Raw genomic sequence first — 144179 nt, 5'->3', positions numbered from 1 at the left:
ATGGAGTATTTATGTTAAGCAGAGAAGGCGAGTTTTTGATGGAACCGAAGATCTTCAAAACGGCGCTGCTCAACAATAGAGGTACGTGATTGTGCTCTCTACTTTCCTTTCGTGGCCGCTAAAATTACTTCCGATTCATTTTGCCGAGACATTCAGAACCTGCAATCTTTTTTTTCTGATAAAAATACTAGTCCGATGCAAAAGAAATACTCTTAGATTTAAATAATTGCCATTCTTTTACCCAGGCCACGGGGAATGATAGAACGTACGTGACTCTACTCTGAATGTACGTTCGCAATCTCCGAGTGTGTTACGACGAAATTATTTCACAATGAAAAGTTCTCATCAGACCGCAACCACTCGCACGCGAATGTACGTACCCCCTGAATGTATCTAGTCTGACACGCGCGTTGTTCAAAAGCTTTACTTTTAATATTCAGTGCATTACATTTCCGAAATTAATTTTTGTTTATGCTTCAAATCGTACTTCACGCGAAGTATTTATTACGTAAGTTTCAGGCTCAATTTAAAAAAAAAAAAGATTCCGAATAATAGAAATAAATAATAACAATCAAACAAATCTAACGTAAATAAACAGAAAGAGGGAGCTTTACAAGGCATTCTGTAATCTGTGGAACTTCAGAGTGTTGATGAAATACAGAAATTGTACCGTGATTGAATACAACACGCACCATGCCGACTTTTCTCCATGCGAGTAAAGTCTCAAACTGTCTACGCTTTGATCGATTCCTGAAAGACCAGTAGTAGTATCCGAACAACATCTGGAGGCATTCTGTAATCTTTGGACCTTCAGAATGTTGATGAAACACAAAAATTGCATCGGGATTGTATTCAACAGGCACCATGCGGACTTTTCTCCATTGGAGAAATGTCTCAAACTATCTGCGCTTTGATAGATGACAGGAGACCTGTAGTAGTATGAGAAGTACATCTGGAGGCATTCTGTAATCTGTGGAACTTCAGAGTGTTGATGAAATACAGAAATTGCATCGGGATTAAATACAACAGGCACCATGCCGACTTTTCTTCATGGGAGTAATGTCTCAAACTGTCTACGCTTTGATCGATTCCTGAAAGACCAGTAGTAGTATTCGAAACACATCTGTAGGCATTCTGTAATCTGTGGAGCTTCAGTGTGTTGATGAAATAAAGAAATTGCATCGGGACTGAATACAGCAGGCACCAGGCGGACTTTTCTCAATGGGAGAAATGTCTCAAATTATCTGCACTTTAATCGATCCCGGAAGAGCTGTAGTAGTATCCGAAGCACATTTGGAGATATTCTGTAATCTGTGGACCTTCAGAGTGTTGATGAAATACAGAAATTGCATCGGGATTGAATACAGCAGGCACCAGGAGGAGTTTTCTCCATTTGAGTAATGTCTCAAACTGTCTACGCTTTGATCGATTCATGAAAGACCAGTAGTAGTATCCGAAGCACATCTGGAGGCATTCTGTAATCTGTGGAACTTCAGAGTGTTGATGAAATACAGAAATTGCATCGTGATTGAATACAACATACACCATGCCGACTTTTCTCCATGGGAGTAATGTCTCAAACTGTCTACGTTTTGACGATTAGTGAAAGACCAGTAGTAGTATCCGAACCACATCTGGAGGCATTCTGTAATCTGTGGAACTTCAGAGTGTTGATGAAATACAGAAATTGCATCGGGATTGAATACAACACGCACCATGAAGCCTTTTCTCGATGGGAGTAATGTCTCAAACTGTCTACGTTTTAATCGATTCCAGAAAGACCAGTAGTAGTATCCGAAACACATCTGAAGCCATTCTGTAATCTTTGGACCTTCAGAATTTTGATGAAACACAAGAATTGCATCGGGAGTGAATACAACAGGCACAATGCGGACTTTTATCCATGTGAGAAATGTCTCAAACTATCTGCACTTTGATCGATGCCAGAAGACCTGTAGTAGTATCCGAAGCACATCTGGAGGGATTCTGTAATCTGTGGACTTTCAGATTGTTGATGAAGTACAGAAATTGCATCGGGATTGAATACAACACCCACCATGCCGACTTTTCTCCATGGGAGTAATGTCTCAAACTGTCTACGCTTTGATCGATTCCTGAAAGACCAGTAGTAGTATCCGAAGCACATCTGGAGGCATTCTCTAATCTGTGGAACTTCAGAATGTTGATGAAATAAAGAAAATGAATCGGGATTAAATACATCACGCACCATGCCGACTTTTCTCCATGGGATTAATGTCTCAAACTGTCTACGTTTTGATCGATTCCTGAAAGACCAGTAGTAGTATCCGAAGCACATCTAGAGGCATTCTGTAATCTGTGGACCTTCAGAGTGTTGTTGAAATACAGAAACTGCATCGGGATTGAATACAATAGGCACCATGCCGACTTTTCTCCATGGGAGTAATGTCTCAAACTGTCTACGATTTGATCGATTCCTGAAAGACCAGTAGTAGTATCCAAAGCACGTCTGGAGGCATTCTGTAATCTGTGGACATTCAGAGTGTTGATGAAATACAGAAACAGCATCGGGATTGAATACAACACGCACCATGCCGACTTTTCTCCATGGCAGTAATGTCTCAAACTGTCTACGCTTTGATAGATTCCTGAAAGACCAGTAGTAGTATCCAAAGCACATCTGGAGGCATTGTGAAATCTGTGGACCTTCAGAGTGATGATGAAATACAGAAATTGCATCGGAATTGAATACAACACGCACCATGCCGACTTTTCGCCATGGGAGTAATGTCTCAAACTGTCTACGCTTTGATCGATTCATGAAAGACCAGTAGTAGTATCCGAAGCGCATCTGGAGGCATTCTGTAATCTGTGGACGTTCAGATTGTTGATGAAATACAGAAATTGCCTCGGGAATGAATACAACACCCACCATGCCGAATTTTCTCCATGGGAGTAATGTCTCAAACTGTCTACGCTTTCATCGATTCCCGAAAGACCAGTAGTTGTATCCGAAGCCCATCATTAGGCATTCTGTAATCTGTGGAACTTCAGAATGTTGATGAAATAAAGAAAATGCATCGGGATTAAATACATCACCCACCATGCTGACTTTTCTCCATGGGAGTAATGTCTCAAACTGTCTACGCTTTGATCGATTCCTGAAAGACCAGTAGTAGTATCCGAAAGACATCTGTAGGCATTCTGTAATCTGTGGACCTTCAGAGTGTTGATGAAATAAAGAAATTGAATACAACACGCACCATGCCGACTTTTCTCCATGGGAGTAATGTCTCAAACTGTCTACGCTTTGTTCGATTCCTGAAAGACCAGTAGTAGTATCCGAAGCACATCTGGAGGCATTGTGTAAAATTTGGACTTTCAGAATGTTGATAAAACACAAAAATTGCATCGGGATTGAATACAACAGGCACCATGAGGGCTTATCACCATGGGAGAAGTGTCTCAATTTATCTGCATTTTAATCGATGCCGGAAGAGCTGTAGTAGTATCCGAAGAACATCCTCAGATATTCTGTAATCTGTTTACCTTCAGAGTGTTGATGAAATACAGAAATTGCATCGTGATTGAATACAACAGGCACCAGGCGGAATTTTCTCCATGGTATTAATGTCTCAAACTGTCTACCATTTGATCGATTCATGAAAGACCAGTAGTAGTATTCGAAGCACACCTGGAGGAATGCTGTAATCTGTGGAACTTCAGAGTGTTGATGAAATACAGAAATAGCATCCTGATTGAATACAACATACACCATGCCGACTTTTCTACATGGGAGTAATGTCTCAAACTGTCTACGCTTTGATCGATTCCTGAAAGACCAGTAGTAGTATCCGAACAACATCTGGAGGCATTCTGTAATCTGTGGACCTTTCGAGTGTTGATGAAATACAGAAATTGCATCGGGATTGTATTCAACAGGCACCATGCGGACTTTTCTCCATTGGAGAATTGTCTCAAACTATCTGCGCTTTGATAGATGACAGGAGACCTGTAGTAGTATGAGAAGTACATCTGGAGGCATTCTGTAATCTGTGGAACTTCAGAGTGTTGATGAAATAAAGAAGTTGTATCGGGATTGAATACAACACGCAACATGCCGACTTTTCTCCATTGGAGTAATGTCTCAAACTGTCTACGCTTTGATTGATTCCTGAAAGACCAATAGTAGTATCCGAAGCACATCTGGAGGATTTCTGTAATCTGTTTACCTTCAAAGTGTTGATGAAACACAGAAATTGCATCGGGATTAAATACAGTAGGCACCATGCCGACTTTTCTTCATGGGAGTAATGTCTCAAACTGTCTACGCTTTGATCGATTCCTGAAAGACCAGTAGTAGTATTCGAAACACATCTGTAGGCATTCTGTAATTTGTGGAGCTTCAGTGTGTTGATGAAATAAAGAAATTGCATCGTGATTGAATACAGCAGGCACCAGGCGGACATTTCTCAATGGGAGAAATGTCTCAACTTATCTGCACTTTAATCGATCCCGGAAGAGCTGTAGTAGTATCCGAAGCACATCTGGAGATATTCTGTAATCTGTGGACCTTCAGAGTGTTGATGAAATACAGAAATTGCATCGGGATTGAATACAGCAGGCACCAGGAGGAGTTTTCTCCATTTGAGTAATGTCTCAAACTGTCTACGCTTTGATCGATTCATGAAAGACCAGTAGTAGTATCCGAAGCACATCTGGAGGCATTCTGTAATCTGTGGAACTTCAGAGTGTTGATGAAATACAGAAATTGCATCGTGATTGAATACAACATACACCATGCCGACTTTTCTCCATTTGAGTAATGTCTCAAACTGTCTACGTTTTGACGATTAGTGAAAGACCAGTAGTAGTATCCGAACCACATCTGGAGGCATTCTGTAATCTGTGGAACTTCAGAGTGTTGATGAAATACAGAAATTGCATCGGGATTGAATACAACACGCACCATGCCGACTTTTCTCTTTTCTCCATGGGAGTAATGTCTCAAACTGTTTACGATTTGATCGATTCCTGAAAGACCAGTAGTAGTATCCGAAGCACATCTGGAGGCATTCTCTAATCTGTGGAACTTCAGAATGTTGATGAAATAAAGAAAATGAATCGGGATTAAATACATCACGCACCATGCCGACTTTTCTCCATGGGATTAATGTCTCAAACTGTTTACGATTTGATCGATTCCTGAAAGACCAGTAGTAGTATCCGAAGCACGTCTGGAGGCATTCTGTAATCTGTGGACTTTCAGAGTGTTGATGAAATACAGAAACATCATCGGGATTGAATACAACACGCACCATGTCGACTTTTCTCCATGGCAGTAATGGCTCAAACTGTCTACGCTTTGATAGATTCCTGAAAGACCAGTAGTAGTATCCGAAGCACATCTGGAGGCATTCTGTAATCTGTGGACCCTTAGAGTGTTGATGAAATAAAGAAATTGCTTTGGGATTGAATACAACACGCACCATGCCGACTTTTCTCCATGGGAGTAATTTCTCAAACTGTCTACGCTTTGATCGTTTCCTGAAAGACCAGTAGTAGTATCCGATGCACATCTGGAGGCATTCTGTAAATTGTGGACCTTTAGAGTGTTGATGAAATAAAGAAATTGCATCGTGATTGAATACAACATACACCATGCTGACTTTTCTCCATGGGAGTAATGTCACAACTTATCTGCACTTTAATCGATGCCGGAAGAACTGTAGTTGTATCCGAAGCACATCTGGAGATATTCTGTAATCAATGGACCTTCAGAGTGTTGATGAAATACAGAAATTACATCGGGATTGAATACAGCAGGACTTTTCTCCATTTGAGTAATGTCTCGAACTGTCTACGCTTTGATCGACTCATGAAAGACCAGTAGTAGTATCCGAAGCACATCTGGAGGCATTCTCTAATCTGTGGAACTTCAGAATGTTGATGAAATAAAGAAAATGAATCGTGATTAAATACATCACGCACCATGCCGACTTTTCTAAATGGGATTAATGTCTCAAACTGTCTACGCTTTGATCAATTCCTGAAAGACTAGTAATAGTATCCGAAGCACATCTGGTGGCATTCTGTATCCGTGGACCTTCAGAGTGTTGTTGAAATACAGAAACTGCATCGGGATTGAATACAACACGCACCATGCCGACTTTTCTCCATGGGAGTAATGTCTCAAACTGTCTACGATTTGATCGATACCTGAAAGACCAGTAGTAGTATCCGAAGCACATCTGGAGGCATTCTGTAATCTGTGGACTTTCAGAGTGTTGATGAAATACAGAAACAGCATCGGGATTGAATACAACACGCACCATGCCGACTTTTCTCCATGGCAGTAATGTCTCAAACTGTCTACGCTTTGATCGATTCATGAAAGACCAGTAGTAGTATCCGAAGCACATCTGGAGGCATTGTGTAATCTTTGGACTTTCAGAATGTTGATAAAACACAAAAATTGCATCGGGATTGAATACAACAGGCACAATGCGGGCTTATCACCATGGGAGAAGTGTCTCAATTTATCTGCATTTTAATCGATGCCGGAAGAGCTGTAGTAGTATCCGAAGAACATCCTCAGATATTCTGTAATCTGTTTACCTTCAGAGTGTTGATGAAATACAGAAATTGCATCGGGATTGAATACAACAGGCACCAGGCGGCATTTTCTCCATGGTATTAATGTCTCAAACTGTCTGCGATTTGATCGATTCATGAAAGACCAGTAGTAGTATTCGAAGCACACCTGGAGGCATGCTGTAATCTGTGGAACTTCAGAGTGTTGATGAAATACAGAAATAGCATCGTGATTGAATACAACATACACCATGCCGACTTTTCTACATGGGAGAAATGTCTCAAACTGTCTACGTTTTGATGATTAGTGAAAGACCAGTAGCAGTATCCGAACCACATCTGGAGGCATTCTGTAATTTGTGGAAATTCAGAGTGTTGATGAAATACCGAAATTGCATCGGGATTGATTACAACACTCACCAGGCCGACTTTTCTCCATGGGAGTAATGTCTGAAACTGTCTACGCTTTCATCGATTCCCGAAAGACCAGTAGTAGTATCCGAAGCACATCTTTAGGCATTCTATAATCTGTGGAACTTCAGAATGTTGATGAAATAAAGAAAATGAATCGGGATTAAATACATCACGCACCATGCCGACTTTTCTCCATGGGATTAATGTCTCAAACTGTCTACGTTTTGATCGATTCCTGAAAGACCAGTAGTAGTATCCGAAGCACATCTAGAGGCATTCTGTAATCTGTGGACCTTCAGAGTGTTGTTGAAATACAGAAACTGCATCGGGATTGAATACAATAGGCACCATGCCGACTTTTCTCCATGGGAGTAATGTCTCAAACTGTCTACGATTTGATCGATTCCTGAAAGACCAGTAGTAGTATCCAAAGCACGTCTGGAGGCATTCTGTAATCTGTGGACATTCAGAGTGTTGATGAAATACAGAAACAGCATCGGGATTGAATACAACACGCACCATGCCGACTTTTCTCCATGGCAGTAATGTCTCAAACTGTCTACGCTTTGATAGATTCCTGAAAGACCAGTAGTAGTATCCAAAGCACATCTGGAGGCATTGTGAAATCTGTGGACCTTCAGAGTGATGATGAAATACAGAAATTGCATCGGAATTGAATACAACACGCACCATGCCGACTTTTCGCCATGGGAGTAATGTCTCAAACTGTCTACGCTTTGATCGATTCATGAAAGACCAGTAGTAGTATCCGAAGCGCATCTGGAGGCATTCTGTAATCTGTGGACGTTCAGATTGTTGATGAAATACAGAAATTGCCTCGGGAATGAATACAACACCCACCATGCCGAATTTTCTCCATGGGAGTAATGTCTCAAACTGTCTACGCTTTCATCGATTCCCGAAAGACCAGTAGTTGTATCCGAAGCCCATCATTAGGCATTCTGTAATCTGTGGAACTTCAGAATGTTGATGAAATAAAGAAAATGCATCGGGATTAAATACATCACCCACCATGCTGACTTTTCTCCATGGGAGTAATGTCTCAAACTGTCTACGCTTTGATCGATTCCTGAAAGACCAGTAGTAGTATCCGAAAGACATCTGTAGGCATTCTGTAATCTGTGGACCTTCAGAGTGTTGATGAAATAAAGAAATTGAATACAACACGCACCATGCCGACTTTTCTCCATGGGAGTAATGTCTCAAACTGTCTACGCTTTGTTCGATTCCTGAAAGACCAGTAGTAGTATCCGAAGCACATCTGGAGGCATTGTGTAAAATTTGGACTTTCAGAATGTTGATAAAACACAAAAATTGCATCGGGATTGAATACAACAGGCACCATGAGGGCTTATCACCATGGGAGAAGTGTCTCAATTTATCTGCATTTTAATCGATGCCGGAAGAGCTGTAGTAGTATCCGAAGAACATCCTCAGATATTCTGTAATCTGTTTACCTTCAGAGTGTTGATGAAATACAGAAATTGCATCGTGATTGAATACAACAGGCACCAGGCGGAATTTTCTCCATGGTATTAATGTCTCAAACTGTCTACCATTTGATCGATTCATGAAAGACCAGTAGTAGTATTCGAAGCACACCTGGAGGAATGCTGTAATCTGTGGAACTTCAGAGTGTTGATGAAATACAGAAATAGCATCCTGATTGAATACAACATACACCATGCCGACTTTTCTACATGGGAGTAATGTCTCAAACTGTCTACGCTTTGATCGATTCCTGAAAGACCAGTAGTAGTATCCGAACAACATCTGGAGGCATTCTGTAATCTGTGGACCTTTCGAGTGTTGATGAAATACAGAAATTGCATCGGGATTGTATTCAACAGGCACCATGCGGACTTTTCTCCATTGGAGAATTGTCTCAAACTATCTGCGCTTTGATAGATGACAGGAGACCTGTAGTAGTATGAGAAGTACATCTGGAGGCATTCTGTAATCTGTGGAACTTCAGAGTGTTGATGAAATAAAGAAGTTGTATCGGGATTGAATACAACACGCAACATGCCGACTTTTCTCCATTGGAGTAATGTCTCAAACTGTCTACGCTTTGATTGATTCCTGAAAGACCAATAGTAGTATCCGAAGCACATCTGGAGGATTTCTGTAATCTGTTTACCTTCAAAGTGTTGATGAAACACAGAAATTGCATCGGGATTAAATACAGTAGGCACCATGCCGACTTTTCTTCATGGGAGTAATGTCTCAAACTGTCTACGCTTTGATCGATTCCTGAAAGACCAGTAGTAGTATTCGAAACACATCTGTAGGCATTCTGTAATTTGTGGAGCTTCAGTGTGTTGATGAAATAAAGAAATTGCATCGTGATTGAATACAGCAGGCACCAGGCGGACATTTCTCAATGGGAGAAATGTCTCAACTTATCTGCACTTTAATCGATCCCGGAAGAGCTGTAGTAGTATCCGAAGCACATCTGGAGATATTCTGTAATCTGTGGACCTTCAGAGTGTTGATGAAATACAGAAATTGCATCGGGATTGAATACAGCAGGCACCAGGAGGAGTTTTCTCCATTTGAGTAATGTCTCAAACTGTCTACGCTTTGATCGATTCATGAAAGACCAGTAGTAGTATCCGAAGCACATCTGGAGGCATTCTGTAATCTGTGGAACTTCAGAGTGTTGATGAAATACAGAAATTGCATCGTGATTGAATACAACATACACCATGCCGACTTTTCTCCATTTGAGTAATGTCTCAAACTGTCTACGTTTTGACGATTAGTGAAAGACCAGTAGTAGTATCCGAACCACATCTGGAGGCATTCTGTAATCTGTGGAACTTCAGAGTGTTGATGAAATACAGAAATTGCATCGGGATTGAATACAACACGCACCATGCCGACTTTTCTCTTTTCTCCATGGGAGTAATGTCTCAAACTGTTTACGATTTGATCGATTCCTGAAAGACCAGTAGTAGTATCCGAAGCACATCTGGAGGCATTCTCTAATCTGTGGAACTTCAGAATGTTGATGAAATAAAGAAAATGAATCGGGATTAAATACATCACGCACCATGCCGACTTTTCTCCATGGGATTAATGTCTCAAACTGTTTACGATTTGATCGATTCCTGAAAGACCAGTAGTAGTATCCGAAGCACGTCTGGAGGCATTCTGTAATCTGTGGACTTTCAGAGTGTTGATGAAATACAGAAACATCATCGGGATTGAATACAACACGCACCATGTCGACTTTTCTCCATGGCAGTAATGGCTCAAACTGTCTACGCTTTGATAGATTCCTGAAAGACCAGTAGTAGTATCCGAAGCACATCTGGAGGCATTCTGTAATCTGTGGACCCTTAGAGTGTTGATGAAATAAAGAAATTGCTTTGGGATTGAATACAACACGCACCATGCCGACTTTTCTCCATGGGAGTAATTTCTCAAACTGTCTACGCTTTGATCGTTTCCTGAAAGACCAGTAGTAGTATCCGATGCACATCTGGAGGCATTCTGTAAATTGTGGACCTTTAGAGTGTTGATGAAATAAAGAAATTGCATCGTGATTGAATACAACATACACCATGCTGACTTTTCTCCATGGGAGTAATGTCACAACTTATCTGCACTTTAATCGATGCCGGAAGAACTGTAGTTGTATCCGAAGCACATCTGGAGATATTCTGTAATCAATGGACCTTCAGAGTGTTGATGAAATACAGAAATTACATCGGGATTGAATACAGCAGGACTTTTCTCCATTTGAGTAATGTCTCGAACTGTCTACGCTTTGATCGACTCATGAAAGACCAGTAGTAGTATCCGAAGCACATCTGGAGGCATTCTCTAATCTGTGGAACTTCAGAATGTTGATGAAATAAAGAAAATGAATCGTGATTAAATACATCACGCACCATGCCGACTTTTCTAAATGGGATTAATGTCTCAAACTGTCTACGCTTTGATCAATTCCTGAAAGACTAGTAATAGTATCCGAAGCACATCTGGTGGCATTCTGTATCCGTGGACCTTCAGAGTGTTGTTGAAATACAGAAACTGCATCGGGATTGAATACAACACGCACCATGCCGACTTTTCTCCATGGGAGTAATGTCTCAAACTGTCTACGATTTGATCGATACCTGAAAGACCAGTAGTAGTATCCGAAGCACATCTGGAGGCATTCTGTAATCTGTGGACTTTCAGAGTGTTGATGAAATACAGAAACAGCATCGGGATTGAATACAACACGCACCATGCCGACTTTTCTCCATGGCAGTAATGTCTCAAACTGTCTACGCTTTGATCGATTCATGAAAGACCAGTAGTAGTATCCGAAGCACATCTGGAGGCATTGTGTAATCTTTGGACTTTCAGAATGTTGATAAAACACAAAAATTGCATCGGGATTGAATACAACAGGCACAATGCGGGCTTATCACCATGGGAGAAGTGTCTCAATTTATCTGCATTTTAATCGATGCCGGAAGAGCTGTAGTAGTATCCGAAGAACATCCTCAGATATTCTGTAATCTGTTTACCTTCAGAGTGTTGATGAAATACAGAAATTGCATCGGGATTGAATACAACAGGCACCAGGCGGCATTTTCTCCATGGTATTAATGTCTCAAACTGTCTGCGATTTGATCGATTCATGAAAGACCAGTAGTAGTATTCGAAGCACACCTGGAGGCATGCTGTAATCTGTGGAACTTCAGAGTGTTGATGAAATACAGAAATAGCATCGTGATTGAATACAACATACACCATGCCGACTTTTCTACATGGGAGAAATGTCTCAAACTGTCTACGTTTTGATGATTAGTGAAAGACCAGTAGCAGTATCCGAACCACATCTGGAGGCATTCTGTAATTTGTGGAAATTCAGAGTGTTGATGAAATACCGAAATTGCATCGGGATTGATTACAACACTCACCAGGCCGACTTTTCTCCATGGGAGTAATGTCTGAAACTGTCTACGCTTTCATCGATTCCCGAAAGACCAGTAGTAGTATCCGAAGCACATCTTTAGGCATTCTATAATCTGTGGAACTTCAGAATGTTGATGAAATAAAGAAAATGCATCGGGATTAAATACATCACGCACCATGCCGAGTTTTCTCCATGGGATTAATGTCTCAAACTGTCTACGATTTGATCGATTCCTGAAAGACCAGTATTAGTATCCGAAGCACATCTGGAGGCATTCTGTAATCTGTGGACGTTCAGAGTCTTGTTGAAATACAGAAATTGCATCGGGATTGAATACAACACGCACCATGAGGACTTTTCTCCATGGGAGTAATTTCTCAAACTGTCTACGCTTTGATCGTTTCCTGAAAGACCAGTAGTAGTATCCGATGCACATCTGGAGGCATTCTGTAATATGTGGACCTTTAGAGTGTTGATGAAATAAAGAAATTGCATCGTGATTGAATACAACATACACCATGCCGACTTTTCTCCATAGGAGTAATGTCTCAATCGGTCTACGCTTTTAGCGATTCCTGAAAGACAAGTAGTAGTATCCGAAGAACATCTGGAGGCAGTCTGTAATCTGTGGAGCTTTAGAGTGTTGATTAACTACAGAATTTGCATTGGGATTGAAAGAACACGCACGCTGCCAACTTTTCTCCATGGACGTAATGTCTCGAACTCTCTACGCTTTGATCGATTCCTGAAAAACCAGTAGTAGTATCCGAAGCACACCTGGAGGCATTCTGTAATCTGTGGAACTTCAGAATGTTGATGAAATACAGAAAATACATCGGGATTGAATACAACACGCACCATGTGGACTTTTATCCATAGGATTAATGTCTCAAACTGTCTACGCTTTGATCGATTCCTGAAAGACCAGTAGTAGTATCCGAAGCACATCTGGAGGCATTCTGTAATCTTTGGAACTTCAGAATGTTGATGAAACACAAAAATTGCATAGGGATTGAATACTACAGGCACCATGCGGAATTTTCTCCATGTGAGAAATGTCTCAAACTATCTGCCCATTGATCGATGCCTTAAGACCTGTAGTAGTATTCGAAACATAACTGGAGGCATTCTGTAATCTGTGGACCTTCAGAGTGTTGATGAAATACAGAAATTGCATCGGGATTGATACAACACGCCCCATGCCGTCCTTTCTCCATGGGAGTAATGTCTCAAACTGTGTACGCTTTGATCGATTCCTGAAAGACAAATAGTAGTATCCGAAGCACATCTGGAGGCCTTCTGTAATTCTTGGACCTTTAGAGTGTTGATAAAATACAAAAATTGCATCGGAATTCAATACAACACGCACCATACCAACTTTTCTCCATGCAAGTAATGTCTTAACCTGTCTACACTTTGATCGAATCCTGAAGGACCAGTAGTAGTATTTGAAGCGCACCTGGAGGCATTCTGTAATCTGTGGACCTGCAGAGTGTTGATGAAATACAGAAATTGCATTGGGATTGGATACAACACTCACCATGCCAACTTTTCTAAAGGGGAGTAATGTCTCAAACTGTGTACGCTTTGATCGTTTCCTGAGTGACCAGTAGTAGTATCCGAAGCACATCGGGAGGCATTCTGTAACCTGTGGACCTTCAGAGTGTTGATGAAACATAGAAATTTCATCGGGATTAAATACCACAGGCACCATGCCGACTTTTCTTCATGGAAGTAATGTCTCAAATTGTCTACGCATTTATCGATTCCTGAAATTAAGTAGTAGTATCCAAAGCACATCTGGAGGCATTGTGAAATCTGTGGACCTTCAGAGCGTTGATGAAATACAGAAATTGCGTCGGGATTGAATACAACACGCACGATGCCGACTTTTCTCCATGGGAGTAATGTCTCAAACTGTCTACGCTTTGATCGATTCCTGAAAGGCCAGTAGTAGTATCTGAACCACATCTGGAGGCATTCTGTAATCTGTGGACCTCCAGAGTGTTGATGAAATACAGAAATTGCATCGGGATTGAATACAACACGCACCATGCAGATATTTTCTCCATGGGAGAAATGTCTCAAACTGTGTACACTTCGATTGATTCCTGAAAGACCAGTAGTAGTATCCGAAGCACATCTGGAGGCATTCTGTAATCTGTGGACATTCAGAGTGTTGATGAAATACAGAAATTAGATCGGGATTGAATACAACACGCACCAAGCCGACTTTTCATCATGGGAGTAATGTCTCAAACTGTCTACGCTTTGATCGATTCCTGAAAGTCCAGTAGTAGTATCCGAAACACATCTGTAAGCATTCTGTAATCTGTAGACCTTCAGAGTGTTGATGAAATAAAGAAATTGCATCGGGATTGAATACAACAGGCACCATGCGGGCTTTTCTCCATGGGAGAAGTGTCTCAAGTTATCTACAGTTTAGTCGATGCCGGATGAGCTGTAGTAGTATCCGAAGAACATCTGCAGATATTCGGTAATCTGTGGACCTTCAGAGTGTTGATGAAATACAGAAATTGCATCGGGATTGAATACAACAGGCACCAGGCGGAATTTTCTCCATGGGAGTAATGTCTCAAACTGTCTACGCTTTGATCGATTCATGAAAGACCAGTAGTAGAATCCGAAGCACATCTGGAGGCATTCTGTAATCTGTGTACCATTATAGTGTTGATGAAATACAGAAATTGCATCGGGATTGAATAGAACACGCACCATACCAACTTTTCTCCATGGAAGTAATGTCTCAAACAGTCTACGCTTTGATCGAATCCTGAAAGACCAGTAGTAGTATCCGAAGCACATCTGGAGGCATTATGTAGTCTGTGGAACTACAGAGTGTTGATGAAATACAGAAATTGCATCGGGATTGAATACAACACGCACCATGCCGACTTTTCTCCATGGGAGTAATGTCCCAAACTGTGTACGCTTTGATCGATTCCTGAAAGACAAGTAGTAGTATCCGAAGCACATCTGGAGGCATTCTGTAATCTGTGTACCATTATAGTGTTGATGAAATACAGAAATTGCATCGGGATTGAATAGAACACGCACCATACCAACTTTTCTCCATGGAAGTAATGTCTCAAACAGTCTACGCTTTGATCGAATCCTGAAAGACCAGTAGTAGTATCCGAAGCACATCTGGAGGCATTATGTTATCTTTGAACCTTCAGAATGTTGATGAAACACAAAACTTGCATCGGGATTGAGTACAACAGGCACCATGCGGACTTTTCACCATGGGAGAAATGTCTCAAACTATCTGCGCTTTGATCAATGCCGGAAGGCCTGTAGTAGTATCCGAAGCACATCTGGCGGAATTCTGTAATCTGTGGACCTTCAGAGTGCTGATGAAATACCGAAACTGAATCGGGATTGAATACAAAACGCACCATGCCGACTTTTCTTAATGGGAGTAATGTCTCAAACTGTCTACGCTTTGATCGATTGATGAAAGACCAGTAGTAGTATCCGAAGCACATCTGGAGGCTTTCTGTAATCTGCGGAACTTCAGAGTGTTGATGAAATACAGATATTGCATCGGGATTGAATACAACAGGCACCATGACGACTTTTCTTCATGGGAGTAACGTTTCAACCTGTCTACGCTTTAATGGATTCCTGAAAGACCAGTAGTAGTATCCGAACCACATTTGGAGGCATTCTGTAATCTGTGGACCTTCAGAGAGTTGATGAAATACAGAAATTGCACCGTGATTGAATACAACACGCACCATGCCGACTTTTCTATATGGAAGTAATGTCTCAAACTGTTTACGCTTTGATCGATTCCTGAAAGACCAGTAGTAGTATCCGAAGGACATCTGGAGGTATTCTGTAATCTGTGGACCTTCAGAGTGTTGATGAAATACTGAAATTGCATCGGGATTGAATACAACACGCACCATGCCGACTTTTCTTAATGGGAGTAATGTCCCAAACTGTCTACTCTTTGATCGACCCCTGAAGGATCAGTAGTAGTATCCGAAGCACATCTGAAGGCATTTTGTAAACTTTGGACCTTCAGAATGTTGATGAAACACAAAAATTGCATCGGGATTGAATACAACAGGCACTACGCGGACTTTTCTCCATGGGAGAAATGTCTCAAACTATCTGCCCTTTGATCGATGCCGGAAGACCTGTAGTAGTATGCGAAGCACATCTGGAGGCATTCTATAATCTGTGGACCTTCAGAGTATTGATGAAATACAGAAATTGCATCGGGATTGAATACAACAGGCACCAGGGGGAATTTTCTCCATGGGAGTAATGTCTCAAACTGTGTACGCTTTGATCGATTCCTGAAAGACCGGTAGTAGTATCTGAACCACATCTGGAGGCATTCTGTCATCTGTGGACCTTCAGAGTGTTGATGAAATACAGAAATTGCATCGGGATTGAATACAACACGCACCATGCGGACTTTTCCCCATGGCAGAAATGTCTCAGACTACCTGCGCTTTGATCGATGCCGGAAGGCCTGTAGTAGTATCCGAACACATCTAGCGGCATTCTGTAACCTGTGGACATTCAGAGTGTTGATGAAATACAGAAATTAGATCGCTATTGAATACAACACGCACCAAGCCGACTTTTCTTCATGGGAGTAATGTCTCAAACTGTCTACGCTTTGATCGATTCCTGAAAGACCAGTAGTAGTATCCGAAAGACATCTGTAGGCATTCTGTAATCTGTCGACCTTCAGAGTGTTGATGAAATAAAGAAATTGCATCGGGATTGAATACAACACGCACCATGCCGACTTTTCTCCATGGGAGTAATGTCTCAAACTGTGTACGCTTTGTTCAATTCCTGAAAGACCAGTAGTAGTATCCGAAGCACATCTGGAGGCATTGTGTAATCTTTGGACCTTCAGAATGTTGGTGAAACACAAAAATTGCATCGGGATTGAATACAACAGGCACCATGCGGGCTTTTCACCATGGGAGAAGTGTCTCAACTTATCTGCATTTTAATCGATGCCGGAAGAGCTGTAGTAGAATCCGAAGAACATCTGCAGATATTCTGTAATCTGTTTACCTTCAGAGTGTTGATGAAATACAGAAATTGCATCGGGATTGAATACAACAGGCACCAGGGGGAATTTTCTCCATGGGAGTAATGTCTCAAACTGTCTACGATTTGATCGATTCATGAAAGACCAGTAGTAGTATTCGAAGCACACCTGGAGGCATTCTGTAATCTGTGGAACTTCAGAGTGTTGATGAAATACAGAAATAGCATCGTGATTGAATACAACATACACCATGCCGACTTTTCTCCATGGGAGAAATGTCTCAAACTGTCTACGTTTTGATGATTAGTGAAAGACCAGTAGCAGTATCCGAACCACATCTGGAGGCATTCTGTAATTTGTGGAACTTCAGAGTGTTGATGAAATACCGAAATTGCATCGGGATTGATTGCAAAACGCACCATGCCGACTTTTCTCCATGGGAGTAATGTCTCAAACTGTCTACGCTTTCATCGATTCCCGAAAGACCAATAGTAGTATCCGAAGCACATCTTTAGGCATTCTGTAATCTGTGGAACTTCAGAATGATGATGAAATAAAGAAAATGCATCGGGATAAATACATCACGCACCATGCCGACTTTTCTGCATGGGATTAATGTCTTAAACTGTCTACGATTTGATCGATTCCTGAAAGACCAGTAGTAGTATCCGAAGCACATCTGGAGGCATTCTGTAATCTGTGGACCTTCAGAGTCTTGTTGAAATACAGAAATTGCATCGGGATTGAATACAACACGCACCATGCGGTCTTTTCTCCATGGGAGTAATTTCTCAAACTGTCTACGCTTTGATCGTTTCCTGAAATACCAGTAGTAGTATCCGATGCACATCTGGAGGCATTCTGTAATATGTGGACCTTTAGAGTGTTGATGAAATAAAGAAATTGCATCGTGATTGAATACAACATACACCATGCCGACTTTTCTCCATCTGAGTAATGTCTCAAACTGTCTCCGCTTTGATGATTATTGAAAGACCAGTAGTAGTATCCGAAGCACATCTGGAGGCATTCTGTAATCTGTAAACCTTCAGATTGTTGATGAAATACATAAACTGCATCGGGATTGAATACAACACGCACCATGCCGACTTTTCTCCATAGGAGTAATGTCTCAATCGGTCTACGCTTTTAGCGATTCCTGAAAGACAAGTAGTAGTATCCGAAGCACATCTGGAGGCAGTCTGTAATCTGTGGACCTTTAGAGTGTTGATGAACTACAGAATTTGCATTGGGATTGAATACAACACGCACGCTGCCAACTTTTCTCCATGGACGTAATGTCTCGAACTCTCTACGCTTTGATCGATTCCTGAAAAACCAGTAGTAGTATCCGAAGCACACCTGGAGGCATTCTGTAATCTGTGGAACTTCAGAATGTTGATGAAATGCAGAAAATGCATCGGGATTGAATACAACACGCACCATGCGGACTTTTATCCATAGGATTAATGTCTCAAACTGTCTACGCTTTGATCGATTCCAGAAAGACCAGTAGTAGTATATGAAGCACATCTGGAGGCATTCTGTAATCTTTGGACCTTCAGAATGTTGATGAAACACAAAAATTGCATAGGGATTGAATACTACAGGCACCATACGGACTTTTCTCCATGTGAGAAATGTCTCAAACTATCTGCCCATTGATCGATGCCGGAAGACCTGTAGTAGTATTCGAAACACAACTGGAGGCATTCTGTAATCTGTGGACCTACAGAGTGTTGATGAAATACAGAAAGTGCATCGAGATTGAATACAACACGCACCATGCTGACTTTTCTCCCTTGGAGTAATGTCTCAAACTGTTTACACTTTGATCGATTCTGAAAGACCAGTAGTAGTATCCGAAGCACATCTGGAGGCATTCTGTAATCTGTGCACCTTCAGTATGTTGATGAATCACAAAAATTTCATCGGGATTGAATACAGCAGGCACCATACGGACTTTTCTCCATGGGAGAAATGTCTCAAAATATCTGGTCTTTGATCGATGCCGGAAGACCTGTAGTTGTATTCGAACACATCTGGCGGCATTCTGTAATCTGTGGACCCTCAGAGTGTTGGTGAAACACAGAAATTGCATCGGGAGTGAATACAACAGGCACCATGCCCACTTTTCTCTATGGGAGTAATGAGTCAAACTGTCTACGATTTGATCGATTCCTGGGAGACCAGTAGTAGTACCCGAAGCACATCTGGAGGCATTCTGTAATCTTTGGACTTTCAGAATGTTGATGAAGCACAGAAATTGCATCGGGATTGAATGCAACAGATACCATGCGGACTTTTCTCCTTGGGAGAAATGTCTCAAACCGTCTGCACTTTGATCGATTGCTGGAAGACCAGTAGTAGTATCCGAAGCACATCTGGAGGCATTCTGTAATCTGTGGACCTTCAGAGTGTTGTAGAAATACAGAAATTGCATCGGGATTGAATACAACATTCACCATGCCGCCTTTATCCATAGGAGTAATGTCTCAAACTGTCTACGCTTAAATCGATTCATGGAAGTCCAGTAGTAGTATCAGAAGCACATCTGGAGTCACTCTGTAATCTGTGGACTTTCAGAGTGTTGATGAAACACAGAAATGGCATCAGAACTGAACACAACAGGTACAATGCAGACTTTTCTCCATGGGAGTAATGTCTCAAACTGTCTACGATATGATCGATTCCTGGGAGACCAGTAGTAGTATCCGAAGCACATCTGGATTCATTCTGTAATCTGTGGACCTTCAGAGTGTTGATGAAACAAAGAAATTGCATCGGGATTGAATACAACATGCACCATGCCGCCTTTGTCCATAGGAGTAATGTCTCAAACTGTCTACGCCTTGATCGATTAATGAAGGACTAGTAGTATTTTTCGAAACACATCTCGAGGCATTCTGTAATCTGTGGACCTTCAGAGTGTTGATGAAACTCAGATATGGCATCGGGATTGAACACAACAGGCACAATGCAGACTTTTCACCGTGGGAATAATGTCTCAATCTGTTTACGATTTTATCGATTCCTGGACGACCAGTAGTAGAATCTGAAGCACATCTGGAGGCATTCTGTCATCTGTGGAGCTTCAGAGTGTAATGAAACACAGAAATTGCATCGGAATTGAATACAACAGGCACCTTGCCGACGTTTCTCCATGGGCGAAATGTCTCAAACTGTCTACACTTTGATCGATTCCTAGAAGACGAGTAGTAGTATCAGAAGCACATCTGGAGGCACTCTGTAAACTGTGGAACTTCAGAGTGTTGATGAAACAAAGAAATTGATTCGGGATTAAATACAACAGGCACTATGCCGACTTTTCTCCATGGGAGTAATAAGTCAAACTGTCTACGCTTTGTTCGATTCCTGGGAGACCAGTAGCAGTACCCGAAGCAAATCTGGAGGCATTCTGTAATCTTTGGATTTTCAGAATTTTGATGAAACAAAAAATTGCAACGAGAGTGAATACAACAGGTACCATTCCGACTTTTCTCTATGGGAGTAATGTGTGAAACTGTCTAAACTTTGATCGATTCCTGGGAGACCAGTAGTAGTTTCCGAAGCACATCTGGAGGCATTCTGTAATCTGAGGACCTCCAGAATGTTGATGATACACAGAAATTGCATCGTGATTGAATGCAACAGGTACCATGCGGACTTTTCTCCATGGGAGAAATGTCACAAACAGTCTGCGTTTTGATCGATTGCTGGTAGACCAGTAGTAGTTCCGAAGCACATCTGGAGGCATTCTGTAATCTGTGGACCTTCAGAGTGTTGTTGAAATACAGAAATTGCATCGGGATTGAATACAACATTCACCATGCCGACTTTTTCCATGGGAGTAATGTCTCAAACTGTCTACGCTCTGTTCGATTCCACTAAGACCAGTAGTAGTATCCGAGGAACATCTGGAGGCATTCTGTAATCTGAGGACCTTCAGAATGTTGATGAAACACAGAAATTGCATCGGGATTAAATACAACGGGCACCATGCTGACTTTTCTCCTTGGGAGTAATGTCTCAAACTGTCTACGATTTGATCGATTCCTTGAAGACCAGTAATAGAATCCGAAGCTCATCTGGAGGCATTCTGTCATCTGTGGACCTTCAGAGTGTTGATGAATCACAAGAAATGCATCGGGATTGAATACAAGAGGCACCATATTGACTTTTCTCCGTGGGAGTAATGTCTCAAACTGTCTACAAGTTGATCGATTCCTGGGAGACCAGTAGTAGTATCCGAAGCACATCTGGATTCATTCTGTAATCTGTGGACCTTCAGAGTGTTGATGAAACACAGAAATTGCATCGGGATTGAATATAACATGCACCATGCCGCCTTTATCCATAGGAGTAATGTCTCAAACTGTCTACGCCTTGATCGATTAATGAAAGACTAGTAGTATTTTCCGAAGCACATCTCGAGGCATTCTGTAATCTGTGGACCTTCAGAGTGTTGATGAAACACAGATATGGCATCGGGATTGAACACAACAGACACAATGCAGACTTTTCACCATGGGAATAATGTCTCAAACTGTTTACGATTTTATCGATTCCTGGACGACCAGTAGTAGAATCTGAAGCACATCTGGAGGCATTCTGTCATCTGTGCAGCTTCAGAGTGTAATGAAACACAGAAATTGCATCGGAATTGAATACAACAGGCACCATGCAGACGTTTCTCCATGGGAGAAATGTCTCAAACTATCTGCCCATTGATCGATGCCGGAAGACCTGTAGTAGTATTCGAAACACAACTGGAGGCATTCTGTAATCTGTGGACCTACAGAGTGTTGATGAAATACAGAAATTGCATCGGGATTGAATACAACACGCACCATGCTGACTTTTCTCCCTTGGAGTAATGTCTCAAACTGTTTACACTTTGATCGATTCTGAAAGACCAGTAGTAGTATCCGAAGCACATCTGGAGGCATTCTGTAATCTGTGCACCTTCAGTATGTTGATGAAACACAAAAATTTCATCGGGATTGAATACAGCAGGCACCATACGGACTTTTCTCCATGGGAGAAATGTCTCAAAATATCTGTTCTTTGATCGATGCCGGAAGACCTGTAGTTGTATTCGAACACATCTGGCGGCATTCTGTAATCTGTGGACCCTCAGAGTGTTGGTGAAACACAGAAATTGCATCGGGAGTGAATACAACAGGCACCATGCCCACTTTTCTCCATGGGAGTAATGAGTCAAACTGTCTACGATTTGATCGATTCCTGGGAGACCAGTAGTAGTACCCGAAGCACATCTGGAGGCATTCTGTAATCTTTGGACTTTCAGAATGTTGATGAAGCACAGAAATTGCATCGGGATTGAATGCAACAGATACCATGCGGACTTTTCTCCTTGGGAGAAATGTCTCAAACCGTCTGCACTTTTGATCGATTGCTGGAAGACCAGTAGTAGTATCCGAAGCACATCTGGAGGCATTCTGTAATCTGTGGACCTTCAGAGTGTTGTAGAAATACAGAAATTGCATCGGGATTGAATACAACATTCACCATGCCGCCTTTATCCATAGGAGTAATGTCTCAAACTGTCTACGCTTAAATCGATTCATGGAAGTCCAGTAGTAGTATCAGAAGCACATCTGGAGTCACTCTGTAATCTGTGGACTTTCAGACTGTTGATGAAACACAGAAATGGCATCAGGACTGAACACAACAGGTACAATGCAGACTTTTCTCCATGGGAATAATGTCTCAAACTGTCTACGATATGATCGATTCCTGGGAGACCAGTAGTAGTATCCGAAGCACATCTGGATTCATTCTGTAATCTGTGGACCTTCAGAGTGTTGATGAAACAAAGAAATTGCATCGGGATTGAATACAACATGCACCATGCCGCCTTTATCCATAGGAGTAATGTCTCAAACTGTCTACGCCTTGATCGATTAATGAAGGACTAGTAGTATTTTTCGAAACACATCTCGAGGCATTCTGTAATCTGTGGACCTTCAGAGTGTTGATGAAACTCAGATATGGCATCGGGATTGAACACAACAGGCACAATGCAGACTTTTCACCGTGGGAATAATGTCTCAAACTGTTTACGATTTTATCGATTCCTGGACGACCAGTAGTAGAATCTGAAGCACATCTGGAGGCATTCTGTCATCTGTGGAGCTTCAGAGTGTTGATGAAACAAAGAAATTGATTCGGGATTAAATACAACAGGCACTATGCCGACTTTTCTCCATGGGAGTAATGAGTCAAACTGTCTACGCTTTGTTCGATTCCTGGGAGACCAGTAGCAGTACCCGAAGCAAATCTGGAGGCATTCTGTAATCTTTGGATTTTCAGAATTTTGATGAAACAAAAAATTGCAACGAGAGTGAATACAACAGGTACCATTCCGACTTTTCTCTATGGGAGTAATGTGTGAAACTGTCTAAACTTTGATCGATTCCTGGGAGACCAGTAGTAGCTTCCGAAGCACATCTGGAGGCATTCTGTAATCTGAGGACCTCCAGAATGTTGATGATACACAGAAATTGCATCGTGATTGAATGCAACAGGTACCATGCGGACTTTTCTCCATGGGAGAAATGTCACAAACAGTCTGCGTTTTGATCGATTGCTGGTAGACCAGTAGTAGTTCCGAAGCACATCTGGAGGCATTCTGTAATCTGTGGACCTTCAGAGTGTTGTTGAAATACAGAAATTGCATCGGGATTGAATACAACATTCACCATGCCGACTTTTCTCCTTGGGAGTAATGTCTCAAACTGTCTACGATTTGATCGATTCCTTGAAGACCAGTAATAGAATCCGAAGCTCATCTGGAGGCATTCTGTCATCTGTGGACCTTCAGAGTGTTGATGAATCACAAGAAATGCATCGGGATTGAATACAAGAGGCACCATATTGACTTTTCTCCGTGGGAGTAATGTCTCAAACTGTCTACAAGTTGATCGATTCCTGGGAGACCAGTAGTAGTATCCGAAGCACATCTGGATTCATTCTGTAATCTGTGGACCTTCAGAGTGTTGATGAAACACAGAAATTGCATCGGGATTGAATATAACATGCACCATGCCGCCTTTATCCATAGGAGTAATGTCTCAAACTGTCTACGCCTTGATCGATTAATGAAAGACTAGTAGTATTTTCCGAAGCACATCTCGAGGCATTCTGTAATCTGTGGACCTTCAGAGTGTTGATGAAACACAGATATGGCATCGGGATTGAACACAACAGACACAATGCAGACTTTTCACCATGGGAATAATGTCTCAAACTGTTTACGATTTTATCGATTCCTGGACGACCAGTAGTAGAATCTGAAGCACATCTGGAGGCATTCTGTCATCTGTGCAGCTTCAGAGTGTAATGAAACACAGAAATTGCATCGGAATTGAATACAACAGGCACCATGCAGACGTTTCTCCATGGGAGAAATGGCTCAAACTGTCTACACTTTGATCGATTCCTGGGAGACCAGTAGTAGTATTCGAAGCACATCTGGAGGCATTCTGCAATCTGTGGACATTCAGAGTGTTGATGAAACCCAGAAATCTCATTTGGATTGAATACAACAGGCACCATACCGACTTTTTTCCATGGGAGTAAAGTCTCATACTGTCTACGCTTTGATCGATTCCAGGAAGACCAGTAGTAGTATCCGAAGCACATCTGGAGGCATTCTGTAATCTGTGGACATTCAGATTGTTGATGAAACACAGAAACTGCATCGTAATTGAATACAACAGGCATCATGCCGACATCTCTCCATGGGTGAAATGTCTGAAACTGTCTACGTGTTGATCGATTCCTGGAAGACCAGTAGCAGTATCCGAAGCACATCTAAAGGCATTCTGTAATCTGCGGAACTTCAGAGTGTGGATGAAACATAGAAAATTCATCGACAGTGAATACAACAAGTACCATTCCGTCTTTTCTCAATGGGAGTAATGTGTGAAACTGTCTAAACTTTGATCGATTCCTGGGAGACTAGTAGTAGTATCCGAAGCACACCTGGAGCCATTCTGTAATCTGTGGACCTTAGGAGTGTTGATGAAACAAAGAAATTGCATCGGGAGTGAATACAACACGCACCATGAAGACTTTTCTCCATGGGAATAATGTCTCAAACTGTCTACGCTTTGATCGATTCCTGGAAGACCAGTAGTAGTATCCGAAGCATATCTAAAGGCACTCTGTAATCTGCGGAACTGCAGAGTGTGGATGAAACATAGAAAATTCATCGACAGTGAATACAACAAGTACCATTCCGTCTTTTCTCAATGGGAGTAATGTGTGAAACTGTCTAAAATTTGATCGATTCCTGGGAGACCAGTAGTAGTATCCGAAGCACATCTGGAGGCATTCTGTAATCTGTGGACATTCAGAGTGATGATGAAACACAGAAATTGCATCGCGATTAAATACAACAGGAACCATGTTGACTTTTCTCCATGGGAGTAATGTCTCAAACTGTCTACGCTTTGTTCAATTCCTGGGAGACCAGTTGTAGTATCCGAAGCACATCTGGAGGCATTCTGTAATCTGTGGACCTTCAGAGTGTTGATGAAACACAGAAATTGCGTCGGGAGTGAATACAACAGGCACCATGCCGACTTTTCTAAATGTCTACGCTTTGATTGATTCCTGGGAAACCAGTAGTTGTATACGAAGCACATCTATAGGCATTCTGTTTCTGTGGACCTTCAGAGTGTTGATGATTCACAGAAATTGCGTCGGGTTTAAATACAACACGCACCATGCAGACTTTTCTCCATGGGAGAGAGGTCTCAAACTGTCTGCGCTTTCATCGATTGCTGGAAGTCCAGTAGTAGTATCCGAAGCACATCTGGAGGCATTCTGTAATCTGCGGACCTTCAGAGTGTTGTTGAAATACAGAAATTGCATCGGGATTGAATACAACTTTCACCATGGTGATTTTTTTCCATGGGAGTAATGTCTCAGACTGTCTACGCTTTGATCGATTCCTGGGAGACCAGTAGTAGTATCCGAAGCACATCTGGAGGCTCTCTGTAGTCTGTGGACCTTCAGAGTGTTGATGGAATACAGAAATTGCATCGGGATTGAATACAACATGCACCATGCCGACTTTTCTCGTTGGTAGTTGTGTCTCAAACAGTCTACGCTTTGATCGATTCCTGGAAGATCTATAGTATTATCCGAAGCACATCTGGAGGCATTCTGTAATCTGTAGACCATCAGAGTGTTGATAAAACACAGAAATTGCATCGAGAGTGAATACAAGAGCTATCATTCCGACTTTTCTCCATGGGAGTAATGTTTCAAACTGTCTACGCTTTGATCGACTCCTGGGAGACAAGTAGTAGTATCCGTTCCACATATGGAGGCATTCTGTAATCTGTGGTCCTTCAGAATGTTGATGAAACACAGAAATTGCATCGGGATTGAATGCAAGAAGCACCATGCGGACTTTTCTCCTTGGGAGAATGTATCAAACTGTCTGTGCTTTGATCGATTTCCTGAAGAACAGTAGTAGTATCCGAAGCATATCTGGAGGCATTCTGTAATCTGCGGACTTTCAGAGTGTAATGAAACACAGAAACTGCATCGGGATTGAATACAACAGGCACCATGTCGACATCTCACCATGGGTGAAACGTCTGAAACTGTCTACGTTTTGATCGATTCCTGGAAGACCAGTAGTAGTATCGGAAGCAAATCTGGAGGCACTCTGTAATCTGTGGACCTTCAGAGTGTTGATGAAAAACAGGAATTGCATCGGGATTGAGTACAACAGGCACCATGCGGACTTTCCTCGTTGGGAGTAATGAGTCAAACTGTCTACGATTTGTTCAATTCGTGGGAGACCAGTAGTAGTACCCGAAACACATCTGGAGCCATTCTGTAATCTTTGGATTTACAGCATGTTGATGAAACACAAAAATTGCGTCGGGATTGAATTCAACAGGATCCATGCGGACTTTTCTCCTTGGGAGAAATGTCTCAAACTATCTGCACTTTGATCGATGCCGGAAGACCTGTAGTAGTATCCGAAACACATCTGGAGGCATTCTGAAATCTGTGGACCTTCAGAGTGTTGATGAAATACAGAAATTGCATCGGGAGTTATACAACTCGCACCATGCCGAAGTTTCTCTATGGGAGTAATGTCTCAATCTGTCTACGTTTTGATCGATTCCTGGAAGACAAGTAGTAGTATCCGAAGCATATCTGGAGGCATTCTGTAATCTGCGGAACTTCAGAGTGTTGATGAAACACAGAAATTGATCCGAGAGTGAATACAACAGGTACCATTCTGATTTTTCTCTATGGGATTAAAGTGTGAAACTATCTAAACTTTGATCTATTCCTGGAAGAACAGTAGTAGTATCAGAAGCACATCTGGAGGCACTCTGTAATCTGTGGACCTTCGGAGTGTTGATGAAACACTCAAATTGCATCGGACTTGAAAACAACAAGCACCATGCCGACTTTTCTCCATGGGAGTAATGAGCCAAACTGTCTACGATTTGTTAGATTCCTGTGAGACCAGTAGTAGTACCCGAAGCACATCTGGAGGCATTCTGTAATCTTTGGATCTTCAGAATGTTGATGAAACACAAAAATTGCATCGTGATTGAATACAACAGGATCGATGCAGACTTTTCTCCATGGGAGAAATGTCTCAATCTATCTGCGCTTTGATAGATGCCGGAAGACCTGTCGTAGTGTACGAAGCACATCTGGAGGCATTCTGTAATCTGTGGACCTTCAGAGTGTTGATGAAATACAGAAATTGCATCGGGAGTGAATACAACAGGCAACATGCAGACTTTTCAAAATGGGAGTTATGTCTCAAACTGTCTACGCTTTGATCGATTCCTGGAAGACCAGTAATAGTACCCGAAACACATCTGAAGGCATTCTGTAATCTTAGGATTTACAGAATGTTGATGAAACACAAAAATTGCATCGGGATTGAATACAACAGGATCCATGCGGACTTTTCTCCTTGGGAGAAATGTCTCAAACCATCTGCACTTTGAGCGATGCAGGAAGACCTGTAGTAGTATCCGAAGCACATCTGGAGGCATTCTGTAATCTGTGGACCTTCAGAGTGTTGATGAAATACAGAAATTGCATCGGGAGTGTGTACAACTCGCACCATGCCGACGTTTCTCCATGGGAGTAATGTCTCAAACTGTCTTTGCTTTGATCGATTCCTGGAAGACCAGTAGTAGTATCCGAAGCACGTCTGGAGGCATTCTGTAATCTGCGGACCTTCAGAGTGTTGTTGAAATACAGAAATTGCATCGGAATTGAATACAACATTCACCATGCCGATTTTTTCCATGGGAGTAATGTCTCAGACTGTCTACGCTTTGTTCGATTCCTGGGAGACCGGCAGTAGTATCCGAAGCACATCTGGAGGCTCTCTGTAGTCTGTGCACCTTCAGAGTGTTGATGAAACACAGAAATTGCATCGGGATTGAATACAACATGCACCATGCCGACTTTTCTCGTTGGTAGTTGTGTCTCAAACAGTCTACGATTTGATCGATTCCTGGAAGATCTATAGTAGTATCCGAAGCACATCTGGAGGCATTCTGTAATCTGTAGACCATCAGAGTGTTGATAAAACACAGAAATTGCATCGAGAGTGAATACAAGAGGTATCATTCCGACTTTTCTCTATGGGAGTAATGTGTCAAACGGACTAAAATTTAATTGATTCCTGGGAGACAAGTTGTAGTATCCGTTCCACATATGGAGGCATTCTGTAATCTGTGGACCTTCAGATTGTTGATGAAACACAGAAATTGCATCGGGGTTGAATGCAAGAAGCACCATGCGGACTTTTCTCCTTGGTAGAAATGTCTCAAACTGTCTGCGCTTTGATCGATTTCCTGAAGAACAGTAGTAGTATCCGAAGAACATCTGAAGGCATTCTGCAATCTGCGGACTTTCAGAGTGTAATGAAACACAGAAACTGCATCGGGATTGAATACAACAGGCACCATGCCGACATCTCTCCATGGGTGAAACGTCTGAAACTGTCTACGTTTTGATCGATTCCTGGAAGACCAGTAGTAGTATCAGAAGCAAACCGGAGGCACTCTGTAATCTGTGGACCTTCAGAGTGTTGATGAAACACAGAAATTGCATCGGGATTGAATTCAACAGGATCCATGCGGACTTTTCTCCTTCGGAGAATTGTCTCAAACTATCTGCACTTTGATCGATTCCGGAAGACCTGTAGTAGTATCCGAAGCACATCTGGAATCATTCTGAAATCTGTGGACCTTCAGAGTGTTGATGAAATACAGAAATTGCATCGGGAGTGTATACAACTCGCACCATGCCGAAGTTTCTCTATGGGAGTAATGTCTCAATCTGTCTACGCTTTGATCGATTCCTGGAAGAACAGTAGTAGTATTCGAAGCACATCTGGAGGCATTCTGTAATATGAGGTGCTTCAGAATGTTGATGAAACACAGAAATTGCATCGGGATTAAATACAACAGGCACGAGGCTGACTTTTCTCCATGGGAGTAATGTCTCAAACTGTCTACGCTTTGATCGATTCTTGGGGGAACAGTAGTAGTACCCGAAGCAAATCTGGAGGCATTCAGTAATCTGTGGAGCTTCAGAGTGTTGGTGAAACACAGAAATTGCATCGGGATTGAATACAACAGGCACCATGCCGACGTTTCTCCATGGGAGAAATGTCTCAAACTGTCTACGCTTTGATCGATTCCTGGAAGACCAGTAGTAGTATCAGAAGCACATCTGGAGGCACTCTGTAATCTGTGGACCTTCGGAGTGTTGATGAAACACTCAAATTGCATCGGGCTTGAAAACAACGGGCACCATGCCGACTTTTCTCCGTGGGAGTAATGAGTCAAACTGTCTACGATTTGTTAAATGACTGGGAGACCAGTAGTAGTACCCGAAGCACATCTGGAGGCATTCTGTAATCTTTGGATCTTCAGAATGTTGATGAAACACAAAAATTGCATCGTGATTGAATACAACAGGATCGATGCAGACTTTTCTCCATGGGAGAAATGTCTCAAACTATCTGCGCTTTGATCGATTCCGGAAGACCTGTAGTAGTGTACGAAGCACATCTGGAGGCATTCTGTAATCTGTGGACCTTCAGAGTGTTGATGAAATACAGAAATTGCATCGGGAGTGTGTACAACTCGCACCATGCCGACGTTTCGACATGGGAGTAATGTCTCAAACTGTCTTTGCTTTGATCGATTCCTGGAAGACCAGTGGTAGTATCCGAAGCACGTCTGGAGGCATTCTGTAATCTGCGGACTTTCAGAGTGTAATGAAACACAGAAACTGCATCTTGATTGAATACAACAGGCACCATGCCGACATCACTCCATGGGTGAAACGTCTGAGACTGTCTACGTTTGATCGATTCCTTGAAGACCAGTAGTTGTATCAGAAGCAAATCTGGAGGCACTCTGTAATCTGTGGACCTTCAGAGTGTTTATGAAACACAGAAATTTCATCGGGATTGAATACAACAGGCACCATGCCGACTTTGCTCCAAGGGAGTGATGAGTCAAACTGTCTACGATTTGTTGGATTCCTGGGAGGCCAGTAGTAGTACCCGAAGCACATCTGGAGGCATTCTGTAGTCTTTGGACCTTCAGTATGTTGATGAAACACAAAAATTGCATCGGGATTGAATTCAACAGGATCCATGCGGACTTTTCTCCTTGGGAGAAATGTCTCAAACTATCTGCACTTTGATCGATGCCGGAAGACCTGTAGTAGTATCCGAAGCACATCTGGAGGCATTCAGAAATCTGTGGACCTTCAGAGTGTTGATGAAACACAGAAATTGATCCGAGAGTGAATACAACAGGTACCATTCTGACTTTTCTCTATGGGATTAAAGTGTGAAACTGTCAAAACTTTGGTCGCTTTTATGGAATCCTGAAAAACCAGTGGTAGTATCCGAAGCATATCTGGAGGTATTCTGTAATCTGTGGACCTTCAGAGTGTTGATGAAATACAGAAATTGAATCGGGATTGAATACAACACGCACCATGCCGACTTTACTCCATCGGAGTAATATCTGAAATTGTCTTCGCTTTTATCGACTTCTGAAAGACCAGTGGTAGTATCCGAAGCACATCTGGAGACATTCTGTAATCTGTTGAAATTCAGAGTGTTGATGAAAACAGAAATTGCATCGAGATTGAATAAAACATACACCATGCCGACTTTTCTCCATGGGTGTAATGTCTCAAACTGTCTACGCTTTGATCGATTCCTGATAGACCAGTAGTAGTATCCGAAGCACATCTGGAGGCATTCTGTAATCTGTGCACCTGCACAGTGTTAATGAAATACAGAAATTGCATCGGGATTGATTACAACACGCACCATGCCGACATTTCTCCATCGGAGTAATATCTCAAATTGTCTACGATTTGATCGATTCCTGAAAGACCAGTAGTAGTAGCTGAAGCGCATCTGGAGGCACTCTGTAATCTGTGAACCTTCAGAGTGTTGATGAAACACAGAATTGCACCGGATTGAATACAACATACAGCATGCGGACTTTTCTGAATGGGAGAAACGTCTCAAACTATCTGCTCTTTGATCGATGAAGGAAGACCTGTAGTAGTATCCGAAGCACATCTGGAAGCTTTCTGTAATCTGTGGAGCTTCTGAGTGTTGAAGAAATACAGAAATTGCATCGGGATTGAATACAACAGGCACCATGAAGACTTTTCTCCATGGGAGTAACGTCTCAAATTAGCTACGCTTTGATCGATTCCTGAAAGACCAGTTGTAGTATCCGAAGCACATATGGAGGCATTCTGTAATCTGTGGACCTTCAGAGTGTTGATGAAATACAGAAATTGCATCGAGATTGAATAAAACACACACCATGCCGACTTTTCTCCATGGGTGTAATGTCTCAAACTGTCTACGATATGATCGATTCCTGAAAAACCAGTAGTAGTATCCGAAGCACATCTGGAGGCACTCTGTAATCTGTGAACCTTCAGAGTGTTGATGAAACACAGAATTGCATCGGGATTGAATACAACAGGCACTACGCAGACTTTTCTGAATGGGAGAAACGTCTCAAACTATCTGCGCTTTGATTGATGAAGGAAGACCTGTAGTAGTATCAGAAGCACAACTGGAAGCTTTCTGTAATCTGTGGAGCTTCAGAGTGTTGATGAAATAGAGAAATTGCATCGGGATTGAATACAAAACGCACAATGGAGACTTTTCTCCATGGGAGTAATGTCTCAAACTTTCTACGCTTTGAACGATTACTGGAAGACCAGTAGTAGTATCCGAAAAACATCTGGAGGCATTCTGTATTCTCTGGACCTTCAGTGTGTTGACGAAATACACAAACTGCATCGGGATAGAATACAAGACGCACCATCCCGACTTTTCTCCATATAAGAAATGTCTCAAACTGTCTACGCTTTTATCGATTCCTGAAAGACGAGTAGTAGTACCCGAAGCACATATGGAGGCATTCTGTATTCTGTGGAACTTCAGAGTGTTGATGAAATACACCATTTGCATCGGGATTGAATACAACTTGCACCATGCCGACTTTTCTCCATGGGAGTAATGTCTCAATATGTCTACAATTTGATCGATAAATGAAAGACCAGTAGTAGTATCCGAAGCACATCTGGAGGAATTCTGGAATCTGTGGACCTTCAGAGTGTTGATGAAATACAGAAATTGAATCGGGATTGAATACAACACGCACCATGCCGACTTTTCTCCATGGGACTAATGTCTCAAACTGTCTACGCTTTGATCGAATGCTGAAAGACCAGTAGTAGTACCCGAAGCACATCAGGAGGCTTTCTGTAATCTGTGGACATTCAGAGAGTTCATGAAATACAGAAGTTGCGTCGAGATTGAATACAACACGCACCAAGCCGACTTTTCTCTATGGGAGTAATGTCTCAAACTGTCTACGCTTTGATCGATTCCTGAAAGACCTTTAGTAGTATCAAAGAATATCTGGAGGCATTCTGTAATCTGTGGACCTTCAGAGTGTTGCTGAAACACAGAAATTGCATCGGGAATAAATACAACAGACACCATGCTGACTTTTCTCCAATTCGAGTTATGTCGCAAACTGTCTACGCTTTGATCGATTAGTGGAAGACCAGTAGTAGTAGCCGAAGCACATCTGGAGGCATTCTGTAATCTGTGGACCTTCAGAGTGTTGATAAAATACACAAATTGCATCGGGAGTAAATACAACACGCACCATGCCGACTCTTCTCCATGGGAGTAATGTCTCAAATTGTCTACGATTTGATCGATTCCTGGAAGACCAGTAGTAGAACGCGAAGCACATCTGGAGGCATTCTGTAATCTGTGGACCTTCAGAGTGTTGATGAAATACATAAATTGCATCGTGATTGATTACAACACGCACCATGCCGACATTTCTCCATCGGAGTAATATCTCAAATTGTCTACGATTTGATCGATTCCTGAAAGCCCAGTAGCAGTAGCTGAAGCACATCTGGAGGCACTCTGTAATCTGTGTACCTTCAGAGTGTTGATGAAACACAGAATTGCATCGGGATTGAATACAACATGCACCATGTGGACATTTCTGAATGGGAGAAACGTCTCAAACTATCTGCGCTTTGATCGATGCCAGAAGACCTGTAGTAGTATCCGAAGCACATCAGGAAGTTTTCTGTAATCTGTGGAGCTTCAGAGTGTTGATGAAATACAGAAATTGCATCGGGATTGAATACATCAGGTACCATGCCGACTTTTCTCCATGGGAGTAACGTCTCAAAGTATCTACACTTTGATCGATTCCTGAAAGACCAGTTGTAGCATCCGAAGTACATCTGGAGGCATTCTGTAATCTGTGGACTTTCAGAGTGTTGATGAAATACAGAAATTGCATAGGGATTGAATACAAATCGTACAATGCCGACCTTTCTCCATGGGAGTAAAGTCTTAATCTGTCTACGCTTTGATCGATTCGTGAAAGACCAGTAGTAGTACCTGAAGCACATCTGGAGGCATTCTGTAATCTGTGGACCTTCAGAGTGTTGATGAAATACAGAAATTGCATCGGGATTGAATACAACAAGCACCATGCTGAATTTTCTTCATGGGACTAATGTCTCAAACTGTCTACGCTTTGATAGAGTGCTGAAAGACCAGTAGTAGTACCCGAAGCGCATCAGGAAGCATTCTGCAATCTGTGGACATTCAGAGAGTTCATGAAATACAGAAGTTGCGTCGAGATTGAATACAACACGCACCATGCCGACTTTTCTCTATGGCAGTAATGTCTCAAACTGTATACGCTTTGATCGATTCCTGAAAGACCTTTAGTAGTATCAAAGCATATCTGGAGGCATTCTACAATCTGTGGACCTTCAGAGTGTTGATGAAACACAGAAATTGCATCGAGATTGAATACAACACGCACCATGCCGACTTTTCTCCATGGGAGTAATGTATCAAACTGTCTACGTTTTGATCGATTCCTGAAAGAACAGTAGTAGTATCCAAATGCACATCTGGAGGCATCCTGTGATCTGTGGACCTTCAGAGTGTTGATGAAACACAGAAATTGCATTGGGATTAAATGCAACATGGTCCATGCCGACTTTTCTCCTTTGGAGTAATGTCTCAAACTGTCTACGATTTGATCGATTACTGGAAGACCAGTAGTAGTATCAGAAGCACATCTGAAGGCACTCTGTTACCTATGGACCTTCAGAGTGTTGATGGAACACAGAAATTGAATCGGGATTAAATACAACAGGCACAATGCAGGCTTTTCTCCATGGGAGTAATGTCCCAAACTGTCTACGCTTTGATCGATTCCTGATAGACCAGTAGTAGTAACCGAAGCACATCTGGAGGCATTCTGTAATCCGTGGATCTTCAGAGTGTTGATGAAACACAGAAATTGCATCGGGATTGAATACAACAGGCACCATGCGGACCTTTCTGAATGGGAGAAATGTCTCAAACTATCTGCGCTTTGACATATGCCGGGAGACCTGCAGTAGTATCCGAAGCACATCTGGATTCATTCTGTAATCTGTGGACCTACAGAGTTTTGATGGAATACAGAAATTGCATTGGGATTGAATACGACAGGCACCATGAGGACTTTTCTCCATGGGAGTAACGTCTCAAACTATCTACGCTTTGATCGATTCCTGAAAGACCAATTGTAGTATCCGAAGCACATATGGAGGCATTCTGGAGTCTGTGGACCTTCAGATTGCTGATGAAATACAGAAATTGCATCGAGATTGAATACAACACGCACCATGCCGACTTTTCTCCATGGGAGTAATGTCTCAAACTTTCTACGCTTTGATCGATTATTGGAAGACCAGTAGTAGTATCCGAAGCACATCTGGAGGCATTCTGTAATCTGTGGACCTTCAGAGTGTTGATAAAATACACAAATTGCATCGGGATTGTATACAAGACGCACCATGTCGACTTTTCACCATGGGAGTAATGTCTCAAACTGTCTTTGCTTTGATCGATTCCTGATAGACCAGTAGTAGTAACCGAAGCACATCTGGAGGCATTCTGTAATCTGTGGACCTTCAGAGTGTTGATGAAACACAGAAATTGCATCGGGATTAAATACAACAGGGTCCATGCCGACTTTTGTCCATAGGTGTAATGTCTCAAACTGTCTACGCTTTGACGATTACTGGAAGACCAGTAGTAGAATCAGAATCACATCTGGAGGCACTCTGTAATCTGTGTACCTTCAGAGTGTTGATGAAACACAGAGTTGCATCGGGATTAAAGACAACAGGCACAATGCAGGCTTTTCTCCATGGGAGTAATGTCCCAAACTGTCTACGATTTGATCCATTCCTGAAAGACCAATAGTAGTATCTGAAACATATCTGGAGGGTTTCTTTAATCTTTGGACCTTCAGAATGTTGATGAAACACAAAAATTGCATCGGGATTGAATACAACAGGCACCATGCGGACATTTGTGAATGGGAGAAATGTCTCAAACTATCTGCGCTTTGACGGATGCCGGGGGACCTGCAGTAGTATCGAAGCACATCTGGATTCATTCTGTAATCTGTGACCTTCAGAGTTTTGATGAAATACAGAAATTCCATCGGGATTGAATACAACACGCACCATGCCGACTTTTCTCCATGGGAGTAATGTCCCAATCGGTCTACGCTTTGATCGATTCCTGAAAGACCAGTAGTAGTATCCGAAGCACATCTGGAGGCATTCTGTAATCTGTGGACCTTCAGAGTGTTGATGAAATACAAAAATTGCATCGGGATTGAATACTCAAGCACCATGCCGACTTTTCTCTATGGGAGTAATGTCTCGAACTGTCTACGATTTGATCGATTCCTGGAAGACCAGTAGTAGTATCCGAAGCTCTTATGGAGGCATTTTGTATTCTGTGGACCTTCAAAGTGTTGATGAAACACAGAAATTGCACGTGGATTAAATACAACAGGCACCATGCCGACTTTTCTCCATGGGAGTAACGTCTCAAACTGTCTACGCTTTGATCGATTCCTGAAAGTCCAGTTGTAGTATTCGAAACACATCTGGAGGCATTCTATAATCTGTGGACGTTCAGAATGTTGATGAAATACAGAAATTGCATCGGGAATGAATACAACACGCACCATGCCGACTTTTCTCCATGGGAGTAATGTCCCAATCGGTCTACGCTTTGATCGATTCCTGATAGACGAGTAGTAGTATCCGAAGCATATCTGGATTCATTCTGTAATCTGTGGACCTTCAGAGTGTTGATGAAACACAGAAATTGCATCGGGATTAAATACAACACGCACCATGCCGACTTTTCTCCAATTCGAGTAATGTCGCAAACTGTCTACGCTTTGATCGATTAGTGGAAGACCAGTAGTAGTAGCCGAAGCACATCTGGAGGCATTCTGTAATCTGTGGACCTTCAGAGTGTTGATAAAATACACAAATTGCATCGGGAGTGAATACAACACGCACCATGCCAACTCTTCTCCATGGGAGTAATGTCTCAAACTGTCTACGATTTGATCGATTCCTGGAAGACCAGTAGTAGAACGCGAAGCACATCTGGAGGCATTCTGTAATGTGTGGACCTTCAGAGTGTTGATGAAATACATAAATTGCATCGGGATTGATTACAACACGCACCATGCCGACATTTCTCCATCGGAGTAATATCTCAAATTGTCTACGATTTGATCGATTCCTGAAAGACCAGTAGCAGTAGCTGAAGCACATCTGGAGGCACTCTGTAATCTGTGTACCTTCAGAGTGTTGATGAAACACAGAAATTGCATCGAGATTGAATACAACACGCACCATGCCGACTTTTCTCCATGGGAGTAATGTATCAAACTGTCTACGTTTTGATCGAGTCCTGAAAGAACAGTAGTAGTATCCAAATGCACATCAGGAGGCATCCTGTAATCTGTGGACCTTCAGAGTGTTGATGAAACACAGAAATTGCATTGGGATTAAATGCAACATGGTCCATGCCGACTTTTCTCCTTTGGAGTAATGTCTCAAACTGGCTACGATTTGATCGATTACTGGAAGACCAGTAGTAGTATCAGAAGCACATCTGAAGGCACTCTGTAACCTGTGGACCTTCAGAGTGTTGATGGAACACAGAAATTGCATCGGGATTAAATACAACAGGCACAATGCAGGCTTTTCTCCATGGGAGTAATGTCCCAAACTGTCTACGCTTTGATCGATTCCTAAAAGACAAATAGTAGTATCCGAAACACACCTGGAGGGATTCTTTAATCTTTGGTCCTTCAGAATGTTGATGAAACACAAAAATTGCATCGGGATTGAATACAACAGGCACCATGCGGACCTTTCTGAATGGGAGAAATGTCTCAAACTATCTGCGCTTTGACAGATGCCGGGAGACCTGCAGTAGTATCCGAAGCACATCTGGATTCATTCTGTAATCTGTGGACATACAGAGTTTTGATGAAATACAGAAATTGCATTGGGATTAAATACGACAGGCCCCATGAGGACTTTTCTCCATGGGAGTAACGTCTCAAACTATCTACGCTTTGATCGATTCCTGAAAGACCAGTTGTAGTATCCGAAGCACATATGGAGGCATTCTGGAGTCTGTGGACCTTCAGATTGCTGATGAAATACAGAAATTGCATCGAGATTGAATACAACACGCACCATGCCGACTTTTCTCCATGGGAGTAATGTCTCAAACTTTCTACGCTTTGATCGATTATTGGAAGACCAGTAGTAGTATACGAAGCACATCTGGAGGCACTCTGTAATCTGTGGACCTTCAGAGTGTTGATAAAATACACAAATTGCATCGGGATTGTATACAAGACGCACCATGTCGACTTTTCACCATGGGAGTAATGTCTCAAACTGTCTTTGCTTTGATCGATTCCTGATAGACCAGTAGTAGTAACCGAAGCACATCTGGAGGCATTCTGTAATCTGTGGACCTTCAGAGTGTTGATGAAACACAGAAATTGCATCGGGATTAAATACAACAGGGTCCATGCCGACTTTTGTCCATAGGTGTAATGTCTCAAACTGTCTGCGCTTTGATCGATTACTGGAAGACCAGTAGTTCAATCAGAATCACATCTGGAGGCACTCTGTAATCTGTGTACCTTCAGAGTGTTGATGAAACACAGAGTTGCATCGGGATTAAATACAACAGGCACAATGCAGGCTTTTCTCCATGGGAGTAATGTCCCAAACTGTCTACGATTTGATCGATTCCTGAAAGACCAATAGTAGTATCCGAAACACATCTGGAGGGTTTCTTTAATCTTTGGACCTTCAGAATGTTGATGAAACACAAAAATTACATCGGGATTGAATACAACAGGCACCATGCGGACATTTCTGAATGGGAGAAATGTCTCAAACTATCTGCGCTTTGACGGATGCCGGGGGACCTGCAGTAGTATCGAAGCACATCTGGATTCATTCTGTAATCTGTGACTTTCAGAGTTTTGATGAAATACAGAAATTCCATCGGGATTGAATACAACACGCACCATGCCGACTTTTCCCCATGGGAGTAATGTCCCAATCGGTCTACGCTTTGATCCATTCCTAATAGACGAGTAGTAGTATCCGAAGCATATCTGGATTCATTGTGTAATCTGTGGACCTTCAGAGTGTTGATGAAATACAGAAATTGCATCGAGATTGAATACAATACGCACCATGCCGACTTTTATCCATGGGAGTAATGTGTCAAATTGTCTACGCTTTGATCTACTCCTGAAAGTCCAGTAGTAGTATCCGAAGCACATCTGGAGGCATTCTGTAATCTGTGGACCTTCAAAGTGTTGATGAAACACAGAAATTGCACGTGGATTAAATACAACATTCACCATGCCGACTTTTCTCCATAGGAGTAATGTCTCAAACTGTCTACGCTTTGATCGATTACTGGAAGACCAGTAGTAGAATCAGAAGCACATCTTGAGGCACACTGTAATCTGTGTACCTTCAGAGTGTTGATGAAACACAGAATTGCTTCGGAATTGAATACAACAGGCACCATGCGGACTTTTCTGGATGGGAGAAATGTCTCAAACTATCTGCGCTTTGATCGATGCCGGTAGACCTGTAGTAGTATCCGAAGCACATCTGGAAGCGTTCTGTATTCTGTGGACATTCAGAGTATTGATGAAAAACAGAAATTGCATCGGGATTGAATACAACACGCACCATACCGACTTTTCTCCATATGAGTAATGTCTCAAACTGCCTACGCTTTGATCGATTCCTGAAAGACCAGTAGTTGTATCCGAAGCACATCTGGAGGCATTCTGTAATCTGTGAACCTTCAGCGTGTCGATGAAATACAGAAATTGCATAGGGAATGAATACAACACGCACCATGCCGACTTTTCTCCATGGGAGTAATGTACCAAACTGTCTACGATTTGATCGATTCCTGAAAGACCAGTAGTAGTATCCGAAGCACATCTGGAGGCATTCTGTAATCTGTGGACCTTCAGAGTGTTGATGAAATACAGAAATTGCATCCTGATTGAATACAACACACACCATGCCTACTTTTCTCCATCGGAGTAATATCCCAAACTGTCTACGCTTTTATCGATTCCTGAAAGACCAGTGTTAGTATCTGAAGCACATCTGGAGGCATTCTGTAATCTGTGGACCATCAGAGTGTTGATGAAATACAGAAATTGCATCGAGATTGAACACAACACGCACCATGCCGACTTTTCTCCATTGGAGTAATGTCTCAAACTGCCTACGCTTTCATCGATTCCTGAAAGACCAGTAGTAGTATCCAAAGCAAATCTGGAGGCATTCTGTAATCTGCGGATCTTCAGAGTGTTGATGAAACACAGAAATTTCATCGGGATAAAATACAACAGGCTCCATGCCGACTTTTCTCGATAGGAGTAATGTCGCAAACTGTCTACGCTATAATCGATTACTGGAAGACCAGTAGTAGTATCAGAAGCAGATCTGGTAACACCCTGTAACCAGTGGACCTTCAGAGTGTTGACGAAACACAGAAATTGTATCGGGATTGAATACAACAGGCACAATGCGGACTTTTCTGAATGGGAGAAATGTCTCAAACAATCTGCGCTTTGATCGATGCCGATAGACCTGCAGTAGTATCCGAAGCACATCTGGATTCATTCTGCAATCTGTGGACCTTCAGAGTGTTGATGAAATACAGAAATAGCATCGGGATTGAATACAACACCCAACATGCCGACTTTTCTCCATGGGAGTAATTTCTCAAACTGTCTACGCTTTGATCGATTCCTGAAAGACTGGTAGTAGTATCCGAAGCTCATCTGGAGGCATTCTGTAATCTGTGGACCTTCAGAGTGCTGATGAAATACAGAAATTGCATCGGGGTTGAATACAGCACGCACCATACCGACTTTTCTCCATCGGCGTAATATCTCAAACTGTCTACGCTTTGATCGATTCCTGAAAGACCAATAGTAGTATCCGAAGCACATCTGGAGGGATTCTTTAATCTTTGGACATTTAGATTGTTGATGAAACACAAAATTGCATCGGGATTGAATACAACAGGCACCATGCGGACCTTTCTGAATGGGAGAAATGTCTCAAACTATCTGCGCTTTGACAGATGCCGGGAGACCTGCAGTAGTATCCGAAGCACATCTGGATTCATTCTATAATCTGTGGACATACAGAGTTTTGATGAAATACAGAAATTGCATTGGGATTAAATACGACAGGCACCATGAGGACTTTTCTCCATGGGAGTAACGTCTCAAACTATCTACGCTTTGATCGATTCCTGAAAGACCAGTTGTAGTATCCGAAGCACATATGGAGGCATTCTGGAGTCTGTGGACCTTCAGATTGGTGATGAAATACAGAAATTGCATCGAGATTGAATACAACACGCACCATGCCGACTTTTCTCCATGGGAGTAATGTCTCAAACTTTCTACGCTTTGATCGATTATTGGAAGACCAGTAGTAGTATCCGAAGCACATCTGGAGGCATTCTGTAATCTGTGGACCTTCAGAGTGTTGATAAAGTACACAAATTGCATCGGGACTGTATACAAGACGCACCATGTCGACTTTTCACCATGGGAGTAATGTCTCAAGCTGTCTTTGCTTTGATCGATTCCTGATAGACCAGTAGTAGTAACCGAAGCACATCTGGAGGCATTCTGTAATCTGTGGACCTTCAGAGTGTTGATGAAACACAGAAATTGCATCGGGATTAAATACAACAGGGTCCATGCCGACTTTTGTCCATAGGTGTAATGTCTCAAACTGTCTACGCTTTGATCGATTACTGGAAGACCAGTAGTAGAATCAGAATCACATCTGGAGGCACTCTGTAATCTGTGTACCTTCAGAGTGTTGATGAAACACAGAGTTGCATCGGGATTAAATACAACAGGCACAATGCAGGCTTTTCTCCATGGGAGTAATGTCCCAAACTGTCTACGATTTGATCCATTCCTGAAAGACCAATAGTAGTATCTGAAACATATCTGGAGGGTTTCTTTAATCTTTGGACCTTCAGAATGTTGATGAAACACAAAAATTACATCGGGATTGAATACAACAGGCACCATGCAGACATTTCTGAATGGGAGAAATGTCTCAAACTATCTGCGCTTTGACGGATGCCGGGGGACCTGCAGTAGTATCGAAGCACATCTGGATTCATTCTGTAATCTGTGACCTTCAGAGTTTTGATGAAATACAGAAATTCCATCGGGATTGAATACAACACGCACCATGCCGACTTTTCTCCATGGGAGTAATGTCCCAATCGGTCTACGCTTTGATCCATTCCTAATAGACGAGTAGTAGTATCCGAAGCATATCTGGATTCATTCTGTAATCTGTGGACCTTCAGAGTGTTGATGAAATACAGAAATTGCATCGAGATTGAATACAATACGCACCATGCCGACTTTTATCCATGGGAGTAATGTGTCAAATTGTCTACGCTTTGATCTACTCCTGAAAGACCAGTAGTAGTATCCAAAGCACATCTGGAGGCATTCTGTAATCTGTGGACCTTCAAAGTGTTGATGAAACACAAAAATTGCACGTGGATTAAATACAACAGGCACCATGCCGACTTTTCTCCATAGGAGTAATGTCTCAAACTGTCTACGCTTTGATCGATTACTGGAAGACCAGTAGTAGAATCAGAAGCACATCTTGAGGCACTCTGTAATCTGTGTACGTTCAGAGTGTTGATGAAACACAGAATTGCTTCGGAATTGAATACAACAGGCACCATGCGGACTTTTCTGGATGGGAGAAATGTCTCAAACTATCTGCGCTTTGATCGATGCCGTTAGACCTGTAGTAGTATCCGAAGCACATCTGGAAGCGTTCTGTATTCTGTGGACCTTCAGAGTATTGATGAAAAACAGAAATTGCATCGGGATTGAATACAACACGCACCATACCGACTTTTCTCCATATGAGTAATGTCTCAAACTGCCTACGCTTTGATCGATTCCTGAAAGACCAGTAGTTGTATCCGAAGCACATCTGGAGGCATTCTGTAATCTGTGGACCTTCAGCGTGTCGATGAAATACAGAAATTGCATAGGGAATGAATACAACACGCACCATGCCGACTTTTCTCCATGGGAGTAATGTACCAAACTGTCTACGATTTGATCGATTTCTGAAAGACCAGTAGTAGTATCCGAAGCACATCTGGAGGCATTGTGTAATCTGTGGACCTTCAGAGTGTTGATGAAATACAGAAATTGCATCCTGATTGAATACAACACACACCATGCCTACTTTTCTCCATCGGAGTAATATCCCAAACTGTCTACGCTTTTATCGATTCCTGAAAGACCAGTGTTAGTATCTGAAGCACATCTGGAGGCATTCTGTAATCTGTGGACCATCAGAGTGTTGATGAATTACAGAAATTGCATCGAGATTGAACACAACACGCACCATGCCGACTTTTCTCCATTGGAGTAATGTCTCAAACTGCCTACGCTTTCATCGATTCCTGAAAGACCAGTAGTAGTATCCAAAGCAAATCTGGAGGCATTCTGTAATCTGCGGACCTTCAGAGTGTTGATGAAACACAGAAATTTCATCGGGATAAATTACAACAGGCTCCATGCCGACTTTTCTCCATAGGAGTAATGTCGCAAACTGTCTACGCTTTAATCGATTACTGGAAGACCAGTAGTAGTATCAGAAGCAGATCTGGTAACACCCTGTAACCAGTGGACCTTCAGAGTGTTGACGAAACACAGAAATTGCATCGGGATTGAATACAACAGGCACAATGCAGGCTTTTCTTCATGGGAGAAAGGTCCCAAACTGTCTACGCTTTGATCGATTCCTGAAAGACCAATAGTAGTATGCGAAGCACATCTGGAGGAATTCTTTAATCTTTGGACATTCAGAATGTTGATGAAACACAAAATTGCATCGGGATTGAATACAATAGGCACCATGCGGACTTTTCTGAATGGGAGAAATGTCTCAAACAATCTGCGCTTTGATCGATGCCGATAGACCTGCAGTAGTATCCGAAGCACATCTGGATTCATTCTGCAATCTGTGGACCTTCAGAGTGTTGATGAAATACAGAAATAGCATCGGGATTGAATACAACACCCAACATGCCGACTTTTCTCCATGGGAGTAATTTCTCAAACTGTCTACGCTTTCATCGATTCCTGAAAGACCAGTAGTTGTATCCGAAGCACATCTGGAGGCATTCAGTAATTTGTGGACCTTCAGAGTGCTGATGAAATACAGAAATTGCATCGGGGTTGAATACAGCACGCACCATACCGACTTTTCTCCATCGGCGTAATATCTCAAATTGTCTACGCTTTAATCGATTACTGTAAGACCAGTGGTAGCATCCGAAGCACATCTGGAGGTATTCTGTAATCTTTGGACCTTGAGAATGTTGATGAAACACAGAAATTGGATGTGGATTAAATACAACAGGCACCATGCCGACTTTTCTCCATAGGAGTAATGTCTCAAACTATCTACGTTTTGATCGATTCCTGGAAGACCTGTAGTAGTATCAGAAGCACATCTGGAGGCATTCTGTAATCTGTGGACGTTCAGAGGGTTGATGAAATACAGAAATTTCATCGGGATTGAATACAAAACGCACCATGCCGACTTTTTTCCATGGGAGTATGGTCTCAAACTGTCTACACTTTGATCGATTCCTGAAAGACCAATAGTAGTATCCGAAGCACATCTGGAGGGATTCTTTAATCTTTGGACATTCAGATTGTTGATGAAACACAAAATTGCATCGGGATTGAATACAACAGGCACCATGCGGACCTTTCTGAATGGGAGAAATGTCTCAAACTATCTGCGCTTTGACAGATGCCGGGAGACCTGCAGTAGTATCCGAAGCACATCTGGATTCATGCTGTAATCTGTGGACCTTCAGAGTGTTGATAAAATACACAAATTGCATCGGGACTGTATACAAGACGCACCATGTCGACTTTTCACCATGGGAGTAATGTCTCAAGCTGTCTTTGCTTTGATCGATTCCTGATAGACCGGTAGTAGTAACCGAAGCACATCTGGAGGCATTCTGTAATCTGTGGACCTTCAGAGTGTTGATGAAACACAGAAATTGCATCGGGATTAAATACAACAGGGTCCATGCCGACTTTTGTCCATAGGTGTAATGTCTCAAACTGTCTACGCTTTGATCGATTACTGGAAGACCAGTAGTAGAATCAGAATCACATCTGGAGGCACTCTGTAATCTGTGTACCTTCAGAGTGTTGATGAAACACAGAGTTGCTTCGGGATTAAATACAACAGGCACAATGCAGGCTTTTCTCCATGGGAGTAATGTCCCAAACTGTCTACGATTTGATCCATTCCTGAAAGACCAATAGTAGTATCTGAAACATATCTGGAGGGTTTCTTTAATCTTTGGACCTTCAGAATGTTGATGAAACACAAATATTGCATCGGGATTGAATACAACAGGCACCATGCGGACATTTCTGAATGGGAGAAATGTCTCAAACTATCTGCGCTTTGACGGATGCCGGGGGACCTGCAGTAGTATCGAAGCACATCTGGATTCATTCTGTAATCTGTGACCTTCAGAGTTTTGATGAAATACAGAAATTCCATCGGTATTGAATACAACACTCACCATGCCGACTTTTCTCCATGGGAGTAATGTCCCAATCGGTCTACGCTTTGATCCATTCCTGATAGACGAGTAGTAGTATCCGAAGCATATCTGGATTCATTCTGTAATCTGTGGACCTTCAGAGTGTTGATGAAATACAGAAATTGCATCGAGATTGAATACAATACGCACCATGCCGACTTTTATCCATGGGAGTAATGTGTCAAATTGTCTACGCTTTGATCTACTCCTGAAAGACCAGTAGTAGTATCCGAAGCACATCTGGAGGCATTCTGTAATCTGTGGACCTTCAAAGTGTTGATGAAACACAGAAATTGCACGTGGATTAAATACAACAGGCACCATGCCGACTTTTCTCCATAGGAGTAATGTCTCAAACTGTCTACGCTTTGATCGATTACTGGAAGACCAGTAGTAGAATCAGAAGCACATCTTGAGGCACTCTGTAATCTGTGTACCTTCAGAGTGTTGATGAAACACAGAATTGCTTCGGAATTGAATACAACAGGCACCATGCGGACTTTTCTGGATGGGAGAAATGTCTCAAACTATCTGCGCTTTGATCGATGCCGGTAGACCTGTAGTAGTATCCGAAGCACATCTGGAAGCGTTCTGTATTCTGTGGACCTTCAGAGTATTGATGAAAAACAGAAATTGCATCGTGATTGAATACAACACGCACCATACCGACTTTTCTCCATATGAGTAATGTCTCAAACTGCCTACGCTTTGATCGATTCCTGAAAGACCAATAGTTGTATCCGAAGCACATCTGGAGGCATTCTGTAATCTGTGGACCTTCAGCGTGTCGATGAAATACAGAAATTGCATAGGGAATGAATACAACACGCACCATGCCGACTTTTCTCCATGGGAGTAATGTACCAAACTGTCTACGATTTGATCGATTCCTGAAAGACCAGTAGTAGTATCCGAAGCACATCTGGAGGCATTCTGTAATCTGTGGACCTTCAGAGTGTTGATGAAATACAGAAATTGCATCCTGATTGAATACAACACACACCATGCCTACTTTTCTCCATCGGAGTAATATCCCAAACTGTCTACGCTTTTATCGATTCCTGAAAGACCAGTGTTAGTATCTGAAGCACATCTGGAGGCATTCTGTAATCTGTGGACCATCAGAGTGTTGATGAAATACAGAAATTGCATCGAGATTGAACACAACACGCACCATGCCGACTTTTCTCCATTGGAGTAATGTCTCAAACTGCCTACGCTTTCATCGATTCCTGAAAGACCAGTAGTAGTATCCAAAGCAAATCTGGAGGCATTCTGTAATCTGCGGACCTTTAGAGTGTTGATGAAACACAGAAATTTCATCGGGATAAAATACAACAGGCTCCATCCCGACTTTTCTCCATAGGAGTAATGTCGCAAACTGTCTACGCTTTAATCGATTACTGGAAGACCAGTAGTAGTATCAGAAGCAGATCTGGTAACACCCTGTAACCAGTGGACCTTCAGAGTTTTGACGAAACACAGAAATTGCATCGGGATTGAATACAACAGGCACAATGCAGGCTTTTCTTCATGGGAGAAAGGTCCCAAACTGTCTACGCTTTGATCGATTCCTGAAAGACCAATAGTAGTATCCGAAGCACATCTGGAGGGATTCTTTAATCTTTGGACATTCTGAATGTTGATGAAACACAAAATTGCATCGGGATTGAATACAACAGGCACCATGCGGACTTTTCTGAATGGGAGAAATGTCTCAAACAATCTGCGCTTTGATCGATGCCGATAGACCTGCAGTAGTATCCGAAGGACATCTGGAATCATTCTGCAATCTGTGGACCTTCGGAATGTTGATGACACAAAAAATTTGCATCGGGATTAAATACAACCGGCACCATGCGGACTTTTCTGAGTGGGAGAAATGTATCAAAGTATCTGCGCTTTGATCGAAGCCGGAACACCTGCAGTAGTATCCGAAGCACACCTGTAGGCATTCTGTAATCTGTGGACGTTCAGAGTGTTGATGAAATACAGAAATAGCATCGGGATGGAATACAACACCCAACTTGCCGACATTTCTCCATGGGGGTAATTTCTCAAACTGTCTACGCTTTCATCGATTCCTGAAAGACCAGTAGTTGTATCCGAAGCACATCTGGAGGCATTCAGTAATTTGTGGACCTTCAGAGTGCTGATGAAATACAGAAATTGCATCCGGATTAAATACAACAGGCACCATGCCGACTTTTCTCCATAGGAGTAATGTCTCAAACTGTCTACGCTTTGATCGATTAGTGGAAGACCATTAGTAGTATCCGAAGCACATCTGGAGGCATTCTGTAGTCTGTGGACCTCCAGAGTGTTGATGAAATACAGAAATTGCATCGGGATTGAATACATCAAGCACCATGCCGATTTTTATCTATGGGGTAATGTCTCAAACTGTCTACGCTTTGATCGATTCCTGAAAGACCTTTAGAAGTATCCAAGCATATCTGGAGTCATTCTGTAATCTGTGGACATTCAGAGTGTTGATGAAACACAGAAATTGCATCGGAATTGAATACAACACGCACCATGCCGACCTTTCTTCATGGGAGTGATGTCTCAAACTGTCTACGATTTGATCGACTCCTGAAAGACCAGTAGTAGTGTCCGAAGAACATCTGGAGGCATTCTGTAATCTGTGGACCTTGGGAGTGTTGATGAAACACAGAAATTGCACGTGGATTAAATACAACAAGCACCATGCCGACATTACTCCATAGGAGTTACGTCTCAAACTGTCTACGCTTTGATCGATTCCTGAAAGACCAGTAGTAGTACCCGAAGCACATCTGGAGACATTCTGTAATATGTGGACCTTCAGAGAGTTCATGAAATACAGAAATTACATCGGGATTGAATACAACACGCACCATACCGACTTTTCTCCATATGAGTAAAGTCTCAAATTGCCTACGCTTTCATCGATTCCTGAAAGACCAGTAGTTGTATCCAAAGCACATCTAGAGGCATTCTGTAATCTGTGGAACTTCAGCGTGTTGATGAAATACAGAAATTGCATCGGGAATGAATACGACACGCACCATGCCGACTTTTCTCGATGGGAGTAATGTCTCAAACTGTCTACGGTTTGATCCATTACTGAAAGACCAGTAGTAGTATCCGAAGCACATCTGGAGGCATTCTGTTATCTGTGGACGTTCAGAGTGTTGATGAAACACAGAAATTGCATCGGGATTAAATATAACAGGCACCATGCCGACTTTTCTCCATAGGAGTAATGTCTCAAACTGTCTACGCTTTGATCGATTACTGGAAGACCAGTAGTAGAATCAGAAGCACATCTGGAGGCACACTGTAATCTGTGAACCTTCAGAGTGTTGATGAAACACAGAATTGCTTCGGGATTGAATACAACAGGCACCATGCGGACTTTTCTGGATGGGAGAAATATCTCAAACTATCTGCGCTTTGATCGATGCCGGTAGACCCGTAGTAGTATCCGAAGCACATCTGGAAGCGTTCTGTATTCTGTGGACCTTCAGAGTATTGATGAAAAACAGAAATTGCATCGGGATTGAATACAACACGCACCATACCGACTTTTCTCCATATGAGTAATGTCTCAAACTGCCTACGTTTTTGATCGATTCCTGAAAGACCAGTAGTTGTATCCGAAGCACATCTGGAGGCATTCTGTAATCTGTGGACCTTCAGCGTGTCGATGAAATACAGAAATTGCATAGGGAATGAATACAACACGCACCATGCCGACTTTTCTCCATGGGAGTAATGTACCAAACTGTCTACGATTTGATCGATTCCTGAAAGACCAGTGGTAGTATCCGAAGCACATCTGGAGGCATTCTGTAATCTGTGTACCTTCAGAGTGTTGATGAAATACAGAAATTGCATCCTGATTGAATACAACACACACCATGCCTACTTTTCTCCATCGGAGTAATATCCCAAACTGTCTACGCTTTTATCGATTCCTGAAAGACCAGTGTTAGTATCTGAAGCACATCTGGAGGCATTCTGTAATCTGTGGACCATCAGAGTGTTGATGAAATACAGAAATTTCATCGGGATAAAATACAACAGGCTCCATGCCGACTTTTCTCCATAGGAGTAATGTCGCAAACTGTCTACGCTTTAATCCATTACTGGAAGACCAGTAGTAGTATCAGAAGCAGATCTGGTAACACCCTGTAACCAGTGGACCTTCAGAGTGTTGATGAAACACAGAAATTGCATCGGGATTGAATACAACAGGCACAATGCAGGCTTTTCTTCATGGGAGAAATGTCCCAAACTGTCTACGCGTTGATCGATTCCTGAAAGACCAATAGTAGAATCCGAAGCACATCTGGAGGGATTCTTTAATCTTTGGACATTCAGAATGTAGATGAAACACAAAATTGCATCGGGATTGAATACAACAGGCACCATGCGGACTTTTCTGAATGGGAGAAATGTTTCAAACAATCTGCGCTTTGATCGATGCCGAGAGACCTGCAGTAGTATCCGAAGCACATCTGGATTCATTCTGCAATCTGTGGACCTTCAGAGTGTTGATGAAATACAGAAATAGCATCGGGATTGAATACAACACCCAACATGCCGACTTTTCTCCATGGGAGTAATTTCTCAAACTGTCTACGCTTTCATCGATTCCTGAAAGACCAGTAGTTGTATCCGAAGCACATCTGGAGGCATTCAGTAATTTGTGGGGTTCAGAGTGCTGATGAAATACAGAAATTGCATCGGGGTTGAATACAGCACGCATCATACAGACTTTTCTCCATCGGCGTAATATCTCAAATTGTCTACGCTTTAATCGATTACTGTAAGACCAGTGGTAGTATCCGAAGCACATCTGGAGGCATTCTGTAATCTTTGGACCTTGAGAATGTTGATAAAACACAGAAATTGCACGTGGATTAAATACAACAGGCACCATGCCGACTTTTCTCCATAGGAGTAATGTCTCAAACTGTCTACGCTTTGATCGATTCCTGGAAGACCTGTAGTAGTATCAGAAGCACATCTGGAGGCATTCTGTAATCTGTGGACGTTCAGAGGGTTGATGAAACACAGAAATTTCATCGGGATTGAATACAAAACGCACCATGCCGACTTTTTTCCGTGGGAGTATGGTCTCAAACTGTCTATACTTTGATCGATTCCTGAAAGACCAGTAGTAGTACCCGAAGCACATCTGGAGACATTCTGTAATATGTGGACCTTCAGAGAGTTCATGAAATACAGAAATTGCGACGAGATTGAATACAACACGCACCATGCCGACTTTTCTCCATTAGAGTAATGTCTCAAACTGTCTACGCTTTGATCGATTCCTGAAAGACCTTTAGTAGTATCCGAAGCACATCTGGGGGCATTCTGTAATCTGTGGACCTCCAGAGTGTTGATGAAATACAGAAATGGCATCGGGATTGAATACATCAAGCACCATGCCGATTTTTATCTATGGGGTAATGTCTCAAACTGTCTACGCTTTGATCGATTCCTGAAAGACCTTTAGAAGTATCCAAGCATATCTGGAGGCATTCTGTAATCTGTGGACCTTCAGAGTGTTGATGAAACACAGAAATTGCATCGGGATTAAATACAACAGGGTCCATGCCGACTTTTGTCCATAGGTGTAATGTCTCAAACTGTCTACGCTTTGATCGATTACTGGAAGACCAGTAGTAGAATCAGAATCACATCTGGAGGCACTCTGTAATCTGTGTACCTCCAGAGTGTTGATGAAACACAGAGTTGCATCGGGATTAAATACAACAGGCACAATGCAGGCTTTTCTCCATGGGAGTAATGTCCCAAACTGTCTACGATTTGATCGATTCCTGAAAGACCAATAGTAGTATCCGAAACACATCTGGAGGGTTTCTTTAATCTTTGGACCTTCAGAATGTTGATGAAACACAAAAATTGCATCGGGATTGAATACAACAGGCACCATGCGGACATTTCTGAATGGGAGAAATGTCTCAAACTATCTACGCTTTGACGGTTGCCGGGGGACCTGCAGTAGTATCGAAGCACATCTGGATTCATTCTGTAATCTGTGACCTTCAGAGTTTTGATGAAATACAGAAATTCCATCGGGATTGAATACAACACGCACCATGCCGACTTTTCTCCATGGGAGTAATGTCCCAATCGGTCTACGCTTTGATCCATTCCTGATAGACGAGTAGTAGTATCCGAAGCATATCTGGATTCATTCTGTAATCTGTGGACCTTCAGAGTGTTGATGAAACACAGAAATTTCATCGGGATAAAATACAACAGGCTCCATGCCGACTTTTCTCCATAGGAGTAATGTCGCAAACTGTCGACGCTTTAATCGATTACTGGAAGACCAGTAGTAGTATCAGAAGCAGATCTGGTAACACCCTGTAACCAATGGACCTTCAGAGTGTTGACGAAACACAGAAATTGCATCGGGATTGAATACAACAGGCACAATGCAGGCTTTTCTTCATGGGAGAAAGGTCCCAAACTGTCTACGCTTTGATCGATTCCTGAAAGACCAATAGTAGTATCCGAAGCACATCTGGAGGGATTCTTTAATCTTTGGACATTCAGAATGTTGATGAAACACAAAATTGCATCGGGATTGAATACAACAGGCACCATGCGGACTTTTCTGAATGGGAGAAATGTCTTAAACAATCTGCGCTTTGATCGATGCCGATAGACCTGCAGTAGTATCCGAAGCACATCTGGATTCATTCTGCAATCTGTGGACCTTCAGAGTGTTGATGAAATACAGAAATAGCATCGCGATTGAATACAACACCCAACATGCCGACTTTTCTCCATGGGAGTAATTTCTCAAACTGTCTACGCTTTCATCGATTCCTGAAAGACCAGTAGTTGTATCCGAAGCACATCTGGAGGCATTCAGTAATTTGTGGACCTTCAGAGTGCTGATGAAATACAGAAATTGCATCCGGATTAAATACAACAGGCACCATGCCGACTTTTCTCCATAGGAGTAATGTCTCAAACTGTCTACGCTTTGATCGATTAGTGGAAGACCATTAGTAGTATCCGAAGCACATCTGGAGGCATTCTGTAGTCTGTGGACCTCCAGAGTGTTGATGAAATACAGAAATTGCATCGGGATTGAATACATCAAGCACCATGCCGATTTTTATCTATGGGGTAATGTCTCAAACTGTCTACGCTTTGATCGATTCCTGAAAGACCTTTAGAAGTATCCAAGCATATCTGGAGTCATTCTGTAATCTGTGGACATTCAGAGTGTTGATGAAACACAGAAATTGCATCGGAATTGAATACAACAAGCACCATGCCGACTTTTCTTCATGGGAGTGATGTCTCAAACTGTCTACGATTTGATCGACTCCTGAAAGACCAGTAGTAGTATCCGAAGAACATCTGGAGGCATTCTGTAATCTGTGGACCTTGGGAGTGTTGATGAAACACAGAAATTGCACGTGGATTAAATACAACAAGCACCATGCCGACATTACTCCATAGGAGTTACGTCTCAAACTGTCTACGCTTTTGATCGATTCCTGAAAGACCAGTAGTAGTACCCGAAGCACATCTGGAGACATTCTGTAATATGTGGACCTTCAGAGAGTTCATGAAATACAGAAATTACATCGGGATTGAATACAACACGCACCATACCGACTTTTCTCCATATGAGTAAAGTCTCAAATTGCCTACGCTTTCATCGATTCCTGAAAGACCAGTAGTTGTATCCAAAGCACATCTAGAGGCATTCTGTAATCTGTGGAACTTCAGCGTGTTGATGAAATACAGAAATTGCATCGGGAATGAATACAACACACACCATGCCGACTTTTCTCGATGGGAGTAATGTCTCAAACTGTCTACGGTTTGATCGATTACTGAAAGACCAGTAGTAGTATCCGAAGCACATCTGGAGGCATTCTGTTATCTGTGGACGTTCAGAGTGTTGATGAAACACAGAAATTGCATCGGGATTAAATATAAGAGGCACCATGCCGACTTTTCTCCATAGGAGTAATGTCTCAAGCTGTCTACGCTTTGATCGATTACTGGAAGACCAGTAGTAGAATCAGAAGCACATCTGGAGGCACACTGTAATCTGTGAACCTTCAGAGTGTTGATGAAACACAGAATTGCTTCGGGATTGAATACAACAGGCACCATGCGGACTTTTCTGGATGGGAGAAATGTCTCAAACTATCTGCGCTTTGATCGATGCCGGTAGACCCGTAGTAGTATCCGAAGCACATCTGGAAGCGTTCTGTATTCTGTGGACCTTCAGAGTATTGATGAAAAACAGAAATTGCATCGGGATTGAATACAACACGCACCATACCGACTTTTCTCCATATGAGTAATGTCTCAAACTGCCTACGTTTTTGATCGATTCCTGAAAGACCAGTAGTTGTATCCGAATCACATCTGGAGGCATTCTGTAATCTGTGGACCTTCACCGTGTCGATGAAATACAGAAATTGCATAGGGAATGAATACAACACGCACCATGCCGACTTTTCTCCATGGGAGTAATGTACCAAACTGTCTACGATTTGATCGATTCCTGAAAGACCAGTGGTAGTATCCGAAGCACATCTGGAGGCATTCTGTAATCTGTGTACCTTCAGAGTGTTGATGAAATACAGAAATTGCATCCTGATTGAATACAACACACACCATGCCTACTTTTCTCCATCGGAGTAATATCCCAAACTGTCTACGCTTTTATCGATTCCTGAAAGACCAGTGTTAGTATCTGAAGCACATCTGGAGGCATTCTGTAATCTGTGGACCATCAGAGTGTTGATGAAATACAGAAATTTCATCGGGATAAAATACAACAGGCTCCATGCCGACTTTTCTCCATAGGAGTAATGTCGCAAACTGTCTACGCTTTAATCCATTACTGGAAGACCAGTAGTAGTATCAGAAGCAGATCTGGTAACACCCTGTAACCAGTGGACCTTCAGAGTGTTGATGAAACACAGAAATTGCATCGGGATTGAATACAACAGGCACAATGCAGGCTTTTCTTCATGGGAGAAATGTCCCAAACTGTCTACGCTTTGATCGATTCCTGAAAGACCAATAGTAGAATCCGAAGCACATCTGGAGGGATTCTTTAATCTTTGGACATTCAGAATGTAGATGAAACACAAAATTGCATCGGGATTGAATACAACAGGCACCATGCGGACTTTTCTGAATGGGAGAAATGTTTCAAACAATCTGCGCTTTGATCGATGCCGAGAGACCTGCAGTAGTATCCGAAGCACATCTGGATTCATTCTGCAATCTGTGGACCTTCAGAGTGTTGATGAAATACAGAAATAGCATCGGGATTGAATACAACACCCAACATGCCGACTTTTCTCCATGGGAGTAATTTCTCAAACTGTCTACGCTTTCATCGATTCCTGAAAGACCAGTAGTTGTATCCGAAGCACATCTGGAGGCATTCAGTAATTTGTGGGGTTCAGAGTGCTGATGAAATACAGAAATTGCATCGGGGTTGAATACAGCACGCATCATACAGACTTTTCTCCATCGGCGTAATATCTCAAATTGTCTACGCTTTAATCGATTACTGTAAGACCAGTGGTAGTATCCGTAGCACATCTGGAGGCATTCTGTAATCTTTGGACCTTGAGAATGTTGATGAAACACAGAAATTGCACGTGGATTAAATACAACAGGCACCATGCCGACTTTTCTCCATAGGAGTAATGTCTCAAACTGTCTACGCTTTGATCGATTCCTGGAAGACCTGTAGTAGTATCAGAAGCACATCTGGAGGCATTCTGTAATCTGTGGACGTTCAGAGTGTTGATGAAACACAGAAATTTCATCGGGATTGAATACAAAACGCACCATGCCGACTTTTTTCCGTGGGAGTATGGTCTCAAACTGTCTATACTTTGATCGATTCCTGAAAGACCAGTAGTAGTACCCGAAGCACATCTGGAGACATTCTGTAATATGTGGACCTTCAGAGAGTTCATGAAATACAGAAATTGCGACGAGATTGAATACAACACGCACCATGCCGACTTTTCTCCATTAGAGTAATGTCTCAAACTGTCTACGCTTTGATCGATTCCTGAAAGACCTTTAGTAGTATCCGAAGCACATCTGGGGGCATTCTGTAATCTGTGGACCTCCAGAGTGTTGATGAAATACAGAAATGGCATCGGGATTGAATACATCAAGCACCATGCCGATTTTTATCTATGGGGTAATGTCTCAAACTGTCTACGCTTTGATCGATTCCTGAAAGACCTTTAGAAGTATCCAAGCATATCTGGAGGCATTCTGTAATCTGTGGACCTTCAGAGTGTTGATGAAACACAGAAATTGCATCGGGATTAAATACAACAGGGTTCATGCCGACTTTTGTCCATAGGTGTAATGTCTCAAACTGTCTACGCTTTGATCGATTACTGGAAGACCAGTAGTAGAATCAGAATCACATCTGGAGGCACTCTGTAATCTGTGTACCTCCAGAGTGTTGATGAAACACAGAGTTGCATCGGGATTAAATACAACAGGCACAATGCAGGCTTTTCTCCATGGGAGTAATGTCCCAAACTGTCTACGATTTGATCGATTCCTGAAAGACCAATAGTAGTATCCGAAACACATCTGGAGGGTTTCTTTAATCTTTGGACCTTCAGAATGTTGATGAAACAGAAAAATTGCATCGGGAATGAATACAACAGGCACCATGCGGACATTTCTGAATGGGAGAAATGTCTCAAACTATCTACGCTTTGACGGTTGCCGGGGGACCTGCAGTAGTATCGAAGCACATCTGGATTCATTCTGTAATATGTGACCTTCAGAGTTTTGATGAAATACAGAAATTCCATCGGGATTGAATACAACACGCACCATGCCGACTTTTCTCCATGGGAGTAATGTCCCAATCGGTCTACGCTTTGATCCATTCCTGATAGACGAGTAGTAGTATCCGAAGCATATCTGGATTCATTCTGTAATCTGTGGACCTTCAGAGTGTTGATGAAACACAGAAATTTCATCGGGATAAAATACAACAGGCTCCATGCCGACTTTTCTCCATAGGAGTAATGTCGCAAACTGTCGACGCTTTAATCGATTACTGGAAGACCAGTAGTAGTATCAGAAGCAGATCTGGTAACACCCTGTAACCAATGGACCTTCAGAGTGTTGACGAAACACAGAAATTGCATCGGGATTGAATACAACAGGCACAATGCAGGCTTTTCTTCATGGGAGAAAGGTCCCAAACTGTCTACGATTTGATCGATTCCTGAAAGACCAATAGTAGTATCCGAAGCACATCTGGAGGGATTCTTTAATCTTTGGACATTCAGAATGTTGATGAAACACAAAATTGCATCGGGATTGAATACAACAGGCACCATGCGGACTTTTCTGAATGGGAGAAATGTCTTAAACAATCTGCGCTTTGATCGATGCCGATAGACCTGCAGTAGTATCCGAAGCACATCTGGATTCATTCTGCAATCTATAGACCTTCAGAGTGTTGATGAAATACAGAAATAGCATCGCGATTGAATACAACACCCAACATGCCGACTTTTCTCCATGGGAGTAATTTCTCAAACTGTCTACGCTTTCATCGATTCCTGAAAGACCAGTAGTTGTATCCGAAGCACATCTGGAGGCATTCAGTAATTTGTGGACCTTCAGAGTGCTGATGAAATACAGAAATTGCATCGGGGTTGAATACAGCACGCACCATACCGACTTTTCTCCATCGGCGTAATATCTCAAAGTGTCTACGCTTTAATCGATTACTGTAAGACCAGTGGTAGTATCCGAAGCACACCTGGAGGCATTCTGTAATCTTTGGACCTTGAGAATGTTGATGAAACAAAGAAATTGCACGTGGATTAAATACAACAGGCACCATGCCGACTTTTCTCCATAGGAGTAATGTCTCAAACTGTCTACGTTTTGATCGATTCCTGGAAGACCTGTAGTAGTATCAGAAGCACATCTGGAGGCATTCTGTAATCTGTGGACGTTCAGAGGGTTGATGAAATACAGAAATTTCATCGGGATTGAATACAAAACGCACCATTCCGACTTTTTTCCTTGGGAGTATGGTCTCAAACTGTCTACACTTTGATCGATTCCTGAAAGACCAGTAGTAGTACCCGAAGCACATCTGGAGACATTCTGTAATATGTGGACCTTCAGAGAGTTCATGAAATACAGAAATTGCGTCGAGATTGAATACAACACGCACCATGCCGACTTTTCTCCATTGGAGTAATGTCTCAAACTGTCTACGCTTTGATCGATTCCTGAAAGACCAATAGTAGTATCCGAAGCACATCTGGAGGGATTCTTTAATCTTTGGACATTCAGATTGTTGATGAAACACAAAATTGCATCGGGATTGAATACAACAGGCACCATGCGGACTTTTCTGAATGGGAGAAATGTCTCAAACAATCTGCGCTTTGATCGATGCCGAGAAACCTGCAGTAGTATCCGAAGCACATCTGGATTCATTCTGCAATCTGTGGACCTTCAGAGTGTTGATGAAATACAGAAATAGCATCGGGATTGAATACAACACCCAACATGCCGACTTTTCTCCATGGGAGTAATTTCTCACACTGTCTACGCTTTCATCGATTCCTGAAAGACCAGTAGTTGTATCCGAAGCACATCTGGAGGCATTCAGTAATTTGTGGACCTTCAGAGTGCTGATGAAATACAGAAATTGCATCCGGATTAAATACAACAGGCACCATGCCGACTTTTCTCCATAGGAGTAATGTCTCAAACTGTCTACGCTTTGATCGATTAGTGGAAGACCATTAGTAGTATCCGAAGCACATCTGGAGGCATTCTGTAATCTGTGGACCTCCAGAGTGTTGATGAAATACAGAACTTGCATCGGGATTGAATACATCAAGCACCATGCCGATTTTTATCTATGGGGTAATGTCTCAAACTGTATACGCTTTGATCGATTCCTGAAAGACCTTTAGAAGTATCCAAGCATATCTGGAGTCATTCTGTAATCTGTGGACATTCAGAGTGTTGATGAAACACAGAAATTGCATCGGAATTGAATACAACACGCACCATGCCGACGTTTCTCCATGGGAGTGATGTCTCAAACTGTCTACGATTTGATCGACTCCTGAAAGACCAGTAGTAGTATCCGAAGAACATCTGGAGGCATTCTGTAATCTGTGGACCTTGGGAGTGTTGATGAAACACAGAAATTGCACGTGGATTAAATACAACAAGCACCATGCCTACATTACTCCATAGGAGTAACGTCTCAAACTGTCTACGCTTTGATCGATTCCTGGAAGACCTGTAGTAGTATCCGAAGCACATCTGGAGGCATTCTGTAATCTGTGGAACTTCAGCGTGTTGATGAAATACAGAAATTGCATCGGGAATGAATACAACACGCACCATGCCGACTTTTCTCCATGGGAGTAATGTCTCAAACTGTCTACGGTTTGATCGATTACTGAAAGACCAGTAGTAGTATCCGAAGCACATCTGGAGGCATTCTGTTATCTGTGGACGTTCAGAGTGTTGATGAAACACAGAAATTGCATCGGGATTAAATATAACAGGCACCATGCCGACTTTTCTCCATAGGAGTAATGTCTCAAACTGTCTACGCTTTGATCGATTACTGGAAGACCAGTAGTAGAATCAGAAGCACATCTGGAGGCACTCTGTAATCTGTGTACCTTCAGAGTGTTGATGAAACACAGAATTGCTTCGGGATTGAATACAACAGGCACCATGCGGACTTTTCTGGATGGGAGAAATGTCTCAAACTATCTGCGCTTTGATCGATGCCGGTAGACCTGTAGTAGTATCCGAAGCACATCTGGAAGCGTTCTGTATTCTGTGGACCTTCAGAGTATTGATGAAAAACAGAAATTGCATCGGGATTGAATACAACACGCACCATACCGACTTTTCTCCATATGAATAATGTCTCAAACTGCCTACGCTTTGATCGATTCCTGAAAGACCAGTAGTTGTATCCGAAGCACATCTGGAGGCATTCTGTAATCTGTGGACCTTCAGCGTGTCGATGAAATACAGAAATTGCATAGGGAATGAATACAACACGCACCATGCCGACTTTTCTCCATGGGAGTAATGTACCAAACTGTCTACGATTTGATCGATTCCTGAAAGACCAGTGGTAGTATCCGAAGCACATCTGGAGGCATTCTGTAATCTGTGGACCTTCAGAGTGTTGATGAAATACAGAAACACACACCATGCCTACTTTTCTCCATCGGAGTAATATCCCAAACTGTCTACGCTTTTATCGATTCCTGAAAGACCAGTGTTAGTATCTGAAGCACATCTGGAGGCATTCTGTAATCTGTGGAACATCAGAGTGCTGATGAAATACAGAAATTTCATCGGGATAAAATACAACAGGCTCTATGCCCTCTTTTCTCCATAGGAGTAATGTCGCAAACTGTCTACGCTTTAATCGATTACTGGAAGACCAGTAGTAGTATCCGAAGCACATCTGGAGGCATTCTGTAATCTGTGGAACTTCAGCGTGTTGATGAAATACAGAAATTGCATCGGGAATGAATACAACACGCACCATGCCGACTTTTCTCCATGGGAGTAATGTCTCAAACTGTCTACGGTTTGATCGATTACTGAAAGACCAGTAGTAGTATCCGAAGCACATCTGGAGGCATTCTGTTATCTGTGGACGTTCAGAGTGTTGATGAAACACAGAAATTGCATCGGGATTAAATATAACAGGCACCATGCCGACTTTTCTCCATAGGAGTAATGTCTCAAACTGTCTACGCTTTGATCGATTACTGGAAGACCAGTAGTAGAATCAGAAGCACATCTGGAGGCACTCTGTAATCTGTGTACCTTCAGAGTGTTGATGAAACACAGAATTGCTTCGGGATTGAATACAACAGGCACCATGCGGACTTTTCTGGATGGGAGAAATGTCTCAAACTATCTGCGCTTTGATCGATGCCGGTAGACCTGTAGTAGTATCCGAAGCACATCTGGAAGCGTTCTGTATTCTGTGGACCTTCAGAGCATTGATGAAAAACAGAAATTGCATCGGGATTGAATACAACTCGCACCATACCGACTTTTCTCCATATGAGTAATGTCTCAAACTGCCTACGCTTTGATCGATTCCTGAAAGACCAGTAGTTGTATCCGAAGCACATCTGGAGGCATTCTGTAATCTGTGGACCTTCAGCGTGTCGATGAAATACAGAAATTGCATAGGGAATGAATACAACACGCACCATGCCGACTTTTCTCCATGGGAGTAATGTACCAAACTGTCTACGATTTGATCGATTCCTGAAAGACCAGTGGTAGTATCCGAAGCACATCTGGAGGCATTCTGTAATCTGTGGACCTTCAGAGTGTTGATGAAATACAGAAACACACACCATGCCTACTTTTCTCCATCGGAGTAATATCCCAAACTGTCTACGCTTTTATCGATTCCTGAAAGACCAGTGTTAGTATCTGAAGCACATCTGGAGGCATTCTGTAATCTGTGGACCATCAGAGTGCTGATGAAATACAGAAATTTCATCGGGATAAAATACAACAGGCTCTATGCCCTCTTTTCTCCATAGGAGTAATGTCGCAAACTGTCTACGCTTTAATCGATTACTGGAAGACCAGTAGTAGTATCCGAAGCACATCTGGAGGCATTCTGTAATCTGTGGAACTTCAGCGTGTTGATGAAATACAGAAATTGCATCGGGAATGAATACAACACGCACCATGCCGACTTTTCTCCATGGGAGTAATGTCTCAAACTGTCTACGGTTTGATCGATTACTGAAAGACCAGTAGTAGTATCCGAAGCACATCTGGAGGCATTCTGTTATCTGTGGACGTTCAGAGTGTTGATGAAACACAGAAATTGCATCGGGATTAAATATAACAGGCACCATGCCGACTTTTCTCCATAGGAGTAATGTCTCAAACTGTCTACGCTTTGATCGATTACTGGAAGACCAGTAGTAGAATCAGAAGCACATCTGGAGGCACTCTGTAATCTGTGTACCTTCAGAGTGTTGATGAAACACAGAATTGCTTCGGGATTGAATACAACAGGCACCATGCGGACTTTTCTGGATGGGAGAAATGTCTCAAACTATCTGCGCTTTGATCGATGCCGGTAGACCTGTAGTAGTATCCGAAGCACATCTGGAAGCGTTCTGTATTCTGTGGACCTTCAGAGTATTGATGAAAAACAGAAATTGCATCGGGATTGAATACAACTCGCTCCATACCGACTTTTCTCCATATGAGTAATGTCTCAAACTGCCTACGCTTTGATCGATTCCTGAAAGACCAGTGGTAGTATCCGAAGCACATCTGGAGGCATTCTGTAATCTGTGGACCTTCAGAGTGTTGATGAAATACAGAAATTGCATCCTGATTGAATACAACACACACCCTGCCTACTTTTCTCCATCGGAGTAATATCCCAAACTGTCTACGCTTTTATCGATTCCTGAAAGACCAGTGTTAGTATCTGAAGCACATCTGGAGGCATTCTGTAATCTGTGGACCATCAGAGTGCTGATGAAATACAGAAATTTCATCGGGATAAAATACAACAGGCTCTATGCCCTCTTTTCTCCATAGGAGTAATGTCGCAAACTGTCTACGCTTTAATCGATTACTGGAAGACCAGTAGTAGTATCAGAAGCAGATCTGGTAACACCCTGTAACCAGTGGACCTTCAGAGTGTTGATGAAACACAGAAATTGCATCGGGATTGAATACAACAGGCACAATGCAGGCTTTTCTTCATGGGAGAAATGTCGCAAACTGTCTACGCTTTGATCGATTCCTGAAAGACCAATAGTAGTATCCGAAGCACATCTGGAGGGATTCTTTAATCTTTGGACATTCAGAATGTTGATGAAACACAAAATTGCATCGGGATTGAATACAACAGGCACCATGCGGACTTTTCTGAATGGGAGAAATGTCTCAAACAGTCTGCGCTTTGATCGATGCCGAGAGACCTGCAGTAGTATCCGAAGCACATCTGGATTCATTCTGCAATCTGTGGACCTTCAGAGTGTTGATGAAATACAGAAATAGCATCGGGATTCAATACAACACCCAACATTCCGACTTTTCTCCATGGGAGTAATTTCTCAAACTGTCTACGCTTTCATCGATTCCTGAAAGACCAGTAGTTGTATCCGAAGCACATCTGGAGGCATTCAGTAATTTGTGGACCTTCAGAGTGCTGATGAAATACAGAAATTGCATCGGGGTTGAATACAGCACGCATCATACCGACTTTTCTCCATCGGCGTAATATCTCAAATTGTCTACGCATTAATCGATTACTGTAAGACCAGTGGTAGTATTCGAAGCACATCTGGAGGCATTCTGTAATCTTTGGACCTTAAGAATGTTGATGAAACACAGAAATTGCACGTGGATTAAATACAACAGGCACCATGCCGACTTTTCTCCATAGGAGTAATGTCTCAAACTGTCTACGGTTTGATCGATTCCTGGAAGACCAGTAGTAGTACCCGAAGCACATCTGGAGACATTCTGTAATATGTGGACCTTCAGAGAGTTCATGAAATACAGAAATTGCGTCGAGATTGAATACAACACGCACCATGCCGACTTTTCTCCATTAGAGTAATGTCTCAAACTGTCTACGCTTTGATCGGTTCCTGAAAGACCTTTAGTAGTATCCAAGCATATCTGGAGGCATTCTGTAATCTGTGGACATTCAGAGTGTTGATGAAACACAGAAATTGCATCCGGATTAAATACAACAGTCACCATGCCGACTTTTCTCCATAGGAGTAATGTCTCAAAATGTCTACGCTTTGATCGATTAGTGGAAGACCATTAGTACTATCCGAAGCACATCTGGATTCATTCTGCAATCTGTGGACCTTCAGAGTGTTGATGAAATACAGAAATAGCATCGGGATTGAATACAACACCCAACATGCCGACTTTTCTCCATGGGAGTAATTTCTCAAACTCTCTACGCTTTCATCGATTCCTGAAAGACCAGTAGTTGTATCCGAAGCACATCTGGAGGCATTCAGTAATTTGTGGACCTTCAGAGTGCTGATGAAATACAGAAATTGCATCCGGATTAAATACAACAGGCACCATGCCGACTTTTCTCCATAGGAGTAATGTCTCAAACTGTCTACGCTTTGATCGATTAGTGGAAGACCATTAGTAGTATCCGAAGCACATCTGGAGGCATTCTGTAATCTGTGGACCTCCAGAGTGTTGATGAAATACAGAACTTGCATCGGGATTGAATACATCAAGCACCATGCCGATTTTTATCTATGGGGTAATGTCTCAAACTGTATACGCTTTGATCGATTCCTGAAAGACCTTTAGAAGTATCCAAGCATATCTGGAGTCATTCTATAATCTGTGGACATTCAGAGTGTTGATGAAACACAGAAATTGCATCGGAATTGAATACAACACGCACCATGCCGACCTTTCTCCATGGGAGTGATGTCTCAAACTGTCTACGATTTGATCGACTCCTGAAAGACCAGTAGTAGTATCCGAAGAACATCTGGAGGCATTCTGTAATCTGTGGACCTTGGGAGTGTTGATGAAACACAGAAATTGCACGTGGATTAAATACAACAAGCACCATGCCTACATTACTCCATAGGAGTAACGTCTCAAACTGTCTACGCTTTGATCGATTCCTGGAAGACCTGTAGTAGTATCCGAAGCACATCTGGAGGCATTCTGTAATCTGTGGAACTTCAGCGTGTTGATGAAATACAGAAATTGCATCGGGAATGAATACAACACGCACCATGCCGACTTTTCTCCATGGGAGTAATGTCTCAAACTGTCTACGGTTTGATCGATTACTGAAAGACCAGTAGTAGTATCCGAAGCACATCTGGAGGCATTCTGTTATCTGTGGACGTTCAGAGTGTTGATGAAACACAGAAATTGCATCGGGATTAAATATAACAGGCACCATGCCGACTTTTCTCCATAGGAGTAATGTCTCAAACTGTCTACGCTTTGATCGATTACTGGAAGACCAGTAGTAGAATCAGAAGCACATCTGGAGGCACTCTGTAATCTGTGTACCTTCAGAGTGTTGATGAAACACAGAATTGCTTCGGGATTGAATACAACAGGCACCATGCGGACTTTTCTGGATGGGAGAAATGTCTCAAACTATCTGCGCTTTGATAGATGCCGGTAGACCTGTAGTAGTATCCGAAGCACATCTGGAAGCGTTCTGTATTCTGTGGACCTTCAGAGTATTGATGAAAAACAGAAATTGCATCGGGATTGAACACAACACGCACCATACCGACTTTTCTCCATATGAGTAATGTCTCAAACTGCCTACGCTTTGATCGATTCCTGAAAGACCAGTAGTTGTATCCGAAGCACATCTGGAGGCATTCTGTAATCTGTGGACCTTCAGCGTGTCGATGAAATACAGAAATTGCATAGGGAATGAATACAACACGCACCATGCCGACTTTTCTCCATGGGAGTAATGTACCAAACTGTCTACGATTTGATCGATTCCTGAAAGACCAGTGGTAGTATCCGAAGCACATCTGGAGGCATTCTGTAATCTGTGGACCTTCAGAGTGTTGATGAAATACAGAAATTGCATCCTGATTGAATACAACACACACCATGCCTACTTTTCTCCATCGGAGTAATATCCCAAACTGTCTACGCTTTTATCGATTCCTGAAAGACCAGTGTTAGTATCAGAAGCACATCTGGAGGCATTCTGTAATCTGTGGACCATCAGAGTGCTGATGAAATACAGAAATTTCATCGGGATAAAATACAACAGGCTCTATGCCCTCTTTTCTCCATAGGAGTAATGTCGCAAACTGTCTACGCTTTAATCGATTACTGGAAGACCAGTAGTAGTATCAGAAGCAGATCTGGTAACACCCTGTAACCAATGGACCTTCAGAGTGTTGATGAAACACAGAAATTGTATCGGGATTGAATACAACAGGCACAATGCAGGCTTTTCTTCATGGGAGAAATGTCCCAAACTGTCTACGCTTTGATCGATTCCTGAAAGACCAATAGTAGTATCCGAAGCACATCTGGAGGCATTCAGTAATTTGTGGACCTTCAGAGTGTTGATGAAATACAGAAATAGCATCGGGATTGAATACAACACCCAACATTCCGACATTTCTCCATGGGAGTAATTTCTCAAACTGTCTACGCTTTCATCGATTCCTGACAGACCAGTAGTTGTATCTGAAGCACATCTGGAGGCATTCAGTAATTTGTGGACCTTCAGAGTGCTGATGAAATACAGAAATTGCATCGGGGTTGAATACAGCACGCATCATACCGACTTTTCTCCATCGGCGTAATATCTCAAATTGTCTACGCTTTAATCGATTACTGTAAGACCAGTGGTAGTATCCGAAGCACATCTGGAGGCATTCTGTAATCTTTGGACCTTGAGAATGTTGATGAAACACAGAAATTGCACGTGGATTAATTACAACAGGCACCATGCCGACTTTTCTCCATAGAAGTAATGTCTCAAACTGTCTACGGTTTGATCGATTCCTGGAAGACCTGTAGTAGTATCAGAAGCACATCTTGAGGCATTCTGTAATCTGTGGACGTTCAGAGGGTTGATGAAATACAGAAATTTCATCGGGATTGAATACAAAACGCACCATGCCGACTTTTTTCCATGGGAGTATGGTCTCAAACTGTCTATACTTTGATCGATTCCTGAAAGACCAGTAGTAGTACCCGAAGCACATCTGGAGACATTCTGTAACATGTGGACCTTCAGAGAGTTCATGAAATACAGAAATTGCGTCGAGATTGAATACAACACGCACCATGCCGACTTTTCTCCATTAGAGTAATGTCTCAAACTGTCTACGCTTTGATCGGTTCCTGAAAGACCTTTAGTAGTATCCAAGCGTATCTGGAGGCATTCTGTAATCTGTGGACATTCAGAGTGTTGATGAAACACAGAAATTGCATCCGGATTAAATACAACAGGCACCATGCCGACTTTTCTCCATAGGAGTAATGTCTCAAACTGTCTACGCTTTGATCGATTAGTGGAAGACCATTAGTACTATCCGAAGCACATCTGGAGGCATTCTGTAATCTGTGGACCTCCAGAGTGTTGATGAAATACAGAAATGGCATCGGGATTGAAAACATCAAGCACCATGCCGATTTTTATCTATGGGGTAATGTCTCAAACTGTCTACGCTTTGATCGATTCCTGAAAGACCTTTAGAAGTATCCAAGCATATCTGGAGTCATTCTGTAATCTGTGGACATTCAGAGTGTTGATGAAACACAGAAATTGCATCGGAATTGAATACAACACGCACCATGCCGATCTTTCTCCATGGGAGTGATGTCTCAAACTGTCTACGATTTGATCGATTTCTGAAAGACCAGTAGTAGTATCCGAAGCACATCTGGAGGCATTCTGTAATTTGTGGACCTTCCGAGTGTTGACGAAATACAGAAATTGCATCGGGATTGAATACAACAGGCACCATGCGGACTTTTCTGAATGGGAGAAATGTCTCAAACAATCTGCGCTTTGATCGATGCCGAGAAACCTGCAGTAGTATCCGAAGCACATCTGGATTCATTCTGCAATCTGTGGACCTTCAGAGTGTTGATGAAATACAGAAATAGCATCGGGATTGAATACAACACCCAACATGCCGACTTTTCTCCATGGGAGTAATTTCTCAAACTGTCTACGCTTTCATCGATTCCTGAAAGACCAGTAGTTGTATCCGAAGCACATCTGGAGGCATTCAGTAATTTGTGGACCTTCAGAGTGCTGATGAAATACAGAAATTGCATCCGGATTAAATACAACAGGCACCATGCCGACTTTTCTCCATAGGAGTAATGTCTCAAACTGTCTACGCTTTGATCGATTAGTGGAAGACCATTAGTAGTATCCGAAGCACATCTGGAGGCATTCTGTAATCTGTGGACCTCCAGAGTGTTGATGAAATACAGAACTTGCATCGGGATTGAATACATCAAGCACCATGCCGATTTTTATCTATGGGGTAATGTCTCAAACTGTATACGCTTTGATCGATTCCTGAAAGACCTTTAGAAGTATCCAAGCATATCTGGAGTCATTCTGTAATCTGTGGACATTCAGAGTGTTGATGAAACACAGAAATTGCATCGGAATTGAATACAACACGCACCATGCCGACGTTTCTCCATGGGAGTGATGTCTCAAACTGTCTACGATTTGATCGACTCCTGAAAGACCAGTAGTAGTATCCGAAGAACATCTGGAGGCATTCTGTAATCTGTGGACCTTGGGAGTGTTGATGAAACACAGAAATTGCACGTGGATTAAATACAACAAGCACCATGCCTACATTACTCCATAGGAGTAACGTCTCAAACTGTCTACGCTTTGATCGATTCCTGGAAGACCTGTAGTAGTATCCGAAGCACATCTGGAGGCATTCTGTAATCTGTGGAACTTCAGCGTGTTGATGAAATACAGAAATTGCATCGGGAATGAATACAACACGCACCATGCCGACTTTTCTCCATGGGAGTAATGTCTCAAACTGTCTACGGTTTGATCGATTACTGAAAGACCAGTAGTAGTATCCGAAGCACATCTGGAGGCATTCTGTTATCTGTGGACGTTCAGAGTGTTGATGAAACACAGAAATTGCATCGGGATTAAATATAACAGGCACCATGCCGACTTTTCTCCATAGGAGTAATGTCTCAAACTGTCTACGCTTTGATCGATTACTGGAAGACCAGTAGTAGAATCAGAAGCACATCTGGAGGCACTCTGTAATCTGTGTACCTTCAGAGTGTTGATGAAACACAGAATTGCTTCGGGATTGAATACAACAGGCACCATGCGGACTTTTCTGGATGGGAGAAATGTCTCAAACTATCTGCGCTTTGATCGATGCCGGTAGACCTGTAGTAGTATCCGAAGCACATCTGGAAGCGTTCTGTATTCTGTGGACCTTCAGAGTATTGATGAAAAACAGAAATTGCATCGGGATTGAATACAACACGCACCATACCGACTTTTCTCCATATGAATAATGTCTCAAACTGCCTACGCTTTGATCGATTCCTGAAAGACCAGTAGTTGTATCCGAAGCACATCTGGAGGCATTCTGTAATCTGTGGACCTTCAGCGTGTCGATGAAATACAGAAATTGCATAGGGAATGAATACAACACGCACCATGCCGACTTTTCTCCATGGGAGTAATGTACCAAACTGTCTACGATTTGATCGATTCCTGAAAGACCAGTGGTAGTATCCGAAGCACATCTGGAGGCATTCTGTAATCTGTGGACCTTCAGAGTGTTGATGAAATACAGAAACACACACCATGCCTACTTTTCTCCATCGGAGTAATATCCCAAACTGTCTACGCTTTTATCGATTCCTGAAAGACCAGTGTTAGTATCTGAAGCACATCTGGAGGCATTCTGTAATCTGTGGACCATCAGAGTGCTGATGAAATACAGAAATTTCATCGGGATAAAATACAACAGGCTCTATGCCCTCTTTTCTCCATAGGAGTAATGTCGCAAACTGTCTACGCTTTAATCGATTACTGGAAGACGAGTAGTAGTATCCGAAGCACATCTGGAGGCATTCTGTAATCTGTGGAACTTCAGCGTGTTGATGAAATACAGAAATTGCATCGGGAATGAATACAACACGCACCATGCCGACTTTTCTCCATGGGAGTAATGTCTCAAACTGTCTACGGTTTGATCGATTACTGAAAGACCAGTAGTAGTATCCGAAGCACATCTGGAGGCATTCTGTTATCTGTGGACGTTCAGGGTGTTGATGAAACACAGAAATTGCATCGGGATTAAATATAACAGGCACCATGCCGACTTTTCTCCATAGGAGTAATGTCTCAAACTGTCTACGCTTTGATCGATTACTGGAAGACCAGTAGTAGAATCAGAAGCACATCTGGAGGCACTCTGTAATCTGTGTACCTTCAGAGTGTTGATGAAACACAGAATTGCTTCGGGATTGAATACAACAGGCACCATGCGGACTTTTCTGGATGGGAGAAATGTCTCAAACTATCTGCGCTTTGATCGATGCCGGTAGACCTGTAGTAGTATCCGAAGCACATCTGGAAGCGTTCTGTATTCTGTGGACCTTCAGAGCATTGATGAAAAACAGAAATTGCATCGGGATTGAATACAACTCGCACCATACCGACTTTTCTCCATATGAGTAATGTCTCAAACTGCCTACGCTTTGATCGATTCCTGAAAGACCAGTAGTTGTATCCGAAGCACATCTGGAGGCATTCTGTAATCTGTGGACCTTCAGCGTGTCGATGAAATACAGAAATTGCATAGGGAATGAATACAACACGCACCATGCCGACTTTTCTCCATGGGAGTAATGTACCAAACTGTCTACGATTTGATCGATTCCTGAAAGACCAGTGGTAGTATCCGAAGCACATCTGGAGGCATTCTGTAATCTGTGGACCTTCAGAGTGTTGATGAAATACAGAAACACACACCATGCCTACTTTTCCCCATCGGAGTAATATCCCAAACTGTCTACGCTTTTATCGATTCCTGAAAGACCAGTGTTAGTATCTGAAGCACATCTGGAGGCATTCTGTAATCTGTGGACCATCAGAGTGCTGATGAAATACAGAAATTTCATCGGGATAAAATACAACAGGCTCTATGCCCTCTTTTCTCCATAGGAGTAATGTCGCAAACTGTCTACGCTTTAATCGATTACTGGAAGACCAGTAGTAGTATCCGAAGCACATCTGGAGGCATTCTGTAATCTGTGGAACTTCAGCGTGTTGATGAAATACAGAAATTGCATCGGGAATGAATACAACACGCACCATGCCGACTTTTCTCCATGGGAGTAATGTCTCAAACTGTCTACGGTTTGATCGATTACTGAAAGACCAGTAGTAGTATCCGAAGCACATCTGGAGGCATTCTGTTATCTGTGGACGTTCAGAGTGTTGATGAAACACAGAAATTGCATCGGGATTAAATATAACAGGCACCATGCCGACTTTTCTCCATAGGAGTAATGTCTCAAACTGTCTACGCTTTGATCGATTACTGGAAGACCAGTAGTAGAATCAGAAGCACATCTGGAGGCACTCTGTAATCTGTGTACCTTCAGAGTGTTGATGAAACACAGAATTGCTTCGGGATTGAATACAACAGGCACCATGCGGACTTTTCTGGATGGGAGAAATGTCTCAAACTATCTGCGCTTTGATCGATGCCGGTAGACCTGTAGTAGTATCCGAAGCACATCTGGAAGCGTTCTGTATTCTGTGGACCTTCAGAGTATTGATGAAAAACAGAAATTGCATCGGGATTGAATACAACTCGCACCATACCGACTTTTCTCCATATGAGTAATGTCTCAAACTGCCTACGCTTTGATCGATTCCTGAAAGACCAGTGGTAGTATCCGAAGCACATCTGGAGGCATTCTGTAATCTGTGGACCTTCAGAGTGTTGATGAAATACAGAAATTGCATCCTGATTGAATACAACACACACCCTGCCTACTTTTCTCCATCGGAGTAATATCCCAAACTGTCTACGCTTTTATCGATTCCTGAAAGACCAGTGTTAGTATCTGAAGCACATCTGGAGGCATTCTGTAATCTGTGGACCATCAGAGTGCTGATGAAATACAGAAATTTCATCGGGATAAAATACAACAGGCTCTATGCCCTCTTTTCTCCATAGGAGTAATGTCGCAAACTGTCTACGCTTTAATCGATTACTGGAAGACCAGTAGTAGTATCAGAAGCAGATCTGGTAACACCCTGTAACCAGTGGACCTTCAGAGTGTTGATGAAACACAGAAATTGCATCGGGATTGAATACAACAGGCACAATGCAGGCTTTTCTTCATGGGAGAAATGTCGCAAACTGTCTACGCTTTGATCGATTCCTGAAAGACCAATAGTAGTATCCGAAGCACATCTGGAGGGATTCTTTAATCTTTGGACATTCAGAATGTTGATGAAACACAAAATTGCATCGGGATTGAATACAACAGGCACCATGCGGACTTTTCTGAATGGGAGAAATGTCTCAAACAGTCTGCGCTTTGATCGATGCCGAGAGACCTGCAGTAGTATCCGAAGCACATCTGGATTCATTCTGCAATCTGTGGACCTTCAGAGTGTTGATGAAATACAGAAATAGCATCGGGATTCAATACAACACCCAACATTCCGACTTTTCTCCATGGGAGTAATTTCTCAAACTGTCTACGCTTTCATCGATTCCTGAAAGACCAGTAGTTGTATCCGAAGCACATCTGGAGGCATTCAGTAATTTGTGGACCTTCAGAGTGCTGATGAAATACAGAAATTGCATCGGGGTTGAATACAGCACGCATCATACCGACTTTTCTCCATCGGCGTAATATCTCAAATTGTCTACGCATTAATCGATTACTGTAAGACCAGTGGTAGTATCCGAAGCACATCTGGAGGCATTCTGTAATCTTTGGACCTTGAGAATGTTGCTGAAACACAGAAATTGCACGTGGATTAAATACAACAGGCACCATGCCGACTTTTCCCCATAGGAGTAATGTCTCAAACTGTCTACGGTTTGATCGATTCCTGGAAGACCAGTAGTAGTACCCGAAGCACATCTGGAGACATTCTGTAATATGTGGACCTTCAGAGAGTTCATGAAATACAGAAATTGCGTCGAGATTGAATACAACACGCACCATGCCGACTTTTCTCCATTAGAGTAATGTCTCAAACTGTCTACCCTTTGATCGGTTCCTGAAAGACCTTTAGTAGTATCCAAGCATATCTGGAGGCATTCTGTAATCTGTGGACATTCAGAGTGTTGATGAAACACAGAAATTGCATCCGGATTAAATACAACAGGCACCATGCCGACTTTTCTCCATAGGAGTAATGTCTCAAAATGTCTACGCTTTGATCGATTAGTGGAAGACCATTAGTACTATCCGAAGCACATCTGGATTCATTCTGCAATCTGTGGACCTTCAGAGTGTTGATGAAATACAGAAATAGCATCGGGATTGAATACAACACCCAACATGCAGACTTTTCTCCATGGGAGTAATTTCTCAAACTCTCTACGCTTTCATCGATTCCTGAAAGACCAGTAGTTGTATCCGAAGCACATCTGGAGACATTCTGTAATATGTGGACCTTCAGAGAGTTCATGAAATACAGAAATTGCGTCGAGATTGAATACAACACGCACCATGCCGACTTTTCTCCATTAGAGTAATGTCTCAAACTGTCTACCCTTTGATCGGTTCCTGAAAGACCTTTAGTAGTATCCAAGCATATCTGGAGGCATTCTGTAATCTGTGGACATTCAGAGTGCTGATGAAATACAGAAAATGCATCCGGATTAAATACAACAGGCACCATGCCGACTTTTCTCCATAGGAGTAATGTCTCAAACTGTCTACGCTTTGATCGATTAGTGGAAGACCATTAGTAGTATCCGAAGCACATCTGGAGGCATTCTGTAATCTGTGGACCTCCAGAGTGTTGATGAAATACAGAACTTGCATCGGGATTGAATACATCAAGCACCATGCCGATTTTTATCTATGGGGTAATGTCTCAAACTGTATACGCTTTGATCGATTCCTGAAAGACCTTTAGAAGTATCCAAGCATATCTGGAGTCATTCTATAATCTGTGGACATTCAGAGTGTTGATGAAACACAGAAATTGCATCGGAATTGAATACAACACGCACCATGCCGACCTTTCTCCATGGGAGTGATGTCTCAAACTGTCTACGATTTGATCGACTCCTGAAAGACCAGTAGTAGTATCCGAAGAACATCTGGAGGCATTCTGTAATCTGTGGACCTTGGGAGTGTTGATGAAACACAGAAATTGCACGTGGATTAAATACAACAAGCACCATGCCTACATTACTCCATAGGAGTAACGTCTCAAACTGTCTACGCTTTGATCGATTCCTGGAAGACCTGTAGTAGTATCCGAAGCACATCTGGAGGCATTCTGTAATCTGTGGAACTTCAGCGTGTTGATGAAATACAGAAATTGCATCGGGAATGAATACAACACGCACCATGCCGACTTTTCTCCATGGGAGTAATGTCTCAAACTGTCTACGGTTTGATCGATTACTGAAAGACCAGTAGTAGTATCCGAAGCACATCTGGAGGCATTCTGTTATCTGTGGACGTTCAGAGTGTTGATGAAACACAGAAATTGCATCGGGATTAAATATAACAGGCACCATGCCGACTTTTCTCCATAGGAGTAATGTCTCAAACTGTCTACGCTTTGATCGATTACTGGAAGACCAGTAGTAGAATCAGAAGCACATCTGGAGGCACTCTGTAATCTGTGTACCTTCAGAGTGTTGATGAAACACAGAATTGCTTCGGGATTGAATACAACAGGCACCATGCGGACTTTTCTGGATGGGAGAAATGTCTCAAACTATCTGCGCTTTGATAGATGCCGGTAGACCTGTAGTAGTATCCGAAGCACATCTGGAAGCGTTCTGTATTCTGTGGACCTTCAGAGTATTGATGAAAAACAGAAATTGCATCGGGATTGAACACAACACGCACCATACCGACTTTTCTCCATATGAGTAATGTCTCAAACTGCCTACGCTTTGATCGATTCCTGAAAGACCAGTAGTTGTATCCGAAGCACATCTGGAGGCATTCTGTAATCTGTGGACCTTCAGCGTGTCGATGAAATACAGAAATTGCATAGGGAATGAATACAACACGCACCATGCCGACTTTTCTCCATGGGAGTAATGTACCAAACTGTCTACGATTTGATCGATTCCTGAAAGACCAGTGGTAGTATCCGAAGCACATCTGGAGGCATTCTGTAATCTGTGGACCTTCAGAGTGTTGATGAAATACAGAAATTGCATCCTGATTGAATACAACACACACCATGCCTACTTTTCTCCATCGGAGTAATATCCCAAACTGTCTACGCTTTTATCGATTCCTGAAAGACCAGTGTTAGTGTCAGAAGCACATCTGGAGGCATTCTGTAATCTGTGGACCATCAGAGTGCTGATGAAATACAGAAATTTCATCGGGATAAAATACAACAGGCTCTATGCCCTCTTTTCTCCATAGGAGTAATGTCGCAAACTGTCTACGCTTTAATCGATTACTGGAAGACCAGTAGTAGTATCAGAAGCAGATCTGGTAACACCCTGTAACCAGTGGACCTTCAGAGTGTTGATGAAACACAGAAATTGTATCGGGATTGAATACAACAGGCACAATGCAGGCTTTTCTTCATGGGAGAAATGTCGCAAACTGTCTACGCTTTGATCGATTCCTGAAAGACCAATAGTAGTATCCGAAGCACATCTGGAGGCATTCAGTAATTTGTGGACCTTCAGAGTGTTGATGAAATACAGAAATAGCATCGGGATTGAATACAACACCCAACATTCCGACATTTCTCCATGGGAGTAATTTCTCAAACTGTCTACGCTTTCATCGATTCCTGACAGACCAGTAGTTGTATCTGAAGCACATCTGGAGGCATTCAGTAATTTGTGGACCTTCAGAGTGCTGATGAAATACAGAAATTGCATCGGGGTTGAATACAGCACGCATCATACCGACTTTTCTCCATCGGCGTAATATCTCAAATTGTCTACGCTTTAATCGATTACTGTAAGACCAGTGGTAGTATCCGAAGCACATCTGGAGGCATTCTGTAATCTTTGGACCTTGAGAATGTTGATGAAACACAGAAATTGCACGTGGATTAATTACAACAGGCACCATGCCGACTTTTCTCCATAGAAGTAATGTCTCAAACTGTCTACGGTTTGATCGATTCCTGGAAGACCTGTAGTAGTATCAGAAGCACATCTTGAGGCATTCTGTAATCTGTGGACGTTCAGAGGGTTGATGAAATACAGAAATTTCATCGGGATTGAATACAAAACGCACCATGCCGACTTTTTTCCATGGGAGTATGGTCTCAAACTGTCTGTACTTTGATCGATTCCTGAAAGACCAGTAGTAGTACCCGAAGCACATCTGGAGACATTCTGTAATATGTGGACCTTCAGAGAGTTCATGAAATACAGAAATTGCGTCGAGATTGAATACAACACGCACCATGCCGACTTTTCTCCATTAGAGTAATGTCTCAAACTGTCTACGCTTTGATCGGTTCCTGAAAGACCTTTAGTAGTATCCAAGCGTATCTGGAGGCATTCTGTAATCTGTGGACATTCAGAGTGTTGATGAAACACAGAAATTGCATCCGGATTAAATACAACAGGCACCATGCCGACTTTTCTCCATAGGAGTAATGTCTCAAACTGTCTACGCTTTGATCGATTAGTGGAAGACCATTAGTACTATCCGAAGCACATCTGGAGGCATTCTGTAATCTGTGGACCTCCAGAGTGTTGATGAAATACAGAAATGGCATCGGGATTGAAAACATCAAGCACCATGCCGATTTTTATCTATGGGGTAATGTCTCAAACTGTCTACGCTTTGATCGATTCCTGAAAGACCTTTAGAAGTATCCAAGCATATCTGGAGTCATTCTGTAATCTGTGGACATTCAGAGTGTTGATGAAACACAGAAATTGCATCGGAATTGAATACAACACGCACCATGCCGATCTTTCTCCATGGGAGTGATGTCTCAAACTGTCTACGATTTGATCGATTTCTGAAAGACCAGTAGTAGTATCCGAAGCACATCTGGAGGCATTCTGTAATTTGTGGACCTTCCGAGTGTTGACGAAATACAGAAATTGCATCGGGATTGAATACAACAGGCACAATGCAGTTTTTTCTCCATGGGAGTAATGTCAAAAACTGTCTACGCTTTGATCGATTCCTGAAAGACCAATAGTAGTATCCGAAGCATATCTGCAGGGATTCTTTAATCTTTGGACCATCCGAATGTTGATGAAACACACAAAATTGCATCGGGATTGAATACAACAGGCACCATGCGGACTTTTTTGAATGGGAGAAATGTCTCAAACTATCTGCGCTTTGATCGATGCCGGGAGACCTGCAGTAGTATCCGAAACACAACTGGATTCATTCTGCAATCTGTCGACCTTCAGAGTGTTGATGATATACAGAATTTAAATCGGGATTGAATACAACACGCACCATGCGGACTTTCCTCCGTGGGTGTAATTTCTCAAACTGTCTACGCTTTGATCGATTCATGAAAGACCAATAGTAGTATCCGAAGCACATCTGGAGACATTCTGTAATCTGTTGACCTTCAGAGTGTTGATGAAATACAGAAATTGCATCGGGATTGAATACAACACGCACCATGCCTACTTTTCTCCATGGGAGTGATGTCTCAAACTGTCTACGATTTGATGGATTCCTGAAAGACCAGTAGTAGTATCCGAAGCACATCTAAATGCATTCTGTAATCTGTGGACCTTCAGAGTGTTGATAAAATACACAAATTGCATCGGGATTGAATACAACACGGAACATGCCGACTTTTCTCCATTGGAGAAATGTCTCAAACTGTCTACGTTTTCATCGATTCCTGAAAGACCAGTAGTAGTATCCAAAGCACATCTGGAGGCATTCTGTAATCTGTGGACCTTCAGAGTGTTGATGAAACACAGAAATTGCATCGGGATTAAATACAACAGGCTCCATGCCGACTTTTCTCCATAGGAGTAATGTCGCAAACAGTCTACGCTTCAATCGATTACTGGAAGACCAGTAGTAGTATCCGAAGCACATCTGGAGGCATTCTGTAATCTGTGGACCTTCAGAGTGTTGATAAAATACACAAATTGCATCGGGATTGAAGACAACACGCAAAACACCGACTTTTCTCCATGGGAGTAATGTCTCAAACTGTCTACGATTTGATCGATTCCTGAAAGACCAGTAGTAGTATCCGAAGCACATCTGGAGGCATTCAGTAATTTGTGGACCTTTAGAGTGTTGATGAAATACAGAAATTACATCGGGATTGAATACAGCACGCACAATGACGACTTTTCTCCATCGGCGTAATATCTTAAATTGTCTACGTTTTATCGATTCCTGAAAGACCAGTAGTAGTGTCCGAAGAACGTCTGGAGCCATTCTGTAATATGTGGACCTTCAGAGTGTTGATGAAATACAGAAATTGCATCGGGATTGAATACAACAGGCACAATGCAGTTTTTTCTCCATGGGAGTAATGTCCCAAACTGTCTACGCTTTGATCGATTATTGAAACACCAATAGTAGTATCCGAAGCATATCTGGAGGCATTCTGCAATCTGTGGACATTCAGAGTGTTGATGAAACACAGAAATTGCATCCGGATTAAATACAACAGGCACCATGCCGACTTTTCTAGATAGGAGTAATGTCTCAAACTGTCTACGCTTTGATCGATTAGTGGAAGACCATTACTAGTATCCGAAGCACATCTTGAGGCATTCTGTAATCTGTTGACCTCCAGAGTGTTGATGAAATAAAGAAATTGCATCGGGATTGAATACATCAAGCACCATGCCGATTTTTATCTATGGGGTAATGTCTCAAACTGTCTACGCTTCGATCGATTCCTGAAAGACCTTTAGTAGTATCCAAGCATATCTGTAGTCATTCTGTAATCTGTGGACATTCTGAGTGTTGATGAAACACAGAAATTGCATCTTTTTTGAATATAACACGCACCATGCCAACCTTTCTCCATGGGAGTGATGTCTCAAACTGTCTACGATTTGATAGATTCCTGATAGACCAGTAGTAGCATCCGAAGCACATCTGGAGGCATTCTGTAATTTGTGGACCTTCAGAATGTTGATGAAATACAGAAATTGCATCGGGATTGAATACAACACGCACCATGCCTACTTTTCTCCATGGGAGTGATGTCTCAACCTGTCTACGATTTGATCGATTCCTGGAAGACCAGTAGTAGTATCCAAAGCACATCTGGAGGCATTCTGTAATCTGTGGATCTTCAGAGTGTTGATAAAATACACAAATTGCATCGGGATTGAATACAACACGGAACATGCCGACTTTTCTCCATGGGAGTAATGTCTCAAACTGTCTACAATTTGATCGATTCCTGAAAGGCCAGTAGTGGTATCCGACGCAGTTCTTTAGGCATTCTGTAAACTGTGGATGTTCAGAGTGTTGATGAAGTACAGAAATTGCATCGGGATTGAATACAAAACGCACAATGCCGACTTTTCTCCATCGGAGTAAATTCGCAAAATGTCTACGCTTTGATTGATTCCTGAAAGACCAGTAGTAGTACCTGAAGCACATCTGGAGGGATTCTGTAATCTGTGGACCTTCAGAGTGTTGATGAAATACAGAAATTGCATCGAGATTGAACACAACACGCACCATGTCGACTTTTCTCCATGGGAGTAATGTCTCAAGCTGTCTACGTTTTGATCGATTCCTGAAAGACCAGTAGCAGTATCCGAAGCACATCTGGCGGCATTCTGTAATCCGTGGACCTTCAGAGTGTTGATGAAACACAGAAATTGCATTGGGATTAAATACAACAGTCTCCATGTTGACTTTTCTCCATGGGAGTAATGTCTCAAACTGTCTACGCTTTGATCGATGCCTGAAAGACCTTTAGTAGTATCCAAGCATATCTGGAGTCATTCTGTAATCTGTGGACATTCAGAGTATTGATGAAATACAGAAATTGCATCGAGATTGAACACAACACGCACCATGCCGACTTTTCTCCATGGGAGTAATGTCTCAAACTGTCTACTCTTTGATCGATTCCTGAAAGACCAGTAGTAGTATCTGAAGCACATCTGGAGGCATTCTGTAATCTGTGGACCTTCAGAGTGCTGATGAAATACAGAAATTGCATCGGGGTTGAATACAGCACGCATCATACCGACTTTTCTCCATCGGCGTAATATCTCAAATTGTCTACGCTTTAATCGATTACTGTAAGACCAGTGGTAGTATCCGAAGCACATCTGGAGGCATTCTGTAATCTTTGGACCTTGAGAATGTTGATGAAACACAGAAATTGCACGTGGATTAATTACAACAGGCACCATGCCGACTTTTCTCCATAGAAGTAATGTCTCAAACTGTCTACGGTTTGATCGATTCCTGGAAGACATGTAGTAGTATCAGAAGCACATCTTGAGGCATACTGTAATCTGTGGACGTTCAGAGGGTTGATGAAATACAGAAATTTCATCGGGATTGAATACAAAACGCACCATGCCGACTTTTTTCCATGGGAGTATGGTCTCAAACTGTCTATACTTTGATCGATTCCTGAAAGACCAGTAGTAGTACCCGAAGCACATCTGGAGACATTCTGTAATATGTGGACCTTCAGAGAGTTCATGAAATACAGAAATTGCGTCGAGATTGAATACAACACGCACCATGCCGACTTTTCTCCATTAGAGTAATGTCTCAAACTGTCTACGCTTTGATCGGTTCCTGAAAGACCTTTAGTAGTATCCAAGCGTATCTGGAGGCATTCTGTAATCTGTGGACATTCAGAGTGTTGATGAAACACAGAAATTGCATCCGGATTAAATACAACAGGCACCATGCCGACTTTTCTCCATAGGAGTAATGTCTCAAACTGTCTACGCTTTGATCGATTAGTGGAAGACCATTAGTACTATCCGAAGCACAACTGGAGGCATTCTGTATTCTGTGGACCTCCAGAGTGTTGATGAAATACAGAAATGGCATCGGGATTGAATACATCAAGCACCATGCCGATTTTTATCTATGGGGTAATGTCTCAAACTGTCTACGTTTTGATCGATTCCTGAAAGACCTTTAGAAGTATCCAAGCATATCTGGAGTCATTCTGTAATCTGTGGACATTCAGAGTGTTGATGAAACACAGAAATTGCATCGGAATTGAATACAACACGCACCATGCCGATCTTTCTCCATGGGAGTGATGTCTCAAACTGTCTACGATTTGATCGATTTCTGAAAGACCAGTAGTAGTATCCGAAGCACATCTGGAGGCATTCTGTAATTTGTGGACCTTCCGAGTGTTGACGAAATACAGAAATTGCATCGGGATTGAATACAACAGGCACAATGCAGTTTTTTCTCCATGGGAGTAATGTCAAAAACTGTCTACGCTTTGATCGTTTCCTGAAAGACCAATAGTAGTATCCGAAGCATATCTGCAGGGATTCTTTAATCTTAGGACCTTCCGAATGTTGATGAAACACACAAAATTGCATCGGGATTGAATACAACAGGCACCATGCGGACTTTTTTGAATGGGAGAAATGTCTCAAACTATCTGCGCTTTGATCGATGCCGGGAGACCTGCAGTAGTATCCGAAACACAACTGGATTCATTCTGCAATCTGTCGACCTTCAGAGTGTTGATGATATACAGAATTTAAATCGGTATTGAATACAACACGCACCATGCGGACTTTCCTCCGTGGGTGTAATTTCTCAAACTGTCTACGCTTTGATCGATTCATGAAAGACCAATAGTAGTATCCAAAGCACATCTGGAGGCATTCTGTAATCTGTGGACCTTCAGAGTGTTGATGAAACACAGAAATTGCATCGGGATTGAATACAACACGCACCATGCCTACTTTTCGCCATGGGAGTGATGTCTCAAACTGTCTACGATTTGATGGATTCCTGAAAGACCAGTAGTAGTATCCGAAGCACATCTAAATGCGTTCTGTAATCTGTGGACCTTCAGAGTGTTGATAAAATACACAAATTGCATCGGGGTTGAATACAATACGGAACATGCCGACTTTTCTCCATTGGAGAAATGTCTCAAACTGTCTACGTTTTCATCGATTCCTGAAAGACCAGTAGTAGTATCCGAAGCACATCTGGAGGCATTCTGTAATCTGTGGACCTTCAGAGTGTTGATAAAATACACAAATTGCATCGGGATTGAAGACAACACGCAAAACACCGACTTTTCTCCATGGGAGTAATGTCTCAAACTGTCTACGATTTGATCGATTCCTGAAAGACCAGTAGTAGTATCCGAAGCACATCTGGAGGCATTCAGTAATTTGTGGACCTTTAGAGTGTTGATGAAATACAGAAATTACATCGGGATTGAATACAGCACGCACAATGACGACTTTTCTCCATCGGCGTAATATCTTAAATTGTCTACGTTTTATCGATTCCTGAAAGACCAGTAGTAGTGTCCGAAGAACGTCTGGAGCCATTCTGTAATATGTGGACCTTCAGAGTGTTGATGAAATACAGAAATTGCATCGGGATTGAATACAACAGGCACAATGCAGTTTTTTCTCCATGGGAGTAATGTCCCAAACTGTCTACGCTTTGATCGATTCCTGAAAGACCAATAGTAGTATCCGAAGCATATCTGGAGGCATTCTGCAATCTGTGGACATTCAGAGTGTTGATGAAACACAGAAATTGCATCCGGATTAAATACAACAGGCACCATGCCGACTTTTCTCCATAGGAGTAATGTCTCAAACTGTCTACGCTTTGATCGATTAGTGGAAGACCATTACTAGTATCCGAAGCACATCTTGAGGCATTCTGTAATCTGTTGACCTCCAGAGTGTTGATGAAATAAAGAAATTGCATCGGGATTGAATACATCAAGCACCATGCCGATTTTTATCTATGGGGTAATGTCTCAAACTGTCTACGCTTCGATCGATTCCTGAAAGACCTTTAGTAGTATCCAAGCATATCTGTAGTCATTCTGTAATCTGTGGACATTCTGAGTGTTGATGAAACACAGAAATTGCATCGTTATTGAATATAACACGCACCATGCCGACCTTTCTCCATGGGAGTGATGTCTCAAACTGTCTACGATTTGATAGATTCCTGATAGACCAGTAGTAGCATCCGAAGCACATCTGGAGGCATTCTGTAATTTGTGGACCTTCAGAATGTTGATGAAATACAGAAATTGCATCGGGATTGAATACAACACGCACCATGCCTACTTTTCTCCATGGGAGTGATGTCTCAACCTGTCTACGATTTGATCGATTACTGGAAGACCAGTAGTAGTATCCAAAGCACATCTGGAGGCATTCTGTAATCTGTGGATCTTCAGAGTGTTGATAAAATACACAAATTGCATCGGGATTGAATACAACACGGAACATGCCGACTTTTCTCCATGGGAGTAATGTCTCAAACTGTCTACAATTTGATCGATTCCTGAAAGGCCAGTAGTGGTATCCGACGCAGTTCTTTAGGCATTCTGTAAACTGTGGATGTTCAGAGTGTTGATGAAGTACAGAAATTGCATCGGGATTGAATACAAAACGCACAATGCCGACTTTTCTCCATCGGAGTAAATTCGCAAAATGTCTACGCTTTGATTGATTCCTGAAAGACCAGTAGTAGTACCTGAAGCACATCTGGAGGGATTCTGTAATCTGTGGACCTTCAGAGTGTTGATGAAATACAGAAATTGCATCGAGATTGAACACAACACGCACCATGTCGACTTTTCTCCATGGGAGTAATGTCTCAAGCTGTCTACGTTTTGATCGATTCCTGAAAGACCAGTAGCAGTATGCGAAGCACATCTGGCGGCATTCTGTAATCCGTGGACCTTCAGAGTGTTGATGAAACACAGAAATTGCATTGGGATTAAATACAACAGTCTCCATGTTGACTTTTCTCCATGGGAGTAATGTCTCAAACTGTCTACGCTTTGATCGATGCCTGAAAGACCTTTAGTAGTATCCAAGCATATCTGGAGTCATTCTGTAATCTGTGGACATTCAGAGTATTGATGAAATACAGAAATTGCATCGAGATTGAACACAACACGCACCATGCCGACTTTTCTCCATGGGAGTAATGTCTCAAACTGTCTACGCTTTGATCGATTCCTGAAAGACCAGTAGTAGTATCTGAAGCACATCTGGAGGCATTCTGTAATCTGTGGACCTTCAGAGTGTTGATGAAACACAGAAATTGCATCGGGATTAAATGCAACAGGCTCCATGCCGACTTTTCTCCATAGGAGTAATGTCGCAAACAGTCTACGCTTTAATCGATTACTGGAAGACCAGTAGTAGTATCCGAAGCACATCTGGATTCATTCTGCAATCTGTGGACCTTCAGAGTGTTGATGAAATACAGAAATTTCATCGGGATTGAATACAGCACGCAACATGCCGACTTTTCTGCATCGGCGTAATATCTTAAATTGTCTACGTTTTGTCGATTCCTGAAAGACCTGTAGTAGTATTTGAAGAACATCTGGAGGCATTCTGTAATCTGTGGACCTCCAGAGTGTTGATGGAATAAGGAAATTGCATCAGGATTGAATACAACTCAAACCATGAAGACTTTTCTCAAGTCGAGTAATATCTCAAATTGTCTACGCTTTTATTGATTACTGTAAGACCAGTGGTAGTATCCGAAGCACGTCTGGAGGCATTCTGTAATCTGTGGACCTTCAGAGTATTGATGAAATACAGAAATTGCATCGGGATTGAATACAACACGCACCATGACGACTTTTCTATATTGGAGTAATGTCTCAAACTGTCTACGCTTTGATCGACTCCTGAAAGACCAGTAGTAGTATTTGAGCACATCTGGAGGCATTCTGTAATCTGTGGACCTTCAGAGTGTTGATGAAACACAGAAATTGCATGTGGATTAAATACAACAGGCACCATGCCAACTTTTCTCCATAGGAGTAATGCGTCAAACTGTCTACACTTTGATCGATTCCTGGAAGACTTGTAGTAGTATCCGAAGCACATCTGGAGGCATTCTGTAATCTGTGGACCTCCAAAGTGTTGACGAAATACAGAAATTGCATTGGGATTGAATACAACAAGCACCACACCAACTTTTCTTTATGGGGTAGTGTCTCAAACTGTCTACGATTTGATTGATTCCTGAAAGACCAGTAGTAGTACCTGAAGCACATCTGGAGGGATTCTGTAATCTGTGGACCTTCAGAGTGTTGATGAAATACAGAAATTGCATCGAGATTGAACACAACACGCACCATGTCGACTTTTCTCCATGGGAGTAATGTCTCAAGCTGTCTACGTTTTGATCGATTCCTGAAAGACCAGTAGCAGTATGCGAAGCACATCTGGCGGCATTCTGTAATCCGTGGACCTTCAGAGTGTTGATGAAACACAGAAATTGCATTGGGATTAAATACAACAGTCTCCATGTTGACTTTTCTCCATGGGAGTAATGTCTCAAACTGTCTACGCTTTGATCGATGCCTGAAAGACCTTTAGTAGTATCCAAGCATATCTGGAGTCATTCTGTAATCTGTGGACATTCAGAGTATTGATGAAATACAGAAATTGCATCGAGATTGAACACAACACGCACCATGCCGACTTTTCTCCATGGGAGTAATGTCTCAAACTGTCTACGCTTTGATCGATTCCTGAAAGACCAGTAGTAGTATCTGAAGCACATCTGGAGGCATTCTGTAATCTGTGGACCTTCAGAGTGTTGATGAAACACAGAAATTGCATCGGGATTAAATGCAACAGGCTCCATGCCGACTTTTCTCCATAGGAGTAATGTCGCAAACAGTCTACGCTTTAATCGATTACTGGAAGACCAGTAGTAGTATCCGAAGCACATCTGGATTCATTCTGCAATCTGTGGACCTTCAGAGTGTTGATGAAATACAGAAATTTCATCGGGATTGAATACAGCACGCAACATGCCGACTTTTCTGCATCGGCGTAATATCTTAAATTGTCTACGTTTTGTCGATTCCTGAAAGACCTGTAGTAGTATTTGAAGAACATCTGGAGGCATTCTGTAATCTGTGGACCTCCAGAGTGTTGATGGAATAAGGAAATTGCATCAGGATTGAATACAACTCAAACCATGAAGACTTTTCTCAAGTCGAGTAATATCTCAAATTGTCTACGCTTTTATTGATTACTGTAAGACCAGTGGTAGTATCCGAAGCACGTCTGGAGGCATTCTGTAATCTGTGGACCTTCAGAGTATTGATGAAATACAGAAATTGCATCGGGATTGAATACAACACGCACCATGACGACTTTTCTATATTGGAGTAATGTCTCAAACTGTCTACGCTTTGATCGACTCCTGAAAGACCAGTAGTAGTATTTGAGCACATCTGGAGGCATTCTGTAATCTGTGGACCTTCAGAGTGTTGATGAAACACAGAAATTGCATGTGGATTAAATACAACAGGCACCATGCCAACTTTTCTCCATAGGAGTAATGCGTCAAACTGTCTACACTTTGATCGATTCCTGGAAGACTTGTAGTAGTATCCGAAGCACATCTGGAGGCATTCTGTAATCTGTGGACCTCCAAAGTGTTGACGAAATACAGAAATTGCATTGGGATTGAATACAACAAGCACCACACCAACTTTTCTTTATGGGGTAGTGTCTCAAACTGTCTACGATTTGATCGATTCCTGGAAGACCAGTAGTAGTATCCGAAGCTAATCTGGAGGCATTCTGTAATCTGTGGAGCTTCAGAGTGTTGATGAACTACAGAAATTCCATCGGGAATGAATACAACACGCACTATGCCGACTTTTTTCCATGGGAGTAACGTCTCAAATTGGCTACGCTTTGATCGATTCCTGAAAGACCTTTAGTAGTATCCAAGCATATCTGGAGGCATTCTGTAATCTGTGGACATTCAGAGTGTTGATGAAACACAGAAATTGCATCGGGATTAAATACAACAGGCACCATGCCGTCTTTTCTCCATAGGACTAATGTCTCAAACTGTCTACGCTTTGATCGATTAGTGGAAGACCAGTAGTAGTATCCGAAGCTCTTCTGGAGGCATTATGTAATCTGTGGACCTTCAGAGTGTTGATGAACTACAGAAATTCCATCGGGAATGAATACAACACGCACTATGCAGACTTTTCTCCATGGGAGTAACGTCTCAAATTGGCTATTCTTTTATCGATTCCTGAAAGACCAGTGGTAGTATCCGAAGCACATCTGGAGGGATTCTGTAATCTGTGGACCTAGAGAGTGTTTATGAAATACAGAAATTGCATCGGGATTGAATACAACAAGCACCATGCCGACTTTTCTCTATAGGGTAATGTCTCAAACTGTCTAAGCTTTGCTCGACTCTTAAAACACCAGTCGTAGTATCCGAAGCATATCTGGAGGCACTCTGTAGCCTTTGTACCTTCATTGTGTTGATGAAACACAGAAATTGCATCAGGATTTAATGCAACAGGCACAATGGAGTCTTCCTCCATGGGAGTAAAGTCTTGTACTAACTGCACTTTGATCGATGCCCGAAGACCTGTAGTAGTATAAGAAGCACATTTGGAGGCATTCTGTAATCTGTGGACCTCCAGAGTGTTGATGGAATACAGAAATTGCATCGGGATTGAATACATCAAGCACCATGCCGATTTTTATCTATGGGGTAATGTCTCAAACTGTCTACGCTTCGATCGATTCCTGAAAGACCTTTAGTAGTATCCAAGCATATCTGTAGTCATTCTGTAATCTGTGGACATTCTGAGTGTTGATGAAACACAGAAATTGCATCGTTATTGAATATAACACGCACCATGCCGACCTTTCTCCATGGGAGTGATGTCTCAAACTGTCTACGATTTGATAGATTCCTGATAGACCAGTAGTAGCATCCGAAGCACATCTGGAGGCATTCTGTAATTTGTGGACCTTCAGAATGTTGATGAAATACAGAAATTGCATCGGGATTGAATACAACACGCACCATGCCTACTTTTCTCCATGGGAGTGATGTCTCAACCTGTCTACGATTTGATCGATTACTGGAAGACCAGTAGTAGTATCCAAAGCACATCTGGAGGCATTCTGTAATCTGTGGATCTTCAGAGTGTTGATAAAATACACAAATTGCATCGGGATTGAATACAACACGGAACATGCCGACTTTTCTCCATGGGAGTAATGTCTCAAACTGTCTACAATTTGATCGATTCCTGAAAGGCCAGTAGTGGTATCCGACGCAGTTCTTTAGGCATTCTGTAAACTGTGGATGTTCAGAGTGTTGATGAAGTACAGAAATTGCATCGGGATTGAATGCAAAACGCACAATGCCGACTTTTCTCCATCGGAGTAAATTCGCAAAATGTCTACGCTTTGATTGATTCCTGAAAGACCAGTAGTAGTACCTGAAGCACATCTGGAGGGATTCTGTAATCTGTGGACCTTCAGAGTGTTGATGAAATACAGAAATTGCATCGAGATTGAACACAACACGCACCATGTCGACTTTTCTCCATGGGAGTAATGTCTCAAGCTGTCTACGTTTTGATCGATTCCTGAAAGACCAGTAGCAGTATCCGAAGCACATCTGGCGGCATTCTGTAATCCGTGGACCTTCAGAGTGTTGATGAAACACAGAAATTGCATTGGGATTAAATACAACAGTCTCCATGTTGACTTTTCTCCATGGGAGTAATGTCTCAAACTGTCTACGCTTTGATCGATGCCTGAAAGACCTTTAGTAGTATCCAAGCATATCTGGAGTCATTCTGTAATCTGTGGACATTCAGAGTATTGATGAAATACAGAAATTGCATCGGGATTAAATGCAACAGGCTCCATGCCGACTTTTCTCCATAGGAGTAATGTCGCAAACAGTCTACGCTTTAATCGATTACTGGAAGACCAGTAGTAGTATCCGAAGCACATCTGGATTCATTCTGCAATCTGTGGACCTTCAGAGTGTTGATGAAATACAGAAATTTCATCGGGATTGAATACAGCACGCACCATGCCGACTTTTCTGCATCGGCGTAATATCTTAAATTGTCTACGTTTTGTCGATTCCTGAAAGACCTGTAGTAGTATTTGAAGAACATCTGGAGGCATTCTGTAATCTGTGGACCTCCAGAGTGTTGATGGAATAAGGAAATTGCATCAGGATTGAATACAACTCAAACCATGAAGACTTTTCTCAATTCGAGTAATATCTCAAATTGTCTACGCTTTTATTGATTACTGTAAGACCAGTGGTAGTATCCGAAGCACGTCTGGAGGCATTCTGTAATCTGTGGACCTTCGGAGTATTGATGAAATACAGAAATTGCATCGGGATTGAATACAACACGCACCATGACGACTTTTCTATATTGGAGTAATGTCTCAAACTGTCTACGCTTTGATCGACTCCTGAAAGACCAGTAGTAGTATTTGAGCACATCTGGAGGCATTCTGTAATCTGTGGACCTTCAGAGTGTTGATGAAACACAGAAATTGCATGTGGATTAAATACAACATGCACCATGCCAACTTTTCTCCATAGGAGTAATGCGTCAAACTGTCTACACTTTGATCGATTCCTGGAAGACTTGTAGTAGTATCCGAAGCACATCTGGAGGCATTCTGTAATCTGTGGACCTCCAAAGTGTTGACGAAATACAGAAATTGCATTGGGATTGAATACAACAAGCACCACACCAACTTTTCTTTATGGGGTAGTGTCTCAAACTGTCTACGATTTGATCGATTCCTGGAAGACCAGTAGTAGTATCCGAAGCTAATCTGGAGGCATTCTGTAATCTGTGGACCTTCAGAGTGTTGATGAACTACAGAAATTCCATCGGGAATGAATACAACACGCACTATGCCGACTTTTTTCCATGGGAGTAACGTCTCAAATTGGCTACGCTTTGATCGATTCCTGAAAGACCTTTAGTAGTATCCAAGCATATCTGGAGGCATTCTGTAATCTGTGGACATTCAGAGTGTTGATGAAACACAGAAATTGCATCGGGATTAAATACAACAGGCACCATGCCGTCTTTTCTCCATAGGACTAATGTCTCAAACTGTCTACGCTTTGATCGATTAGTGGAAGACCAGTAGTAGTATCCGAAGCTCATCTGGAGGCATTATGTAATCTGTGGACCTTCAGAGTGTTGATGAACTACAGAAATTCCATCGGGAATGAATACAACACGCACTATGCCGACTTTTCTCCATGGGAGTAACGTCTCAAATTGGCTATTCTTTTATCGATTCCTGAAAGACCAGTGGTAGTATCCGAAGCACATCTGGAGGGATTCTGTAATCTGTGGACCTAGAGAGTGTTTATGAAATACAGAAATTGCATCGGGATTGAATACAACAAGCACCATGCCGACTTTTCTCTATAGGGTAATGTCTCAAACTGTCTAAGCTTTGCTCGACTCTTAAAACACCAGTCGTAGTATCCGAAGCATATCTGGAGGCACTCTGTAGCCTGTGTACCTTCATTGTGTTGATGAAACACAGAAATTGCATCAGGATTTAATGCAACAGGCACAATGGAGTCTTCCTCCATGGGAGTAAAGTCTTGTACTAACTGCACTTTGATCGATGCCCGAAGACCTGTAGTAGTATAAGAAGCACATTTGGAGGCATTCTGTAATCTGTGGACCTCCAGAGTGTTGATGGAATACAGAAATTGCATCGGGATTGAATACAACACGCCCCATGCCGACTTTTCTCCATGGGAGTAGTGTCTCAAAGTGTCTACGCTTTGATCGACTCCTGAATGACCAGTAGTAGTATCCGAAGCACATCTGAAGGCATTCTGTAATCTGTGGACCTTCAGAGTGTTGATGAAATACACCATTTGCATCGGGATTGAATACAACTTGCACCATGCCGGCTTTTCTCCATGGGAGTAATGTCTCATAATATCTGCGCTTTGATCGATGCCGGAAGAGCAGTAGTAGTATCCGGAACACATCTGGAGACATTCTGTAATCTGTGGACCTTCAGAGTGTTAATGAAATACAGACATTGCATCGTGATTGTATACAAGACGCCCCATGCCGACTTTTCTCCATGGGAGTAGTGTCTCAAATTGTCTACGACTTGATCGACTCCTGAATGACCAGAAGTAGTATCCGAAGCATATCTGGAGGTACTCTGTAATCTTTGGACCTTCACAGTGTTGATGAAACACAGATATTGCATCGGGATTGAATACAACAGGCACAATTGAGACTTTTCTCCATGGGAGTAATGTCTCATACTCTCTGCACTCTTATCGATGACGGAAGACCTGTAGTAGTATCCGAACCACATCTGGAGACATTCTGTAATCTGTGGACCTTCAGAGTGTTGATGAAATACAGAAATTACATCGGGATTGAATACAACACGCACCATGCCGACTATTCTCCATGGGAGTAATGTCTCAAACTGTCTACGATTTGTTAGATTCTTGAAAGACCAGTAGTAGTATCTGAAGCACATGTGGAGGCATTCTGTAATCTGTGGACGTTCAGCGTGTTGATGAAATACAGAAATTGCATCTGGATTGAATACAACAAACACCATGCCGACTTTTCTCCATGGGAGTAATGTCTCAAACTGTCTACGATTTGATAGATTCATGAAAGACCCCTAGTAGAATCCGAAGCATATCTGGATGCACTCTGTAGTCTTTGGACCTTCAGAGTGTTGATGAAACACAGAAATTGCATCGGGATTGAATTCAACAGGCACAATATAGGCTTTTCTCCATGGGAGTAATGTCTCAAACTTTCTACGCATTGATCGATTCCTGAAAGACGAGTAGTAGTATCCGGAGCACATTAGGAGGCATTCTGTAATCTGCGGACCTTCAGAGTGTTGTTGAAATACGTAAATTGCATCGGGATTGAATATAACACGCACCATGCAAACTTTTCTCCATGGGAGTAATGTTTCAAACTATCTACGCTTTGATCGACTCCTGAAAGACCAGTAGTAGTATCCGCAGTACATCTGGAGACATTCTGTAATCTGTGGACCTTCTGAGTGTTGATGAAATACAGAAATTGCATCGGGATTGAATACACCACGCACCATGCTGACTTTTCTCCATGGGAGTAACGTCTCAAACTGTCTACGCTTTGTCGATTCCTGAAACATAAGTAGTAGAATCCAAAGCACATCTGGAGGCATTCTGCAGTCTGTGGACCTTCAGAGGGTTGATGAAATACAGAAATTGCATCGGTATTGAATACAAAAGGCACAATGCGTATTTTTCTGAATGGGAGAAATGTCTCAAACTATCTGCGCTTCGCTCGATGCCGGAAGACCTGTAGTCGTATAGGAAGCACATCTGGATTCATCTGTAATCCGTGGACCTTCAGAGTGTTGATGAAATACAGAATCTGCATCGTTATTGAATACAACACGCACCATGAAGACTTTTCTCCATGGGAGTAATGTCTCAAAGAGTCTATGCTTTGATCGATTCCTGAAAGAACAGTAGTAGTATCCGAGGCTTATCTGAGGGCACTCTGTAATCTTTGGACCCTCAGAGTGTTGATGAAATACAGAAATATCATCGGGATTGAATACAACAGGCACAATGGAGACTTTTCTCCATAGGAGTAATGTCTCAAATTGTCTACGCTTTGATCGACCCCTGAATGACCAGTAGTAGTATCCGAAGCTCATCTGAAGGCATTCTGTAATCTGTGGACCTTCAGAGTGTTGATGAAATACAGAAAATGCATCGTGATTGAATACAGCACGCACCATGCCGACTTTTCTTCATGGGAGTAATGTCTCATACTGTCTACGCTTTGATCGATTCCTGAAAGACCCCTAGTAGAATCCGAAGCATATCTGGAGGCACTCTGTAATCTTTGGACCTTCAGAGTGTTGATGAAATACAGAAATTGCATCGCGATTGAATATTACATGCACCATGCCAACTTTTCTCTATGGGAGTAATGTTTCAAACTATCTACGCTTTGATCGACTCCTGAAAGACCAGTAGTAGTATCCGGAGCACATCAGGAGGCATTCTGTAATCTGCAGACCTTCAGACTGTTGATGAAATACAGAAATTGCATCGGGATTGAATATAACATGTACCATGCCGACTTTTCTTCATGGGAGTAATGTCTCAAACTGTCTACGATTTGATCGATTCCTGAAAGACCAGTAGGAGTATCCGCAGTACATCTGGAGGCATTCTGTAATCTGTGGACCTTCATAGTGTTGATGAAATACAGAAATTGCATCGGGATTGAATACACCACGCACCATGCTGACTTTTCTCGATGGGAGTAATGTATCAAACTGTCTACGCTTTGTCGATTCCTGAAACATAAGTAGTAGTATCCGAAGCACATATGGAGGTATTCTGTAATCTGTGGACCTTCAGAGTGTTGATGAAATACAGAAATTACATCGGGATTGAATACAACACGCGCCATGCCGACTTTTCTCTATGGGAGTAATGTCTCATACTGTCTACGCTTTGTCGATTCCTGAATCATAAGTAGTAGTATCCGAAGCACATCTGGAGGCATTCTGCAATCTGTGGAAATCCAGAGTGTTGATGAAATGCAGAACTTGAATCGGGATTGAATACAACAGGCACCATGCGGACTTTTCCGAATGGGAAAAATGTCTCAATTTATCTGCGCTTCGATCTATGCAGAAAGACCTGTAGTCGTATCCGAAACACATCTGGAGGCATTCTGCAATCTGTGGACCTTCAGAGGGTTGATGAAATACAGAAATTGCATCGGTATTGAATACAAAAGCACAATGCGTACTTTTCTGAATGGGAGAAATGTCTCAAACTATCTGCTCTTCGATCGATGCCGGAAGACCTGTAGTCGTATCCGAAGCACATCTGGATTCATTCTGTAATCCGTGGACCTTCAGAGTGTTGATGAAATACAGAATCTGCATCGGGATTGAATACAACGCGCACCATGAAGACTTTTCTCCATGGGAGTAATGTCTCAAACTGTCTACGCTTTGATCGACCCTGAATGACCAGTAGTAGTATCCGGAGCACATCAGGAGGCATTCTGTAATCTGCAGACCTTCAGACTGTTGATGAAATACAGAAATTGCATCGGGATTGAATATAACATGTACCATGCCGACTTTTCTTCATGGGAGTAATGTCTCAAACTGTCTACGATTTGATCGATTCCTGAAAGACCAGTAGGAGTATCCGCAGTACATCTGGAGGCATTCTGTAATCTGTGGACCTTCATAGTGTTGATGAAATACAGAAATTGCATCGGGATTGAATTCAACAGGCACAATATAGACTTTTCTCCATGGGAGTAATGTCTCATACTATCTGCGCTTTGATCGATGCCGGAAGACCTGTAGTAGTATCCAAACCACATCTGGAGGCATTCTGTAATCTGTGGACCTTCAGAGTGTTGATGAAATACAGAAATTGCATCATGATTGAATACAACACGCACGATGCTGACTTTTCTCCATGGGAGTAATGTCTCGAACTGTCTACGCTTTGATCGATCCCTGAAGTAGTATCCGAATCACATCTGGAGCCATTCTGTGATCTGTGGACCTTCAGATAGTTGATGAAATACAGAAATTGCATCGGGCTTGTATACAACACGCACAATGCCGACTTTTCTCCATGGGAGTAATGTCTCAAACTGTCTACGATTTGATCGATTCCTGAAAGACCAGTAATAGTATCCGAAGCACATCTGGAGGCATTCTGTAATCTGTGGACCTTCAGAGTTTTTATGAAATATAGAAATTGCATCTTGATTGACTACAACTCCCACCATGTCGACTTTTCTCCATGGGAGTACTGTCTCAAACTGTCTACGCTTTGATCGATTCCTGACATACCAGTAGTAGTATCCGAAGCACATCTGGAGGCATTCTGTAATCTATGGATCTTCAGAGTGTTGATGAAATACAGAAATTGCATCGTGATTGAATACGACACACACCAAGACGACTTTTCTCAATCGGAGTAATGTCTCAAAGTGTCTACGCTTTGATCGATTCCTGAAAGACCAGTAGGAGTATCCGAAGCATATCTGGAGTTACACTGTAATCTTTGGACCTTCAGAGTGTTGATGAAACACAGTAATTGCATCGGGATTGAATACAACAGGCACAATAGAGGCTTTTCTCCTTGGGAGTCATGTCTCATACTATGTGCCAATTGATCGATGCCGGAAGACATATAGTAGTATCCGAACCACATCTGGAGACATTCTGTAATCTGTGGACCTTCAGAGTGTTGATGAAATACAGAAATTTCATCGGGATTGAATACAACACGCACCATGCCGACTTTTCCCCATCGGAGTAATGTCTCAAATTCTCTACGCTTCAATCGATTCTTGAAAGACCAGTAGTAGTATCCGGAGCACATCAGGAGGCATTCTGTAATCTGTGGACCTTCAGAGGGTTGATGAAATACAGGAATTGCATCGGGATACAACATAACACGCACCATGCCAACTTTTCTCCATGGGAGTAATGTTTCAAACTATCTACGCTTTGATCGACTCCTGAAAGACCAGTAATAGTATCCGCTGTACATCTGGAAGCATTCTGTAATCTCTGGACCTTCAGAGTGTTGATGAAATACAGAACTTCCATCGGGATTGAATACAACACGCACCATGCCGACTTTTCTCCGTGGGAGTAATGTCTAAAACCGTCTACGCTTTGTCGACTCCTGAAACATAAGTAGTAGTATCCGAAGCAAATCTGGAGGCATTGTGCAAACTGTGGACCTTTAGAGTGTTGATGAAATACAGAAATTGCATCGGAATTGCATACAACAGGCACCATGCGGTCTTCTTTGAATGGGAGAAATGTCTCAAACTATCTGAGCTGCGATCGATGCCGGAAGACCTGTACTCGTATCCGAAGCACATCTGGAGGCATTCTGTAATCTGTGGACCTTCAGAGTGTTGATGAAATACAGAAATTGCATCGGGATTGAATACAACACGCACAATGCCGACTTTTCTATATGGGAGTAATGTCTCAAATTGTCTACGCTTTGATCGATTCATGAAAGACCAGTAGTAGTATCTGAAGCACATCTGGAGGCATTCTGTAACCTGTTGACGTTCAGAGTGTTGATGAAATACAGAAAATGCATCGGGATTGAATACATCACGCACCATGCCGACTTTTCTCCGTGGGAGTAATGTCTCAAACTGTCTACACATTGATCGATTCCTGAAAGGACAGTAGTACTATCCGGAGCACATCAGGAGGCATTCTGTAATCTGTGGACCTTCTGAGTGTGGATGAAATACAGAAATTGCATCGGGATTGAATACAACACGCACCATACCCACTTCTCTCCTTGTGAGTAATGTCTCAATCTGTCTACATTTGATCGATTACTGAAAGACCAATAGTAGTGTCCAAATCATATCTGGAGGCATTCTGTAATCTGTGGACCTTCAGAGTGTTGATGAAATACAGAATTTCCATCGGGATTGAATACAACACGCACCATGCTGACTTTTTCCCGGTGGGAGTAATGTCTTAAACTGTCTACCCTTTGTCGATTCCTGAAACATAAGTAGTAGTATCCGAAGCACATCTGGAGGCATTGTGCAATCAGTGGACCTTCAGAGTGTTGATAAAATACAGAAATTGCATCGGCATTGAATACAACAGGCACCCTGGGGGCTTCTTTGAATGGGAGAAATGTCTCAAAGTATCTGAGCTTCGATCGATGCCGAAAGACCTGTACTCGTATCCGAAGCACATCTGGAGGCATTCTGTAATCTGTTCACCTTCAGAGTGTTGATGAAATACAGAAATTCAATCGGGATTGAATACAACACGCACCATACCGACTTTTCTCCATGGGAGTAATGTCTCAAACTGTTTACATTTTATCGATTCCTAAAAAGACCAATAGTAGTGTCCAAAGCACATCTGGAGGCATTCTGTAATCTGTGGACCTTCAGAGTGTTGATGAAATACATAAATTGCATCGAGATTGAATATAACACGCACCATGCCAACTTTTCTAAATGGGAGTAATGTTTCAAACTATCTACGCTTTGATCGACTCCTGAAAGACCAGTAGTAGTATCCGCAGTACATCTGGAGGCATTCTGTAATCTGTGGACCTTCAGACTGTTGATGAAATACAGAAATTGCATCAGGATTGAATACACCACGCACCATGCTGACTTTTCTCCATGGGAGTAATGTCTCAAACTGTCTACGCTTTGTCGATTCCTGAAACATAAGTAGTAGTATCCGAAGCACATCTGGAGGCATTCTGCAATCTGTCGACCTTCAGAGGGTTGATGAAATGCAGAAATTGCATCGGAATTGAATACAAAAGGCAAAATGCGTACTTTTCTGAATGGGAGAAATGTCTCAAACTATCTGCGCTTCGATAGATGCCGGAAGACCTGTAGTCGTATCCAAAGCACATCTGGAGGCATTCTGTAACCTGTGGACCTTCAGAGTGTTGATGAAATACAGATATTGCATCGGGATTGAATACAACACGCACCATACCGCTTTTTCTCCATGGGAGTAATGTCTCAAACTGTCTACATTTCATCGATTCCTGAAAGACCAATAGTAGTGTCCAAAGCACATCTGGAGGCATTCTGTAATCTGTGGACCTTCAGAGTGTTGAAGAAATACAGTAATTGCATCGGGATTGAATACAACACCCACAATGCCGCTTTTATACATGGGAGTAATGAATCAAACAGTCTACGCTTTGATCGATTCCTGAAAGACCAGAATTAGTATCCGAAGCACATCTGGAGGGATTCTGTAATCTGTGGAAGTCCAGAGTGTTGATAAAATGCAGAACTTGAATCGTGATTGAATACAACAGGCACCATGCGGACTTTTCTGAATGGGAAAAATGTCTCAAACTGTCTACGCTTTGATCGCTTCCTGAAAGACCAGTAGTAGTATCCGAAGCACATCTTCAGTCATTCTGTAATCTGTGGACCTTCAGTGTGTTGATGAAGTACAGAAATTGCATCGGAATTGAATACGACACGCACCATGCCGACTTTTCTCGATCGGAACAATGTCTCAAACTATCTGCGCTTCGATCGATGCCGGAAGACCTGTAGTCGTATCCGAAGCACATCTGGATTCATTCTGTAATCCGTGGACCTTCAGAGTGTTGATGAAATACAGAATCTGCATCGGGATTGAATACAACACGCACCATGCCGACTTTTCTCCATGGGAGTAATGTCTCAAAGTGTCTACGCTTTGATCGATTCCTGAAAGACCAGTAGTAGTATCCGAGGCATATCTGGAGGCACTCTGTAATCTTTGGACCTTCAGAGTGTTGATGAAATACAGAAATTGCATCGCGATTGAATATAACATGCACCATGCCAACTTTTCTATGGGAGTAATGTTTCAAACTATCTACGCTTTGATCGACTCCTGAAAGACCAGTAGTAGTATCCGGAGCACATCAGGAGGGATTCTGTAGTCTTTGGACTTTCAGAGTGTTGATGAAATACAGAAATTGCATCGGGATTGAATATAACATGCTCCATGCCAACTTTTCTCTATGGGAATAATGTTTCAAAATGTCTACGCTTTGATCGACTCCTTAAAGACCAGTAGTAGTATCCGGAGCACATCAGGAGGAATTCTGTAATCTGAAACCTTCAGAGTGTTGATGAAATACAGAAATTGCATCGGGATTGAATACACCACGCACCATGCTGACTTTTCTCGATGGGAGTAATGTCTCAAACTGTCTACGCTTTGTCGATTCCTGAAACATAAGTAGTAGTATCCGAAGCACATCTGGAGGTATTCTGTAATCTGCGGACCTTCAGAGTGTTGATGAAATACAGAAATTACATCGGGATTGAACACAACACGCGCCATGCCGACTTTTCTCTATGGGAGTAATGTCTCATACTGTCTACACTTTGTCGATTCCTGAATCATAAGTAGTAGTATCCGAAGCACATCTGGAGGCATTCTGCAATCTGTGGAAATCCAGAGTGTTGATAAAATGCAGAACTTGAATCGTGATTGAATACAACAGGCACCATGCGGACTTTTCTGAATGGGAAAAATGTCTCAATTTATCTGCGCTTCGATCTATGCAGAAAGACCTGTAGTCGTATCCGAAACACATCTGGAGGCATTCTGTAATCTGTGTACCTTCCGAGTGTTGATGGAATACAGAAATGGCATCGGAATTGAATACATCACACACCATACCGACGTTACTCCATGGAGTAATGTCTCAAACTTTCTACGCATTGATCGATTCCTGAAAGACGAGTAGTAGTATCCGGAGCACATTAGGAGGCATTCTGTAATCTGCGGACCTTGAGAGTGTTGGTGAAATACATAAATTGCATCGGGATTGAATATAACACGCACCATGCCAACTTTTCTCCATGGGAGTAATATTTCAAACTATCTACGCTTTGATCGACTCCTGAAAGACCAGTAGTAGTATCCGCAGTACATCTGGAGTCATTCTGTAATCTGTGGACCTTCAGAGTGTTGATGAAATACAGAAATTTCATCAGGATTGAATACACCACGAACCATGCTGACTTTTCTCCATGGGAGTAACGTCTCAAACTGTCTACGCTTTGTCGATTCCTGAAACATAAGTAGTAGAAACCGAAGCACATCTGGAGGCATTCTGCAATCTGTGGACCTTCAGAGGGATGATGAAATACAGAAATTGCATCGGTATTGAATAGAAAAGGCACAATGCGTACTTTTCTGAATGGGAGAAATGTCTCAAACTATCTGCGCTTCGATCGATGCCGGAAGACCTGTAGTCGTATCCGAAGCACATCTGGATTCATTCTGTAATCCGTGGACCTTCAGAGTGTTGATGAAATACAGAATCTGCATCGGGATTGAATACAACACGCACCATGAAGACTTTTCTCCATGGGAGTAATGTCTCAAAGTGTCTACGCTTTGATCGATTCCTGAAAGACCAGTAGTAGTATCCGAGGCATATCTGAGGGCACTCTGTAATCTTTGGACCCTCAGAGTGTTGATGAAATACAGAAATAGCATCGGTATTGAATACAACAGGCACAATGGAGACTTTTCTCCATAGGAGTAATGTCTCAAATTGTGTACGCTTTGATCGACCCCTGAATGACCAGTAGTAGTATCCGAAGCTCATCTGAAGGCATTCTGTAATCTGTGGACCTTCATAGTGTTGATGAAATACAGAATTTGCATCGGGATTGAATACACCAGGCACCATGCTGACTTTTCTCGTTGGGAGTAATGTCTCAAACTGTCTACGCTTTGTCGATTCCTGAAACATAAGTAGTAGTATCCGAAGCACATCTGGGGTATTCTGTAATCTGTGGACCTTCAGAGTGTTGATGAAAGACAGAAATTACATCGGGATTGAATTCAACAGGCACAATATAGACTTTTCTCCATGGGAGTAATGTCTCATACTATCTGCGCTTTGATCGATGCCGGAAGACCTGTAGTAGTATCCAAACCACATCTGGAGACATTCTGTAATCTGTGGACCTTCAGAGTGTTGATGAAATACAGAAATTACATCGGGATTGAATACAACACGCGCCATGCCGACTTTTCTCCATGGGAGTAATGTCTCAAACTGTCTACGATTTGATCAACTCCTGAAAGACCAGTAGTAGTATCCAAAACACATCTGGAGGCATTCTGTAATCTGTGGACCTTCAGAGTGTTCATGAAATACAGAAATTGCATCATGATTGAATACAACACGCACCATGCTGACTTATCTCCATGGGAGTAATGTCTCAAACTGTCTACGCTTTGATTGATTCCTGAAGTAGTATCCGAATCACATCTGGAGCCATTCTGTGATCTGTGGACCTTCAGATAGTTGATGAAATACAGAAATTGCATCGGGCTTGTATACAACACGCACAATGCCGACTTTTCTCCATGGGAGTAATGTCTCAAACTGTCTACGATTTGATCGATTCCTGACATACCAGTTGTAGTATCCGAAGCACATCTGGAGGCATTCTGTAATCTGTGGACCTTCAGAGTGTTGATGAAATACAGAAATTGCATCGGGATTGAATACGACACACACCAGGACGACTTTTCTCAATCGGAGTAATGTCTCAAAGTGTCTACGCTTTGATCGATTCCTGAAAGACCAGTAGGAGTATCCGAAGCATATCTGGAGGCACACTGTAATCTTTGGACCTTCAGAGTGTTGATGAAACACAGTAATTGCATCGGGATTGAATACAACAAGCACAATGGAGACTTTTCTCCTTGGGAGTCATGTCTCATACTATGTGCCTTTTGATCGATGCCGGAAGACATGTAGTAGTATCCGAACCACATCTGGAGACATTCTGTAATCTGTGGACCTTCAGAGTGTTAGTGAAATACAGAAATTTCATCGGGATTGAATACAACACGCACCATGCCGACTTTTCCCCATCGGAGTAATGTCTCAAATTCTCTACGCTTCAATCGATTCTTGAAAGACCAGTAGTAGTATCCGGAGCACATCAGGAGGCATTCTGTAATCTGTGGACCTTCAGAGTGTTGATGAAATACAGAAATTGCATCGGGATAAAACATAACACGCACCATGCTAACTTTTCTCCATGGGAGTAATGTTTCAAACTATCTACGCTTTGATCGACTCCTGAAAGACCAGTAATAGTATCCGCTGTACATCTGGAGGCATTCTGTAATCTGTGGACCTTCAGAGTGTTGAAGAAATACAGTAATTGCATCGGGATTGAATACAACACCCACCATGCCGCTTTTATACATGGGAGTAATGCCTCAAACAGTCTACGATTTGATCGATTCCTGAAAGGCCAGAATTAGTATCCGAAGCACATTTGGAGGGATTCTGTAATCATTGGACCTTCAGAATGTTGATGATACACAACAATTGCAACGGGATTGAATACCACAGGCACCATGCGGACTTTTCTGAATGGGAGAAATGTCTCAAACTGTCTGCGCTTTTGTCGATGCCGGAAGACCTGCAGTAGTATCCGAAGCAGATCTTTAGGCATTCTGTAATCTGTGGACCTTCAGAGTGTTGATGAAATATAGAAATTGCATCGGGATTGAATACAACTCGCACCATGCCGAGTTTTCTCCGTTGGAGTAATGTCTCAAACTGTCTAGGCTTTGATCGATTCCTGAAAGACCAGAAGTAATATCCGAATCACATCTGGAGCCACACTGTGATCTGTGGACCTTCATCGTGTTGATGAAATAGAGTAATTGCATCGGGATTGTATACAACACAAACCATGCCGATTTTTCTTCATGGGAGTAATGTCTCAAACTGTCTACGCTTTGATCGCTTCCTGAAAGACCAGTAGTAGTATCCGAAGCACATCTTCAGGCATTCTGTAATCTGTGGACCTTAGTGTGTTGATGAAGTACAGAAATTGCATCGGAATTGAATACCACACGCACCATGCCGACTTTTCTCCATCGGAATAATGTCTCAAACTCTCTCCGCTTTGATCGACTCCTGAAAGACCAGTAGTAGTATCCGAAGCACATCTGGAGGCATTCTGTAATCTGTGGACCTTCAGAGTGTTGATGAAATACAGAAATTGCATCGACATTGAATACAACACGCCCCATGCCGACTTTTGTCAATGGGAGTAATGTCTCAAACAGTATACACTTGGATCGATTCCTGAAAGACCTGTAGTCGTGTCCGAAGCACATCTGGAGGCAAACTGTAATCTGTGGACCTTCAGAGTGTTGATGAAATACAGAAATTGCATCGGGATTGAATACACCACGCACCATGCTGACTTTTCTCCATGGGAGTAATGTCTCAAACTGTCTACGCTTTGATCGATTCCTGAAAAACCAGTAGTAGTATCAGAAGCACATCTGGAGGCACTCTGTAATCTGTGTACCTGCAGAGTGCTGATGAAACATAGAAATTGCATCGGGATTGAATATAACACGCACCATGCCTACTTTTCTTCATGGGAGTAATGTTTGAAACTATCTACGCTTTGATCGACTCCTGAAAGACCAGTAGTAGTATCCGCAGTACATCTGGAGGCATTCTGTAATCTGTGGTCTTTCAGAGCGTTGATGAAATACAGAAAGTGCATCGGGATTGAATACAACACGCACAATGCCGAATTTTCTATATGGGAGTAATGTCTCAAACTGTCTACGCTTTGATCGATTCGTGAAAGACCAGTAGTAGTATCCGAAGCACATCTGGAGGCATTCTGTAATCTGTGGACCTTCAGAGTGTTGATGAAATACAGAAATTGCATCGGGATTGAATACACCACGCACCATGCTGACTTTTCTCCATGGGAGTAATGTCTCAAACTGTCTACGCTTTGTCGATTCCTGAAACATAAGTAGTAGTATCCGAAGCACATCTGGAGGCATTCTGCAATCTGTGGACCTTCAGAGGGTTGATGAAATACTGAAATTGCATCGGGATTGAATACAAAAGGCAAAATGCGTACTTTTCTGAATGGGAGAAATGTCTCAAACTATCTGCGCTTCGATCGATGCCGGAAGACCTGTAGTCGTATCCGAAGCACATCTGGATTCATTCTGTAATCCGTGGACCTTCAGCGTGTTGATGAAATACAGAATCTGCATCGGGTTTGAATACAACACGCACCATGCCGACTTTACTCCATAGGAGTAATGTCTCAAATTGTCTACGCTTTGATCGACTCCTGAATGACCAGTAGTAGTATCCGAAGCTCATCTGAAGGCATTCTGTAATCTGTGGACCTTCAGAGTGTTGATGAAATACAGAAAATGCATCGGAATTGAATACAGCACGCACCATGCCGACTTTTCTTCATGGGAGTAATGTCTCAAACTGTCTACGCTTTGATCGATTCCTGAAAGACCCCTAGTAGAATCCGAAGCATATCTGGAGGCACTCTGTAATCTTTGGACCTTCAGAGTGTTGATGAAATACAGAAATTGCACCGCGATTTAATATAACATGCACCATGCCAACTTTTCTATGGGAGTAATGTTTCAATCTATCTACGCTTTGATCGACTCCTGAAAGACCAGTAGGAGTATCCGCAGTACATCTGGAGGCATTCTGTAATCTGTGGACCTTCAGAGTGTTGATGAAATATAGAAATTGCATCGGGATTGAATACACCACGCACCATGCTGACTTTTCTCCATGGGAGTAACGTCTCAAACTGTCTACGCTTTGTCGATTCCTGACACATAAGTAGTAGTATCCGAAGCACATCTGGAGGTTTTCTGTAATCTGTGGACCTTCAGAGTGTTGATGAAAGACAGAAATTATATCGGGATTGAATTCAACAGGCACAATACACACTTTTCTACATGGGAGTAATGTCTCATACTATCTGCGCTTTGATCGATACCGGAAGACCTGTAGTAGTATCCGAACCACATCTGGAGACATTCTGTAATCTGAGGACCTTCAGAGTGTTGATGAAATACAGAAATTGCATCATTATTGAATACAACACGCACCATGCTGACTTATCTCCATGGGAGTAATGTCTCAAACTGTCTACGCTTTGATCGATTCCTGAAGTAGTATCCGAATCACATCTGGAGCCATTCTGTGATCTGTGGACCTTCAGATAGTTGATGAAATACAGAAATTGCATCGGGCTTGTATACAACACGCACAATGCCGACTTTTCTCCATGGGAGTAATGTCTCAAACTGTCTACGATTTGATCGATTCCTGAAAGACCAGTAATAGTATCCGAAGCACATCTGGAGGCATTCTGTAATCTGTGGACCTTCAGAGTATTTATGAAATATAGAAATTGCATCTTGATTGACTACAACTCCCACCATGTCGACTTTTCTCCATGGGAGTAATGTCTCAAAGAGTATACGCTTGGATCGTTTCCTGAAAGACCTGTAGTCGTATCCGAAGCACATCTGGAGGCAATATGTAATCTGTGGACCTTCAGAGTGTTGATGAAATACAGAAATTTCATCGGGATTGAATACGACACACACCATGACGACTTTTCTCAATCGGAGTAATGTCTCAAAGTGTCTACGCTTTGATCGATTCCTGAAAGACCAAAAGTAGTGTCCAAATCACATCTGGAGGCATTCTGTAATCTGTGGACCTTCAGAGTGTTGATGAATTACAGAAATTGCATCGGGATTGAATACAACACGCACAATGCCGACTTTTCTCCATGTGAGTAATGTCTCAATCTGTCCACATTTGATCGATTACTGAAAGACCAATAGTAGTGTCCAAATCACATCTGGAGGCATTCTGTAATCTGTGGACCTTCAGAGTGTTGATGAAATACAGAATTTCCATCGGGATTGAATACAACACGCACCATGCCGACATTTCTCAGTGGGAGTAATGTCTCAAACTGTCTACGCTTAGTCATTTCCTGAAACATAAGTAGTAGTATCCGAAGCACATCTGGAGGCATTGTGCAATCTGTGGACCTTCAGAGTGTTGATAAAATACATAAATTGCATCGGGATTGAATACAACAGGCACCCAGGTGGCTTCTTTGAATGGTAGAAATGTCTCAAACTATCTGAGCTTCGATCGATGCCGGAAGACCTGTACTCGTATCCGAAGCACATCTGGAGGCATTCTGTAATCTGTGGACCTTCAGAGTGTTGATTAAATACAGAAATTGCATCGGGATTGAATACAACACGCACCATACCGACTTTTCTCCATGGGAGTAATGTCTCATACTGTTTACATTTTATCGATTCCTGAAAGACCAATAGTAGTGTCCAAAGCACATCTTTAGGCATTCTGTAATCTGTGGACCTTCAGAGTGTTGATGAAATACAGAAATTGCACCGGGATTGAATACAACACGCACCATACCGCTTTTTCTCCATGGGAGTAAGGTCTCAAACTGTCTACGATTTGATCAATTCCTGAAAGACCAGTAGTAGTATCCAAAGCACATCTGGAGGCATTCTGTAATCTGAGGACCTTCAGAGTGTTGATGAAATAAAGAAATTGCATCGGGCTTGTATACAACACGCACAATGCCGACTTTTCTCCATGGGAGTAATGTCTCAAACTGTCTACGATTTGATCGATTCCTGAAAACCAGTAGTAATATGCGAAGCATATCTGGAGGCATTCTTTAATCTATGGACCTTCAGAGTGTTGATGAAACACAGAAATTGCATCGGGATTAAATACAACAGGCACCATGCCGATTTTTCTCCATGGGAGTAATGCCTCAAATTGTCTACGCTTTGTTTGATTCCAGAAAGACCAATAGGAGTATCTGAATCACGTCTGGAGGGATTCTTTAATCTTTGGACCTTCAGAATGTTGATGAAACACAAAAATTGCATCGGGAGTGTATACAACAGGCACCATGCTGACTTTTCTGAATGGGAGAAATGTCTTAAACTATCTGGTCTTTGATCGATGCCGAAAGACCTGTAGTCGGATCCGAAGCACATCTGACGGCTTTCTGTAATCTGTGGACTTTCAGAGTGTTGATGAAACACAGAAATTTCATCGGGATTGAATACAACAAGCACCATGCCAACATTTCGTTATATTAGTAATGTCTCAAACTGTCTACGCTTTCATCGGTCCCTCAAAGACCAGTAGTAGTATGCGAAGCATATCTGGAGGCACTCTGTAATCTGTGTACCTTCAGAGTGTTGTTGAAACACAGAAATTGCATCGGGATTTAATACAACAGGCTCAATGGAGACTTTTCTCCATTGCAGTAATGTCTCATACTATCTGCGCTTTGATCGATGACGGAAGTGCTGTAGTTGTATCCGATGTTCATTTGGAGCCATTCTGTAATCTGTGGACCTTCAGAGTGTTGATGAAATACAGAAATAGCATCGGGATTGAATACAGCAATCACCATGCCGACTTTTCTCCATGGGAGTAATGACTCAAACTGTCTACGGTTTGATCGAATCCTGAAAGACCAGTAGTAGTATCCGAAGCACATCTGGACGCATTCTGTAATCTGTGGACTTCAGAGTGGTTATGTAATATAGAAATTGCATCTTGATTGACTACAACTCCCACCATGTCGACTGTTCTCCATGGGAGTAATGTCACAAACTGTCTACGCTTTGATCGATTCCTGACATACCAGTAGTAATATCCGAAGCACATCTGGAGGCATTCTGTAATCTTTGGACCTTCAGAGTGTTGATGAAACACAGTAATTGCATCGGGATTGAATACAACAGGCACAATGGGGACTTTTCTCCTTGGGAGTCATGTCTCATACTATGTGCCTTTTGATCGATGCCGGAAGACATGTAGTAGTATCCGAACCACATCTGGAGACATTCTGTAATCTGTGGACCTTCAGAGTGTTGATGAAATACAGAACTTCCATCGGGATTGAATACAACACGCACCATGCCGACTTTTCTCCGTGGGAGTAATGTCTAAAACCGTCTACGCTTTGTCGACTCTTGAAACATAAGTAGTAGTATCCGAAGCAAATCTGGAAGCATTGTGCAAACTGTGGACCTTCAGAGTGTTGATGAAATACAGAAATTGCATCGGGATTGAATACAACAGGCACCATGCGGACTTCTTTGAATAGGAGAAATGTCTCAAACTTTCTGAGGTTCGATAGCTGCCGGAAGGCCTGTAGTCGTATCCGAAGCACATCTGGAGGCATTCTGTAACCTGTGGACCTTCAGAGTGTTGATGAAATACAGAAATTAAATCGGGATTGAATACAACACGCACCATACCGCTTTTTCTCCATGGGAGTAAATTCTCAAACTGTCTACATTTGATCGATTCCTGGAAGACCAATAGTAGTGTCCAAAGCACATGTGGAGGCATTCTGTAATCTGTGGACCTTCAGAGTGTTGATGAAATACAGTAATTGCATCGGGATTGAATACAACACCCACCATGCCGCTTTTATATATGGGAGTAATGCCTCAAACTGTCTACGCTTTGATCGATTCCTGAAAGACCAGAATTAGTATTCGAAGCACATCTGGAGGGTATCTGTAATCATTGGACCTTCAGAATGTTGATGAAACACAACAATTGCAGCGGGATAGAATACCACAGGCACCATGCGGACTTTTCTGAATGGGAGAAATGTCTCAAACTGTCTGCGCTTTGATCGATGCCGGAAGACCTGCAGTAGTATCCGAAGCAGATCTGGAGGCATTCTGTAATCTGTGTACCTTCAGAGTGTTGATGAAATATAGAAATTGCATCGGGATCGAGTACAACACGCACCATGCCGAGTTTTCTCCGTGGGAGTAATGTCTCAAACTGTCTACGCTTTGATCGATTCCTGAAAGACCAGAAGTAATATCCGAATCACATCTGGAGCCACACTGTGATCTGTGGATCTTCATCGTGTTGATGAAATAGAGTAATTGCATCGGGATTGTATACAACACACACCATGCCGACTTTTCTTCATGGGAGTAATGTCTCAAACGGTCTACGCTTTGATCGATTCATGAAAGACCAGTAGTAGTATCCAAAGCACATCTGCAGGCATTCTGTAATCTGTGGACCTTCAGTGTGTTGATGAAGTACAGAAATTGCATCGGAATTGAATACGACACGCACCATGCCGACTTTTCTTCATGTGAGTAATGTATCATATTGTCTACGCTTTGATCGATTCCTGACAGACCAGTAACAGTATCCAAAGGACATCTGGAGGCATTCTGAATTCTGTGGACCGTCAGAGTGTTGATGAAACACAGAAATTGAATCGGGATTAAATACAACAGGCACAATGCGGATTTTTCTCCATGGGAGTAATGTGTCAAACTGTCTACGCTCTGATCGATTCCTGAAAGACCAGTAGTAGTGTCAGAAGCACATCTGGAGGCACTCTGTATTCTGTGTACCTGCAGAGTGCTGATGAAACATAGAAATTGCATCGGGATTGAATACAACACGCACCATGCCCACTTTTCTTCATGGGAGTAATGTTTGAAACTATCTACGCTTTGATCGACTCCTTAAAGACCAGTAGTAGTATCCGCAGTACATCTGGAGGCATTGTGTAATCTGTGGTCTTTCAGAGTGTTGATGAAATACAGAAATTTCATCGGGATTGAATACAACACTCCACCATACCGATGTTTCTCAATGTGAGTAATGTCTCTAACGGTCTACGCTTTGATCGATTCCAGATAGAACAGCAGTAGTATCCGAAGCGCATCTGGAGGCATTCTGTAATCTGTGGACCTTTAGAGTGTTGATGAAACATAGAAATTGCATCGGCATTAAATACAACAAGCACCATGCCGAATTTTCTCCATGGGAGTAATGCCTCAAACGGTCTACGCTTTGATCGATTCTTGAAAGACAAGTAGTGGTATCCGAAAGACATTTGGAGGGAGTATCTTTGGACGTTCAGAATGTTGATGAAACACAAAAATTGCATCGGGATTGAATACAACAGGCACCATGCGGACTTTTCTGAATGGCAGAAATGTCTCAAACTATCTGCACTTTGATCGATCCCGGAACACCTGCAGTAGTATCCAAAGCACATCTGGAGGCATTCTGTTATCTTTGGACCTTCAGAGTGGTGATGAAATACAGAAATTGCAACGGGATTAAATACAACAGGCACCATGCCGACTTTTCTCCATGGGAGTAATGTCTCAAACTGTCTACGCTTTGATCGATTCCTGGAAGACCAGTAGTAGTGTCAGAAGAACATCTGGAGGCATTCTGTAATCTGTAGACCTTCAGAGTGTTGATGAAACACAGAAATTGCATCGGGATTAAATACAACAGGCACCATGAAGACTTTTCTCCATGGGAGTAATGTCTCAAACTGTCTACGCTTTGATCGATTCCTGAAAGACCAGTAGTAGTATCCTAAGCACATCTGGAGGCATTCCGTAATCTGTGGACCTTCAGAGTGTTGATAAAATACAGAAAGTGCATCGGGATTTAATACAACACGAACCATGCCGACTTTTCTCCATAGCTGTAATGTCTCAAACTGACTACGCTTTGGTCGATTCCTGGAAAACCAGTAGTAGTATCAGAAGCACATCTGGAGGCATTCTGTAAACTGTGGGCCTTCAGAGTGTTGATGAAAGACAGATATTGCAACGGGATTAAATACAACAGGCACCATGCCGACTTTTCTCCATGGGAGTAATGTCTCAAACTGTCTACGCTTTGATCGATTCCTGAAACACCAGTAGTACTATCCGAGGTTCATCTGGAGGCATTCTGTAATCTGTGGACCTTCAGAGTGTTGATAAAATACAGAAAGTGCATCGGTATTTAATATGACACGAACCATGGCGACATTTCTCCATGGGAGTAATGTCTCAAACTGTCTACGCTTTGATCGATTCCTGAAAGACCAGTAGTAGTATCCAAAGCACATCTGGAGGCATTTGGTAAGCTGTGGACATTCAGAGTGTTGATAAAATACAGAAAGTGCATCGGGATTTAATACAACAAGAACCATGCCGACTTTTCTCCATAGCAGTAATGTCTCAAACTGTCTACGCTTTGGTCGATTCCTGGAAAACCAGTTGTAGTATCAGAAGCACATCTGGAGGCATTCTGTAAACTGTGGACCTTCAGAGTGTTGATGAAACACAGAAATTGCAACGGGATTAAATACAACAGGCACCATGCCGACTTTTCTCCATGGGAGTAATGTCTCAAACTGTCTACGCTTTGATCGATTCCTGGAAGACCAGTAGTAGTGTCAGAAGAACATCTGGAGGCATTCTGTAATCTGTAGACCCTTAGAGTGTTGATGAAACACAGAAATTGCATCGGGATCAAATACAACAGCACCATGAAGACTTTTCTCCATGGAAGTAATGTCTCAAACTGTCTACGCTTTGATCGATTAGTGAAAGACCAGTAGTAGTATCCGAAGTACATCTGGAGGCATTCTGTAGTCTGTGGACCTTCAGAGTGTTGATAAAATACCGAAAGTGCATCGGGATTTAATATAACACGAACCATGCCGACATTTCTCCATGGGAGTAATGCCTCAAACTGTCTACGCTTTTATCGATTCCTAAAAGACCAGTAGTAGTATCCGAAGCACATCTGGAGGCATTCTGTGATCTGTGGACCTTCAGAGTGTTGATGAAATACAGAAATTGCATCGGGATTGGATACAACACGCACCATGCTGACTTTTCTCCATGGGAGTAATGTCTCAAACTGTCTACGATTTGATCGATTCCTGAAAGACCAGCAACAGTATCCGAAGCACATCTGGAGGCATTCTGTAATCTGTGGACCTTTAGAGTGTTCATGAAACACAGAAATTGCAAAGGGATTAAATACAACAGGCACCATGCCGACTTTTCTCCATGGGAGTAATGACTCAAACTGTCTACGCTTTGATCGATTCCTGGAAGACAAGTAGTAGTACCAGAAGCACATGAGGAGGCATTCTGTAGTCTGTGGACCTTCAGAGTGTTGATGAAACATAGAAATTGCATCGGGATTAAATACAACAGGCACCATGCGGACTTTTCTGAATGGCAGAAATGTCTCAAACTATCTGCACTTTGATCGATCCCGGAACACCTGCAGTAGTATCCGAAGCACATCTGGAGGCATTCTGTAATCTGTGGACTATCAGAGTGCTGATGAAATACAGAAATTGAATCGGGATTGGATACAACACGCACCATGCTGACTTTTCTCCATGGGAGTAATATCTCAAACTGTCTACGCTTTGATCGATTTCTGAAAGACCAGTAGTAGTATCCAAAGCACATCTGGAGGCATTCCGTAATCTGTGGACCTTCAGAGTGTTGATAAAATACAGAAAGTGCATCGGGATTTAATACAACACGAACCATGCCGACCTTTCTCCATAGCAGTAATGTCTCAAACTGTCTACGCTTTGATCGATTCTTGAAAGACAAGTAGTGGTATCCGAAAGACATTTGGTGGGAGTATCTTTGGACGTTCAGAATGTTGATGAAACACAAAAATTGCATCGGGATTGAATACAACAGGCACCATGCGGACTTTTCTGAATGGCAGAAATGTCTCAAACTATCTGCACTTTGATCGATCCCGGAACACCTGCAGTAGTATCCGAAGCACATCTGGAGGCATTCTGTAATCTGTGGACTATCAGAGTGCTGATGAAATACAGAAATTGAATCGGGATTGAATACAACACGCACCATAGCGACTTTTCTCCATGGGAGTAATGTCTCAAACTGTCTACGCTTTGATCGCTTCCTGAAAGACCAGTAGTAGCATCCGAAGCACATCTGGAGGCATTCTGTAATCTGTAGACCTTCAGAGTGTTGATGAAACACAGAAATTGCATCTGGATGAAATACAACAGGCACCATGAAGACTTTTCTCCATGGGAGTAATGTCTCAAACTGTCTACGCTTTGATCGATTCCTGAAAGACCAGTAGTAGTATCCGAAGTACATCTGGAGGCCTTCTGTAATCTGTGGACCTTCAGAGTGTTAATAAAATACAGAAAGTGCATCGGGATTTAATATAACACGAACCATGCCGACTTTTCTCCATGGGAGTAATGTCTCAAACTGTCTACGTTTTTATCCATTCCTAAAAGACCAGTAGAAGTATCCAAAGCACACCTGGAGGCATTCTGAAATCTGTTGACCTTCAGAGTGTTGATGAAACACAAATATCGTATCGGGATTGAATACAACACAAACCATGCGGACTTTTCTCCGTGGGAGTAATGTCTCAAACTGTCTATTCTTTGATCAATTCCTGGAAGACCAGTAGTAGTATCCGAAGCATATCTGGAGGCATTTGTAATCTGTGGAACTTCAGAGTGTTGATGAAACACAGAAATTGCATCGGGATTGAATACAACATGCACCATGCCAAATTTTCTTTATAGGAGTAATGTCTTATACTGTCTACGATTTGATCGATTCCTGAAAAACTAGTAGTAGTATCCGAAGCACATCTGGAGGCATTCTGTAATGTGTGGACCTTCAGAGTGTTGATGAAACACACAAATTGCATCGGGATTAAATACAACAGGCACCATACCGAAATTTCTCCATTGGAGTAATGCCTCAAACTGTCTACGCTTTGATCGATCCCTGAAAGACCAGTAGTAGTACCCGAAGGACACCTGGAGGCATTCTGTAATCTGTAGACCTTCAGAGTGTTGATGAAATACAGAAATTGTATCTTGATTGAATACAACATGCACCATGCCGACTTTTCTCCATGGGAGTAATGTCTCAAACTGTCTACGCTTTGATCGATTCCTGGAAGACCAGTAGTAGTATCCGAAGCATATCTGGAGGCATTTGTAATCTGTAGACATTCAGAGTGTTGATGAAACACAGAAATTGCATCGGGATTGAATACAACATGCACCATGCCAAATTTTCTTTATAGGTGTAATGTCTAAAACTGTCTACGCTTTTATCGATTCCTGAAAGACCAGTAGTAGTATCCTAAGGACATCTGGAGGCATTCTGTAATCTGTGGACCTTCAGAGTGTTGATAAAATACAGAAAGTGCATCGGGATTTAATACAACACGAACCATGCCGACTTTTCTCCATGGGAGTAATGTCTAAAACTGTCTACGATTTGATCGATTCCTGGAAAGACCAGTAGTAGTACCAGAAGGACATGTGGAGGTATTCTGTAATCTGTGGACCTTCAGAGGGTTAATGAAACACAGAAATTGCATCGGGATTAAATACAACAGGCACCATGAAGACTTTACTCCATGGGAGTAATGTCTCAAACTGTCTACGCTTTGATCGATTCCTGAGACACCAGTAGTAGTATCCGAAGCACATCTGGAGGCATTCTGTAATCTGTGGACCTTCAGAGTGTTGATAAAATACAGAAAGTGCATCGGGATTTAATACAACACGAACCATGCCGACTTTTCTCCATGGGAGTAATGTCTAAAACTGTCTACGATTTGATCGATTCCTGGAAAGACCAGTAGTAGTACCAGAAGGACATGTGGAGGCATTCTGTAATCTGTGGACCTTCAGAGGGTTAATGAAACACAGAAATTGCATCGGGATTAAATACAACAGGCACCATGAAGACTTTACTCCATGGGAGTAATGTCTCAAACTGTCTACGCTTTGATCGATTCCTGAGACACCAGTAGTAGTATCCGAAGCACATCTGGAGGCATTCTGTAATCTGTGGACCTTCAGAGTGTTGATAAAATACAGAAAGTGCATCGGGACTTAATACAACACGAACCATGCCGACTTTTCTCCATGGGAGTAATGTCTAAAACTGTCTACGATTTGATCGATTCCTGGAAAGACCAGTAGTAGTACCAGAAGGACATGTGGAGGCATTCTGTAATCTGTGGACCTTCAGAGGGTTAATGAAACACAGAAATTGCATCGGGATTAAATACAACAGGCACCATGAAGACTTTACTCCATGGGAGTAATGTCTCAAACTGTCTACGCTTTGATCGATTTCTGAGACACCAGTAGTAGTATCCGAAGCACATCTGGAGGCATTCTGTAATCTGTGGACCTTCAGAGTGTTGATAAAATACAGAAAGTGCATCGGGATTTAATACAACATGAGCCATGCCGACTTTTCTCCATAGCAGTAATGTCTCAAACTGTCTACGGTTTGCTCGATTCCTGGAAAACCAATAGTAGTATCAGAAGCACATCTGGAGGCATTCTGTAAACTGTGGACCTTCAGACTGTTGATGAAACACAGAAATTGCAACTTGATTAAATACAACAGGCACAATGCCGACTTTTCTCCATGGGAGTAATGTCTCAAACTGTCTATTCTTTGATCGATTCCTGGAAGACCAGTAGTAGTATCCGAAGCATATCTAGAGGCATTCTGTAATCTGTGGACCTTCAGAGTGTTGATGAAACACAGAAATTGCATCAGGATTGAATACAACACGCACCATACCGATGTTTCTCCATGTGAGTAATGTCTCTAACTGTCTACGCTTTGATCGATTCCGGATAGAACAGCAGTAGTATCCGAAGCGCATCTGGAGGCATTCTGTAATCTGTGGACCTTTAGAGTGTTGATGAAACATAGAAATTGCATCGGCATTAAATACAACAAGCACCATGCCGAATTTCCTCCATGGGAGTAATGCCTCAAACTGTCTACGCTTTGATCGATTCTTGAAAGACAAGTAGTGGTATCCGAAAGACATTTGGAGGGATTCTGTAATCTTTGGACCTTCAGAATGTTGATGAAACACAAAATTGCATCGGGATTGAATACAACAGGCACCATGCGGACTTTTCTGAATGGCAGAAATGTCTCAAACTATCTGCACTTTGATCGATCCCGGAACACCTGCAGTAGTATCCGAAGCACATCTGGAGGCATTCTGTAATCTGTGGACCTTCAGAGTGCTGATGAAATACAGAAATTGCATCGGGATTGAATACAACACGCACCATACAGACTTCTCCATGGGAGTAATGTCTCAAACTGTCTACGCTTTGATCGCTTCCTGAAAGACCAGTAGTAGCATCCGAAGCACATCTGGAGGAATTCTGTAATCTGTGGACGTTCAGAGTGTTGATGAAACACAGAAATTGCATCCGGATTGAATACAACACGCACCTTGCCGACTTTTCTCCATGGGAGTAATATCTCAAACTGTCTACGCTTTGATCGATTCCTGAAAGACCAGTAGTAGTATCCGAAGCACATCTGGATGGATTCTGTAATCTTTGGACCTTCAGAATGTTGATGAAACTAAAAAAATTGCATCGGGATTGAATACAGGCACCATGCGGACTTTTCTGAATGGGAGAAATGTCTCAAACTATCTGCACTTTGATCGATGCCGGAAGATCTGCAGTAGTATCCGAAGCACATCTGGAGGTATCCTGTAATCTGTGGACCATCAGAGTGTTGATGAAACACAGAAATTGCATCCGGATTGAATACAACACGCACCTTGCCGACTTTTCTCCATGGGAGTAATATCTCAAACTGTCTACGCTTTGATCGATTCCTGAAAGACCAGTAGTAGTATCCGAAGCACAACTGGAGGCATTCTGTGATCTGTGGACCTTCAGAATGTTGATGAAATACACAAATTGCATCGGGATTGAATACAACACGCACCATGCCGACTTTTCTCCATGGGAGTAATGTCTCAAACTGTCTACGCTTTTATCGATTCCTGAAAGACCTGTAGTAGTATCCGAAGCACATCTAGAGGCATTCTGTAATCTGTGGACCTTCAGAGTGTTGATGAAACACAGAAATTGCATCGGGATTGAATACAACATGCACCATGCCAAATTTCCTTTATAGGAGTAATGTCTTAAACTGTCTACGAATTGATCGATTCCTGAAAGACTAGTAGTAGTATCCGAAGCACATCTGGAGACATTCTGTAATCTGTAGACCTTCAGAGTGTTGATGGAATGCAGAAATTGTATCGGGATTGAATACAACACGCACCATGCCGACTTTTCTCCATGGGGGTAATGTCTCAAATTGTCTACGCTTTGATCGATTCCTGAAAGACCATTTGTAGTATCCGAAGCACATCTGGAGGCATTCTGTAATCTGTGGACCTTCAGAGTGTTGATAAAATACAGAAAGTGCATCGGGGTTTAATACAACACGAACCATGCCGACTTTCCTCCATGGGAGTAATGTCTCAAACTGTCTACGCTTTGATCGATTCCTGGAAAACCAGTAGTAGTATCAGAAGAAATATCTGGAGGCATTCTGTATTCTGTGGACCATCACAGTGTTGATAAAATTTAGAAAGTGCATCGGGATTTAATACAACACGAACTATGCCGACTTTTCTCCATGGGAGTAATGTCTAAAGCAGTCTACGCTTTTATCGATTCCTGAAAAACCAGTAGTAGTATCCGAAGCACATCTGGAGGCAACTTGTAATCTATGGACCTTCAGAGAGTTGACGAAACTCAGAAATTGCATCGGGATTAAATACAACAGGCACCATGAGGACTTTTCTCCATGGGAGTAATGTCTCAAACTGTCTACGCTTTGATCGATTCCTGAAAGACCAGTAGTAGTATCCGAAGCATATCTGGAGGCATTCTGTAATCTGTGGACCTTCAGAGTGTTGATAAAATTTAGAAAGTGCATCGGGATATAATACAACACGAACCATGCCGACTTTTCTCCATGGGAGTAATGTCTTAAACTGTCTACACTTTTATCGATTCCTCAATGACCAATAGTAGTATCCGAAACACATCTGGAGGCATTCTGTAATCTGTGGACCTTCAGAGTGTTGACGAAACACAAAAATTGCATCGGGATTAAATACAACAGACACCATGCCGACTTATCTCCATGGGAGTAATGCCTCAAACTGTCTACGCTTTGATCGATTCCTGAAAGACCTGTAGTAGTATCCGAAGCACATCTGGATAGATTCTGTAATCTTTGGACCTTCAGAATGTTGATGAAACACAAAAATTGCATTGGGATTGAATACAAGAGGCAGCATGAGGACTTTTATAATGGGAGAAATGTCTCAAACTATCTGCGCATTGATCGATGCCGGAAGACCTGTATTCGTATCCGAAACACATCTGGAGGCATTCTGTAATCTGTTGACCTTTAGAGTGTCGATGAAATACAGAAATTGCATCGGGATTGAATACAACACGCACCATGCCGACTTTTCTCCATGGGAGTAATGTCTCAAACTGTCTACGCTTTGATCGCTTCCTGAAAGACCAGTAGTAGCATCCGAAGCACATCTGGAGGCATTCTGTAATCTGTAGACCTTCAGAGTGTTGATGAAACACAGAAATTGCATCTGGATGAAATACAACAGGCACCATGAAGACTTTTCTCCATGGGAGTAATGTCTCAAACTGTCTACGCTTTGATCGATTCCTGAAAGACCAGTAGTAGTATCCGAAGTACATCTGGAGGCCTTCTGTAATCTGTGGACCTTCAGAGTGTTAATAAAATACAGAAAGTGCATCGGGATTTAATATAACACGAACCATGCCGACTTTTCTCCATGGGAGTAATGTCTCAAACTGTCTACGTTTTTATCCATTCCTAAAAGACCAGTAGAAGTATCCAAAGCACACCTGGAGGCATTCTGAAATCTGTTGACCTTCAGAGTGTTGATGAAACACAAATATCGTATCGGGATTGAATACAACACAAACCATGCGGACTTTTCTCCGTGGGAGTAATGTCTCAAACTGTCTATTCTTTGATCAATTCCTGGAAGACCAGTAGTAGTATCCGAAGCATATCTGGAGGCATTTGTAATCTGTGGAACTTCAGAGTGTTGATGAAACACAGAAATTGCATCGGGATTGAATACAACATGCACCATGCCAAATTTTCTTTATAGGAGTAATGTCTTATACTGTCTACGATTTGATCGATTCCTGAAAAACTAGTAGTAGTATCCGAAGCACATCTGGAGGCATTCTGTAATGTGTGGACCTTCAGAGTGTTGATGAAACACACAAATTGCATCGGGATTAAATACAACAGGCACCATACCGAAATTTCTCCATTGGAGTAATGCCTCAAACTGTCTACGCTTTGATCGATCCCTGAAAGACCAGTAGTAGTACCCGAAGGACACCTGGAGGCATTCTGTAATCTGTAGACCTTCAGAGTGTTGATGAAATACAGAAATTGTATCTTGATTGAATACAACATGCACCATGCCGACTTTTCTCCATGGGAGTAATGTCTCAAACTGTCTACGCTTTGATCGATTCCTGGAAGACCAGTAGTAGTATCCGAAGCATATGTGGAGGCATTTGTAATCTGTAGACATTCAGAGTGTTGATGAAACACAGAAATTGCATCGGGATTGAATACAACATGCACCATGCCAAATTTTCTTTATAGGTGTAATGTCTAAAACTGTCTACGCTTTTATCGATTCCTGAAAGACCAGTAGTAGTATCCTAAGGACATCTGGAGGCATTCTGTAATCTGTGGACCTTCAGAGTGTTGATAAAATACAGAAAGTGCATCGGGATTTAATACAACACGAACCATGCCGACTTTTCTCCATGGGAGTAATGTCTAAAACTGTCTACGATTTGATCGATTCCTGGAAAGACCAGTAGTAGTACCAGAAGGACATGTGGAGGTATTCTGTAATCTGTGGACCTTCAGAGGGTTAATGAAACACAGAAATTGCATCGGGATTAAATACAACAGGCACCATGAAGACTTTACTCCATGGGAGTAATGTCTCAAACTGTCTACGCTTTGATCGATTCCTGAGACACCAGTAGTAGTATCCGAAGCACATCTGGAGGCATTCTGTAATCTGTGGACCTTCAGAGTGTTGATAAAATACAGAAAGTGCATCGGGATTTAATACAACACGAACCATGCCGACTTTTCTCCATGGGAGTAATGTCTAAAACTGTCTACGATTTGATCGATTCCTGGAAAGACCAGTAGTAGTACCAGAAGGACATGTGGAGGCATTCTGTAATCTGTGGACCTTCAGAGGGTTAATGAAACACAGAAATTGCATCGGGATTAAATACAACAGGCACCATGAAGACTTTACTCCATGGGAGTAATGTCTCAAACTGTCTACGCTTTGATCGATTCCTGAGACACCAGTAGTAGTATCCGAAGCACATCTGGAGGCATTCTGTAATCTGTGGACCTTCAGAGTGTTGATAAAATACAGAAAGTGCATCGGGACTTAATACAACACGAACCATGCCGACTTTTCTCCATGGGAGTAATGTCTAAAACTGTCTACGATTTGATCGATTCCTGGAAAGACCAGTAGTAGTACCAGAAGGACATGTGGAGGCATTCTGTAATCTGTGGACCTTCAGAGGGTTAATGAAACACAGAAATTGCATCGGGATTAAATACAACAGGCACCATGAAGACTTTACTCCATGGGAGTAATGTCTCAAACTGTCTACGCTTTGATCGATTTCTGAGACACCAGTAGTAGTATCCGAAGCACATCTGGAGGCATTCTGTAATCTGTGGACCTTCAGAGTGTTGATAAAATACAGAAAGTGCATCGGGATTTAATACAACATGAGCCATGCCGACTTTTCTCCATAGCAGTAATGTCTCAAACTGTCTACGGTTTGCTCGATTCCTGGAAAACCAATAGTAGTATCAGAAGCACATCTGGAGGCATTCTGTAAACTGTGGACCTTCAGACTGTTGATGAAACACAGAAATTGCAACTTGATTAAATACAACAGGCACAATGCCGACTTTTCTCCATGGGAGTAATGTCTCAAACTGTCTATTCTTTGATCGATTCCTGGAAGACCAGTAGTAGTATCCGAAGCATATCTAGAGGCATTCTGTAATCTGTGGACCTTCAGAGTGTTGATGAAACACAGAAATTGCATCAGGATTGAATACAACACGCACCATACCGATGTTTCTCCATGTGAGTAATGTCTCTAACTGTCTACGCTTTGATCGATTCCGGATAGAACAGCAGTAGTATCCGAAGCGCATCTGGAGGCATTCTGTAATCTGTGGACCTTTAGAGTGTTGATGAAACATAGAAATTGCATCGGCATTAAATACAACAAGCACCATGCCGAATTTCCTCCATGGGAGTAATGCCTCAAACTGTCTACGCTTTGATCGATTCTTGAAAGACAAGTAGTGGTATCCGAAAGACATTTGGAGGGATTCTGTAATCTTTGGACCTTCAGAATGTTGATGAAACACAAAATTGCATCGGGATTGAATACAACAGGCACCATGCGGACTTTTCTGAATGGCAGAAATGTCTCAAACTATCTGCACTTTGATCGATCCCGGAACACCTGCAGTAGTATCCGAAGCACATCTGGAGGCATTCTGTAATCTGTGGACCTTCAGAGTGCTGATGAAATACAGAAATTGCATCGGGATTGAATACAACACGCACCATACAGACTTCTCCATGGGAGTAATGTCTCAAACTGTCTACGCTTTGATCGCTTCCTGAAAGACCAGTAGTAGCATCCGAAGCACATCTGGAGGAATTCTGTAATCTGTGGACGTTCAGAGTGTTGATGAAACACAGAAATTGCATCCGGATTGAATACAACACGCACCTTGCCGACTTTTCTCCATGGGAGTAATATCTCAAACTGTCTACGCTTTGATCGATTCCTGAAAGACCAGTAGTAGTATCCGAAGCACATCTGGATGGATTCTGTAATCTTTGGACCTTCAGAATGTTGATGAAACTAAAAAAATTGCATCGGGATTGAATACAGGCACCATGCGGACTTTTCTGAATGGGAGAAATGTCTCAAACTATCTGCACTTTGATCGATGCCGGAAGATCTGCAGTAGTATCCGAAGCACATCTGGAGGTATCCTGTAATCTGTGGACCATCAGAGTGTTGATGAAACACAGAAATTGCATCCGGATTGAATACAACACGCACCTTGCCGACTTTTCTCCATGGGAGTAATATCTCAAACTGTCTACGCTTTGATCGATTCCTGAAAGACCAGTAGTAGTATCCGAAGCACAACTGGAGGCATTCTGTGATCTGTGGACCTTCAGAATGTTGATGAAATACACAAATTGCATCGGGATTGAATACAACACGCACCATGCCGACTTTTCTCCATGGGAGTAATGTCTCAAACTGTCTACGCTTTTATCGATTCCTGAAAGACCTGTAGTAGTATCCGAAGCACATCTAGAGGCATTCTGTAATCTGTGGACCTTCAGAGTGTTGATGAAACACAGAAATTGCATCGGGATTGAATACAACATGCACCATGCCAAATTTCCTTTATAGGAGTAATGTCTTAAACTGTCTACGAATTGATCGATTCCTGAAAGACTAGTAGTAGTATCCGAAGCACATCTGGAGACATTCTGTAATCTGTAGACCTTCAGAGTGTTGATGGAATGCAGAAATTGTATCGGGATTGAATACAACACGCACCATGCCGACTTTTCTCCATGGGGGTAATGTCTCAAATTGTCTACGCTTTGATCGATTCCTGAAAGACCATTTGTAGTATCCGAAGCACATCTGGAGGCATTCTGTAATCTGTGGACCTTCAGAGTGTTGATAAAATACAGAAAGTGCATCGGGGTTTAATACAACACGAACCATGCCGACTTTCCTCCATGGGAGTAATGTCTCAAACTGTCTACGCTTTGATCGATTCCTGGAAAACCAGTAGTAGTATCAGAAGAAATATCTGGAGGCATTCTGTATTCTGTGGACCATCACAGTGTTGATAAAATTTAGAAAGTGCATCGGGATTTAATACAACACGAACTATGCCGACTTTTCTCCATGGGAGTAATGTCTAAAGCAGTCTACGCTTTTATCGATTCCTGAAAAACCAGTAGTAGTATCCGAAGCACATCTGGAGGCAACTTGTAATCTATGGACCTTCAGAGAGTTGACGAAACTCAGAAATTGCATCGGGATTAAATACAACAGGCACCATGAGGACTTTTCTCCATGGGAGTAATGTCTCAAACTGTCTACGCTTTGATCGATTCCTGAAAGACCAGTAGTAGTATCCGAAGCATATCTGGAGGCATTCTGTAATCTGTGGACCTTCAGAGTGTTGATAAAATTTAGAAAGTGCATCGGGATATAATACAACACGAACCATGCCGACTTTTCTCCATGGGAGTAATGTCTTAAACTGTCTACACTTTTATCGATTCCTCAATGACCAATAGTAGTATCCGAAACACATCTGGAGGCATTCTGTAATCTGTGGACCTTCAGAGTGTTGACGAAACACAAAAATTGCATCGGGATTAAATACAACAGACACCATGCCGACTTATCTCCATGGGAGTAATGCCTCAAACTGTCTACGCTTTGATCGATTCCTGAAAGACCTGTAGTAGTATCCGAAGCACATCTGGATAGATTCTGTAATCTTTGGACCTTCAGAATGTTGATGAAACACAAAAATTGCATTGGGATTGAATACAAGAGGCAGCATGAGGACTTTTATAATGGGAGAAATGTCTCAAACTATCTGCGCATTGATCGATGCCGGAAGACCTGTATTCGTATCCGAAACACATCTGGAGGCATTCTGTAATCTGTTGACCTTTAGAGTGTCGATGAAATACAGAAATTGCATCGGGATTGAATACAACACGCACCATGCCGACTTTTCTCCATGGGAGTAATGTCTCAAACTGTCTACGCTTTGATCGATTCCTGAAAGACCAGTAGTAGCATCCGACGCACATCTGGAGGCAATCTGTAATCTGTGGACCTTCAGAGTGTTGATGAAACACAGAAATTTTATCGGCATTAAATATAACAGGCACCATCCTGAATTTTCTCCATGTGAGTAGTGCCTCAAACTGTCTACGCTTTGATCGCTACCTGAATGACCAGTATTATTACCAGAAGCACATGTGCAGGCATTCTGTGATCTGTGGACCTTCAGAGTGTTGATGAAATACAGAAATTGCATCGGGATTGAATACAACACGCACCATACCGACGTTTCTCCATGGGAGTAATGTCTCAAACTGTCTACGTTTTCATCGATTCCTGAAAGACCAGTAGTAGTATCCGAAGCACATCTGGAGGCATTCTGTAATCTGTGGACCTTCAGAGTGTTGATAAAAGACAGAAAGTGCATCGGGATTTAATATAACACGAACCATGCCGACTTTTCTCCATAGCAGTAATATCCCAAACTGTCTACGCTTTGGTCGATTCCTGGAAAACCAGTAGTAGTACCCGTAGCATATCTGGAGGCATTCTGTAATCTGTGGACCTTCAGAGTGTTGATAAAATACAGAAAGTGCATCGGGATTTAATAAAACACGAACCATGCCGACTTTTCTCCATAGCAGTAATGTCTCAAACTGTTTACGCTTTGGTCGATTCATGGAAAACCAGTAGTGGTATCAGAAGCACATCTGGCGGCATTCTGTAAACTGTGGACCTTCAGAGTGTTGATGAAACAAAGAAATTGCAACGGGATTAAATACAACAGCTCCATGCCGACTTTTCTCCATGGGAGTAATGTCTCAAACTGTCTACGCTTTGATCGATTCCTGGAAGACCAGTAGTAGTATCAGAAGAACATCTTTAGGCATTCTGTAATCTGTAGACCTACAGAGTTTTGATGAAACACAGAAATTGCATCGGGATGAAATACAACAGGCACCATGAAGACTTGTCTCCATGGGAGTAATGTCTCAAACTGTCTACGCTTTGATCGATTCCTGGAAGACCAGTAGTAGTACCCGAAGCATATCTGGAGGCATTCTGTAATCTGTGGACCATCAGAGTGTTGATGAAATACAGAAATTGCATCGGGATTGAATACAACACGCACCATGCCGACTTTTCTCCATGGCAGTAATGTCTCAAACTGTCTACGATTTGATCGATTCCTGAAAGACCTGTAGTAGTATCCGAAGCACATCTAGATGCATTCTGTAATCTGTGGACCTTCAGAGTGTTGATGAAACACAGAAATTGCATCGGGATTTAATACAACATGCACCATGCCAAATTATCTTTGTAGGAGTAATGTCTTAAACTGTCTACGATTTGATCGATACCTGAAAGACTAGTAGTAGTATCCGAAGCACATCTGGAAGCATTCTGTAATCTGTTGACCTTCAGAGTGTTGATGAAACACACAAATTGCATCGGGATTAAATACAACAGGCACCATGCCGACTTTTCTCCATTGGCGTAATGCCTCAAACTGTCTACGCTTTGATCGATTCCTGAAAGACCAGTAGTAGTATCCGAAGGACACCTGGAGGCATTCTGTAATCTGTAGACGTTCAAAGTGTTGACGAAATACAGAAATTGTATCGGGATTGAATACAACACGCACCATGCCGACTTTTCTCCATGGGAGTAATGTCTCAAACTGTCTACGCTTTGATCGACTCCTGAAAGACCATTAGTAGTATCCGAAGCACATCTGGAGGCATTCTGTAATCTGTATACCTTCAGAGTGTTGATAAAATACAGAAAGTGCATCGGGATTTAATACAACACGAACCATGCCGACTTTTCTCCATGGGAGTAATGTCTCAAACTGTCTACGATATGATCGATTCCTGGAAAACCAGTAGTAGTATCAGAAGCACATATGGAGGCATTCCGTATTCTGTGGACCTTCAGAGTGTTGATAAAATTTGGAAAGTGCATCGGGATTTAATACAACACGTACCATGTCGACTTTTCTCCATGGGAGTAATGTCTAAAACAGTTTACGCTTTTATCGATTCCTGAAAGACCAGTAGTAGTATCCGAAGCACATCTGGAGGCATTCTGTAATCTATGGACCTTCAGAGTGTTGACGAAACACAGAAATTGCATCGGGATTAAATACAACAGACACCATGCCGACTTATCTCCATGCGAGTAATGCCTCAAACTGTCTACGCTTTGATCGATTCCTGAAAGACCAGTAGTAGCATCCGACGCACATCTGGAGGCAATCTGTAATCTGTGGACCTTCAGATTATTGATGAAATACAGAAATGCATCGGGATTGAATACAACACGCACCATACCGTTGTTTCTCCATGGAAGTAATGTCTCTAACTGTCTACGCTTTGATCGATTCCTGATAGACCAGCAATAGTATCCGAAGCGCATCTGGAGGAATTCTGTAATCTGTGGACCTTCAGAGTGTTGATGAAACACACAAATTGCATCGGCATTAAATACAACGGCCACCATGCTGAATTTTCTCCATGTGAGTAGTGCCTCAAAAGGTCTACGCTTTGATCGCTACCTGAATGACCAGTATTAGTACCAGAAGCACATGTGGAGGCTTTCTGTAATCTGTGGGCCTTCAGAGTGTTGATGGAATACAGAAATTGCATCGGGATTGAATACAACACGCACCATACCGACGTTTCTCCATGGGAGTAATGTCTCAAACTGTCTACGTTTTGATCGATCGCTGAAAGACTAGTAGTAGTATCTGAAACACATCTGGAGGCATTCTGTGATCTGTGGACCTTCAGAGTGTTGATGAAATAGAGAAGTTGCATCGGGATTGAATACAACACGCACCATGCTGACTTTTCTACATTGGAGTAATGTCCCAAACTGTCTACGATTTGATCGATTCCTGAAAGACCAGCAGCAGTATCCGAAAAACATCTGGAGGCATTCTGTAATCTGTGGACCTTCAGAGTGTTGATGAAACACAGTAATTGCAACGGGATTAAATACAACAGGCACCATGCCGACTTTTCTCCATGGGAGTAATGTCTCAAACTGTCTACGCTTTGATCGATTCCTGAAAGACCAGTAGTAGTATCCGAAGCACATCTGGAGGCATTCTGTAACCTGTGGACCTTCAGAGTGTTGATAAAATTTAGAAAGTGCATCGGGATTTAATACAACACGAACCAAGCCGACTTTTCTCCATGGGAGTAATGTCTCAAACTGTCTACGCTTTGATCGATTTCTGGAAAACCAGTAGTAGTATTATAAGCACATCTGGAGGCATTCTGTATCCTGTGGACCTTCAGAGTGTTGATAAAATACAGAAAGTGCATCGGGATTTAATACAACACGAACCATGCCGACTTTTCTCCATGGGAGTAATGTTTAAAACTGTCTACACTTTTATCGAACCTGAAAGAACAGTAGTAGTATCCGAAGCACAACTGGAGGCATTCTGTATCCTGTGGACCTTCAGAGTGTTGATAAAATACAGAAAGTGCATCGGGATTTAATACAACACGATTAATGCCGACTTTTGTAGAAGGGAGTAATGTCTCAAAGTGTCTACGTTTTGATCGATTCCTGAAAGACCAGTAGTAGTATCCGAAGCACACCTGGAGGCATTCTGTAATCTGTAGACCTTCAGAGTGTTGATGAAATACAGAAATCGTATCGGGATTGAATACAACACGCACCATGCCGACTTTTCTCCATGGGAGTAATGTCTCAAACTGCCTACGCTTTAATCGATTCCTGAAAGGCCAGTAGTAGTATCTGAAGCACAACTGGAGGCATTCTGTAATCTGTGGACCTTCAGAGTGTTGATAAAATACAGAAAGTGCATCGGGATTTAATACAACACGAGCCATGCCGACTTTTCTCCATAGCAGTAATGTCTCAAACTGTCTACGGTTTGCTCGATTCCTGGAAAACCAATAGTAGTATCAGAAGCACATCTGGAGGCATTCTGTAAACTGTGGACCTTCAGACTGTTGATGAAACACAGAAATTGCAACTTGATTAAATACAACAGGCACCATGCCGACTTTTCTCCATGGGAGTAATGTCTCAAACTGTCTATTCTTTGATCGATTCCTGGAAGACCAGTAGTAGTATCCGAAGCATATCTAGAGGCATTCTGTAATCTGTGGACCTTCAGAGTGTTGATGAAACACAGAAATTGCATCAGGATTGAATACAACACGCACCATACCGATGTTTCTCCATGTGAGTAATGTCTCTAACTGTCTACGCTTTGATCGATTCCGGATAGAACAGCAGTAGTATCCGAAGCGCATCTGGAGGCATTCTGTAATCTGTGGACCTTTAGAGTGTTGATGAAACATAGAAATTGCATCGGCATTAAATACAACAAGCACCATGCCGAATTTCCTCCATGGGAGTAATGCCTCAAACTGTCTACGCTTTGATCGATTCTTGAAAGACAAGTAGTGGTATCCGAAAGACATTTGGAGGGATTCTGTAATCTTTGGACCTTCAGAATGTTGATGAAACACAAAATTGCATCGGGATTGAATACAACAGGCACCATGCGGACTTTTCTGAATGGCAGAAATGTCTCAAACTATCTGCACTTTGATCGATCCCGGAACACCTGCAGTAGTATCCGAAGCACATCTGGAGGCATTCTGTAATCTGTGGACCTTCAGAGTGCTGATGAAATACAGAAATTGCATCGGGATTGAATACAACACGCACCATACAGACTTCTCCATGGGAGTAATGTCTCAAACTGTCTACGCTTTGAGCGCTTCCTGAAAGACCAGTAGTAGCATCCGAAGCACATCTGGAGGAATTCTGTAATCTGTGGACGTTCAGAGTGTTGATGAAACACAGAAATTGCATCGGGATTAAATACAACAGGCACCATGCCGACTTATTTCCATGGGAGTAATGCCTCAAACTGTCTACGCTTTGATCGATTCCTGAAAGACCAGTAGTAGTATCCGAAGCACATCTGGATGGATTCTGTAATCTTTGGACCTTCAGAATGTTGATGAAACTAAAAAAATTGCATCGGGATTGAATACAGGCACCATGCGGACTTTTCTGAATGGGAGAAATGTCTCAAACTATCTGCACTTTGATCGATGCCGGAAGATCTGCAGTAGTATCCGAAGCACATCTGGAGGTATCCTGTAATCTGTGGACCATCAGAGTGTTGATGAAACACAGAAATTGCATCCGGATTGAATACAACACGCACCTTGCCGACTTTTCTCCATGGGAGTAATATCTCAAACTGTCTACGCTTTGATCGATTCCTGAAAGACCAGTAGTAGTATCCGAAGCACAACTGGAGGCATTCTGTGATCTGTGGACCTTCAGAATGTTGATGAAATACACAAATTGCATCGGGATTGAATACAACACGCACCATGCCGACTTTTCTCCATGGGAGTAATGTCTCAAACTGTCTACGCTTTTATCGATTCCTGAAAGACCTGTAGTAGTATCCGAAGCACATCTAGAGGCATTCTGTAATCTGTGGACCTTCAGAGTGTTGATGAAACACAGAAATTGCATCGGGATTGAATACAACATGCACCATGCCAAATTTCCTTTATAGGAGTAATGTCTTAAACTGTCTACGAATTGATCGATTCCTGAAAGACTAGTAGTAGTATCCGAAGCACATCTGGAGACATTCTGTAATCTGTAGACCTTCAGAGTGTTGATGGAATGCAGAAATTGTATCGGGATTGAATACAACACGCACCATGCCGACTTTTCTCCATGGGAGTAATGTCTCAAATTGTCTACGCTTTGATCGATTCCTGAAAGACCATTTGTAGTATCCGAAGCACATCTGGAGGCATTCTGTAATCTGTGGACCTTCAGAGTGTTGATAAAATACAGAAAGTGCATCGGGGTTTAATACAACACGAACCATGCCGACTTTCCTCCATGGGAGTAATGTCTCAAACTGTCTACGCTTTGATCGATTCCTGGAAAACCAGTAGTAGTATCAGAAGAAATATCTGGAGGCATTCTGTATTCTGTGGACCATCACAGTGTTGATAAAATTTAGAAAGTGCATCGGGATTTAATACAACACGAACTATGCCGACTTTTCTCCATGGGAGTAATGTCTAAAGCAGTCTACGCTTTTATCGATTCCTGAAAAACCAGTAGTAGTATCCGAAGCACATCTGGAGGCAACTTGTAATCTATGGACCTTCAGAGAGTTGACGAAACTCAGAAATTGCATCGGGATTAAATACAACAGGCACCATGAGGACTTTTCTCCATGGGAGTAATGTCTCAAACTGTCTACGCTTTGATCGATTCCTGAAAGACCAGTAGTAGTATCCGAAGCATATCTGGAGGCATTCTGTAATCTGTGGACCTTCAGAGTGTTGATAAAATTTAGAAAGTGCATCGGGATATAATACAACACGAACCATGCCGACTTTTCTCCATGGGAGTAATGTCTTAAACTGTCTACACTTTTATCGATTCCTCAATGACCAATAGTAGTATCCGAAACACATCTGGAGGCATTCTGTAATCTGTGGACCTTCAGAGTGTTGACGAAACACAAAAATTGCATCGGGATTAAATACAACAGACACCATGCCGACTTATCTCCATGGGAGTAATGCCTCAAACTGTCTACGCTTTGATCGATTCCTGAAAGACCTGTAGTAGTATCCGAAGCACATCTGGATAGATTCTGTAATCTTTGGACCTTCAGAATGTTGATGAAACACAAAAATTGCATTGGGATTGAATACAAGAGGCAGCATGAGGACTTTTATAATGGGAGAAATGTCTCAAACTATCTGCGCATTGATCGATGCCGGAAGACCTGTATTCGTATCCGAAACACATCTGGAGGCATTCTGTAATCTGTTGACCTTTAGAGTGTCGATGAAATACAGAAATTGCATCGGGATTGAATACAACACGCACCATGCCGACTTTTCTCCATGGGAGTAATGTCTCAAACTGTCTACGCTTTGATCGATTCCTGAAAGACCAGTAGTAGCATCCGACGCACATCTGGAGGCAATCTGTAATCTGTGGACCTTCAGAGTGTTGATGAAACACAGAAATTTTATCGGCATTAAATATAACAGGCACCATCCTGAATTTTCTCCATGTGAGTAGTGCCTCAAACTGTCTACGCTTTGATCGCTACCTGAATGACCAGTATTATTACCAGAAGCACATGTGCAGGCATTCTGTGATCTGTGGACCTTCAGAGTGTTGATGAAATACAGAAATTGCATCGGGATTGAATACAACACGCACCATACCGACGTTTCTCCATGGGAGTAATGTCTCAAACTGTCTACGTTTTGATCGATTCCTGAAAGACCAGTAGTAGTATCCGAAGCACATCTGGAGGCATTCTGTAATCTGTGGACCTTCAGAGTGTTGATAAAAGACAGAAAGTGCATCGGGATTTAATATAACACGAACCATGCCGACTTTTCTCCATAGCAGTAATATCTCAAACTGTCTACGCTTTGGTCGATTCCTGGAAAACCAGTAGTAGTACCCGTAGCATATCTGGAGGCATTCTGTAATCTGTGGACCTTCAGAGTGTTGATAAAATACAGAAAGTGCATCGGGATTTAATAAAACACGAACCATGCCGACTTTTCTCCATAGCAGTAATGTCTCAAACTGTTTACGCTTTGGTCGATTCCTGGAAAACCAGTAGTGGTATCAGAAGCACATCTGGCGGCATTCTGTAAACTGTGGACCTTCAGAGTGTTGATGAAACAAAGAAATTGCAACGGGATTAAATACAACAGCTCCATGCCGACTTTTCTTCATGGGAGTAATGTCTCAAACTGTCTACGCTTTGATCGATTCCTGGAAGACCAGTAGTAGTATCAGAAGAACATCTTTAGGCATTCTGTAATCTGTAGACCTACAGAGTTTTGATGAAACACAGAAATTGCATCGGGATGAAATACAACAGGCACCATGAAGACTTGTCTCCATGGGAGTAATGTCTCAAACTGTCTACGCTTTGATCGATTCCTGGAAGACCAGTAGTAGTACCCGAAGCATATCTGGAGGCATTCTGTAATCTGTGGACCATCAGAGTGTTGATGAAATACAGAAATTGCATCGGGATTGAATACAACACGCACCATGCCGACTTTTCTCCATGGCAGTAATGTCTCAAACTGTCTACGATTTGATCGATTCCTGAAAGACCTGTAGTAGTATCCGAAGCACATCTAGATGCATTCTGTAATCTGTGGACCTTCAGAGTGTTGATGAAACACAGAAATTGCATCGGGATTTAATACAACATGCACCATGCCAAATTATCTTTGTAGGAGTAATGTCTTAAACTGTCTACGATTTGATCGATACCTGAAAGACTAGTAGTAGTATCCGAAGCACATCTGGAAGCATTCTGTAATCTGTTGACCTTCAGAGTGTTGATGAAACACACAAATTGCATCGGGATTAAATACAACAGGCACCATGCCGACTTTTCTCCATTGGCGTAATGCCTCAAACTGTCTACGCTTTGATCGATTCCTGAAAGACCAGTAGTAGTATCCGAAGGACACCTGGAGGCATTCTGTAATCTGTAGACGTTCAAAGTGTTGACGAAATACAGAAATTGTATCGGGATTGAATACAACACGCACCATGCCGACTTTTCTCCATGGGAGTAATGTCTCAAACTGTCTACGCTTTGATCGACTCCTGAAAGACCATTAGTAGTATCCGAAGCACATCTGGAGGCATTCTGTAATCTGTATACCTTCAGAGTGTTGATAAAATACAGAAAGTGCATCGGGATTTAATACAACACGAACCATGCCGACTTTTCTCCATGGGAGTAATGTCTCAAACTGTCTACGATATGATCGATTCCTGGAAAACCAGTAGTAGTATCAGAAGCACATATGGAGGCATTCCGTATTCTGTGGACCTTCAGAGTGTTGATAAAATTTGGAAAGTGCATCGGGATTTAATACAACACGTACCATGTCGACTTTTCTCCATGGGAGTAATGTCTAAAACAGTTTACGCTTTTATCGATTCCTGAAAGACCAGTAGTAGTATCCGAAGCACATCTGGAGGCATTCTGTAATCTATGGACCTTCAGAGTGTTGACGAAACACAGAAATTGCATCGGGATTAAATACAACAGACACCATGCCGACTTATCTCCATGCGAGTAATGCCTCAAACTGTCTACGCTTTGATCGATTCCTGAAAGACCAGTAGTAGCATCCGACGCACATCTGGAGGCAATCTGTAATCTGTGGACCTTCAGATTATTGATGAAATACAGAAATGCATCGGGATTGAATACAACACGCACCATACCGTTGTTTCTCCATGGAAGTAATGTCTCTAACTGTCTACGCTTTGATCGATTCCTGATAGACCAGCAATAGTATCCGAAGCGCATCTGGAGGAATTCTGTAATCTGTGGACCTTCAGAGTGTTGATGAAACACACAAATTGCATCGGCATTAAATACAACGGCCACCATGCTGAATTTTCTCCATGTGAGTAGTGCCTCAAAAGGTCTACGCTTTGATCGCTACCTGAATGACCAGTATTAGTACCAGAAGCACATGTGGAGGCTTTCTGTAATCTGTGGGCCTTCAGAGTGTTGATGGAATACAGAAATTGCATCGGGATTGAATACAACACGCACCATACCGACGTTTCTCCATGGGAGTAATGTCTCAAACTGTCTACGTTTTGATCGATCGCTGAAAGACCAGTAGTAGTATCTGAAACACATCTGGAGGCATTCTGTGATCTGTGGACCTTCAGAGTGTTGATGAAATACAGAAGTTGCATCGGGATTGAATACAACACGCACCATGCTGACTTTTCTACATTGGAGTAATGTCCCAAACTGTCTACGATTTGATCGATTCCTGAAAGACCAGCAGCAGTATCCGAAAAACATCTGGAGGCATTCTGTAATCTGTGGACCTTCAGAGTGTTGATGAAACACAGTAATTGCAACGGGATTAAATACAACAGGCACCATGCCGACTTTTCTCCATGGGAGTAATGTCTCAAACTGTCTACGCTTTGATCGATTCCTGAAAGACCAGTAGTAGTATCCGAAGCACATCTGGAGGCATTCTGTAACCTGTGGACCTTCAGAGTGTTGATAAAATTTAGAAAGTGCATCGGGATTTAATACAACACGAACCAAGCCGACTTTTCTCCATGGGAGTAATGTCTCAAACTGTCTACGCTTTGATCGATTTCTGGAAAACCAGTAGTAGTATTATAAGCACATCTGGAGGCATTCTGTATCCTGTGGACCTTCAGAGTGTTGATAAAATACAGAAAGTGCATCGGGATTTAATACAACACGAACCATGCCGACTTTTCTCCATGGGAGTAATGTTTAAAACTGTCTACACTTTTATCGAACCTGAAAGAACAGTAGTAGTATCCGAAGCACAACTGGAGGCATTCTGTATCCTGTGGACCTTCAGAGTGTTGATAAAATACAGAAAGTGCATCGGGATTTAATACAACACGATTAATGCCGACTTTTGTAGAAGGGAGTAATGTCTCAAAGTGTCTACGCTTTGATCGATTCCTGAAAGACCAGTAGTAGTATCCGAAGCACACCTGGAGGCATTCTGTAATCTGTAGACCTTCAGAGTGTTGATGAAATACAGAAATCGTATCGGGATTGAATACAACACGCACCATGCCGACTTTTCTCCATGGGAGTAATGTCTCAAACTGCCTACGCTTTAATCGATTCCTGAAAGGCCAGTAGTAGTATCTGAAGCACATCTGGAGGCATTCTGTAATCTGTGGACCTTCAGAGTGTTGATAAAATACAGAAAGTGAATCGGGATTTAATACAACACGAACCATGCCGACTTTTCTCCATGGGAGTAATGTCTGAAACTGTCTACGCTTTGGTCGATTCCTGGAAAACCAGTAGTAGTATCAGAAGCACATCCGGAGGCATTCTGAAATCTGTGGACCTTCAGAGTGTTGATGAAACACAGAAAAATCTTCAGAATTAAATACAACAGGCACCATGCCGACTTTTCTCCATGGGAGTAATGTCTCAAACTGTCTACGCTTTGATCGATTCCTGAAAGACCAGTAGTAGTATCCGAAGCACATCTGGAGGCATTCTGTGATCTGTGGACCTTCAGAATGTTGATGAAATACAGTAATTACATCGGGATTGAATACAACACGAACCATGCCGACTTTTCTCCATGGGAGAAATGTCTCAATGTGTCTACGATTAGATCGATTCCTGAAAGACCTGTAGTAGTATCCGAAGCACATCTAGAGGCATTCTGTAAACTGTGGACCTTCAGAGTGTTGATGAAACACAGAAAAATCTTCAGAATTGAATACAACAGGCACCATGCCGACTTTTCTCCATGGGAGTAATGTCTCAAACTGTCTACGCTTTGATCGATTCCTGAAAGACCAGCAGCAGTATCCGAAGCACATCTGGAGGCATTCTGTAATCTGTGGACCTTCAGAGTGTTGATGAAACACAGAAATTGCAACGGGATTAAATACAACAGGCACCATGCCGACTTTTCTCCATGGGAGTAATCTCTCAAACTGTCTACGCTTTGATCGATCCTGGAAGACCAGTAGTAGTATCCAAAGCACACCTGGTGGCATTTGTAATCTGTGGACCTTCAGAGTGTTGATGAAACACAGAAATTCCATCGGGATTAAATACAACAGGCACCATACTGACTTTTCTTTATTTTAGTAATGCCTCAAACTGTCTACGCTTTGATCGATTCCTGAAAGAGCAGTAGTAGTATCCGAAGCACACCTGGGGGCATTCTGTAATCTGTAGGCCTTCAGAGTGTTGATGAAATACAGAAATTGTATCGGGATTGAATACAACACGCACCATGCCGACTTTTCTCCATGGGAGTAATGTCTCATACTGTCTACGCTTTGATCGATTCCTGAAAGACCAGTAGTAGTATCCGAAGCACATCTGGAGTCATTCTGTGATCTGTGGACCTTCAGAATATTGTTAAAATAAAGAAATTGCATCGGGATTGAACACAACACGCACCATGCCGACTTTTCTCCATGGGAGTAATGTCTCAATCTGTCTACGCCTTGATCGATTCCTGAAAGACCAGTAGTAGTATCCAAAGCACACCTGGTGGCATTTGTAATCTGTGGACCTTCAGAGTGTTGATGAAACACAGAAATTCCATCGGAATTAAATACAACACGCACCATGCCGACTTTTCTCCATTGGAGTAATGTCTCAAACTGCCTACGCTTTAATCGATTCCTGAAAGACCAGTAGTAGTAGCTGAAGCACATCTGGAGGCATTCTGTACTCTGTGGACCTTCAGAGTGTTGATAAAATACAGCAAGTGAATCGGGATTTAATACAACACGAACCATGCCGACTTTTCCCCATGGGAGTAATGTCTCAAACTGTCTACGCTTTGGTCGATTCCTGGAAAACCAGTAGTAGTATCAGAAGCACATCCGGAGGCATTCTGTAAACTGTGGACCTTCAGAGTGTTGATGAAACACAGAAATTGCATCTTGATTAAATACAACAGGCACCATACCAACTTATCTCAAAGGGAGTAATGCCTCAAACTGTCTACGCTTTGATCGATTCCTGAAAGACCAGTAGTAGTATCCGAAGCACATCTGGATAAATTCTGTAATCTTGGGACCTTCAGAATGTTGATTAAACACAAAAAAACGCATCGGGATTGAATACAACAGGCACCGTGCGGACTTTTCTGAATGGGAGAAATGTCTCAAACTATCTGCACTTTGATCGATGCCGGAAGACCTTTAGTAGAACCCGAAGCACACCTGGATGCAGCCTGTAATCTATGGACATTCAGAGTGTTGATGAAACACAGAAATTGCATCGGTATTGAATACAACACGCACCATGCCGACTTTTCTCCATGGGAGTAATGTCTCAAACTGTCTACGCTTTGATCGATTCCTGAAAGACCAGTAGTTGAATCCGAAGCACATCTGGAGGCATTCTGTAAACTGTATACCTTCGGAGTGTTGATGAAATACAGAAATCGTATCGGGATTGAATACAACACAAACCATTCCGACTTTTCTCCATGGGAGTAATATCTTAAACTGTCTACGCTTTGATCGATTCCTGGAAGACCAGTAGTAGTATACGAAGCATATCTGGAGGAATTCTGCAATCTGTGGACCTTCAGAGTGTTGAGGAAAGACAGAAATTGCATCGGGATAAAATACAACACGCACCATGCTGACTTTTCTCCATGGGAGATATGTCTCAAAGTGTCTACGCTTTGATCGATTCCTGAAAGACCAGTAGTTGCATCCGTTGCACATCTGGAGGCATTCTGTAATCTGTGGACCTTCAGAGTGTTGATAAAATACAGAAATTGCATCGGGATTGAATACAACACGCACCAAACCGACGTTTCTCCATGTGAGTAAAGTCTCTAACTGTCTACGCTTTGATCTATACCTGATAGAATAGCAGTAGTATCCGAAGCGCATCTGGAGGCATTCTGTAATCTGTGAACCTGTAGAGTGTTGATGAAACATAGAAATTGCATCGGCATTAAATACAACAGGCACCATGCCGAAATTTCTCCATGGGAATAATGCCTCAAACGGTCTACGATTTGATAGATTCTTGAAAGACAAATAGTAGTATCCGAAAGACATGTGGAGGGATTCTGTAATCTTTGGACCTTCAGATTGTTGATGAAACACAAAAATTGCATCGGGATTGAATACAACAGGCACCATACGGACTTTTCTGAATGGGAGTAATGTCTCAAACTATCTGCACTTTGATCGATGCCGGAAGACCTGCAGTAGTATCCGAAGCACACCTGGATGCATCCTGTAATCTGCGGACATTCAGAGTGTTGATGAAACACAGAAATTGCATCGGGATTGAATACAACAAGCACAATGCCGACTTTTCTCCATGGGAGTAATGTCTCAAACTGTCTACGATTTGATCGATTCCTGAAAGACCAGTACTAGTAACCGAAGCACATCTGGAGGCATTCTGTAATCTGTGGACCTTCAGAATGTTGATGAAATACAGAAATTGCATCGGGATTGAATACAACACGCACCATTCCGACTTTTCTCCATGGGAGTAATGTCTCAAAGTGTCTACGATTTGATCGATTCCTGAAAGACCTGTAGTAGTATCCGAAGCACATCTAGAGGCATTCTGTAATATGTGGACCTTCAGAGTGTTGATGAAAAACAGAAAAATCTTCTGAATTGAATACAACAGGAACAATGCCGTCTTTTCTTGATGGGAGTAATGTCTCAAACTGTCTACGCTTTGTGCGATTACAGAAAGACCAGTAGTAGTATCAGAAACACAGCTGGAGGCACTCTGTAATCTGTGTACCTTCAGAGTGTTGATGAAACACAGAAATAGCATCGGGATTAAATACAACTGGCACCATGAGGACTTTTCTCCACGGGAGTAATGTCTCTAACTGTCTACGCTTTGATCGATTCCTGGAAGACCAGTAGTAGTATCCGAAGCACCTCTGGAGGCACTCTGTAATCTGTGGAACTTCAGAGTGTTGATGAAACACAGAAATTGCATCGGGATTAAATACAACATGCACCATGCCAAATTTTCTTTATAGGAGTAATGTCTTACCGTCTACGATTTGATCGATTCCTGAAAGACTAGTAGTAGTATCCGAAGCATATCTGGAGGCATTCTGTAATCTGTGGACCTTCAGAGTGTTGATGAAACACACAAATTGCATCGGGATTAAATACAACAAGCACCATGCCGACTTTTCTCCATTGGAGTAATGCCTCAAACTGTCTACGCTTTGATCGATTCCTGAAAGACCAGTAGTAGTATCCGAAGGACACCTGGAGGCATTCTGTAATCTGTAGACCTTCAAAGTGTTGATGAAATACAGAAATTCTATCGGGATTGAATACAACACGCACCATGCCGACATTTCTCCATGGGAGTAATGTCTCAAACTGTCTACGCTTTGATCGATTCCTGAAAGACCATTAGTAGTATCCGAAGCACATCTGGAGGCATTCTGTAATCTGTATACCTTCAGAGTGTTGATAAAATACAGAAAGTGCATCGGGATTTAATACAACACGAACCATGCCGACTTTTCTCCATGGGAGTAATGTCTCAAACTGTCTACGCTATGATCGATTCCTGGATAACCAGTAGTAGTATCAGAAGCACATATGGAGGCATTCTGTATTCTGTGGACCTTCAGAGTGTTGATAAAATTTGGAAAGTGCATCGGGATTTAATACAACACGAACCATGCCGACTTTTCTCCATGGGAGTAATGTCTAAAACACTTTACGCTTTTATCGATTCCTGAAAGACCAGTAGTAGTATCCGAAGCACATCTGGAGGCATTCTGTAATCTGCGGACCTTCAGAGTGTTGACGAAACACAGAAATTGCATCGGGATTGAATACAACACGCACCAAACCGACGTTTCTCCATGTGAGTAAAGTCTCTAACTGTCTACGCTTTGATCTATACCTGATAGAATAGCAGTAGTATCCGAAGCGCATCTGGAGGCATTCTGTAATCTGTGAACCTTTAGAGTGTTGATGAAACATAGAAATTGCATCGGCATTAAATACAACAGGCACCATGCCGAAATTTCTCCATGGGAATAATGCCTCAAACGGTCTACGATTTGATAGATTCTTGAAAGACAAATAGTAGTATCCGAAAGACATGTGGAGGGATTCTGTAATCTTTGGACCTTCAGATTGTTGATGAAACACAAAAATTGCATCGGGATTGAATACAACAGGCACCATACGGACTTTTCTGAATGGGAGTAATGTCTCAAACTATCTGCACTTTGATCGATGCCGGAAGACCTGCAGTAGTATCCGAAGCACACCTGGATGCATCCTGTAATCTGCGGACATTCAGAGTGTTGATGAAACACAGAAATTGCATCGGGATTGAATACAACAAGCACAATGCCGACTTTTCTCCATGGGAGTAATGTCTCAAACTGTCTACGATTTGATCGATTCCTGAAAGACCAGTACTAGTAACCGAAGCACATCTGGAGGCATTCTGTAATCTGTGGACCTTCAGAATGTTGATGAAATACAGAAATTGCATCGGATTTGAATACAACACGCACCATTCCGACTTTTCTCCATGGGAGTAATGTCTCAAAGTGTCTACGATTTGATCGATTCCTGAAAGACCTGTAGTAGTATCCGAAGCACATCTAGAGGCATTCTGTAATATGTGGACCTTCAGAGTGTTGATGAAAAACAGAAAAATCTTCTGAATTGAATACAACAGGCACAATGCCGTCTTTTCTTTATGGGAGTAATGTCTCAAACTGTCTACGCTTTGTGCGATTACAGAAAGACCAGTAGTAGTATCAGAAACACAGCTGGAGGCACTCTGTAATCTGTGTACCTTCAGAGTGTTGATGAAACACAGAAATAGCATCGGGATTAAATACAACTGGCACCATGAGGACTTTTCTCCACGGGAGTAATGTCTCTAACTGTCTACGCTTTGATCGATTCCTGGAAGACCAGTAGTAGTATCCGAAGCACCTCTGGAGGCACTCTGTAATCTGTGGAACTTCAGAGTGTTGATGAAACACAGAAATTGCATCGGGATTAAATACAACATGCACCATGCCAAATTTTCTTTATAGGAGTAATGTCTTACCGTCTACGATTTGATCGATTCCTGAAAGACTAGTAGTAGTATCCGAAGCATATCTGGAGGCATTCTGTAATCTGTGGACCTTCAGAGTGTTGATGAAACACACAAATTGCATCGGGATTAAATACAACAAGCACCATGCCGACTTTTCTCCATTGGAGTAATGCCTCAAACTGTCTACGCTTTGATCGATTCCTGAAAGACCAGTAGTAGTATCCGAAGGACACCTGGAGGCATTCTGTAATCTGTAGACCTTCAAAGTGTTGATGAAATACAGAAATTCTATCGGGATTGAATACAACACGCACCATGCCGACATTTCTCCATGGGAGTAATGTCTCAAACTGTCTACGCTTTGATCGATTCCTGAAAGACCATTAGTAGTATCCGAAGCACATCTGGAGGCATTCTGTAATCTGTATACCTTCAGAGTGTTGATAAAATACAGAAAGTGCATCGGGATATAATACAACACGAACCATGCCGACTTTTCTCCATGGGAGTAATGTCTCAAACTGTCTACGCTATGATCGATTCCTGGATAACCAGTAGTAGTATCAGAAGCACATATGGAGGCATTCTGTATTCTGTGGACCTTCAGAGTGTTGATAAAATTTGGAAAGTTCATCGGGATTTAATACAACACGAACCATGCCGACTTTTCTCCATGGGAGTAATGTCTAAAACACTTTACGCTTTTATCGATTCCTGAAAGACCAGTAGTAGTATCCGAAGCACATCTGGAGGCATTCTGTAATCTGCGGACCTTCAGAGTGTTGACGAAACACAGAAATTGCATCGGGATTAAATACAACAGACACCATGCCGACTTAACCCCATGCGAGTAATGCCTCAAACTGTCTACGCTTTGATCGATTCCTGAAAGACCAGAGGCAGTATCCAAAAAAGATCTGGAGGCACTCTGTAATCTGTGGACCTTCAGAGTGTTGATGAAACACAGTAATTGCAACGTGATTAAATACAACAGGCACCATGCCGACTTTTCTCCATGTGAGTAATCTCTCAAACTGTCTACGCTTTGATCGATTCCTGAAAGACCAGTAGTAGTATCCAAAGCACACCTGGAGGCATTCTGTAATCTGTAGACCTTCAGAGTGTTGATGAAATACAGAAAGTGAATCGGGATTTAATACAACACGAACCATGCGGACTTTTCTCCATGGGAGTAATGTCTCAAACTGTCTACGCTTTGGTCGATTCCTGGAAAACCAGTAGTAGTATCAGAAACACATCCGGAGGCATTCTGTAATCTGTGGACCTTCAGAGTGTTGATGAAACACAGAAATTGCATCGGGATTAAATACAACAGGCACCATGCCAACTTATCTCAATGGGAGTAATGCCTCAAACTGTCTACGCTTTGATCGATTCCTGAAAGACCAGTAGTAGAATCCGAAGCACATCTGGATGGATTCTGTAATCTTTGTACCTTCAGAATGTTGATTAAACACAAAAAATCGCATCGGGATTGAATACATCAGGCACCGTGCAGACTTTTCTGAATGGGAGAAATGTCTCAAACTATCTGCACTTTGATCGATGCCGGAAGACCTGCAGTAGTATCTGAAGCACATCTGGAGGCATCCTGTAATCTGCGGACCTTCAGAGTGTTGATGAAACACAGAAATTGCATCGGGATTGAATACAACACGCACCATGCCGACTTTTCTCCATGTTAGTAATGTCTCAAACTGTCTACGCTTTGATCGATTCCTGAAAGACCAGTAGTAATATCCGAAGCACATCTGGCGGCATTCTGTGATCTGTGGACCTTATGAATGTTGATGAAATACAGTAATTGCATCGGGATTGAATACAACACGCACCATGCCGACGTTTCTCCATGGGAGTAATGTCTCAAAGCGTCTACGAGTTGATCGATTCCTGAAAGACCTGTAGTAGTATCCGAAGCACATCTAGAGGCATTCTGTAATCTGTGGATCTTCAGAGTGTTGATGAAACACAGAAACATCTTCAGAATTGAATACAACAGGCACCATGCCGACTTTTCTCCATGGCAGTAATGTCTCAAACTGCCTACGCTTTAATCGATTCCTGAAAGACCAGTAGTAGTATCTGAAGCACATCTGGAGGCATTCTGTAATCTGTGGACCTTCAGAGTGTTGATAAAATACAGAAAGTGAATCGGGATTGAATACAACAGGCACCGTGCGGACTTTTCTGAATGGGAGAAATGTCTCAAACTATCTGCACTTTGATCGATGCCGGAAGACCTTTAGTAGTATCCGAAGCGCACCTGGATGCAGCCTGTAATCTGTGGACATTCAGAGTGTTGATGAAACACAGAAATTGCATCGGGATTGAATACAACACGCACCATGCCGACTTTTCTCCATGGGAGTAATGTCTCAAACTGTCTACGCTTTGATCGATTCCTGAAAGACCAGTAGTTGCATCCGAAGCACATCTGGAGGCATTCTGTAATCTGTATACCTTCGGAGTGTTGATGAAATACAGAAATCGTATCGGGATTGAATACAACACAAACCATGCCGACTTTTCTTCATGGGAGTAATGTCTTAAACTGTCTACGTTTTGATCGATTCCTGGAAGACCAGTAGTAGTATCCGAAGCATATCTGGAGGCATTCTGCAATCTGAGGACCTTCAGAGTGTTGAGGAAAGACAGAAATTGCATCGGGATAAAATACAACACGCACCAAGCTGACTTTTCTCCATGGGAGTAATGTCTCAAACTGTCTACGCTTTGATCGATTCCTGAGAGACCAGTAGTTGCATCCGAAGCACATCTGGAGGCATTCTGCAATCTGTGGACCTTCAGAGTGTTGATAAAATACAGAAATTGCATCGGGATTGAATACAACACGCACCAAACCGACGTTTCTCCATGTGAGTAATGTCTCTAACTGCCTATGCTTTGATCTATTCCTGATAGAACAGCAGTAGTATCCGAAGCTCATCTGGAGGCATTCTGTAATCTGTGAACCTTTAGAGTGTTGATGAAACATAGAAATTGCATCGGCATTAAATACAGCAGGCACCATGCCGAATTTTCTCCACTGGAATAATGCCTCAAACGGTCTACGATTTGATCGTTTCTTGAAAGACAAATAGTAGTATCCGAAAGACATGTGGAGGGATTCTGTAATCTTTGGACCTTCAGAATGTTGATGAAACACAAAAATTGCATCGGGATTGAATACAACAGGCACCATGCGGACTTTTCTGAATGGGAGAAATGTCTCAAACTATCTGCACTTTGATCGATGCCGGAAGACCTGCAGTAGTATCCGAAGCACACCTGGATGCATCCTGTAATCTGTGGACATTCAGAGTGTTGATGAAACACAGAAATTGCATCAGGATTGAATACAACACACACCTTGCCGACTTTTCTCCATGGGAGTAATGTCTCAAACTGTCTACGCTTTGATCGATTCCTGAAAGACCAGTAGTAGTATCCGAAGCACATCTGGACTTATTCTGTGATCTGTGGACCTTCAGAATGTTGATGAAATACAGAAATTGCATCGGGATTGAATACAACACGCACCATGCCGACTTTTCTCCATGGGAGTAATGTCTCAAAGTGTCTACGATTTGATCGATTCCTGAAAGACCTGTAGTCGTATCCGAAGCACATCTAGAGGCATTCTGTAATATGTGGACCTTCAGAGTGTTGATGAAAAACAGAAAAATCTTCTGAATTGAATACAACAGGCACCATGCCGTCTTTTCTTTATGGGAGTAATGTCTCAAATTGTCTACGCTTTGTGCAATTCCAGAAAGACCAGTAGTAGTATCAGAAACACAGCTGGAGGCACTCTGTAATCTGTGTACCTTCAGAGTGTTGATGAAACACAGAAGTTGCATCGGGATTAAATACAACTGGCACCATGAGGACTTTTCTCCACGGGAGTAATGTCTCTAACTGTCTACGCTTTGATCGATTCCTGGAAGACCAGTAGTAGTATCCGAAGCACCTCTGGAGGCACTCTGTAATCTGTGGAACTTCAGAGTGTTGATGAAACACAGAAATTGCATCGGGATTAAATACAACATGCACCATGCCAAATTTTCTTTATAGGGGTAATGTCTTAACGTCTACGATTTGATCGATTCCTGAAAGACTAGTAGTAGTATCCGAAGCACATCTGGAGGCATTCTGTAATCTGTGGACCTTCAGAGTGTTGATGAAACACACAAATTGCATCGGGATTAAATACAACAAGCACCATGCAGACTTTTCTCCATTGGAGTAATGCCTCAAACTGTCTACGCTTTGATCGATTCCTGAAAGACCATTAGTAGTATCCGAAGCACATCTGGAGGCATTCTGTATTCTATATACCTTCAGAGTGTTGATAAAATACAGAAAGTGCATCGGGATTTAATACAACACGAACCATGCCGACTATTCTCCATTGGAGTAATGTCTCAAACTGTCTACGCTATGATCGATTCCTGGATAACCAGTAGTAGTATCAGAAGCACATATGGAGGCATTCTGTATTCTTAGGACCTTCAGAGTGTTGATAAAATTTGGAAAGTGCATCGGGATTTAATACAACACGAACCATGCCAACTTTTCTCCATGGGAGTAATGTCTAAAACAGTTTACGCTTTTATCGATTCCTGAAAGACCAGTAGTAGTATCCGAAGCACATCTGGAGGCATTCTGTAATCTATGGACCTTCAGAGTGTTGACGAAACACAGAAATTG

Source organism: Schistocerca gregaria, chromosome 4 (assembly GCF_023897955.1).
Source record: "Schistocerca gregaria isolate iqSchGreg1 chromosome 4, iqSchGreg1.2, whole genome shotgun sequence".
NCBI classification, from domain to species: domain Eukaryota; kingdom Metazoa; phylum Arthropoda; class Insecta; order Orthoptera; family Acrididae; genus Schistocerca; species Schistocerca gregaria.
Note: the sequence above shows the minus strand (reverse complement) of the source record.